The sequence below is a fragment of the Catharus ustulatus genome, chromosome 7 (assembly GCF_009819885.2).
Source record: "Catharus ustulatus isolate bCatUst1 chromosome 7, bCatUst1.pri.v2, whole genome shotgun sequence".
Lineage (NCBI taxonomy): Eukaryota > Metazoa > Chordata > Aves > Passeriformes > Turdidae > Catharus > Catharus ustulatus.
Window position 1 is genome coordinate 24,657,780 of NC_046227.1, and position 143,284 is coordinate 24,801,063.

The 143,284-nt window shown below is 44.4% G+C and overlaps 1 protein-coding gene across 4 annotated transcripts; it reads left to right on the forward strand.

The window, feature by feature from the left end:
* The first annotated feature begins 2,711 nt into the window (after positions 1-2,711).
* Positions 2,712-96,698, forward strand: BIN1 (bridging integrator 1). Of its 4 annotated transcripts, XM_033065417.2 has the most exons (18): positions 2,715-2,935; positions 41,252-41,332; positions 47,087-47,141; positions 47,564-47,658; positions 49,461-49,556; positions 54,260-54,367; positions 57,005-57,097; positions 63,037-63,122; positions 64,455-64,530; positions 66,109-66,191; positions 73,489-73,639; positions 77,735-77,863; positions 80,711-80,818; positions 82,437-82,460; positions 86,365-86,457; positions 87,221-87,331; positions 88,120-88,221; positions 91,199-96,698. In XM_033065417.2, exons 1-18 carry the CDS (start codon positions 2,852-2,854, stop codon positions 91,304-91,306), a joined length of 1,683 nt encoding a protein of 560 aa, XP_032921308.1. In that variant the 5' UTR covers positions 2,715-2,851; the 3' UTR covers positions 91,307-96,698. The 4 variants fall into 4 exon arrangements, with proteins under 4 accessions (XP_032921309.1, XP_032921311.1, XP_032921308.1 ...); XM_033065418.2 differs by lacking the exon at positions 57,005-57,097 and having other exon boundaries at positions 2,712-2,935; XM_033065419.2 differs by lacking the exons at positions 80,711-80,818; positions 82,437-82,460.
* The last annotated feature ends 46,586 nt before the right edge of the window (positions 96,699-143,284 follow it).

A 143,284-nucleotide genomic window follows, 5' to 3' on the forward strand; every position in this document is an offset into this window, starting at 1 on the left:
ACTAAGTTGCTTGTATGTTTATTACTACATAACTGCACTGCAGTCCAATTGAAATTGTTTATATTTATAACCTTGGAAAACACAGTAAGCTTAAGATCAGAACAATGGTGGAGAGATAAGAGACTGAAGCCTCTCTTCTTCACAAAGCAACAACCTCCTGCATGTATTATGTGGCTGAAATGGTTTACGTGGTCATTCAGCTGCACGGCCACTCACAATACCTGGGTCATGCCAGGGGAGTACTTTTTGCAACACACCTGGAGCCCAGAAAAATGCTTTGCAGCTTTGGTGCTGATCCAATCTAGCGCAGAAATAACTGGGAAATGACTCATGCTGAGAGGTGGATACTTGATGTTAATCCCAGCTTTTAAAGTGCACCCAGTTTGTCATCATTTTTCATTGTGGTGAACATGTGTGTCTGGCTGCTTTTGTTTCAGATTGTCTGATGTTTGCTGCGGACTCCCTTCTCAGCTCATGGGCTGCAATCATTTGCTTTTCACTTGAAAGAATGTAATCAGACAAAAATCCCCTCAAAACCAGTTCCACTGAAGAACAGACCTAAGCAGGAGAAGCAAATATATGAGGTAGGGTGGAGAGGAATGTGTTCTGCTCCTGAAACATCTGCTCTTTTAAACATGATGTTACAAATGTTTAACCACATGTGCCTCTTTCAACCTTAAAAACTCAGGCGAGGTGGGGATGAGGGAAAAATTACAGATGACACCCAAGAAGAAAGGTAATATGAAAATAACTTGTAAGGCTGAAATTACAGAAAAAAACAGATGCATTTGTGATAAATACTACAGAAAACGAATACTAAATTAGTACTGAATACTAATCATACAGGTAGATGAATACTAAATGTAAAGCCAGGAAGGAATAGAATAAATTCACAGTTTGCAGTGCAGATTGGCACCATGGATACTCACACACTGAGTATGTCTTGTATCACTGCACTGTTCTCATACACAATTGAAACACATGGCCTAGTATTGTATTAAACGGGAGTTTTTATGTCTGCTAATATAATTGAAGTATGCCATGGATTTAAACTGGATTCTGAATGAAGGTTTTGTCATTAAAAAAAAGCCATTGTCAAAACAGGCAAGAAATGCAGAGGTGCTGACAGGTACTCTTCCCACAGTTTCTAAGGACTCTGGCAAGACAATTGTTTTTATTTTTATTTTCTATTCTGAATGAACAGAAATAGTACTGAAGCAGAAGTGGGAAACAATAAATGACGTATGACTGGCCTAGCTCTCTTAAGTTATCACCTTCAACACTTCTCTGTTGCTTTACATTGCAGTGGTGCTGCTACACTGTTCCCTGTGTGAAACCGGAGATGACCGTGTCCATCTGGAAAAGTAATGACTGTGGAATGGCCCTGGGACACAGGGAGGCTTTGCTACATTGTTTAACTAAAATAGGTGTTTCCATTTCAAACAAAGGTAAATGCTATTTTGTTATATATCTCAGTTTTCTGCAGAGCACTGGATTGTTTGGTAGTGAACTGGGTACTGAGTGCACATGGTCCCAGGCTCCCACAAAGACCTGGGATGAGTGTGCAGAAGCAGGCTAGGAAGGAAGGAAGCTTCCCCAAGCTCTGGTGTGTGGCACTGAGGAAGCTTGGGGCTGAGTATTAGGATGTGAATAACAGTGCTGAGGTGGCTTCCTGTATTCCAGGAAGCAGAACTTTGTCCTGACACGTAAAGGAATAAAGGTTCACAAAAGGTATTTGCCCAGTAGATCCAGCAAAGCAAAACCAAAGCCAGGTGGCCAGCAAGGCCAATGGCATCGTGGCTAATGGTATCAGAAATGGAATCAGTGTGGCCACCAGGACCAGGGCAGTGATCCTGGCACTGGAGAGGACACATCCCAAATCCTGTGCTCCGTTTGTGGCTGCTCGGTTCAGGAATTAATTACACTGAGGTGCTGGAGTGTGCCCACAGAGGGGTAGCAGGGCTGGTGAAAGGTCTAGAGCACGAATCCCATGAGCAACAGCTGAGGGAGCTGGGAGCATTCAGCCTGGAGAAAAGGAGCAGACCTCATCACCTGAAAGGAGATTGTAGCAAGGTGGGGGTCGTCCTCCTTCCCCAGGTAACAAGTGACAGAACTAGAAAAACCGGCTTCAGGATGTGCTGTGGGAGGTTTCGATTGCATATTGGGGAAAAATTTCTTCAGAAAGAGTGGTGAGGTATTGGAATATGCTTCCCAGGGAAATGGTGAAATCACCATTCCTGGAAGTGTCCAAAGGATGGGGGAATGTGGCACTGGGGATATGTTTAGTGGTGAACACAGTGATGCCGGGGTGATGGTTGGACTCAGCTACCTGAGAGGTCTTTTCCAACCTTCATAATTCTATGATTAAAGGATGGAATCTTCTGAAATTCCATGTCACCTACTAAAGTCAGGGGCTTGATTCACTTCCAGGTATCCTTCCTTAAGGAATTCAATTTCCCCTTTGTGTTTGTGAAGACTAGGTGTAATTTGAAGAGTATCTTTGCCCTATGAATTCGGACAATCAGAGATAAGAATTAGTGGTACATATTTCTTAAAACAAGGGCGTCGTTTTTACTGCGTGATGAAAGACGACAGCAAACTCATCGCACCACCTAAGGCAGATCCCTTGCGATGCTTCCCAGACTTTCCCACCCCGCTGGGCTCATCCGGGATGCGCGGCAGGCAGGGTGGGGGAACGCGTCCAGAACCGGCCCCCGTGGCAGTCCGTGTAAGGCAGGCAGCAGTGTCCCTTTAAAAGGCGGCGGTGACGGCCGGGGCCATCGCCTGCCCGCCGGCTTTCCCCCCCTTCCCGAGCTCCGCCGCTCGCAGCCCGGCAAAAACAGCAGGCAAGATGGCCGAGCTGGGCAGCAAGGGGGTCACGGCCGGCAAAATCGCCAGCAACGTGCAGAAGAAGCTGACCCGGGCGCAGGAGAAGGTAGGGGAGGAGGGCGGCATGGCCGGGGCGCGGGGCTGGCGGCGGGGATGCGGGCTGGCGGTGACACCCTGCCCGGAGCAGGGATGCGGGGCTGCTTGCGGGGGCTGGCACTGCCTTCCCCGGCTGCGGACCCAGGGCCCTGCGCATCCCGAGCGTGCCGGGTGTCCCTGCGGATGGCGGGTTCGGTCCGCCTGCGGAAACATGGCATCGGGAGCGGCCCCGAGCGCCGGCCGCCCGCTCCTGCGGCTCCGCGGATGCTTATTGTTTCAGCAGGACGAGACCTTCCCCTTGTGGAACCTGCGCTGTACCAGCGCTCTGGGAGCAGCTGTGTGCTTTGCTAAATGCGTAACCTCAGGGATGGTGCGGGAAGGGAGAGGGACACTTGGCCCTTATCTCCGGCAGCATCGCGTGACAGCGCTGCTGGCCGCGCTGACCTTGAGCTCCGCGTTTGGGAATGGAGCTGCGGCCACAGCCGCACGGCCTTCAAGGATTGTGCCGATCTCTGAGGGAGGAGGGGGGGTTCGTGGATCCCGGGAGCCCTTTCGCTGCTCTCCGCCCACCCCGGTGCCAGCAGAAGGTGCCAGGAATAAGCCATGGATACTTTTCCTGTTCATCTCTGTGGCATGCTGCATCTGATCCAGATGCCTGCTCTGTGTGGGGATTATCGGGCGTTTTACGCAGGGACATTGGTCAGCTGCTTTTATTGCGGGCACGCTCGTCTTGGTTTTCGGGGTTTGCTGTGAGATGACATTGACTGAATAAGGACTGGTGCATCTCTGAGGGAGGGGGAGAGCAGATCTGCCCACTGCTGCTCCTGTTCCCTGCGAGTTATCTTTAGCAGCTACATTTAATCCAGGAGGGTTGGGATTAAATGCAGTGCTGGCCTGAGCCTTGTACCAATCTCTGAGAGAATCAGAGATAGAATCTCTGCTCAGAAGCGCTGCTGGGTCAGAACGGCAGCCCAAACCACTTGGATTTAATGTTGCCCATGCTGCATCCGCTACTTTTAGCTCACTTACTGAGAATAGGAGTATCCTTTGAGCTTGTCCGACTGCTTGGAAAAGCCCCAGTGACTCCCAGATCCAGTGTGGCTCCAGCAGCAGGGCCCTGGCTTCACTCTGCACAGCAGTGAGCGTGGCCACATCTGTGGTGTTCTTTGCCCTGCTGTTGTTCAGAGGGGACAGCGCAGGGAACCTGGTCCACCTTGGGCTCATCACAGATGCTAACTGCATTCTGTGTTAGCCACCAGATGGCAACCATATTTGTATTTAATACGAGGTAGGTGGTGGAGGCTGATCTCCTGGGCCTGCTGATGAATTTATTGTATTTAGCGGTGCAGCTCGGAACCAAGTGTGTCCTGCCAAGCCCTGCCCTGTCTCTTATCGAGCATACACAGGTTCTTTTCCTAGGGAGGAATTTCCACAAAGTTCTGTCAACTGTTGATCTGGCTCACTTCCTTGCTCACGCCCTGGTGGTGTTTGGGGATGCAGGAATGACAATAACAATCAGGAGCTAGCTGTGTGTTGAAGGTGATTTGCACGATCTGGAATCAGTTGTTTGTTTCTTTGGGAATAGGAAAGCACAGCTTGTTTTCCTCTAATGAGAAAAGGAAAAGAACCCCGAAGCACTTGCTAACACAAATCCTAGACCCTTCAGCTTGTTATCCTGATGCAAACAGTACAACTTTAATCTCTGGGCTCTCAAAAAAAGAAAAAAATGGTATTGCTTGCTTCTTCGTCTGACTTGCCTCTTCATACTGCTACAGGATTGTCTGTAACAATTCTTCTTTTGTGAAGCATTCAGTATTTTAGCCATAAGAGACAGACTTCCACTGAGGAATATACATCAGTGTTAACTTCCAGGTTGTGAGGAGATACAGCTGAATATGAAGTGATGTGGGAGCACCAGTGGTTATGACACTCTATGCTTGTGGTATTTAGTTATAAACTGAGATCCTGCACTTAGCAGGAAGGGTAAACCATGTGTCAGGAGTTAAGGACCATGTGTTAAATAATTTAGAAAAAAAAGGTAAGCAAAAGTGTGCAGAGGTGGATCTGGTAACCACTTTAAAATGTGTTAGATTTTTGTGAATCTATTTTGGCTAAGGTTGAACTTTTCCTTTTTGACGCTTAAACAAGCTGACTGTTCCTTTTCCGTATCGTATTTTGATTTGAATCAAGGATAAAAAAGTCCTTCCCTTGAGAATATCTCCCTCTCAACTTGAGCCCTGAGGCTTTGACATCAGCAGTTTTCTTCATGGTGAATTTCAGCCTTGTGTTAAGCAAAGAATGATGTCTTTTTGTTCAGTGCAGAATTCACACTGAAACACTGTACACATCCTTTTTTCCCTTCTGAGATGCCTATTATGTAAACTATGTAAGATATTCCTTCAGAAGTGCTATTTGTTTTGGGCCTTTCAGCAAACTGTTGGCTATTTTTGGAAGACACTTGGCAATTCCACAGGAAATATACGATGGAGTGGTCGACTGTGCTTTTTACAAATGGGATGGACACCCCTTTACCCTCCATCTCTACTCAGAGGTAGCCTCTAGTGAAATACTTGGCAATAATTTGCCAATTGGCCGGTGAAATGTATCAAATAAGTTAGTGTTGCTATCCAGAGGAACACACCTTGCAGAAGGAACTGTTTCTAACTCATACCACATTTTTCAATTAATTAGGATAAATTAGGATATTTAGGCTGGGAATTGTGATCTGTTAATCCTAAATTTAGCTGAAGGATTTTCAGACTGAGATGTTGAGCTCTGGATTTTTCATAATTCTAAACTTCTTATATATGAATAAAAATGCAACGCCCCCAATGTTATGGTTGTCTTAGAGGGAGCCTCAGGTTTGCAGCTCTTTTAAACTTCTCCAGTGAGGCTATGAAGTTGTTTTATTCTTTATGTCTGTTATCCATCATTTTGGTTAAAGTCTGTTTCTGCTTTGTGACCAATTTTTATCTTAACACTTTTGAAAATTTAAAAAATCTCCCTGATTTCCACAATTCCCATTTTCTGCTAATAAAGTCCTGTTTCTGGATGTGTCTATCTGCACATGCATGTTTCTGCTTTGAGGATAACTCCTGTGAGGTTCCAGCAGGGAGGTGAGTTTGGGGAGCAAATCAGTTGGGGTTTAGTGGCTTGGCTGGCAGTGAGGGTCCTTGTCACAGGATCTTTGATTTCCTTCAGCATGTTCGCTGTGGAAAGATGTTGGTGGCTGTACGGGCACTGACTGGTGATTTAAGTTGCATACAGATTAATAACTTTGTCTGAGGAGTTGAACTGCAAAGTTAACATCAGAAAGAAAGACTTTTCTTTTTAACTTGGGAGCTTTTTTGTGTGGAGAGGAGTAGAAAGGAATGAACTTATTTTTACTTGCTGCATGTGGGAAGTTCTTATCCTATAGTAGCGGTGGTCTCTCACTTTTTGTTACAAAGCTGGGCAAAATGACGAGTCTGTGTTCTGTACATGAACAGACTGTTGTATTTTGTAACAGGTTTCTTCAGAGGTACCAACAAACCAAGGCATCCCCTTTTCCCCCTCTCCATCCCCAACCAAAGGGGAAGCTTTGTTTTCCACGCAGGACCTGGCAAAGTTTAGTGTGGACATCCAAACCCCTTGTGTTAGGGGGTCACATTTAGGTCGTAGACTGCTGTTTATAGTCACAGACTCTGACTTGCTGTGTTGCCATGAAATGTCACTTCTGCTTTCTGTTCTTGGCTTTGTTAATTCCTCTGATGTGTACCCACATCTGTTTGAAGTTCTCCTGGTTAAGCCATCTGTCAGAGCAAAGTTCTGCCTCCTCTGGCTGTGCAGTCCAAGGAGGCTGGGCTGCAGTCTTGGTCACACAGGTTGTGCTTTGGGTGGAACAGGGTTTGCAGAAGGCATGGTTTGCATTTTGAGTTTGCCCTGATAAGACATTTTTCCTCCTAACTCAAGCTCCAATAGGTGTAGGAAAAACCTGGAATGAAATTTCAGCCCTGTTGAAGCAGGCGAGAGTCCATACTAATGAGCAGTACCCAAGAACCTTAAAGCAAATTTAAATACAGGTGTTTACAGGAGTCACCTATCCAAGGCTCCCTGCTCTGCAGACAGGGAGGGAGCCTTTCTGTAAAAATGGTGGATGTAGAAAGCTCTCTTATTGAGAAGTGCATCTACCTACTTGAGGGAGGTTCCTTATTGGTTTTCCTTCAGGATCCTTCTGTCTCTTCAAAGCTTCTATGGTCTTTTCTTGCCTTTGCATAGGGTAGGATGGTTTTGTGGCAGTCTGCCTTGTGCCAATGAAGAACAAAGCCTGAAGATCTACAAGTTGTTTTTTTTTTTTTTCTTTCTTTCTTTTTTTTTTTTTTTTTTCTGGGGGACTTCCCAGATGACAAAGACAGGACTTTTTACTTTGTTTGTTAGCTTACTTTCTCAAGAATGCAGGGCTTAGGGGATGGGTAGAGTCTCAAAGATACTTTGTGCCTAAAGGTTGCTGAAAAACAGGCACTGGATACAGGAGGAAGATCTGAATCAATGCCCCTAACGTTCAGATGATTCCAGTATGAGCTCAGTCTGTATTACTGGTATCAGATAATCTGCATGGTACAGGGAGGAGGTGAAATAGGAAACCAGGCTCCACATGTCTCCTTGCCCATGGAATGGTTTGATTGGCAGAGCTCTTACAGTGCTGTGCTGAAGGTGCCCTTCTGTCTGGATATTGGCAACAGTTTTCTTATATGAAGCAGAATCTCACGGATGGATGAATTTTCTGATTGGAAAAAGCCCAACCCTGTTCCTTGTCACTTTATCTTCCCTGTAAGTTCTAGTCTTGCAAACAGCCCTCTTCAGTGCAGTTCTTGTGAGATCAGGTTTATAAAGCAGGATCTGGAAGATCTCTTTTCACTGTGGACTTTTAAAGAAGCTGTAGGCCATACAGAGTGTCACAGACCTCATCTCTCAGGGGGTGACATCAAAGCTGGTCTGGCCTCTCCCTCCATCCTGCATGCTGTTAGGCAAGGTTTGTACTTCCAGGCACAGATGTTTGTTTTCTTTCCAACATCATGATTGCTCTTTGCAAGTGACTAGCAAATGACATGGCTCTAGCCAAGCCACTGAGGAGAGCTGGGTGCAGCTCGAGATGTTCAGCATCTAACTGGACTAGGGTCTTTGGGAATAACACATGTTTTCTTGGTTCATGGCTCTTCAGACAGATACACAAGACTTTATTGCTTGGGATTAAATGTATAATAAAGCTCTGGTTCTGGAAACATTTGGAATGACAAGAGGGTCCCTTAGGTTAACAGGTATTAGACTGGCTATTTTTTTCTGCTGCTGTGATGGTGGCCAGACACCTGAGCTGCCCCTTGTGTGAGTTCTGCAATTTGCAAGGATCATCTTACAGTCCTGGCTGGCTACCTGTACACAGGGGGATCAGCCTGCCTTCCCAGAAGTTCTGTGCTGGCAGCCTGACATGATCACAAAGCCAGACTCAATTTGCCCAGCAGAACTGCAGGTCTGTCACCCTGAGCTGGCCACAGCTCAGCCCCCTAGGTGGGCTGGCCCATTCAGGGTGTGCAGGCAGCAGCTTCCCATGGGGGATAAGATTGTATTAATGTTGACCAGGAGGCTGTGCATTCTTTACCCCAGAGCAATGAGATGGGAGCAAATATTAAAATATGAATAGAGCCTCCTTGGAGCACTGCTGGCAGGCAGAATAGTGCAACAAGGTTTGTTGTGACTTTAGGCTGTGTTTCAGCCTTCACTTGAAGGACTGTGTATTTGGGTTTCTCCAGCAACTGCAATATTGAATGCCTGAGTGCCAGAAAACCTGTACCATTCTGGCATTCCTACTGCTGAGCTAAAAGGGGACTCCCTCACAGGAAGGGATTGGGAGAGAGAAGAAAGTAATTTCCATTGTCTCGCCAGTCAAAACCAAATTTAAATATGGTATTAGTTGAGTAATTAATACTGTCAGAACAGGAGAGAGGAACCTCTGCAGATTTGGCTGAACTACTGGCACAAGGGATGAATAAATCTTGTCAGGTATCTTTTCAGCAGGTGCATCCAAGTGGCTGGTGAACCTCAGACAGTTCAGGTTTCCCTGGGCACTTTCCTACCCTCTGAAGCTGTTTGATCTTCACAAAGCTGGCAAGTACTGCAGGGTAGGTCCTGTGCTGCATTCCTGGAGAAAAGCTTGAAATGTATTTATTAGCAGAAAATAAGATTGATGAGTGTATATATACTTGTTTTGGGTTATATTTTCATCATGCCAACTTGCTTGCATAGTGTTTTCTTATCTGCTACTCAGAAAGAACCTCTCTTTAGATTTGTAGTTCTCTATAGATTTGTAGATTTGTGATCTGAAGGAACAGAAGGGAAGAGAAATTCTTCAACCCGAAGTTGTACTGTTGTTTAATTTATTTTTTTCTCCCTTTTTCTCCCCTCCTTTTTTTTTCCTCCCCTGGGTTTCTCCTTTATTATGTTGGGAGCTTGCATTCAGGAAGGGTTTGCCAGAGCAGGGAGTTGCATTTTGTGGAAAACTTGGAACCCACAGCTTAGGGCATTAATTCACAGTCTTAGACAGAGATCTCACAGAATCACTATGAAGCAGCTTTATGAAATGAGAAATAGGAGCTGTGTTCGCTCAGATCTCTGCTAGTACACATGTGCAGCATAGGATTTTCTGCTGTTCAGGCTGGATTGGAGTGATTTACTCAGACCTGTGGCTGGGAGGTTGAGGTTTCTGGAAGTCGGTGTTTCCTCAGAAGTGCTGTTGGGAGAGTTGTGAAAGCCAGACAGTGTCGCCTTTCTTTTTGTCCCATTCTTCATAAGAAAGGAGAAGTCTGGGTGGCAGTGTGTTCTTAGTATAGGCTGCCAGGCAGGATGGAGAGTGCAAACTTCACCAATACGGGGAAAGCAGCCCTTAACAGCAACTAATCCCTCTGTGAAAACCACGGGCTCTATTTAATCTCTTGATATGCAGCACTGCTGTCCTCTCTGCAAGGATTTGACAGGCAGTTTCAGAAAGCTGGTAACCTGTTCTGAAATTCTGTATTTTTTGCTAATTCTGCATTGATTGTGTTTGGTTTGTTTATTTTAAATAGGTTTACAACTTTTTGTTAAACTTGGTTTAGGAGCCACATTAGTTTCTCAGTTTTTTCCAAAGTTAGCTCTTTAGGAGGGAGATTAGAGGTTGATACAGCTGAAATACAACATTTTTCACTGGGTAGTTGCTAATTACTGTGCTTTGTAACTGCCTCAGACGGAGCTGAATGCTTGTTTGGCAGCAGGGATGGAAAGGGAACTTCAGTGGTGCAGAAACTACAGTGTTTGAAAACACAGCTAAAAGTGTTTTTGGTTTTCTTGTTTCTTCTTCCTTTGTTCTACTTGGCTTGATTGCACATTTTATCAGGCCAGAAGCAATAATGTGTGTCTTAACCAGCTCAGCACTGAGTTGGATGGTATTTGCAGAGTGAAGTAGCGATTCTTCCCATTGGATTTACTTGGAATGGTGCCAGCAACAGATATGAACTTATACTGAGAAGGCATAAAGATTGACATTCGAAGAAAATGTAGATCTCTGCATCTTTTTTATTTAAAAGATATGTTGGTCTTGTAGCTCTCCAGTACCCTTGTCGGTGAAGTTAACCATTCCTGTAAGTTGTTATAACTTAAGTGTCAATCCTTCCAGCTCTGTGAGTGTTGAGTGTGGAAGGACCAACCTTGTTTCCATTCTTGCTTCTGCAGTCATTGTGGGGAAAAAAAGACTATGTTTTTTAAAATGCAGGAAATCCCTTTGTTGGAATTTGAATGTTCAACTCATTAATTTTGAATTTTCAGGCAGTAAAGTGTTGTCTTGGAGAGCTTCTCTCTTTCCCCACTGTGGGAGCAACGTGAGCCCTTGGTCCAAGTGTAGAGTCTGACACACGAGGCACAAAAGGGGATTGAGTTACTGTACCGAGGGACAGCACATTTCAGAGGTTGCTTGGAAATATGTTTTTGGAAAAATTCTATTGAGAGAGATGGCAGCTTCCATAAGAGCAGCAGTGCTCAAGGAGAGTGTAAAATCATTCAGACAGAGAAATACACTTGGGTTCTGTACTGAAACACTCCTTAAGGTACAGTTTCCTCAGCAGAGGAGTGAAGTGGCTGTTCTTCAGTGTATTGAACTGACCTCTGCAGTAGAACAATAGGAATTTTTCTTTTTTTTGGTCTGTTTAGACTGGACAGCCATTGTGAAAGGCCAAGCTTAACTGTGTGTTAATAAACTTGAGCTATTATGAGGATGTCCTCACTCTGGTAATGTTTCCTACATAATGTCAGTATGATTATTTGTTAGTATTTGCAGTGTGATTGCATTATGTGTTGCCAAAAAAGGCCATTCCCTGTTCTGAAACAATTCCAATATAAATATTGGACAGTCTCAGTTAATAAAGATAATTCTGGTTTGTTTCAGTAAAAGTGTATTCTGGAAGACTTAGAAGAGTTCTCAGATATTTTTGCAGAAGTTTGATATGGGTTCTTTTGCAGGACTCTTTTTGAAGAGTAAAATTTTTTGTGAAAATAGCTGAAGAAAGCAGAAAGAGAGATTGTCTTTCTTTGGAGAGGAAGAGCAGTGCAGAGAGGGAGGGTAGGGTTTGGAGACCTGACTCTGGTGGGAGTCAGAAGGTCAGCGGGGTGATGTGATCCATCAATCACAGAGCTCTGGGATGGTGTGCTGCACCCAATTGCTCATGGTCTGGGACTTCTCTGTGAATGGATATCAGAGTCAGTTGCCAGACTAGAACTTTTTGCCAAGCTGGAGGCTTTTGCTCTCCTTATTCCATGACCTTTGGTGGCCATAAATAATTCAGGGAGGAAGTGTGCGTTATCAGGGCTGGATGCCCTTACCATGAGGCTGTGGATACAGTAGGTTAAAAGAGCTGCTTTGTCATGCTGGATGAAGGTGACTTAGAGCTGGGTGTTTTAGCTGGGATGTCTTCTGGGCTGGCAGTCTCAAGTCTCCAGTTGAGGCCTTAATTTTTGAGGAGGCTCTTTGGGGAGCACTTTGTGCTGGCTTTCCCTCCCAAAACCAGTGAGGCCCAGATTCTTAACAAGATTCTGGCAAAGAAGCTGATGGATTTAGCACTCATTCCCAACTGGAAGACTTGTCCTCTCAGTCCTGGGTCTCTAATTTGCTGCTCCTCCCCCTTCAGATCTGCTGAAGGAAAAGCAGTCATTCCTCTTGGGTGAAAAGGTGAAGAGCTGTTCAAAAGCTGCTAGGGAAGAACCAAGAGCTGATCATCTGTTGATCCGTGTGTTCACACTTGGATGGGACAAACCACATTCTGTAACTCAACCTGGCCCTGGAGGGCACTGTTCCTAAATCCCCCATGGCTGATCCCTTGCAGCTATCACCTTCCAGCTCAGGGAATTGCAATAGCTGATCCAAATGCCTGTGTCTTTCCTTTGCCCCATTGTGCATGCCACATCTTCCAAATCTGTCCTGCATTTGAGGAGCTCTCATCTTTGTTCACCAGTGTGGCTGTGAACCTGTGAAAGGGCTTTGCTGGCCTCTTAGGGGCTCTGCATCCAGCCTGTCCCTTCTGGAGTCCTCCTCTGGCATTGTTTTGCCTTGTAAGAGCTGTTCAGCCCCTCTCCCTCCTAACATGCACCTGCTCCTTTAGCTCTTTCTCCAGCTCAGTCATGGCCTCAAATGCCTTTTATGCTTTTTCCTGATTTGGTTGCTTCATTTTGCATCAGGCCTGTGTAAAAATAAAAATACTTCTTGCAAAAGTATCAGCATTTAAAATGAGTGTTGCAGAGGAGGAGGCAGCGGAATTGAGAAGGGGAATTTGTGCAAACAACACTATTTATACTATCTATTCCTCTTGCTAGTGTTACTGCTGGCTATAGATAGGGTTTAATTAAGCTATGTTAAATGCCTGCCCAAGTAATAGACATTGATGTTGTTGAAGTCCTGTTGCCTGGAATGTTGCATTGATGCCAGCTGAATTAAATGATGCCATTTGGCTTTATTAATTACAGAGCTATGATGTAGTGACTGTCCAGCTCCACAGTTGTGCCACTTTTTGGGCCTCTGTTTGGTGTCTGGGGCAGACAGAAGGGAGGGTGGAAATCTACCTGCTTTCTCAAGACTGAAATTTCCTCCTCCTTCATTTTCAGGGTATTGATAGATAATATTCTCTTCAGTTTCTGCTTTGTTGAATAGCATGATGTTGGAAATGCAGTGGTTTTAGCTGCCTGCTTTGAATAAGAGCAAACAAAGTAGAAGAAAATTGCCCCCAAAGTTATGAATTAGGCATACAACTGCATCTGGTTAAGGTGGCCAGGTGTCACCAGCACACCTGAGAGGTCAGGGGTCTGTCCCTGGGCAGTTGTGTGGCTGAGGGATGGTGGAGTGGGACCTGTATGCACCCCAGACTTGGGACTCAGGCTGACCCTGACAGACCCTGTCTCCTGGTGAAGCTGTTTTCAGCACCTCAGGAATTGCGCCATCTGCTTAAGGTGTCAAGATTAAAGCATTCAAAGTCTGAAAACTCTGGCTTAAGCTTTTAAGATTCTTAATCTCCCACACTTCTTGAGGCAGGTGCCTGCTTCTGGCGTTGGGTTTGTTCTGGTGGGAGAACACTTGTGAATGGTTATCTTGCTGCCCTGTCCCCTGCTCTGTGCAGCTGCTGCTGGAGCACTTTGTGTCTCCATCTGCCTGCCTTAGATAAAGTCTTGTCTTTACAGACTGAAGTTTAAACTGACCCAGCTACTCCTGCCGGGGCAGCTGTTTCACATCACTCTTAAACCACCTCTTCCACTGAGATTTTCATCTCTAGCTGCATCTTTTCCTCTTCTATTCTGCATTCTGCTACTCCATTTTCAACCCTCTGGTTGTGCTACTTTACCTGTTTTTCTTTCATGTCTCTCATAAGTAGATTTGATGGTAAGTTCTGGATGGGGGACTAGAGGGCAGCAAAAATTATGGGAACAGGGAAAAGACTAGTGATCCACAGGGCAGTGGGATGGTGCCCGAGCTGCACATTGGCCTCTGTCCCAGCTCAGCTCAACTAGACCTGCAGCTAGCACCCAGCTTCTTAATTTTATATTCTCTTTAGCTTATATTTTGACTCTCTGAAATGCCTGACTGAAGGCTATGAAATAGATGAGGAAAAAAGTTGGATGTGAAGTTTAAATCACATTTGCCAGGATTTGTTTTATTCTCAAAAGCTTGGGTGGTGAAAAAGCAGAACATTTTCAAGTCTTTAAAGATAAATGGTGGGGGGTGTGAAGAGTAAAGGGTAGAAGAGGGAAATATCTATACTTTCTTTTTAACTGCTAAAATCTGTAAAGAAAAGGAAAAGATAAATAAAGCCCAGTATTTTTTCCTAATAATCTTTTTTTTAGCAAAGCAAACCCGTGCATTTATAGAAGGGAAACAAAAAAGTCCACTAAATAACACAATGAGTTAGACCTGGAGGGAAGATGATGTATCTGTCGAGTATGTGGGGATGGGTGGGGGGTGGGAACATAGATATATTTAAGAAAGGAAAAAGCAAGAAATAATTCCTGTTTCAGTTTGTTATATAATGTTGGTTATGACTGAGAACCAGCCCTTGAATTCATGCTACAGTACAAGCACAGTGCTTGGGCTGTACCTACAGGGCAGGCCTAATGCAAAATGACCTGAAGAAATGAGAGAGAGGAGTAACTAACAAGATAAATCAACTAATGTAGGAGGAGCCTTTGAAAGGAACCTGCTTTTGAAGGTGCTTGGCTGCCTCGGGGTAGGCAGACACTGAACTGCATTGCAAGTGAGTGAGTGTAGCACAGTGTGACTGCAGAGACCAAGCATCCTGCCAGGGAGGAAGGGAATTGCTTTTCCATGCTGTCTGTCACAGCACCACTCCTGCTGTAGCATCTCTTAATTTAGACTTGACTGACGCTAGGAGCTAAACTGCAAAAACTGTGGGTGAGGAGGAAGGGGGAAACAACCTAAAATGTTGAGCATAGTGAAGGGACTAAAATCTTCATATAAAAAAAAAAAATCCCAGAATGTCAGGATTTGTGTCAGTGCTAAGATGCACACAGGGGGCCCCTGTCAGCTCACCATCTCGAGACTTGTGTTGTTTCTAAGTGCCCTTTGTGGGAGAGGAGATGCTTGATTTGTGCCTGTGGTTATGTAGGTAAAAGAACCTTTCATCTTAGCTGATTGGCCACATGCAAAGAGTGCTTGCAAAACATCCGGAGAACCGGGCATTTGTTTGTATCTTTCTGTAAACATGCTGTAGATTGCTTTGAAGAAAATAACTCTTGCATCCTGGAGATACATTCTTGTGCTTTCCTAAACTGCCAGTATGGCTGTTTTCTAGAGAAAAGTGATCCTTATAAAGGCTGATATTAGACATGTAGAAGATGCATTAATTTTCTCTAACAACTGTGAATACAGGCTTTTAAGAAAGATCTTTGCTTCTACTCAGTTTTCAGGTTGTTTGAGGTCAAACAACTACTGTTCACCTATTTCCAAGGCTGGCTTTTTGTTGCAGCGCTGTTGGGCCAGTCTCCCACTTGTACTGGCCACTCTCCCACTTCTATTGGCCTTTTTGTTGTTGTTAGAGCAGTTTCAGAGGTTAGTGCTACATCTCAGTCATTTCTGGAAGTCACTTGAGGGGTTTTTATGTAAGAAGCCACATCCTTAATGTGAATGTCCTAATTCGTTTTGGTTTGTTTTTAATGCTAAGTGGCAGCAAAAATCAATTCTTACTGTTGAAAAATCCTTGTCTTTATCCTTGATTGTTGAATTCACCGAGTCTGATCTCCTCAGGCTGGCAGGAGTGGGTGAAAAACTTGCCTCCTTTTCCAGTCTGTTCATGCATGTGGTGAGCTGACTGTGACTTACTGCACAGAAGGGGGAATGAGGGATGAGGATGCAGCTGCACCAATTAATGGGATCTAACTGGCTCTTTTCCTGGGACAAAAGACAGAATTAAATGATGTTAATTCCTTGCCACCTTAATTTCAAGGTATTTGATAGGTGCTAACAGCAGCTTTCCATTTCTGCTGGTTCATGGTGCACCAGTTTGGTTTCTCCTGCAATGGGTGCCAAAGCCTCCTTTTCAGTTCTGCTCCAAGGTCAGTGCTACCAGGGAGTCAGAAAAGCAGATTGTTGTGATGGTGGAGAGTCCCAGTGTCGTCTTCTGTGTTCCAATGCAATGATTTTTGGCAACTGCTGTGTAGTATGGATGTTAATGACCTGGACAATTTACCAGGAAAGGAGGGGAAAATTGCGCTGCTAGCTCGTCTCAAGATGATTTTCTTTCACACAGACAGAAATGAGTCATCCAATGTCACTCTTAATGAGGTGAGATGTTGTCCAGGGTGGTTGGAGGAGGGGAGGGAACATTTTGATTTAGGACTGCAGTAAGTTACTATCTAGCCAGGTGTATCTGAGTATGCCAGGAGACTCAGTAAAAGTGCTTTTTCTGCAGCACTCATGTCCTGTTCTGGGGACCCTTGTCCATAAATGGATTATTTGGAGGCTCTGGAGCATCATATTCCCAATCACATGATCTGCAGGGTCACCATGCCCTCTAACACAACTTGCAGACACAAAGTGGCTTTGCTCTGTGTTATGTGTTTAAAGAGCATTACTCTGATTATCCAGGAGGGTGGATTAATGGGAGTTAATGGATACTTGAGGAAGGAAGGAAGGGAGAGGTGCTCAGGAGGTGAATTTGAGCTGGCAGACTTGTTAGCAAAACAGTGCAGTCTGCTTGGAAAAAAGTCAACCAAAGAAGCAGTGCTGGGGAACTGCTCTGGCCTGAAGAGCTCGAGGAGACAAATAGTAGGGTGCTTGTGTGGGAAGTTGGGTCATTGAAACTGTCACCAGTGAGTTGTGGTGATGCTTGAGGCACCCAGTCCATTCTTCTGGAATAAAACAGCAGAAAAATAAAAGATCCTTCTGTCCTGCCAAATCTTGGAAGCTAAACTGGAATTGCTGTAAAACCTCTCTGTTTCCTAGCTCCAGCCTCTCCCATGGTGTAAGGAGCAGAGTCCTACCTGGGGGACACTAAGGTGTCAGATGGGAGGCACTTGGATGCTGCAGCCATCCATGAGTGGGCAGGCTCGGTGAGGAGCTGCCCGTGTCCAGGGGGACAGAGGAGCCCTGTGGCACAAGGGGGGCAGGAGTGACCTGGCCATCAGAAACCTTTGTGTTCAATGTGTGAGAGCAGCACACTGTGCTGGGTGCTGCACAGGCTGCTTGAGGAAGGGAATGGATGTGCTCTCCTTGTCACAGGAGATCTGATTGTGTAAAAGGAACAAACATGTTTTTGAGAGCTGAATAGAAAAATAGGGTCCAACTGCACCAGGAGTAATGAGGAGAGAGTGATGGCTGCAGTGGGGCTTCCAGGGGAGGAAATGAGGCTTTTTTCTTCAGGGGAAATGATGGCACTAGTGCCAGCTCTTAGCTACAATAGTGCTGCTTTAGAAGGACAGGAAAGAAAGGGATTGCCAGAGAAATCCCCAGAGTGTGATGGTGTGCCTTGTTTGTCTGCAGCAGGTGTTGGTGGGGGCTGAGTCCTGCTCTGGACCAGGTTCTCAGCACCACTGCTGCCCTTGGCAGAGGCTGCCTGTGCAGGGTGCCCTGTGCCCATCCTCCCAGCCCTGCAGACACAGATCCTGGGCCCCACAGTCTGCAAGCAGCAGCAACACAGCTTGGTTGCCTGGGTGAGTTAAGGTTTCACCATCATGAATGGAGTGTGAATGAAAACCAGGATGGACAGTGGAGTGGCAGGCCTTGGAAATGAAGCCCTCCTTGGGAGCCTGCAGTGTGTGCCTGGCAGCCTGCAGGATGGGCAGTGGGAAGGAAGGGGACAGCTGAACTCTCTGCTGAGGCTGCTCTGTGTCCCTGCAGCACATTCTTCCAGCCCAGGATGGCAGGAGCCCAAAGCCAGTCCTGCTGTAGGTATGGAAGGGAATCAGAGCCTTGATGGATATTTTTAGCCAGAACGAGTAGGGGCAAGGGTTGAAGGAGCTGGAAAAAATTGAACTATTCCTGCATTTTCAGTCTCCTGTTGCTGAGAAATCAGGTGTCCTTTTTAAGGGATGACTGATTCCTTGTTTCATGGAATGGAGAACAGAAAGAAAAGCATTTTCTTTTCTTCATCAGATGAAACAAGTACTTGTTTTTGGAGGTGAATTTGTCATGTTTGGAACCTGCTGCCTTCAGGGCTTCCTCCTCTGTTCTTCATTGTTGTTGGATCTGTGGCACTAAGACATGTCTTTGTAACATAAACATCAGCTCCTTCCCACACGGAAAATCAAAAGACTTGAGTGATATCCCTTTCTTTTTTAAAAAAAAGTAGGGTTGGAGTTGGAGGGAAGACTCAAGCAGAGAGCATTGTTCATTTGTTCTGGTCTGTTACTGTAGTGTTGGTTATCAATGCTGGGCTGTGCATAAATCCTAAGTCTTTCCTGGCCCCCAATTCCTTCCTCTCATCCCTAAGATGTTTTCTGTGGTGAAGCTATTCAGGAAGATGCAAAAAGTGGAAACCTGTTGTCTGAAAGATGTTTAGACTCCTGTGCCATGCTTAAAAGCACTCACCTGTCAGGAGTACCTGAATGATGAGAGATTAAAATATGGAAAAGAGGGTGTGTGTTGAGACAAACTCTTCTTTAATTTCTTCCCCCTGCTGCCACCTCCCTTAGTTTTCTGACTGTAGTAACCTTCTGATGATATTTTTTTTCACAGGATGTTGTCTCTAGAAATCATGGTAGCCCTGCTACTCTAACCCCATGTGCATGTACCCACCCAGACAGATTTTTTGTGCATTATCCTGAAACTGTGGCCAGGAGAAGCAGGGATGTTAACAAGTGGTTGGAAACAGGACGAAAATGTATGAAAACAGAATCTGTTTTCATGGTGACAGGCTGAGAGATGAAAATTCATGTACAGTGCTTTCTGCTGCCTTTGCTGTCTGGCTCTATGGCTTCCTTACTAAAACCCATTGATCTGCTTTCTGTTTCTTGCTGCCATTCTCTCTAGTGTTCCTTCTAGTTGTCAGTCATGCTTGGATTGATTTTGCCATTTTTTGTAAAGGAAAAAAGGTGCAAGTCAGGATATCCTCTGTTCAATCAACTGTGACTGCTCCGGGAGGGTCTTGCAGGGGTGAGAAGAGGAGGAGGAGATGATGTGAGGTCAGTCAGTTCCCTGTCCTTGTGCTTTATATTGCGCCCATGCTACTAATTTCTTTGGGCTTCAGAATTAGCTCTTGCTGGTAACATGTGGATGCTGGAAAAAAACCAAGGGTTGGAGTATCTGTGTTTATTTACCTGTGTTAGTATATCTTGGGACCAGTATCAATGCATCCTGGATGCTGCAATCTTGTCTTGCCCAAGCAGTAACTTTCACTTTGACCATTTGGAAATGTTCTTTTGAACCCAGATGTAGCCTATGCAAAGCTGACTCAAGGTTGCAGAAGTAAACAGTTTTTGTCCTGCCCTCACCATTATTCAGTGTTTAAAACCTGGGAGGCTGAAAGAGAGCCAGGAGCATAATCAACATTTTAATCTCCTTTAGCAGCAGCTGAAGAAGCCAGCTGGACTTGCCTACCTGTCAGAAATGTTACCTTGCAAGAGCACAATGCTACCATACACAATGGTCCCAGCAGTGATGAGGAAAAGGCTCAGAGCTGTTAAACTAAGCACCTGTTTTTTTTTATATTGTGCTTCCTCAGAGGTTATGTGAGGATACTCACCCCACTGTGATAGAAAGAAAAGGTAAAGATACAGAAGAGCATCATGGTTTGTACAAAATTAAACAGTGCATCTGTGACAGTGGCAGTTTTTCAGTGCAGCTTTTCCTGGGTTTGAAGGGAACTCTTATCAGTATCTCCATTCCTTCTGTAATACACATTATGTTTATTATTGACCTACGTGTAATTTAGGGTTGTTTCGTACCACTGTTGCATGCTCCTTGTACAGCTATGGCCAAGTTACTTGTTCTCTAGAGCTCATTCTGACATCTTCAAATAATGAAGAGGAAGTGGTTCTGTGTTGGGGTGAAAAAAAGCCTTTGAGCACACGTGCGTGCCAAGCCTTTGCACGTAGCCTGCTCTGCTGCTGGCAGTGCTGCTGTGATGTGGGTGACGCTGCCCTACTCTCTGCAGCAGAAATGTCCTGGGTTTGTGTTGTCTGTGCTGGTGAAGGTTGGCAGAGGCAGACTGCCTGCATTCAGCGAGTGTCTTTGGTTTATTTGTGTCCCTGCTCTGAAGTCAGAGATGAGAAAGAAAGTGTTTTGTGCTTGCACTGGGGCAGTACCAGTGCTGTTGTGTGATGTGCTTGTTTCTTTTGATACAGAAGAATGTTCTGTGTTTGTTTCAGAGGAAGATGTCCAAGCATTTTACTCTCGCCCGCAGGTGCATGTGAAAAAAATAGCTGCAGCTGGATATCAGCTCTGATTCTGCATTTATTTCTTCCTTTCATCTGCTTAGCAAAGCACCTAAGGCCTGGATAGCATCAGCTGTGCATTGTTAAAGTTCCTATTTCCAATCCCACCCTCCTTCCAATCCCACAGCCAGCTCCATGCTTGGCAGGCAGCCTGAAGCCCGGATACCCTCCTCAGCTCCGAGCAGGGCTTTCCCCAGGGAGATCCCAGGGAAGCCCTGGGGCTGTCTGTGCTCCCAGCTCCTTGGTGGTGTCAGAAAGAGTGCCCCTGCTCACAATGTATTTTTCTGCTCTTGGAAAACCTGAAACTGTCACATCAAACAACTCTTCAGAGCTTTGTCCTCTGATCAGAGACCAGCCAGAACACAGGCGACCCTTCCTCTTCCAAGTTAAGACTTCTTTCTCAGGATCTGTGGTGTTCCACAGTAATATCTATTTAGTTGTTGTTCTAGATCCCCTTGTTCTATTTTTTCTTTCTCTTCCCCATCATCTTTAAACTTTGCCTGTGGCAGCTGTGCAATCAGACCAGAACCCAGACGAGGCTCTCTTTGATCCTAGCCTGCATTTAATAATAGGGCTCTGGTTCTTACTGAAGAAATAACATTACAAGGTGCATTGGCTCTTCTTTCATTCAAAAGTTTAATTAGTGATTTGGGCAATATATGGTTGTTTTGAGCTCTTAACTGCTTCCTGAAGCACATCCTGAGAGTAGCTACAACAATTGCAGAATGGTCTCATCAACCTGAGAAACTGTCTCAAAAAGCTACATAATTTTAAAAACAGTTTAGATATAAAAATAATTTTATTATAGTTTGGATGGTATCTCTTTAAAAATCTAATAGCAATGGTCTCAGAAACCCAGCCCTCAGTTTGTCCTGAGTGGACAGCAAAACCTACCCCAGAAGTTACATGAACTGTGAAGATACATGGTCAAGTTGGTTTGCAGCTTTGCCATTACAGTTTTATCTCCATATTGGATCATACTCTGTGTGGCCTAGAAGAGTAGTCTTGCACTTTTTTTAAAAAACACTTTAATCTCAGTGAGAACTTCAAGTGTTACAGAAGGTGTGTAAATATTGAGGTTTGGAAATTACTCTTGGTAAGCAAAACCAAAGTTTTCAGTCAGTAAACTAGTTTCTAAACCACTGAATTTGAATGACTTTGTCTCAAATTGGGGCTGACTTATCTGCATCTCCCTTGTATAATTAAGAGTTTAAAAAAATTTGAAATGCTGAGACCAGAATCCAACATCTTATCTTGAAAAAGGCTTGGCTGTGATTCACCCTCTTTAGGAATGGGTGGGAATTTTTTAGTGTTGAAATACGAGTTTATACATGTTTAGCAAGTCTAAAGCTTGGTGTTTTCCAGATTGATAGAAACAGGAGACATTGTGTTGAAATAGCCCAACCTTTCTAGTCCTTTAGCCCAAACACACTAAGCTCACTGGTGTGACTTAGTGAAAACAATGGCCCAACAACTTACAAGAGGCATAAGTGCAGCAGTGCTGCTTGGAAAATCAATTCCACCCCTGGTGAGCCAAGCTGGGATATCAGAAACCATTGGTTACTTTCAACCCAACCTGTATTGTTATTTTTAATTGAGGTTTGCTTCTTAGCCCTTACATTCTTGGGTTAGCACAAGGGGGGACAGTGGTACAGAGGCAGGAGAGTGGGATGTGAAGCTTTTTCAGTGGCCTTCTTGGGAAACCTTTTAAGTATTCATGAAACTGTGGCCTCTGCAAAGACTCCTGAGCTTTGGGAATTTCTCCAAAGCAGATTTTCTCTCCATCCCCTGAGCAGGATAGTTCCATTCTGGAAATGAGGATGGAGGGGGTGCTGTATCCATCTGTGCTGGAGAATGTACTTCAAAGGAAGGTTGTATGATTTCTTGCAGGAGATGAATTAAAGCAGAACTTTGACTCTGGAAACTGCAACCATCAGGTCTCTCGCCTGGAAGTGATCAGTACTTTTGAGTGATTTGTGTATTTAAGCTGTCTACAGAAGATGGATCCAATGTCTGAAGGTTTTTTAGGATGGTACTCTTCTTAAAACCCAGGTTCCTTTGAAATGCAGCCCCCCAGTGCAAGTCAGAGGTGCACAGAAGGTAGGAACAGCCCAGCCTATTCTTTCCTGCCCCATCCTGTTTCCTAGCGCTGCTGGAATCGATCCCTGTTGATTCTGGCACAGTTGTGTGAAAACCACCAGGGGACAAAGGCTCCTTTTATTGGGAGCTGCAGCCCGGGGCATGGACGTGCTTCTCTGCACTTGCCTCTTGCTGGGGCATCACGCAGCGGCTCTGGTGGGATTTCAGAGCCGGCTCCGGTGGGATTTCAGAGCTGCCTGGGATGCCTGTGTGGCTCGGCTTGGAGTCACCACACTAACCAGAGAGTGTTTCCTATTGTCCTATTCTGGGAGAGGAGAAAAGCCTCGAGTGAGGTCAAGGTTTGCACAAGAGGAAGCCAAATATTGGGTGAATGTGACCCTTTGTGGCCAGGTGCAGGTAACAAACAGTGAATTGACAGCCACAGACATTGTTCCCTGTTCTCTTCTACCTTCACTCTTAGGGATACTTTGTGCAGCTGATCTCAGCTCTGTGTTTGTTTTGGGGCTTTGTTTTGTGTTTCCTAAACCCTGTCTTTGTTCAGTACTAGCTTTTAATGCCATTGTAACTGTGCAGGCTGCACATCACTGAAACTAAAGTGTGGTGGTTGGTGGGGAGAGGTGTTGGAGGAGCAGGTTGGCACTTGGGGAATGAGCTGGGGAACACCCAGGAACACCCACCTGTTAAAAGACGTTCTCCTCCCTTCTCAGGTTTCTGTTCCCCTCCATGGGAGCCCTCCTGTTCCTGTCCTTGTTTAGCTGTGGTCACACAGAGCTGTTTAGGGAGCGGGAAGTGAAACCTGTGGCAGGACAGGATCCAGCAGGGAGGTTCTGTTCTGTGCCCATGACTGATGAGGAAGAGAGTCAGCAGGGCACCTCTCTTGCCAGTGAGAACTCAAAAGCTCACATTTAATCTTTGAAACGGTGTCCCATGCCCAGGTGTCTTCAGCATTGTCCAGTGTGGTGAGGAATGGAGCAGCTGCTGACAGCAGCCTCAGTGCCTACCCTCATTCTTGCAGGTGACAGCAGAAGTGTTTAGGTGATGGCACTTGCCTCATGGGAGCAAAGGCACAGAGATGTGTGCACATGCTGGTTTTGTTTTCCTGAGCTACCCATGTGGATAGCCAGAGCCATGGCTGGTTGCTGTCATGACTCATTTTTATTAAAGCCACGCTGAGCCCAAATGAGTGTGCAGGAACTGCCCAGGAGGCTGGTGAGACTGGAAGGACACCCCTGTGAGCCAGCACACAGCTCTCACTGCCTGCAGCACTGAGGGCTGGGGTGCAGTAACCACAGCCATAAATGACACTGGTGCATCTGAATGTGGCTGAGGTAGGAGCCTCAGTGCCTGTATAACTTTGGACAGCTGTACTGGCAGGCCTGACAGGGCTCCGTGTTCCAAGACAAAGAAAGAGATATTACTTAGTTCCCCTTACTTCTGGTGGGGAATTACAGAAAACAGAGAAACCCTTATAAGGTTTTTAGCAAGAAATCTTATCACTATGGTTCTTTTGTTTCATACCCCGCTCACTCCAGGTTTAAGTCTTTATTCATAATTGGAGTTGATTGTGTTATGTTAGTCTTAATGAAGTGCTTGTTCTTTTGTCAGGCACACCAGGTACTGGCTCCTGTTGGAGGGGTTAGACCTGGAAAACTGTGAGTTGTGTCTATGGTGAGGGAGGTTTTTTCCATTACCAAAGCTGAGTTGTATGTGAATGTGTCAGTGGTGTTGAAGGAGGTTCCCTTAAAACCTTAAAATGGAGAGGAATGTATGTCATGAAAAAAAGTCTCATCCATATTCTAGATGAACTAGAGCAGGGCTTCAGACCTTTTCTTGGGTCATGGGGCCTTAATTTTCTTTTTCAGGGATTTGGCCTTCTCTGTAAATGCCAGATATACAGCTCGCTTTCCATAGAAGTTCTTCATTGGCCTTGAAGTCTGCAGACCACATGCTGAAAATCACGCGACATTCTTTTGTGTTTATTGCCAGATCTGTAATTTCAACCCAGTATCTTCTGGCCTTGCTGTCTCTTTAACTCCCTGTGCTGTTTACAGTTGGGAACAAAAAACTGAACCACCATCCCACAATCCAGCATGTCTGTTGCAGAGTGAGCTCAGACATTTATTTTTTTCCTAACATGGTCTCCCGTATCTGGAATCCTGTGCTGATGTAACAGGTTTGTTTGTGACAGTTGTCTGAAAGCTCAGGGGGTTTTCTCTCCATTCTGAAGATGTTGGATGAATGACAGTGTATCTTTCATATGTCCTTTGTATTTTTGGGGTACTTTTAAAGTAAACCCTGGCAATGCCCACCCATGCTGTGTTGAACCACTAGAAGCACGGTATGTTGGTGGGAGCTGGACACTCCCATCCAAACACGAGCAAAGCAAAATTGCCTGCTCAGATCTGGCTCCAGAGTGGTGAGATGGCTTTGCACTGAGTGCCTCCCTCGTTGATCTCCTTGTCTTTTCTGAGAAGGATGATTTTTGGTAATATATGGTGGAGGTTGTTTGCCTGATCCCTGTGTTTGCCTGGCTGTCATTGTTCATCTCACCTCCTGACTGACAATTGCTTTCATGGATAACCAGAGGAGTAATAACTTGTACAGCAGCTAGCTCCCATGTGTCATCTGTGGCTACTTTCTGATGCTTTCTACAGTGCCAGATCATCTGTTGTGGTTTCTGCCTTATTTCATGCATTGAACCCTTGCCCTTCCTGTTCCCATTGAGCACAGATCTAGACTCTCCTCTGCAAGGTTTGTTCTCTGGGAATTTCACTTTCCGAATAGGTGAAACAAAGCCTTCAATCACTCTAGTCACTGAAATCTTACTTCCCTTCTTTTGCTGGTTCTTGCTCTTCTCTGACTTCAGCAGCAGCAAGAACAGAAGCAGGCTTGGGAGCCACCTGGATAAGGGAATCTATGTCAAAACAGAAGTTAATCTTAAGTTACCTATGGCAAAAATCCACTGCAAAGAACTGGGCGAATGGAAAAAGTCTCTGTTGTATTTCATGTGGGGGGATTAAGAAGGGCAAAATTGCTTGCATGTAATTATCTGGAATAAAAATGCTTTAGATATTGACTTTATAGTAAAGATTCAAACATGGCTCTGTTCCAGAGACAAGCTTTTCAAAAAGCTGTTTGAGAGACTGATCATTACACAAAATTGTACATGACTGTCTGGAGACAGTTAATGTTTAAATGAGGCAGTTTTTAAAATAGATAACTCACCCTGTTTGTTGTAACAAAGCATTTGAATGTATCCTGAGGGACAGAAGTATAAAAGCTTGTTTGGTCCCTTCTTTTTATTTGGCTTTCATGGTAAATTTTGTACAGCAGAATGAGTTGAATGGAGTGCTGGCATTCAAGTGCTTCCACCTGTAGTGAACCTACCTGAAGGTCACAACTTGGTGCTTTTGTCATTGTGGTGGTGACCTTTACTGACACTAAAACTCAGAATACAGCCTGACTGGTTACTGGATAGGGTTGTAATGCATCCAAGTGTGAGTTAGAAAGTATACTAAACCGAGTTTGCTCTTGTTCCTGTGTGTGCAGTCAACTCTTTGTGTCTTTTTTACACTGCTATTGAGTCTTGCAGCAGCATTGCACAGCCAGCAGTGAGCAGAAAAGGAGTCTGGCTGGGACACACGTGTCTGTACTGCTGCAGAGTGAGCCCAGGACTAGAGATGTGTTAGGAGGTCCTTTGGTCCAACTTCTTAAGTAGATTGTGCTCTTGAATCCTTCCTGGTCATCCAGTGTAGTGCAAGGGTGTCTATTGCATGTCAATTCAGCATGTTGAATATGAAATCTAATGTAAGAGGATGTGAATGCTCTTAGATACTAGCAGGGGCTTCTCTGTTCTGTGTGTGTGACTTAAAGTGTCACAGGGTGGGGTTTCAAGGGACTGGCTCTTGGTACTGCATGGGGAATCCAGAAAAGTTTATAGCACAGAAATCTTGGCATAGAAGATTTAGTGACTTTAGGCATAAAGATGTCCTGATGGTGTTCTTGCAGCCTATGTTGAATGTTAGAGGGGACTCTACAAAGCTGTGCAATCGGTGGTGGCATAACCCAAGGTGGGCAGCAGTGAATGTGCAAGAGATCTAAACAGGAGTGATGTGGTTACAGAGGCTTGCTGTGGTCCAGAGACAGCTTGAGTTGTATCTGGACTTGCTGGCTCCTGGTAACCCTTTACAAATAAACTCTTGGGCAAGAGGAGATAAAATTAACTAGATGCAGTTCCAGCCTCCCTTTTGTGAGTGCTGCTAGCAATGGCATAGGAGTGCTTTAACCACAGAAGGTCAGCGAGGCCTTCGGGCTCCAGACAGACACTGATTTTATTGTTAGCCTGTATAACAAGATTAGCACCAAATGACTCACAGAACAAGCCAGGTGGTCTTTAATCTTCTGTATCTGGGTTGGTATGAAGACATTTTCATTATCATGACAAATGTTGTGGCTGAAACTTTGACAAAATCAGGTCTTCAGTGACAAGTGTTTTCTGTGGGAACTCTGAACTTTAATAAACACAAAACACTGAAAAAGTAGTGAAGTTGGTGGTTTTTTTTTGTTATTTCTGTTTTTTGTTTGGTTCTTTGTTGTTTTATTGTGGGTTTTTTTCTTTTTCTTTTTCTTTTCTTTTTTTTTTTTTAAGATGAAAATTCCCACAGGGAACCCATGAAGTTTTTGAAATTTTTGGTGGGAAAGAAATCTCTGTGGTGAATCCAGAGGTGGTGCTGAACTTCCTGGCTGAGGGGGTAGTGGCTATCACAGCTGAAGCTACAAGTTATGAGATTTCCTTGTGGAGTGCAGGTTCATTTCTGATTCCTGGGATGCCTTCACTTGTGTACCTACAGATTGCAAGCTCCTAGCGGTTGCTCCAGATGTAATGTTCATAGTATCAAAAAGTAGGTGAATCTTCATTATAAATGAAGTCTATGCTAAATAAAGTTTGTGCTTTAACAACCCAGATGTTCCCCTTTCTATTAGCTGCTCCTGTGATCGTGGCTGACCTTTCTGCTGCAAGACCACAGGGCACAGTGGTTTGCCCCCATGCAGCAGTGAGCTCAGATCCAGACTAGAATATCTTTATTTTGTCTCCATTTCAATCTTCCTGTCAACAACACAATTGACAAAGTCAAAGGAATAAATCGGAACCACCCTGAAAATATCAGTTTATATGTCATGTTGAAACTGTTTTGGGGTTTTCCTTACGTTGAAGTGAAGCTAATCCCTTCTTTTTAAAATGAGAAACATTAACCTGTGTAAATACTGTGTGGCTTTTGCTTATCAAATACTGTAATGGGATAGGGAAGGGAATTGTATTTTAAAAGCTGAGGTCCTGAGTTGATAATGAAAATGCAGTTGCAGTTAATAATTTCTGGCAAGGTAACATCCTCCTTGTAACTTTACGTGTTTCCCCTTTTGCTTATTATCTCGGCACGGTAACTTTATGGTTCTTCATTGTAACAGCTCAAGAGGTTTGAAAAGGACTTGGACTTGCCCAACTTTTATGGGAGTGAACAGAGGAACCTAGACTCTGATCCTGAATTTCCAGGAGGCCCCTTAAACACCTTTTGAAAGTGTGCTGAGGGTGAAGTCAGCTGTGCAGCAGGGGTGAGAACTGTGTGCCTGACTCTTCCTGCAGGAGTTGGTGCCATGTAGAACTGTGGCACCAGATGTGCCAGATGTATACAAAAGGCATGTGAAGATGGTGAACAGGAGAACACAAGCAAGAGGGAGGCCAGGACAGAGTAGCAGGGGGGTATCACTGGGCATGTGAGTGTCTTACCAACTATGATTCTGACTGATATTTGTACCATTTTAATTATGGCAGAGGACTGAAGGAATGGTGATGATGTTTGTAGACATACAGGTGCTTTTTAGTGGATAAACAGAAAGATAAGTAACGTGGTGGGCAGGCAGTGCTCAGGCACTGGTGGCTGTAGTTCCAGTGATACACATGCCTAGGGACCAAGGTGAGGGATGTAACTGCCCTCCTTTAGGTGCTGCCCAGCTTTGCTCCATTAAGAAAGCCACAAATCATATCCTCCTTCTGGTTGCTCTACTTTTTCTATAGGTACAGTCTCTGCTCTGCTTTAAAAGGTCTGTATTGGAAATTGAAAGTCTGTAGTGTATAACAAGACATTCTCCTCTTTACACCCTTTTGTATCGTAGATGCAAAACGAGTGGGCCCAGTTTTGTCCACAAGCCACAAAGCTGGAATCAAAAAAAGCAAAGGGGTTTGCTCCCAGGTTACTGAGAGTCCACCAGTTTCCCAGAGAATCTTACATTCTGAGTGAGCCCTTTATTGAGAGATGAGAGACTGCAAGTGCCAGGCTGCCTCCGTGTCACTCTGTAATGGGATGTGACTGGGATGGTGCAAAGCAAGTGCTGGTTCTTTGTGACACCTTGTGACACCCCTGAGTGATGACACAGGTGATCTGTGCTTGGCTCAGTCCACTCGTGTGTGCTGCTCTGCAAACCAGGGCCAGCTGCATTGATTCAAATAGAAAACATTCTTGTTTTCTATGAATCCAGTTGAAATTTCAGGGCTTTCCAAGTGAGGCTGTAACATCAAGCGGTGGCATGTGGGAGCTGGGCTTTGGGAGAGCTGCAGGTTGTTGACAGTTCCCCTGGTTATTAATGGCCACAGCAAGGGCTCAGATTCTGAGAATAGACCCTGTGTTTGTTTTGGGGGAGACAGCTGACACGGATGTTTGATACAGCAATGTGTCTCTGCCTGGCTTCTGATTGACAGTAACACAAACTTGTTCTCCTCCCAGCCATGCTTAAACCCGGTGACATTTACAGCAGAGTTAACTTCTCTGGTCTAAGTTTAGATGGTGATTTTGTGTTTGTCTACATGTGTGTGCTTAATAAGATACAAAAACAGGAGAGGCCTTCTGCAAATGAAAATGTAACAGGAATTTCAAACCATGGCTGAATGTGAAAGAGGGAGGTGTTAAACCTTCATGGATTTTCATGGACTAGTTGCCATAGATTCTCATTTAAGATACTGGAGTGTTGAAAGCTTATTACCTATTTTGGCACTTTGGGTTTGCTCTTATTAAATGTGTGGTAAATACTTGTAACTCTGTGGCTGTCAGTATGACTGGGTGGTTTTGGGTTTTCTGGGCAAGCTGAACTTAGAATTGGCTGGTAGCCTTAGCCCCACCTGTGCACAGCTAGTGACATGTTTTGTGGGTGTATGTCCGTAAGCCATCTGGAAATAGCATGTGGTCTTAGCTGACTGCTGAGATGTCATTTCTTGCCTAGCATCCCTGTTACTCTTTCAGAAGAGTCTGCTGTTAATGAACCTTGCTGAAAGATAAAAATTCTCCTGCCTCCCACAGCAGGCTAGACCAAAAGAACAGAGCTGGCCCTGAAGTAATCAGGGCTATCAGGGAAGCCTGTTCTATTTGAGTCTTCAAGCAAATGGTGCTGAAGAACAGTGAGAGAGAAGCAGGTCCTTGTCCAGTGACGGCTGAGCCAGAAGTGTCCTGAGTTTATGCATAACTTGATGCTGTTAAATGGTGCTTGAGTGAGAGCACCCTTTGGTCACTATGGCTTAGAAGGCTGTGTCAGATGAGTGACCCAAAGAGGAGGGGTTTTATTTCCATTACAGGCCTTTGGGAAGCTTTCATTCCTTCAGGAACATGACTTTCTTCTAATGCTGTCTTCTCCAAGGCCTGTTCTGGCAGCAGATGTTTAACCCAAATATAAATACCTGTCTCTTTGACTAGGCTCCATATTCTCCACTAGATGAGTGAAGGATTTGCACCAATGTTCCCCTGACATTGTGGTGAAAAATGTACTATAAAAGCTGGTGGAACTCCTCAATCCTTTGTGAACATCCTGAAGAACTTACTGGTCTCATGTTTCTGGAGAGCTGACCTGTCACTTCAGACAGTGCTAACATTATACCTGGGCAGAAAGGTGTGGCTTTGAGTGATGTCCAGAGAAGCTGTATGCATAAACCACATGGACTGAGAACAACACTATCATTTAGAGAAATGGTTTTGTCCATTCTTTATAAGCTCCTGAGTTTGGCTTCTTTTTGTCTAAACTGAAGGTGCAAATGTACAGTCAGGGTAGAGGGACTGGGCTGCATCAACCCCCTTAGAACTGCTCTGTCATGTTAGCAGTCCACATCTTTGTATCCACCTTACCTCACTTCTGTGTTCCTGGTCAGAAACAAATGGATGGTCATGACAGGTGGGAGAAATTTACTGGAAAGAGTTTCTTATAATTCCTTTTCCTCTTCTGTTTCCACTTCTTTCTTGCTCTTCAAGTTTGCAAAACTACACTTATGTAAGCAGTGCTAGCAGTGTTATCCATTGTCACTCGATATTTGTGGAGTGAGCTGCATCTTTTGTCTGTAGGAGACTTGAGGATTTTCAGTTATGTGTGCTTTGCAACCCTTCTGCCCTTTGCTAAGCTGGACACATGGTCCAGTTTAATTCCTGTTAGTGTGATAGTGCATTAGTACTGCAGGACTTCTGAAGAGTAAACTCCAGGATTGGGATCCCACTGTAAACAAATCTGGAACAAGAAAGGCCTTTTGCCTTGAGGTTGCATATGATGAATGATGACACTAAGCAGACCAAGCTTTTGCAGCTGCACTGATGCTGTAATCAGCAATCCTGGTTGCCTGGATTTGGGATTTTCTGGGACATGGAATACCAGGGTGAGAGAAGAGTTGGTCCATCAGCACTCCTGTGAATGAAAGGTACTGAATTCTGCTGATTTATGAATCTTGTTGTTTCAGTAACTATGTATGGAACAGTACCAGTGTGACATCTACAAAGGTGTGAGTGCAAAGGTATCTATAGATACAGATAGCTACAATATCTATCTATAAAGATATCAACGACTGGTACTGCCTTTGTTGGACACCAAAAGAAGAGGAAATGCTTTTTCTTTCCACCACACTTCATCAAATGAATAGCTGCATAATGCTCTCCTTGAAATACTTTGCAGCAGTTTTAAGTTGTTGTTCCTGTGTTGTTTCATGGACCTGTTTTAATGTTGATGAATGTATGGTGCACAGCAGGAATAAAAACAATCTGGGGATCTTTTAACAGACCCCCCTCCAACTGATTTATAGTGACCAAATTTCCTCAGTGTGCCTTTTTCTTCTCCTTAGGGAATGACAGCTCAAGTCCACTTGTTTGTAATATATTCAGTATCTGTCGACACCCTTCCAGCGTGAAGCTGAGCAGAGCCATCTTGTCCAAGGCTGGTAACTGAGCTCTGAGACTGCTGTCAAAAATAAAAGCTGCTGAGCTTGAACCAGATCTGGATATCTGAGAACTGGAAACTGTGAAGGACAGAAGTGACTGAGTTGGTAACTCAGAGCACTGCACGCTTTGCCATGTACCATGTTTGAGGATTTAGTGAATGATTGCTGCTGCTTTAGCATGAGGGAGCCCTCTCTCTTAAAAAATAGCAAAACAAAACCAGCAAAAGCACCCTGAGGTGCCTCTCCCACTCTGGCTTCATGTGCCAAACTGGAGGATGCAGACACTCAGCAGTGCCTGCAGTCTGGTGTAGATGTGACAGAACCTCAGCACAGCACCCTTGCTGCCCTGTGCTAATGTCAGCTGAGCTGGGCTCTCTCAGCAGCTCTTGGCATCTTCTTCCACGAAAGAAAAGGACACTCGAGAAGTCTGCACAGCTCTGTATTGAGGACATAGTTTGATCCTTTCGGAAGAGGGGGCAGCTGAGCTCCTCATGTCATTGCCTGCTGTGGGAACATACGTGACTGGTAGCATGGGGACAGCATCTCCTTTCACACTGCTGGGAAATCCCTGCCTGATGTAGGCAGGGAATGTGGGAGGGCTCTCTTCTCCCCAATTGGTGCAATCAAGAAATGTCATTTGTGTTGTATGTGACACAGGTGTGGTGAGTGTTCTTGTACTTTTGGGAGAAAACAGTGAAGCATTCTGGATCTGACCTTTGCAGAGGTGAAAACCTTTGCTGCCAGACAACCAGGTGGTCTTGACTTAGTCTCTTCATGGCATCTTCCTTCTAAAAATCTCCAGGTTCAGATGCAGATGTGTTCACAGAAGTTCTTGTTGGAAGGAGAGAGCTTGTGCTTGGCAACCTGTTATTAGATGGAAGAAAATCTGGGGCTAGTCATATGACTTAAAAAACATGCTGATTTGTTCAGAAATGTCTTTTCACTATTGGTACTGAGGCACTGTTATTTTCAGGTCTTGAATAAAACTGTCAGTTTTAAAAATCCTTGCAAGCAAGTTCTAAACTTTTCCTAGGACAGATAATAAAAAATACTGGACATGCTGTGGTTAAGAGAGCAGTTTTGAGACTTTTTTCTTTTCTTTTTTTAAAAAAAATACTTTAATATTTTAGATGGAACAATGAGCTTGGGGTGTGGCTTTTAAATATATCCCAGTGATATTGTGACGCTCTTGAGTTTGAGGTTTTGGTTTTAAGTTTGTACCTTTTTTTGTTTGTTTAATTGTTTTTTTCTTTAGAACTCAACTGGAGCCATTCAAGAGTAATAGGAACAATTTTTTTCCCACTGAAAATGCTTATCTGAAGTAAAAGCAAGGGAATGCATATAGAACTTGCCCACTTCTTCAAAGAGCTTGTTATTTATAGGCTTTTTGCCAAAGCTGATGCCACAAAAAATTAACTGAGCCCCTGGGCTTTGTGTACACTTGAATGTCATCTTTATCTTTTTCCTTAATGAGTCTGCATGAGACTAGAATCAGCACAGATTAGCTGCACAGTACTTACTGTGCCTTTTGCTTCAGAGTTCTGACCTGCACAGCCAGTCCCGCTGCTGTGTTCTAGGAAGCCAAGAACCAACCATCCCACTTAGATACTGTGGCCCAGTTCTGTGGGAAGTAGCAATGAGCCTTGCAATAATGTAAAGGACTATGAACATTTTTTTAAAGCATTACTTGATGGCAATATACTGCAGTTAGAGACAGTGTTAGCAGATAGTGAAGGCTTCCCAGAGTGGAAGTGGCATTAAGGCAGGGAAATGTCAAAGCCCATTTTAGATAAGTGATTTGATCACAGCGTGGAAGCTGAAGGCAAAGTGTTTGGTACCTTTGGGAAGAAGTGGGTATTGTCAGTGGGGTGGGAATGGCCTGGGGAGGAACTGTCCAGGTTCTACTCCAAAAACAAAGATACTTTTAATGTGGGTCCTTAGGGACATTGGTCTTGCTGAGACAGAGAGTGGGGTCAGCAGGTGATACTGCAGATTCTGAGAGCGGTAGAAAGAGAAGAAGAGGTGACCAGGGAAACGAAAATCATCCTGGCCTTTTTCCTAGTGCACAAGATTGACTGGGCTTCTGGCCCCAAGGGGGCTTTTTATCTTGGGCACAGGGTCCTTCTTACGGGAAAAGCAATTTTGATCAGCTGGGCAGGACAGGAGATCTCCAACAAAAGCATGGAGGACAGTGTCCTGAGCTCCAGGTGCAGAAACAGCCTGAGATCCACTAAACACATGGAGGTAGTTGTGGGAGGGATGTCCAAAAACTGGAGTTAGACCTGATTCTTCTCATTGTGGTCACCTATGGTCTTAGGACACTCAATGTCCTGTCTATTTTAAGATGCTGACTTCAGCCTAGTTCATTGCCATGAACTCTCTCTTGAGCCTCTTATAGGGAAGCATGTTTTCCAGGAAATTATTCTGAGTGAGAAAAGTGAAACTTTATTTTTTTCTATCGTGACTACAAAGTGAGAGAGAAGGATGAAGCATGAAAGGCATCACAGTATGACCACAGTGAGTCATGTTAAACTTGAGAGGTGTGTCCTGAAGGTGCAGGTCATGGTGAGGCTGCTGTCCAACAGCTGTCAGAGGCAAATATTTGAGCCTTCAAGGCAATGCATTATGACTGGCTCCTACAGAAATTTTTTAATATAGTGCTATTTAGGGAAGGTGACGGTTCTTTGACACATACATGCTGTTTCTTTGGCTATGCATGCTGTTAATATCTAGTCACACTTGGGTTTATGTTACACTTTGTGTTGTATGGAGGAAGGAATGAGATCTTTTTGAGTAGGATATTCATTTGGAGACTAAATGATTGACTTTCATTGAAGCTGTCATCTTCTGGATTTGGGAAAGAATAGCTTTGGAAGGGCCTTACAAGTTCTGATTCCTTTGTAGAGTGGGATCAATCTGGCTTAAATCACACTTGATATGCTTGTCTTAAAGTCTTTCATTGGCAAAGGACTTTCATGTAATCTGTCCAAATGATTTAAATTCTTCACTGTTAACATATATTTTAGGGATGTGTACAGAAAATTGTCTTTTTAGTTGTTTGTGATTTAGAATATGGCTCTAAGCATGCAAATTCTCTCATGGTTTAACTTTAGGGACACCTGTGAAAATCAAACTCAGTGTGCTTTGAGCTGAGCACTGCAAACTGGTCATCTCATCTCTCTGCTCCTCTTTCCCATTTGCTGGCTGGAAATGCCAGGGATAAATTTGGTGACTGTGGCATGCTGACCAAACACTCCTTACAACTGGATGGATGTGACATTAGGCATGGCTTTTCCAGGTCATTCAGGAAGTCTCTAACAAAATGCAGTGTTGGATCCTCATTTCCCAGCACTTAGTTCTGTAGCAGAGCAATGTCCTGTCTTTGTGGGATCTGTTGAACCTTGTTAGCAAGTAAGAAGCAAACAAGAACTGCTCTGTCTGTGCCAAGTTTGACATTGCCCTTTCCCATCTTCCGGTGATCCAAGGGTCCTGGTGATTGCTCAGCTATGGGAATAATTTCCTCAATTTAAAATGAAGCCTTAATATGTTTGGAGTTTCTTCCTCTCCACCCCCATCTTCCTTTGTCCAGTTGTTTGAAAGAAAGACTTAATTGTGCCAGGCTTGCATGAGGAAAGCCAGGCTGTCCCCAAAACCAGCCTGGAGTCAGGCATGGAGGGCAGGAGGACGTGCCCTCCTCCTGGGGAGGGCTGGAGGGGGAGTAGATTCCCACTGCTGCTTGTGCTTTTCTCCCCAAATCTGAATGCAATAACAAAAGTATTCCTTGAGCACAAATCTACTTGATTGAACAAGTCACATTGATCTGGGCACAGAAGAAATGAGGCTTAAAAAAGCTTATGAAACTTCCTTTGTTTGTACGTTATTAAGTTACATGGCTTTGTGCTTTCCATCTGACTTGGACACTATTTTCTTCTCCTCTTCCGAGTAGGATGTCTTCCATGGAATAACAGGCAGCAGCCTGAGATCAAAGACCTATTTGTTCTGTTGCTAGTTGACCCACTGACACATGCCAATTTATTGCAATTCAAAATTAGTCACAGCAGTTACTGGCTCAGTGCCCATTTGGTACTTGGAGGTTGTGCACTGGAGTTGGCAGGCACAGCAACAGTCAGAGGTGTTGCTGATGAGGGGTGGAGAGGTCAGGAGATGGAGAGACTTAGGGGCTCTGGGCCCATGTCAGTAAGATGCAAGTGCAGCTCCCCCTCTGATATTGTGGTGAGTAGGTTGTGCACTTGTAGGGCTGAGGTTCCCTGACTGTGGGCTTAATGACTTCCCCCTCATCATGGCTGGATCACTCTAAATTGAGATATTTCAGAGGCAGATTTAGCTTTGTTTGAGAGCCACAAAATAAATGCATTTATTTTATTGCCTTCCTGCTCATCACTTGCATTCCCTAAACTGGTATTTGGCCTGGGTTACCTGTGTGCCATAGAAAGCAGAGTTTTACTAGGTTATTGGCTCACATAATGAGTCTACATGGGGTTTGTTGAGAATATTTGGGGTTTCAGGGATTTTGTTGTGTTGTGGCATTGATAGTTCAAAAGGGAGTGAGGGAAGGTGCTGACTGAGACTGGTGGCTGCATTAAGCAGCTGGCATGTATTTCTTCATTAGAAAGCATAAATGTGGTTGCAGTTGCTTTTTTGAGCAAAGCAGAACTGCATTTTAGTTGGTCTGATACTGCTTCTTGATGCTGACAGCTGCTGCACTGCACCAAGTGTTTGTCCTCACTGGGGGTTGCTGCTCCGTATCAGAATTTGGTGGTCACAGGGCTGATGTCCAGATCTCCATTCCCTTCCTGCCCAGTGCTTGAAGCAGAGCACTGGACACCCTATGCTAATCAGTATGGGGGCTTGCCCTTCAGGAATGTTTCCACCTGTACAAACATGGAAAAACAGGGTAAATTGCAGCCAGGTTCTGAGTTGTACAAAGCTGTGGTATTCAGGCAATGATCAGTCATTGTGTGAATCCAATGGTCTTTGGGAAGGATCTGCAACTTGGACAGCCCAAAGCAAATTTTCAGATTTGCTGGGAACAGCTGCTGTTTTTAAAGGCTATTTCATGTCTTTCCTTCTCTGACCATTGCTAGCAAATGCCACATCTCTGGTATGAGGATTTTCTTATTTCCCTTTCACTTCTGTGTTCCCTCACTTCTCGAAGTGTCGCAATTCCAAGTTTACTGCAGATGGTTCTGCCTACAGCCGCAGATTATAAACACATCTGTGATAGGAATGTGATTTTTTACTGATTTGTTAATAGCATCTTGCTGTCTAGGTTCTTAGAGTGCTTTTAAAACTTCAGTTGAACTCGGAGTGTCCTTGTTTTGTTTGTTGCTTTTATTCAAATGCAGGAAAAACTGAGGCTCCCTGGGTGGAATTTGGAGATGCTACAGTAGCTGGTCTGTGCCTGTTGGTCTTAGTGTAGAGCATTTGCAGGTCCAGCTATAGTTATTAGAAGAGACCTGGTTTCTGAGAAAGGCTGGAAAAGATACCTGGTGCCTATGGCCAAAAACACTGGCTGGTATGACAGGCCCATCCTGTCATTGTAAATCAATAAATCATAGTAAATAATTTTACTGCCGCCATAGTAAATCAAGACTGAAGCCCAAGCCACACTAGAGCCTCCTCTGAAATCTGTTTCACAAGATGTTTGTGGGATTCATACAAAATATTCCCTCCTTCACCCTATCTTGCACCATCTTGAAATGGTCCCTGTCCTTATGCAGGCCTCCTGAGGTGAAGGGCAGACCAAGGAGCCTAGCCATGGCTGCTGCTGAATCTTTTAAATGCCAGATCCATGCCTGCTTGTGGTGTGGTTTGCCGCCAGGCAGCAGCTGACACATCACACCATCTCTGATGTGCCCGAGATTTGGGCGCTGCGGTGGAGTCCTGTCTCCTGCCCTGGTAAATCTGCTCCATTAATAGCTATCAAAGAGCCTGAAGTTTCCATCCGAACTTTATCTGGCTTTGCAGCGAGCTGGAGGATTAGAACCTGTCGCAGGGGAAGGGAGGGAGCAGCCTGGCTCCCCGGAATAGCCTGACCTATGACGGCAGTACCAGCCCGGGGAAGGAGTTGTCCTGTGAGCTCACGGGTTATTAGCAGGGAGCACTGACATGTCTGCAGTCAGCAGCACACCCAGCAGCTGCTCCATCCCTCTGCTTCAGGGACTCCACAGGGATTTGTTAGTACAACTTGCCAGCACGGCTCTCTGATGTGGGAGCTGGGAGTAGGCTTGAGGGCCAGCATTGTGGTGCCGTCCTGTGCTGCTCAGATGGGGCTGTTAGTGTGGGGCAGATCTGGTTATGGGGGAGAGCATTATGAGGAGATAACCACTGTCCTGCTGCAGCCCAGGGCTGTTGTGTCTGCTTCATCATAGCAGGTAAAAAAAGGATCATTGTATGGCTGGGGTTTGCCTATAGGGTCAGCAGACATAGGGCACACGCCTTCATCTACCACATGGGGAGTAGTGTAGGAAGAAAGAGCAGGGGTTTTTTGTGTAGCCAGGGATTCACTTCTCACAGCCTCCCTCTCGTACCTGGTTTTGTTTTCCTTCCTTTAGCATCCCCAAGTCATCTGTTTCACCCACCCCTTGTCACCACTGTGGAATCATGCAGGGTTTCCTCTTACTTCTCCTTCCTCATTCAGAGCTGCTCCCCACCTGAGCTTTCCTGTTCTAGCAGGAGCTTTTTCCTTAGAGATAGGCTGGGAGTTGCAGTCCTTTGCAGTGTCCAGTGTTTTGCAGGAATTGTGCAGAGCACTTCAGTGAAGTGGAACAAGATTTTCCCAGCTGCCCAGATGATCCCAGACTAAGTGTGCATGTTCCCCAAGGGGCAGTAGAACTGGAAGTTAACTCCTTGGATATGATGGAAGCAGGCATGGGATCTGTAAAGAATAGTATATGAGTGCTGCTCAGTGTTTTACACCAGGAAGCACTGAGACTGTTCTAAACCTTTGACCCTGGTGACATACTCCAGATTCCTCCCAGTTAAATGCTATCCTCCCCTCCAGGCCTGAAAGCATGACATCTTTTGACTAGTCAGACAGATGCATTGCCCTGTAAAAATCTCCTTTGTATCCCAGTAATTCTATTGATCTGCACATTTAGAACATAATTCTGCTTTGAAATTTACAGCTTGCATACTTTATTGTTATCAGTGATGGGTGCTGTTGGTGTGCCTGCTCTTTGAACACCATGGAATTCACCAAGCAGATGGGAAATCCCTCCTCCGTAAATCTGACAGCCTAGGGGAGGGCAGCTGAACAGTATCTGGAGCAGGTTACTCATACCAATTGATGAGGAAGATGAGGCCATTCTGAATCCTTCCCTCCTGCTGGCATGGCAGAGGAATGTGTAACTTCAGCAGCAGTGTTACTGTGGGATGTGCTCCCCTTTGCTAGAGTGGATGGGCACAGGAGACAGCAGTGTCTGGTGCACAGGACTCTGCCAGTACAAACAGTGCTGCCTTTTCTCTCTCCAACAAGCTCTTATGTGCCAAGGGTTTGTGAGGAAGAAGGGAATATTCATGCTGTCTATGTCTTGCTGTGTAGGCAGATATACCAAACATAAAACATTTGTAGCTGCAGTGTTTGTTGCTGGTATTTGAGCTGTACTTAAAATTCTGGCGGTTCTTGATTCAGCTCTTGGTGACAAAGAGGGCACTCTTTGTGTCCCCTTTCCCCTCCTTTTGCTGACACTGGAATACCTCAGCAATTTCTGGAGGTGAAGACAAACTGTTGAATGGAGGGAGAATGAAAAACAGTGATTCCCTCCTAGACATTTAATCCTAGCTGAAATAAAGGGATTTAGGAGATGGATGCTGAATGACTGCACTGATTTATCACATCTTCCACTTCAGTCAGTTACTGTAGTCAGGGATGAAATGGGAATATCCACTCATGTATGGGGGAGAGAAGAACCGTGATTAGCCAAATAGACATAACAGGTATCCTCCACCTCAACAGTATGAAAGAAACTGAGAGTGGGCCAGTAGGTGCATGGCCTGTTGGACTAAATTATTGTTGTAGATCACTTCAAATGGAAAATATTCTATTCTACATCCTGTTGCGTGATCCTTTTCAGTTCTATTTTGGGGACCAATCATGAGAGACTGATCCCTGCCTTGCAGGGGAAAAATTCTCTGTGTATTCTCTGGGAAGATCCATGGACAGCAAAGACAGCTGGAGGAAACTGGTTTGAGTGACTGTGCTGGCTCTCTGGCAGTTCCTCAGAGTCTGGGAACAGCTACTGATGGTTTACTTGAAGACCTCATGTCAGTAACGGGGACCTGCTTTTTTCACCTTAATCCCCTTCTCCCTAAAAGAGGCTGAACATGATAGCTGGGGTCTGTGGGTGAAGGGCTGCTCTGCTGAGCACAGCAGAGCAAGGGACACTCCACCTTTCCAGAGCTTTCTGCCTCTTGGGCAGTCATGCCCTTTCCAGACAGGTCTGCCTTGCTGGTTGAGGTGCTCCCTCATCTCCCTTTCTAGCTCACCTCTGGCTCACCAAAACCTCTTGTGGCCAAGGGCTGGGTGGGCTTTTCTCTGCTTCTCTCTGGTTTCACTGTCCCTGTGAGACAAGGCTGGTTTTTTTTTTTTTTTGTCTTTTTTTGGCATGGTTCGGTTTCAGTTTTGATTCAGAGAGATGATATAATCAGCCTTAACCAGTTACAGGGTGTATCCCAGTGTCCCTGCAGCCGGAGTTGCTTGGGGCATGGCAAATACCTTCTGCCCTCCCCCACAGCTTAGCTCAGATCTCTTGTGATGAATGTACCTGCCAGCCCAGAACATGAAATGCTGTTTTTTTCTAAGCCTGGGAGCAATCCACTTAACTGCATGGAGATAGGGAGCTAAGAGAGAAGGGCGATAAGAGAAGTAGTCTGATAAGGCTGTTTTTACAGGCTGTGGGAGCTGTGCTGTGCAGGGAGGTGGCTGCTTACACTCTCACAAGTGACACTTGTACTGAGTGCCACACAGATTAATGCTGTGAGGTCTCCAGTGCCTCTCAGCAGCCAGCTCTTGCCAAGCATGTGCATAGTGAGAAAAGGTGGAAAGAAGGTGGGACTTTCACTGTTCCAGCCACCCTGTGAGATCTCTGCACAGCTCTCTGCGTTTGAGGACCATCAGCTGTTCTGGGAGCAGAACCCCACCCTGTCTGGACTAGAGACCAGTGTTAAATCAGGGTAAGTGTAACTGCACAACACAAGGCGTATTAGGGATGTGGTTTGTGTCTTGCTCGTTCTGGAGATAACTGGATTGCTATTGCCTTGTCTGCAAAAAACATTACATCAGTGAAAGACAAGCCTCAGTCATGTCCTTCAGTACAGCAGAATGTAAGAGGACCGAGTTCTTCCTGACTCGTCTGTAAATCTGTTTTCAAACTATGACTGTGTGGAAAAATATTCTGAAAATTTTGAGGACAAGAATAAAGGGTGACTTTTAAACTTTTCTTCTCTCAGCCTAAGGACCAAAAACGTGCAGCAGTTTGTTTGTCTCTGCTTTGCTGTACCTGTGTTTGAAGTCTCCTTTCTTCTCTCACTCCGCAGGTCCTTCAGAAGCTTGGTAAAGCAGATGAAACAAAAGATGAGCAGTTTGAACAGTGTGTGCAGAACTTCAACAAACAGCTGGTAAGATAATTTGTGATATGTAATTGCACCCTGTCTTTCAGTATTAGTTTCCAGTCATCTGCTGCAATATGTAATTAAAGGCCATTAAATTAAACAATGACACAGGCCTATGGAAGTGACCCATAACTTTTCACACAGAAGAAATGACATTGTGACTTCCAGGGTCCCTTTCATGGAATCAGTGAGAAAATCATAGAGGATGCTGGGTTGGAAGGGGTCCATCAGGATCATAAGTCCAAGTCGTGACCCTGTACAGGACACCCCAAGAGTCACACCCTGTGCCTGAGAGCGTTGTCCAAATGCTTCCTGAACTCTGCCAGGCTTGGTGCTGTGACCACTGCCCTGTCCCAGTGCCCAACCACCCTCTGGGTGAATACTTTATTTGATATCCAACGTAAATCTCCCCTGCCTCAGCTTTATCCTGTTTCCTCAGTCCTGTCACTGGTCACGAGAGTGAAGAGGTGGATAAACGTAATACTTGTTCTAGACCCAATTTTAGAAAAAGAAATAGCTCAACCAGAACACTTTCTTCAGTTAGCAGCTGCTTTGTAATGTAATTTTTGCTGCTCTGCTGGAAATGGAGATATAACAACAACATTGTGTCCCTGAAAGATGGATAGGGTGGGAAACAGATTAGAAATAAATGGAACAAAGCAGTTTCAGTTTCCTAAGCACATTCTTAGAAGAGACTAAGAAAGCAAATGGTGAAAAGGGAACATCCTTCCATGGCTAAGACCTAAATCTGACTTCCTCCCCATACTTGCACAATCACTGTGTCAGGCCTGAGTCATTATTCTTCTGCCTGTCTGCCTCATCCCCAGTATCTTAGTGCACAGAAATATTTTAACAGTGTGGCAATTTTCCCCCACCCTCCTACTTCCACAGCCGTAGGTTCAGATTTTCAGCTGGGTGTGTTTTGTTTTTTATCCAGAGCCTTCAGCCTCCCAGAAGGGATAACACCAAGCTACCCTGTGGGTTTTGCTGGTGCTTGTTGTTAGGGGAAGCATTGCTTCTGTTTTGTGCCAGGAAATGTGTGCCACAGCATGGCTCAGGTGGTGCTGAAGAAATCTGTTACCCTGTTGTGGCTTGACACATTTAGGACCTTTTTCTAGAGCTGTTAGTGGCAGCTGCATCACGTCTGTTGAGACTCAGCAGATGTGGTTATGTGTCACGAAACCAGCTGAGTAGGGATTTGCCACAGCTGAATGTAATGAAAATCCTTCAGTCTGGCTTTGGCTTACGTGTAACCAGAGCTGATTGCAGATTCCTGGACACTAATTCTCGTTCTCTTGGCAGCAATAGTGGCTATTGCTCCAGAAGTTCATGCAGCATGTCTGTAGCATGTCCAGCAGTGATATTCTCTTGTGCATAGCAGAATACATTTTAACTGCTTTCTGACAACATGACATTACCAGATGGGACTTTTTGGTATAATTTTTAAGCAATTAAGAAATAACCTTTTTAAAGGAGAAATACAAAAAAATCTCAAATCCACATTTCTAGATGTGACTCTCTGGGATGGCTTTTTCAGTTTCCAAAGCCATGAGTTCCAATGGTGCAGTGAGGAGCCTGTTAAAGAAGCGCTGCATCTTGTATCCCTTACATCTGTATTTTTTTTTTTTTTACTGTTTTGTGGAGCAGACCATGAGCTAAATTCCCTAAATAATTAATTAAAGAAGCCAGAGGCTGCTCTGCATTTGCTGCTTGAGGTCTGCTGGTTTTACATAGGCCCTCAGTTTCCCTATTACTAAAATAAATGCAGATAATGCCTGTTTTACAGGGCAAACCATGAGTGTGAGTTAGCTGGATTCTTAGGATATCCAGAACTGAGAACTAGGGGAATTAAAAAAAAAAAAAAAAAGGCAGCTATATGTACATATATAGACACTTGTTTGTGTTTTTATACGTATGAGGTACATGTGGTATAGTTATCTTTGAGATTTCCATGATCTTTCATTACAAAGTCTGCTCCAGTGGGGAATGGAAGTCTGGAGGAAAGCTGACCTTCTGCTGCAGGCTGGTGACAGAGCAGCGCTGCTCTCTTGTGGAGCTGGCCAGGGTGAGAGCAGGCAGTGACCTTGTTCACTGGCTGATTAGAGGCTCCTCTGACTCTAATGATGTGTTGGACCACTTGGACACATGTTTCTGTGTGTGGTCTGGTGAGGAATGGAGTGCAGGTCTAAAATTCACTTAATCATTTTCAACCAAGGTATTTGTGGTTCTCTCAAATAGTTTGAGTGGACATAAGGGAGGGCATTGCACTTCCTGTCTGTCCATCAGGCTCATATAGGAGCACTACTCTGAGTTCCCTGAATGGAGCTTGTTAGCTCAGAGGAGTTTGCTTTCTAACAAAAGAGCTGTACACAGCCATGCAGGTGCAGGGGTGCTGGTGTCTTCTGAAGGTTTGACAAGCAGCAGAACTGCCCCTCATTACTCCCTCATGGAGATTCTTTGGCTATTGCCCTACCCAAATGTCCGTTCAAAGGATCCCTCCTCCTTCCCTTTCCCACTGTCACTTGTGTTCAGTCACTGGCACAAGGATCTGTCCCACATATTGTCCTTGCTGACCTGAGAGCAAGAGTCCTGCTGTGAAGGTGCAACTCAGCCCCTGCCTGAGGTGTGCCAGGCTTGGCTTCTCTGGAGGGTACTCATGGAGGGACAGTGTGAGGCTGGTGGCAGCACATGCATGGCAGCTCATGGAGGGTATCCAAACCCAGCTGCTCTGCCAGGCAGAAACACACACGGTGCCAGGTGTAAGAGCTGCCACTTGTGTGGAAGTTCTGGGCTGATTACAGCCTTTCACACCAAGCACACAAGAGGGAAGCTGCTGCTGGCACAGGCTGCATCCACCTCTGCCTGCACCACGCTGTGTTGGGCACAGCCCCTGCTGCAAGGCAGGCAGTGGGGACTGCATCTTCCCTCTTGCAGAGGAGGTTCCCATTACAGTCAGTAGCTCAGAGAGGGTTTCTTCCCAGACAGGAACCCTTCACCCAGCAGTTTTCATTCCAGCCCTATGTGGCAAAACAAGCTGAACAGCCTCGCTGTGGTACCCCAGGGTGGAGCTTCTCACCAGTTGTTCATGCTGTTGTTTTAACAGTTCTGAAGTTTTGCTGAGTGGGGGCTTACCTGGAGCTGTTGTTTCAATGCTTCCCCTCCCTGTAATTACACAGTCTGCTCTTGGAGCCCTACATTAATCTAATCTGGAACAGGACATTCCCTCCTGCCCCCTCAGATGGTGAAAATCCCTGCTGATAATAAAATCCTTCTCACTAGAATTGTAAAACCAGAGAGGTTATGTAAAGGGGTTGCAGTCTAATATTAGGATTAAATAATTCCTTTTTAAGATTGGGGAAAAAGGGTTTTAGAAACCAGTCTATACCAAGAAGCAGCTCTATAGAAAATCACGTACTTAGCTAGGGCTTGGTTTCAAGATAAGAAAGCACAGAAAGATATCAAACCACTTTTGTGTTTTTTCTTTCACAGAGCTGAAAGTAATAGGTGGTTCATTAGGTCTTTGGGAAGCGAGAAAAGTCTTCCAGCCTTCCAAGCATAGCACTTACATTTTTAAATATCCATCTGTACACTGTCCTTCATGTTGTACCTGGCTGTGTTATAGGCTCATGGGCTTTAATGAGACTGAAAGTATGGCAATACCTGCTCAAACAAGATGACACTTGTGTGTTTAAACATCTTCATACTGATCTGTACCTCTGTAAATTCCCTCTGCACACCCTTCAACTCTTTTGTAACTGGGAAGTGGATTTGTTTCTGTGATTCCAGTTTGACTCTTTTCACTACTTTTCTTACTATTCTGTTTAAGAAACATCTTTTAAATGTGCACTCAAGAGTGTTGAAAATTTCTGTTTTGTATAGTATTTGACAGTGTCTAACTGCATTTTGAGAGGTATTTTGAAGAGAGGTATTTTGAACAGGCTCCCCAGAGAAGCCATCCTTGGAAGTGTTTGGAAAACATATAGACATGGCACTGGTTTAGTGGGCATGGTGATATTTGAAGTTTGGACTTGCTGATCTTGGAGGTCTTTTCCAGCCTTAATGTTTCTATGATTTATGCAGAATTGTGGCAGTACTTGCCAGCTCACTATGTGCTGCTTGAAGAAAGCAGGTGCTGCATGCATAGAGAGAGAGCAATGGTCTTAAACTTACCCTAGAGTTTTATGGGAAAGCATTAATGCTTAAAATAACTCTAAAAAAGCCTTTGTGGCAAGGGAACTGCTTTATTGGTGGAACAAGAAAAAATCAACAGAAATTCCTGAGAGGGAACTGGACACAATCCACAGATACCCAGGGGAGCTGGGAAAACAGGATTCAGGGAAAAACTCCGAACGTGGGTCTCTCGTTGAAAATCTTTCTGCTTGCAGATCTTACCGGCTGTAAAGTCTGTTCACTCTCTCTGTCAGGCTCAGTACTTTTTAGAGATTTAGGTAACTCCATAATGACAGAGATCAGCTGTAACTCTGAGTTTAAACATCAGCAAGAGGTGGCTGAGACCACTCCAGCTGCAGGATGCAGCACCAGATGCTGGTGAGGATGCCTGGAGGACACAGAAGGCTGGTTCTGTATTGCTGCAATTGCATGCTCCAGTTTTCATCCCCAACTTGTAGGCTTTTCAGGTGATCTATCTAAAAATATTGATTAGACGTTTAATTGTGGTGCTGATTTTCTGCTCAGAGGATACTTTTGTCTCTATGCCTTTGGACCTGGGTACTGAGACTTGAGGAATTCTGAGTTTGGCTTGTGTCATTTGTTGCTGTGGCAGGATTAGGGCAAGCATGGACACAATTTTAGAGGTGGCTGCTGATTTTAGATGCTACAGCTTGGAATGTTACTGCTCCAGACTTTGCAGTGCCCAAGTGTAGTGGGCAAGTTCTGCAGGCAACCTTCCCTGCTGATAGCTTTTGATAATCTTGATGCTGGGAGTTCAAATTTAGTTATTCTTAAAAATGATACAGCTGCAAGGTGATAATGTATCTATCCACTGTGGGACTTTGCATATCTTGTGCAAAACAAAAATGCAGAAAAGACCACTGCACCTCACAGCCTGCTGTCATTCTTCCTCCTTCCCAGTTTGTGCCCCATTGAGGGGGCACCCCAGCATAATCAACTTTGACAGCTGAAGCCAACTCCAGGGACAGGGAGCTCACAGGATATTTTCAACAGCTGCCTCAGAGCTACTGACTTCAAAAGCAGATGTTTCCCATCAGCTCTCCCCACCACTCAGGCACCTCTTGTCTCAGCTGAACTCATGCTGAGATCCTTTGTGCTCCCAGTGCAGCTGTGCTCTCTAAGCTAAATCTGCCCAGCTGTTGAAGTGGCAGTGATAGCATAGCTCTGTGAGAAATCCATCTGCTTCCAACAACATGGCCCAAGTTGTTTTCCATGCCTCGAAAGTTCTGGATGAGTTCACATTTGTTCTTTTCCTACTGCCATCAGCAAAGGAAATGAAGGATCAGAATGAGCTGGCCAGTTTTACAAAGTCTCCTAGTCTGGGGAAGCATTGGGAACTGTCCCAAAGAGAGTACAAGAGGAGAGGAGTTATGATTACATTTGCTGCAAAAGTCATAGAAGTTCCTAGAACACAGAGCAAAGAAATGCAAAAAATGTGATAGCTTGAAGTTTCGTGTGATCATAGGACTGCCTGTCTGCAAGACCAGTTTTCTTTAATTAGAAATGCTTGAGTGCTTCTTATACTCTGTTTAGCTGAGAGAATAACTGATGATGTCCTTATGTTCACAGTCTGAAGGCACAAGGCTGCAGAAGGACCTCCGAACTTACTTGGCTTCTGTCAAAGGTAAGGTGTGCATGAGCAGAGGTTTGCTCCCCTCTAATGCCTTCCTACACAGTGTTTCCCCAGGCATGAGTTGCAGGACAGGTCAGCTTTGTGGGGAGTGGATATTTCAGAATCCTGGGGGGGCAGCTGGGATGGAATGGGGTTGTGCTTTGATGCCAAACATGTGGTGCTGTCTTAGCAGATGAACCATCGCATGTTTTCCTAGGGGAGGACAAACACAAAGGGCTTGATGCAACTGCACCCTTGTTTCCTTTCTCCCTCTGCTAACCTTCCATCTCTGTGTCATCAAGGGTCAGATATATACTAAGGAATTGTTCAGCATCTGCTGTAGTGCTCCTATGCCTCCATTCCTCAGGATAAGGGTTTAACTGTGAGGAGCACATTATTTTCTTTTGTCTGAACAGTTCCCTCTTCTTTCCTAGCTATGCACGAGGCCTCCAAGAAGCTGACAGAGTGTTTGCAGGAAGTTTATGAGCCAGATTGGCCTGGGAGAGATGACACAAATAAAATAGCAGAGGTAAGACTTTGTCCAGGATGTGGGGATGTCCAGTCTTGCTCTGTCAGCAGAGATCAGTTATGGAAGCTCTGTCTGTGCACCACATTTCTTCAGGCATATGACATTGGAGACAAACTCAGCACTGTGAGGAAAGGAAGGCTGAAAGGATGTGGCCTGTATTTTTGTAGGAGATTGTTGCCCAATGCTTATACATTATACAGAACCACACACTTATGCCCAGAAGCTGTTTCTTCCCCCCAGTGTGGATAAATGGGGAGGATTCCAAAAGAATCTCAGTAGGGTCAGCTGGGTGTACTGCTTATGTTCTGTGTAAGAGAAAGGGACAGATAAAACTATGGCTAAAGCAGTCAGAGCAGCCAATTGTGTAGCTGCAACAGCCCCTCATGGCAGTACCAGCAGCTGCCTTGTTTCAGTTGCTCCCTTGTTTGGCTGAGCCATGTGTCACCCCAAACTGCTGTTGTTCTCACCCCTTGCTGAGGCAATGCCTGTCCAACTTGCCCAGGTGCTTTCTGTGGAGTTTAGGGCACAGCCTGTCATTTGGCAGTGTGGATCCCCTTGGCATGTGCCTGTGGTGGGTCCAGCTGGAAGCAGCACCCTCTGCTCTCTCTCAGCTGTTCTGCTGAGCAGCAGCTGTGGCAGTTCAGCTCTCTGGATTCATTTGCCATGAGGCTGCAGGACTGGGCTTATCTGCAGCTGTTGTGGCATTGGAGAAGTGGTGAAGGAGTGGAGAGGAGAGCAGGAGGATGATTCTTTTCTTCCCCTTCTTTCCCCTGCAGAAAATCTCATCTGAAATAACATCTGTATCTTGACCAGGAAATAACGACTTCAAAGCAGATAATTCAAACAAAACCTGACCATTTCCAGGTTAATTTTTTCATTAACATGGAAACTTTGCATTAGGAAGTGCTGTTGCAGTGAATAATGGAGTTGTATTTCAGCTGGTTTGGCTTCACAGTCCCTGTTTGCCTTGTTTCTTCCTGAGCCACTGTGGTGCCTCCTGAGAGACTGACCCTTCAGAAAATTTGAGCCAGAGAGGTCAAAGGGGGCATGAATCCTGAGAACTAACTGTAACTGCCTTTTGGGTCTGCAAGAATATTTCCAGCTTTCCAACTCCCCCTTTAATTCCTTGTTTATATTTTGATTGTGAAAAGACAGGTGAGAGAGAAGAGTTATTGCTGCCAAACAAAAAGCACAAAGGGGGATTTTTTCCTGAATGTTTTAGCCAAAACCCTTTGTTCAAGTGGAATACCAGGAGAGAGGGGTAATTTTCAGCTAATCCAAGGAAATTACTGTGCCTGAGCTAGGGTCAAGGATAAAGTGGGCACATCTCAGGGTGCAAGCCTGGCTGTGGCCTCCATTGGGCTATGGAGGCAGGTGGTGTAAGGGCTGAAGACTGCTAATGTAGCTTTCTGTTACTCATGATTCTCCAGAAATCTGTATTGTAATGAAAAACAGAAAATGCTGCATTGTCGTGTCAGGTGTCCCTTTTTTTTTTGCAGCTGCTGGGAGAAGGAAGCAAAACCAGCCTGACAATCATTTTCCATTGTGCAGACTTGAGTTTAACATTGCAGGGGTAAGATAGGCCTTCAAAGGCATTTTGTCTTTGGACAAAATTAGCTGGATTAGCAGCATCAGGCTTTCTCATTTCTGCCAAGATATCTGGTACCAATAGTTTTCCAAAGAAATTACTGTTTCTTAAGGGCTCTGAGGCCCCAGGATTGTTGACTGTAGCACTCAGAGAGAAAAACAGAAATGTGGAGCCCTATGTTCTTAATGGTTAACTCATTACTTTTGTTTTTCAGAACAATGATCTCCTGTGGACGGATTTCCATCAGAAGCTGGTGGATCAAGCACTTCTGACCATGGATACATACCTTGGCCAATTTCCGGATATTAAAGTAAGATTCTCTTCAAACTCCTTGATCTAGAGAGTCACAGCAGAGGAAGGTTCTGAAGATCCATTTCTTACATCCCCATCTCCTTTAGGAGAGTGTGTGCTGTACTGCTCCAAAGTCTTTTTTGAAAGCAGCCAAGATCTCTGCAGCTCTGGGTTAATTGAAAATGTTCCGTTCTGTTTTTGGGCTTAGAACAAATGTGAAGAATCCAGTGGAAAGATGCTGAAGAGAAAATATAAGTGTGAAACAGGAGGATCCCTGTTACATCAGAGGGCAGGGGGGGCAGTGTCAGCAAGAGCTCAGAAGGTCTCAATCCTTCTTTTTGGTCCTTTTGTCTTTTAACTTCCTTGTACGCAGAAAACATTGAGGAAGCAGTCAGTGGCAAATGTGCTTTATGAGTAGAGGCTGTATGGAAGGCAGAGTTGTGTGAGTCCTTGTAGTCCTGCTGTGTGTGTAACCAGCTTTGCTCAGGGAAGGGAGAATGCTGGATTGGTGTCTTCTTGGGAGAGATTGTATTCAGGGACCTGGTTTGAATGATGTCCTGTGACCTTCCCTTCCCCCACAGTTATCTCCTCTCTATTCATTTTGAGGTTGTGCAGGAAATGTCTTCACCATATGGAAGCACTAGTAATGATATCACCATATGGGAAGTATCAGCTTGGCTACTTTCCAGTGAAAACAACCCTTTCCCCACCACATGCCTCTTGAAACGTTTGTCAATATTTATTGCTTCAGGAGGATTGTGCTGTATCAAATGGGGGCAGGTCACAGGCTTGTAAAATGAGCTCTGAACAGCAATGCCCTTGTCTCCTGGGATTCCCTGTTTTTGCTTCATTTTTCCAGCCTCTTCTGCCCCTGGAGGTCTGAAGTGGGGAAGGGCTGTGGCTTTCCAGCCACTGAAGGCTGTAGGGCAGATCTCTGGGGTGTGATGCCATGTGCTCAGTCAGAGGTACAACTGTGCTGCTTCCCCAGCAGGATGGCTTACTGTGGGCTTGCTGTGGACTCAGACTTTGGCACTGCTTGGGTCCAAATCATGTTTTACCAGCCTCTCTTGCTGTGCCCTGGGTTACCTCAGAGTGTCACGTTTTTTCCATGTTGAGTGTCTTCAGAATTTTTAAATTCTGCTGGAATCCTGCTGAGGTTTCACGGTGGGAGCACCCAAATCCCACCAAAACTCAAGGTGTTCAGTACTGAGCATCTTTAAATGCAGTAAGATTTATCATGCTGAGAAAGAATAATGGGTTCCTGTTGGCATTACTATCACAAAGCCTTTGTGCATGAATTAAAAGGTATACAGTGAAAACAATCAGAAATGCCTGAAAATGTTGGCCTTTTCTCTCTGAATTAAACAGTCATGTTTGTTTATATTAGAAGTAAGAGTTATGACCATTGTACTGAAGTTGTAATTATGTCTGCAAACTATGACTCTTGCTACACCATTTTCTGACACTGATGGTTTCACTCTGTTTGACATCACCAGAGTTGGCCTCAGCAGCCTGAATTTCACCCATTGGTCTGAAAAGTATGGGAACAAATAGGTAGGCAAAGATGAATAAATACTAAAATATTTCTAGAGGCAACTGACTTCTGAATGGCTCACTAAAGTGTTTATTACTAATGTTTTCTCAGTTGTCAAATGCCCTAGAAAAGGCAAATTTTATATTTTTGTATAAAAGCAATCTCATGTGCAATTCAAGTAAAGCTTTAGAGAGCACTACTCACCTCTGCTTCCTTTATAAAAATAAGTGGCTTTATGTTGGTTCTTACAATAAGGTGTGGATTTGTTTTGCTAGAGTTGGCTATTCCTTTAAAATGGACTTTCAGTGGTATGAGTTTAAAAAGGTCAGAATGTTTTTATGGGTAATGCAGCTGGATGCATCATCCTCCTTATCCAGAGCAGTGAGAAATGCTCAAATCAAGTATATTTTTGTCAGGTGGTAGAAACTCCTAGAAATGCAATTGTTGGACATTGCTATGCCTGTACAGACGTATAGTTAGACCTCACATAAACTAGAGTTCTTGAGGTTGGGAGACAAAAGAAGCTCTAGTCTTGTGCAATTTACAGAATGTTTGAGTTATTTTTTGTTGTTGTGGTAATAGTTTTCTGCTTTTCCTGGAATTCTGGCATTACTCTGGTAAATTAATTGATTTATGGAGAGAAGAAGATTTTAATTTAGTTGTGAAAAGGCCTGTTTTTATTAATGGCCCAGTAATTAAAATGTGTTATGAGTTGGATCATACATGCATTGTTTTTTTCTTACATTCTAATATATGCTGAATCTATCTCTACTTGAGTGGCTGTAAAAATTCCATTGGATTTTTTGGGCTTGAAAAGGGATCCACAAAAGGAATGTGAAAACAAAGCTTGCCTTTAGTAAGGAATTTTTGTGTGTTAAAGAAAATAATTTATCCAATGTAGAATGTTCACCCCTGAACAAGGCCTCTCCATCTTCTCTAACTTGACTAATGGGAATGCAAAAAGTACTTTGAACTTTCTTTGAATGTCAGCATCTCTACTTCTTGGAGAAGAACTCTTCTTGCATAATTCTTTAATATTTTTGAGTGAGTTTTGGTTGATATTGCACAATATGCAGTAAGACTACAGGTCTCTGCAGTGAGACCAGAGAAGATAAACTACAACCCAAGCTCTGAATAGCTGTGGGATTGGGGATTTTCTGTTTTGCACTAAAACTGGTGCTTGACTAGCTGTAAAACCAAGTATCAGTAAAGAAGGGTGTGGAGGGAAAATGTTTTTTGTGATGGCTTGGCTTTGGTGTGGATTGTTTGTGGGGTTTTTTTTAGGGAGGCTCAAATTAAGATGGATTTGTTGCAAAGTAGTGAAGTCTGCTGGAGTTTGACATTTGGGTAGTGGTGGGACTGTGGCTGTCCTGGAGTCATAAAGGGAGCCCTGCAGCCTTCCAGGACTGGGCTAAATCCTGTGGTGCCATCGCAGGCAGCCCTGTGAGCAGGGGTTACTCCAGGAGGGCTCACACCCTGCCTGCCTGCACCTTGCAGCAATTCCCTGTGCTCCAGTGGAAGCATGGGGGTGGGCGGTGGAAGTTTGGGGGCTGCATGAACATGGAGTGTGTTTGAAAGATGGGTGACATTGAATCAAATTCCCTGGTGGCTGTTCACCATGTCAGAGGTGACCTGGTAGAGATAACAAAATGTTCTCTCTCGCATCCCAGATGGGGCCGTGTTTCCTCTGCTGTGTTTGTAAGATGCATTAACTTGCTCAGGTTGCTGTGCAGCTGGAAGCCCCTTCCAATGCCTTGTCTCCTGGCAGTGTGATGTTTGGGATGTGTCTTCTGGTGACCTCAGCTGGGGGGTGGCTCAGCTTCTTCGTGACTGCCCTGTTGGAGTGAGCAGAGCTTTTAGGAGAGTTGGGGTGTGCGTGTGGCTGAGATCCTGCAGACCTGCCGTGACTCACCCGGAGCTGCAGCGGCGTTTGCTGGAAGTGCAGAGGAGTGTGTGGGAGATGTGTGAGCTGCTCCCAGCTGGTCTGGCAGAGAGATCAGCCCTGAGTGTGGTTTTGCAGTGTATCTGCAGGAGCCTGGGGAGAGGAAACCACAGCTCCTGCCAAGCACAGGAGAGAAGGGGATTCTGCTTTTGCGAGTAAATCCCAGTGCTGATTCCTCATTCTGCACTTTCTATGTCCCTGGGTTTTGTGGTTAATTAGAAATCCTCCTGGCTCCTTGCCATGCCTTTTCACTCCCTTATCCAGCCTGTGTCTGGACTGCTGATTACTGACGCTGGCCCAGGCTCTCTGATCTAGGGGGAAGTGTTATGGTCAGACTGGGAAGATGTGTGCTCCAACCCAGATAGTCTGGGGTGTTTGCAGACAGTGTGGGAGGCAGAGGGCTGAGGGGATGCACAGTTCCTAAAACAGGGAAGCCCAGTGGGCCAGAGCCTCAATAAAGTGCAGCTCTGCTGAGAGAGAGACCCTGAGGCTCCTCAGTTCAAGAAGGGTAACACAGGATCAGGTCACAGGCCTGTCTGTCCTGGGTTCTCAACCGTGGATTTGTCAGGACTCCATTCCTGAGTCCAGGTCTGGTACACAGTCATCTCCCTCCTTGTGTTTGTTTTGGCTTCAGTGTTGTGTGTTGGTGAGCCAGTGCTGCAGGTTTTCCCTGACACTTCCCTTCCTTAAATGCTGGTGACAGCAGACTTTGCTTGTGGCTGCAGTCACTACTGTCTGCAGCTCTGTCACAGGGTCCAAAATGTTGTCCATGCCATATCCTGAGCACGTGGATGAGTGCTTTTGCTGTGCTGGCAGCAGAAATACCTTATTTTGTAGACCTTAATCTCTCAAGCTTCTACACAAACTAGTGAGCTGGTTAGTTAGAGACTGGCTGCAGCCCTCAGTAAGTCCTGGAAATAATGAAGCATGACATTGTGGGGTTTAGGAAGCAGTGGAGCTGAAGTTCTGGAAAATGCATGTCAGCCTGAGGTGGGGTGTGCTGGCTGGATCCCACTGCCTTCCCGTGGTGGATCCTCTCTCCTCCTGAGGCTCTCCCTCTGAAACGGTGCTTGCCAGAGGTGGCTCCCAGGGCCTCCTCTCTGTGTGGAGGATCTAGTGTGGTCCTTGTGTGGGCAGAGTGTGGGGTGTTCTGGAAGCTGGGTGAAGAGGAGGATTTTTTTACTGGGAGGTTTTGCAGTTTTGGCTGCTGGGGTATCACTGGCGTGACTCTTTTCTCTCTTTCTAGTCTCGTATCGCAAAGCGAGGAAGGAAGCTTGTGGACTACGACAGTGCCAGACACCACTTTGAAGCCCTGCAAACTGCAAAGAAGAAGGATGAAACCAAAATTGCAAAGGTAAAGCAATCAGGAGGATATGCAACCTTCCTTTCTTTTTGGAAGGTGTGCTTTTGCGTACTGAGCAGCTTTTAAGTTCACCTGTGCCTCTTCATTGTGTTTTCATAGAATTCATAGAGAGGACCTTTAAAATCATGGAGGTGTTGTGACCTGGTGAGGTTTTGCTAGGTATTTCCTTCTCATTTGTTTAGTTTTCCTGGAAGGCAGGATGGCCTCTCTTGGGGTGGTTCAGACCCACCATCATCAATCTGCATGTCTTGGTGGCCAAATGCCTGGGCATGGGTTTTGTCATGTGCACAGGACCAGTAACCTCTGGCAGAAAAGCCTGCCTGCCCCTTGGGGAAACAAAATCTTGCAATGCTCCAGGAAAATGTTACAGTTTGTCTGCTTCTTGGGACTCTGTGTCCTCATCCTAGAGCAGTGGTAAGAATGTTTGAGTGTTACTTGAGGTTGGTTGTGTTTGTGAAGTCCTGATATCCTAGGAGAGAGACCCTTAGGAATGCAAGTGTCAAGTACATCGATGGAAATGCACTCTATGCACCCCTGATGAATGTATTGTGTTATCTGTTGGTCACAATTACTGGATACTAAATATGATTGAAAGTGGAAAAATAAGAATTTTCTCTTGTTCAGGTTTCTTTCCTGCCTATGAATAGCTTGATCCAGGGCCTGTCCAATATTCAAGTGAAAGATTTTATTTTTAATGACATTTATTTTAATTAAGAATAAAATTAATTTTTTTAATGTAGCAGAGGAAAGGTAATAGTGCTAATTTTGCTCTAGAGTAGATGCATGGATTGAATACTGCCCCTAAAATGAGCTATGATTCCTCTTGTACCCTAAGTGTATTTGAACCCATGTGCTTCCCTTCACAGGGCACTTCTTGACACAACAGAATAGTCCAGGGCTGGGGAGACATCTTTTAATTCTCTTCACTGTGGGCCATGATGAATTGTGACTCTTCAGGGTAGAAGGAGTAGAGGAAAGAAAAACCCAGGATCTGTGTCTTTTAACCAGACTGACCAGAATTGTCATCCTTTGCTGAGGGTTATTTCTGGTAGGGAGGAATATGAGCTATGTAAGAGATGCTGGTGTTTGTCCTGCATAGAAGAAATAAGGATGCATCTCTACCCTGGGTGTGTTTAGTGGCCACAGTACTTTTAGTGTTAAGCTGCGAGTCATCAGTCACATACACTGCACTGCATGCACTGTGATTAACCTTGGCAGACAAAAAGGGAGGGAGATTGATGGCCCAAGTGTCACTGCATCACTTGTGTCTTGATTCTGTATGCAAGGCATGAGGCCCAGCTGGTTGTGCCTTCAGTTCAGAGCAGTAATTCATTGTGTTTGGGGTAAGAGCAGAATTTCCCTGGGGCATGTTATTTTATTCGTGCATGCCAGCAGGATCTTTGTTGCAGTGGAAATGTTTTTTGTAGGAATTTATCTGCTCAGGTTGGTACCTGGTGCTCTGCAGAAGAGGTTGGCTGCCTTTATCACTGCTGCACTCACTGTTGCCCCAAATGCTCAGCTAAGATGATACAACAGGTATGGAAAAAAGTGCAGTTCAAAGAGTGAAATACTGGGAGCCAGGAGTTGGTGCTCTATTCATTATTTAGCCTGTGAAAAGGTCTCTCAGTACCTGATCAAAGTCTTCTCATGAGCCAAAATGCACTGAGTGAGATCTTTCCGCCCTCTGTAATTGAGGCCATAAGCTCATGCACAGGATAATACATGACATGTTGCTCTGTCCTGATCCTGCAAAGATGGGAGCAGCAAATCCCAGGGAGTTCTGTACTGGCCTTGCCAAGTGGGCAGTTTTCACTGCCCAGCCTGTGATCTGGCATTTGCAGTCACACAGCTCTGCAGGGCTGTGGGCAGCAGCCAGGGCTCAGTGTGCACTCAGCTGCTGTAGGTAGTTCACCTCTCTGTTTCTGTGCCTGGAGTTTTGCTCCTGTGACCTTTGAAGTAGGGTTGTTCCAGTGTAAGTTACTTTGGAATGTGATGACAGACCCCTAGGAAAGAGAAATCGTGTTTCTGACACAGGATACAAGTGGGAACTGACTTGATTAAGGTTTCATGGTATAGTAAGAGAAACAGCAGTGCAAATACTTTTTGGCACTACGTGGTCTCTTTTATTCTTCTCTAATATATGGATGTTCTTTTCCCATCCAGGACCCCTGCCACTTATTGCTAAACTTACATCTTGCTATTAAAATAAATCACTGTGGACTTTGAGCTGTTGCATGCAAATAATTATGATGGTTAATTAATCCTGACCTCTCTTTAAGGAGCTCCAACTTCACAGCCATGCCTTGGAGTAGGGTTGTCTGTGTGCTAGGTCACTAACAACTGTATCTGTTGCTCTTACAGCTGCCTGGCTGGTCTGCAGTATCCAGCCCACTTGGGAACATTAATTACTGCTAAACTTGGCATGCTTCAAAGGATTCATAACTGATCAGTCTCAGGATGTTTGTTTTTTTTCTCTTGCCTTGGTGATACCGGTTTGGCCCAGCCTCTAAATACACTCTCTGTTGTGATTTTAATTTTTTTATCCTAAAAGATATATGTTTGTGTCTCTCTTGTTCTCTGTTTATTTTTTTTCTTTTTTTTTCCACTCAAACATGCTCCCTCCCCCAGCCTGTTTCGCTGCTTGAGAAAGCTGCGCCTCAGTGGTGTCAAGGGAAGCTACAAGCTCACCTCGTTGCACAAACTAATCTGCTCCGAAATCAGGTGACTGCTGATCTACCTGGCTCTAACCCTGCATGCGCTATTTTGGGCTCTAGATTGTACCATGCCAGTAATCTCAAGGCAACGTTCACTCTAGTCCTCTCTGAGAAGTGTCCTTGACGCTCCTCGGCCACTGTGGGCACATGGAAGTTGCTGACCAGGGAATGAATCTGTTCCTGCCCGATTGATTTCTAGTCAGGTGTGTTAATACTGGACTGTTGTTTTCTCCCCCTGAAGTGAAGTGTGGGTGAAGAAAGGCTGTGGAATAACTCGGAGGCAGAGGGTGATGTAGTACGCAGTTCCTCCAATTGCTGCTTCCATTTTACTGTAAGAGAAGCAGTTGATTTTTGTTGTTGCTGTTTTGAAAAAAGAAAAAAAGGAAATGCTGAAGAATGCCTATGGATTTATGTCATTCAGTCAAGCCACAAAACATTGCGATTTCTGTGGTTGCTGAGTTAGCTTGCAATGTTCTCCTGTGGTAAAAACCACGTTTCCCAAATGAGCACTGTCCTGGCTGTCCTGTTTTTTTTTTATAGATACAATTTCGATCTGCACAGGAGAAGAGATGGGCCCAGATCAGATAATTTGCACCCTGTGTGACATATTTGAACAGTTCCAGGCTGAGGTCAAGGTGGTGTCATCTGGCAGAACTTAGTTTATAGCGTCTTAAGGGACATGAGCAGCTCAGAGGAACTGCAGGGAATAAAAATTTCAGTCCTGCTTGCGTAGCAGTGTGACTTTCTGATGAAATCTCGATCAGTGTTTCCATTGGAACACCTTAAGGGATGAGGGGGAGTTGTCAGAAGACAGTCAGTGAGAAGGAAATGCTTTCAATGAGCAATGGATAATTAATCCTTACCCAGACTGGGAGAGCACCACAAGTTCCTGGTGAGCTCATCTGTTCTCATTCAAATGCTCCTGTCTTCACATTCCTTGTCCATGGAATGAATTGCAGTTTACAAATGCCTGTCACCTTCCGAAGCCCCTGTTTTTTTCACAGTCACTTCATGACTTTGGATCAGGGAAAAGACTCCATTACCACATCAGTGGAGCTTGGGGAAGGAGCAGCTGTTAGCAGCCCTGCCAAAGGTGCAGAGCAAAGGGAGGAAATAGGAATTCATTCCTGATGGAAGGGAGAAGGACACATAGGTGGCTGCCGGGGGCTTTTCCTGTGCCTCTGCTGGGAACTGCCTGCACAGTTATGGTTCTTGACTGGTCTGTTTGACGGGTGGTATTTCTGGAGGAGTAGAAAACAGGTATGGGAAGTTTCTCAAGTCACAAATAAATTTATAAATCTTGGGCATTTTCCCTCTTGTCAGAGTTGGCAGTGTGACTGCTCTAGTGAGAGCACACACAGACTGCCCAGAGAAGCAGTACCTGTGAGTGCCCCCTCATCCATGCCCATGGGCCTTAGACAGGCTACCAAGATTCACTCCATAATTTCACTGTATGGGTGTCTTTGCCCTACTGCATGTGCAAGGCACTGTGTAATCTTTCCTCCCACTGTGATGCAGGAGTTAAATCTCCTAATACATGGCATTAATATTTTTGGTGACCACAGATATTTTCAAAACAGTCCTTTTTATTCCTTAGCTAAATAATGATATTGCCTACCCTGATTTTTTGTTTATATTTGTGTAAATATTTGGGTTATTTTTTCTTTGTTTTTATCTTAATTTTACTTTTGTTTGGAAACTAACCCTACCCCCAAGAACCCTCCCCAATAAAGAGCATTAGTTTTATTCTGAACCTGTAGGTTTTCCAGCTTGCCGCTACAAAAATTAGTAGATAGACAAAAAAAGGCTTCATTTTTTTTCATTTGTGTGATTTCAAGACTGAAAATGTCAATGACAGCCCTAAATTTCATTAACGTCTTGATTAGACTGGGAGGGCTGATGACACTTCATTTATTGAGAAGTGTTAATGTTAAGTCTGAAAAAAGTCTCCTTTTACCAGTGTTGCTGTGTTGCTGTCTCTTCTTGCCTGATAATTTTACAACCTCCATGCAAAAATGGGGTCAGTGAGATATGGTGTTTCTAGAGTAAAGCAAAGTCTTTCCCTTCAATGCATAAACTGCTGGCTCTTTAGGCCTGTAGCAGATAATAACGAAAAACAACACAGTGGGGATTTTTTGTGAAGTCTGCTGTGGGAGTTGCTATTGCACACTCCCAGTTAGAAATGTCAGTGACTGTGCTTTTTGAAACAAAGAGGAAAATGGCTTAGAATAGCAAATTCTTGCCTTTTGACTAAGCTCTGCTGACATGTTTAATGCAGACTAAAAAGCAACATCCTTGGTGTTGCAGTGATAACAGAACAATATCTCTGTCTGTAGGAGAAAGTCAACACGTTGAGTCCTGAGAGGCAGGTCTGGTTGGGATTGGAGGGAATCTTCCTGCTCCCTTCCTTACCCCTGCCTCTTGGATATCCAAACTATTTACTGAGCAGTGCCCAATTACCACAGTTCACAACATAGTCTTTGAAGTGGAATGGTCACCAGAGTCCTGAAAGCCCCAGGCTGGACATAACCAGGCACTCAGGAGGGCTGAGATGTGTGGTAGTAGCAGAAACAGTAGGGCAAAATTCCCCCTTGTCACAACTGAATTGGTTGTTCTTGGCACACTGAGCTTTGGCTAGGTGGAAGGTCAGGAAAGCATTTGTTGTCCATCTCCTGCTCAAACCTTCCCCCTTTCAGGCAGGGAGAGGGGATAAAGATTTTCTGAGATCACATTTCATGGGTGTAGGCATTAAGTCCTTCTGCCTTGGTTTCCCCTCAGGGTGGCAAGGATGGCAGCTGAAACAGAAAGTGCACAGATGTGGCAGTGGGCTCTGCCCTGGAACCTGTGTCTGCCTTTCGCCACTTCACTCCCTGAGCTGGCTTTTTCTCTAGAAGGACTTGTGGCCAGGCTGATGTCTGGCTTTGGCTCTGGCTCTAAGCAGTCAGGGCTATCAAGTGCCAGGATTCTGGTTTCCAAGCAAAATAAATCCCACTGGTGAGAAGATTCCTGGGCTGCCTAAGGACTGAAGAATTAATTCAGTGCTCTACCTGGGGATGAGAGCACAGGCATTGGATGGATCCCTGATTCCTACAACTACTCTAGAGTGAACGTTGCCTGTTGTTGACTTTGCCTTTGCCTCGGGATGTCACACTATTCATGCATTACTTTCTAGGTTCTTTGACCTTATAAACAGGTAAAGGAGAGAGGGAAAGGATGTTAATGATACTCACCACATCTGAAAAACTAACAGCATTCAATGATGCCTCATCTCCCAGCTTTCACATCTCCTGGGTTGATTCTGGTTCCACTATAGTTTCGAAGTTAGAATAAGATAAAGCCAGAGGATGGACTTATTGGGGTTTGCTTTGTTTACTCCCTTTAAAATGGTTGCATTAGAAACATTCATTCATAAAGGTGTTTTACGGCAGAGTCAGTCTTTGTGATCATTGTCTCTCATTCAGCATAAACTGTCTCTGTTTAAAAGACTTTTTGTTTGTTTTGTCCAAGCCCTCTTGAAATGTTGAGTTTTTCAGTGAGTGTAGCAGCGAAACAGGGATTTCTGGGTGGAAGCATCATGACCCCTTCTCCCCTTGCCTGTTCCTCACCAGGTCTCCTTAATTTCTGAATACCTCCCAGATGTGTCTTCTTAAGGGGGAAATGTTTTCCTCTGGTCTTGAGTACAGAGCCTTAGCCTTTCCTCTGGCAGCCATGAGCAACCCTTTGACAGGTGAAGCTAGCTGTAAAGTAGGAGCTCCTGTGGTTTGCTTTTGAGTCAGGAGAGAAATGGAGAGTGAAAGGATCCTATCCTATATAATGGAGAGTGATTCCTGTGAGGAACAGGATTCTGAACTGCAAAATATTTTTAAGCCCTTTCTCTCATCATTCCTGTCGTTGTATATAACTGTCACTAAGGAGCAGTAAGCTGGGTTTTTTAAATTAAGCTGACGCAAAGAAGATAAAATTTGATTTCACAGAAGGTGTAGGAATCTGACTGCAGGCTGGTAGGGAGATCCAGCTTCCATAGCTTGTGGGCTCTTTGCAGAGGCCTGTGGTATTGTGAAATTCCTGCTATATAGGTACTGAAATTCTTACATATATACAGTAATTTCACAATTATAAGCCGCACCATTTTGACTAAAATTTTGGCCCAAACCCGAAGTGCGGCTTATAATCAGGTGCAGCTTATATATGGACAAAGAATGAAAAGTTGCTGGTTTGGTTTGGAGGACAAGTGTCTGCTAAGAAAGGCAGGAGCTTCTCTTTGAAATGGAGAATGTAAACCCCCTCCCTCCAAATTATTATAATTTTGAAATCAAGGGCCTTTCAGGCAAAGATATGGGAATTAGGAATAACAGTTCTTTACTAGGGAAATTAAAATAGAAATACAGTACTACAAAGAAACAAACTCCAAACCCTGACAAAGTCAGAGTAAAACCTGACACCTCGTCAGGCAGGGTGTTGGTAGCAGTCCCATTAAATGGTGGCTGGATCCTCCTGCAGTGACAGATGTGGTTCAGTTGGAGCAGTGCTCCTGTACAAGGTGTAGTTTCCCTCTGGAGCTCCAGTGGTGATGTGGAGAAATCTGATTTTCCTCTGGAGTCCAGTGGAGAAAGGGGCTCCCTTAGTGTCCCAAAACCTCTGTTTTTATCTTGGTAAGAAATGTTGGGCTCTTCCCCCTGGCTGAAGCAACTCCCAATGAGATGCAGTAATTTTATCAGTCCCACAGTGGTACTCAATGGGCCATTAGCAGAAAATGACTCTCTGGAGGAAGGATGGGTTGTGAAAAGATAAAGAACAATGCCCAGCCTGGATGGCCCATTAGCAGAATATCTCCCACAGAGATCAGGATCACTGCCCCCACCCTCAACAGATGGTGATAGAATAGATACCTTTTATCACACTCTGTATTGTAACGTGCGGCTTATAATCAGGTGTGGTTTATAACCTTGAAATTACTGTAGGTACTTATGTTGACTTTCCAAGTTGCAGATGCAGGGATTTTTTCCATTCTATGTCCCACTGCATGAAGGAATGCTGTGCTGCTATAGATTACAGGATAGAAACATTTTAATTAGAAAACTTTAAGTCAGGGCACTGAAAAGAGAAAGAGGTCACCTGGGGCAGGTGTAGGAAAGGGCATGTGCTTGTTGCTGGTGTCCTCTGTCAGCAACAGAAACCAGGAGCATCCTTTTTGTCAAGGAAACCTGACAGAATCCATCCATCAGTGCTGGGATCTATCAGTGTCTAGGTCCAATGAACAGATCAAATTCAAACTCTCGTCTGGGAGAAGGAGATTTTGGTGTTGGGGCTGACAGCCAGCCAGGGCTTGCGCTTGTGTGAGAGCACTGCGACCAAGACGTGCTGCTGAAGCCCTGCAGCCTGGCCTCCCGCTGGCACAGCTCATGCTTTGCATACCCTTCCATGCTTCTCCTGTCAGCTTTGTGGGAGAGCTGTGTCCACCAAGGATGCAGACCTCCTCTCTTCCTCATAAGAGACGGGGCTTTGGCATGACCTTACCTCAGCAGAGTCCCCACAAGGGAGGATTCTTCTCTAACGCCATTTGTGATGGATTTCAGCTCTTTCTGAGATCTGGCAAGTGACAGAGGCCCTATTACCTTCATTGTATCCCAGCTGAGGGCTGAATTGCCTGGCCAGTTCCATTCAGTTTTTGAAGTCAGGGAAATTTCAAGAACTTGAAACACATTAGTGATTGTTTGAATCACTTGCTGAGTGTATAAATGGGGAAATCCATCGAGAGAACACATGCAACCTGACAGGTCACCTATGGTGCAACCCTGGTTCCTGGGAGACTCATTTGGAATGCTGGTTATCTCATGCCACAATTTTGCCTGGTCTTCCAAAGTGGTCAAAAGAGTCAGAGTTGTTCCAGCCCTGCAGGGTACTTATCTGTGCTGGAGCTGACAATCTCCCTTCTCTGTCACTAAGGCTGAAGAAGAGTTAGTTAAAGCTCAGAAGGTGTTTGAAGAGATGAATGTTGATCTGCAGGAGGAATTGCCTTCACTATGGAATAGGTGAGTGCTGGAAGTTTTCCCACAGGCTGGGTGGAAGAAAATTAATATCCAAGCTCTTGGATCACCATTCTTCTTAGCTTGGACTGGGTGTCAACTCTTTGTATTTCTGGATTGTCTCCATCTGTCCTAGGACCCCCCGCAGCCTTGTGCTTTACTTCGTGATTTTCCTGAAAAACATGATTTTACCACAAAGAGCAACTGTATTTCTCTGCTTTGTCTGCTTAATGCCTTTCCCCTCCCAATTCTGCTCAACTTTCTTGAAAGACTTGAGAAACCATGGGTTTGCATACCAGTGATTGTGGTGATGAAAAGGGAGGTGAAACAAAGACCAGCATTTAGCTTGGGGGATGAGCTGTAGGGTAGCAGAAGCTGATTTATGGGGATGACACAGTGGAAAATAGGCAAAATCTTCCTAGCAGTGTCCTAGTTTCTTATTTTTAGATGCAGTGTTCATGTCCAGGTTGACAGTGCTGGTCTGTGAGGATTGGGAAGGTGAGCAGCAGCAGGGTGGGAAAGCAAAGTGCTGATGTGTGCCTTCAGTCCCCTTTCCACCCAGCCTGAGTCAGGACTCCTTGCTCACAGCAGCATGCAGGCCTGGCTGGGAAGGAGCTGGGAGGGACACAGGCATCCTGGTGATTCCCTGTGCAGAGACATGGTGTCTTGGACAGCCTCTCCCTCTTGCTGTTGCTCGTTTGGCTGGGTGCTGGTAGAGCACTCTGTTGGCAGCTGGCAGGCTGGTGACAGGCAGCTGCTGGGGTTTTAAGGTGCCACAGGTTTTTCACAGGCTCCTGCTATCCAGCTGATCCTTCTGTTTCCCTGTTGCTTTCTGTGCTATCCTTTGCTTTCTTATTCTTTCTGCCCCTGAAGCAAACTGTTCATGCTTTTTTGATTCCCTGGTGCTAAGGGACTTCTGGATGAATTAATATCTATCCCCCTGCTAATTCTCCTAGCTCTCTCAGTACTGTCTGCATCACAGCCTCTATACTTTTTTCTTTCCATCTTCCTACTGCTGGTGCTTTTTTTTTTTTAACATTATTTTGTAATTTTTCTTTTTTTTTTTTCCTCCCCACCTTATCCCTCCCTTTCCCTTTAGCTAGCATAAATTCAGATCCTGTCCTGGTCTTCTCTTCCCCCTGGACATGTTTGTCTGTGCCTGGCCTTTGCTCCATCATTCCATTTCCTTGCCACCCTTTCTTCTCACATGTACTATTCCTGACAGAGTTGAGTTTGCATGGGAGTGGTGGGTGGGAGGTAGCAGGAGGGGCAGAATTGAAAAATTTTGAGAGAGCATTGTGTCCATTAAGTTCTTCTGTCTTGTTTTTCATTTGGCAGTCGTGTTGGTTTCTATGTCAACACATTCCAGAGTATAGCTGGCCTAGAAGAGAATTTCCATAAAGAAATGAGCAAGGTAAGGCAACTAACAGCTTATCCTATCTACTGTCTCTTCACTGTTAATAAAACAAAACCCAAGATCCAGCAAACAAACAAAACCAAACAAAAACCCAAAGAAAGCCCAAAAAACAAACTTAAAACCCCCAAACAAAAACAGCTCAAAACCACAAGCTAAAAAACAGCTGGAGAAAATGGCCCTGTGTTGGAGCATAATACGAACCCTTAGTTTTTTTCTGAGCCACTTGGGACAAAGGCAGTCTGACACAGTAATGTAAAGGGATGGAGCACAGGGAAGAGACAGAAAGCAGTGTTGGCAAGCCAGATCCTGGTGCTGTGTGGCAGCACCCAGAGGTGACCTCAGAACCGGTCTGTGGGAGAGTCCCCCACTGCCAGTGTCATTTACAAATATGTTCTTGTTCTTTCAGTTAAGAGCTAGAGAAATCCTGAATTCCTTAGGTCTGTAGTTGCTTGAAAATGTAAATGTTGCACTAATCTTAAGGCAGGACTCAAGCCCAGCTGGAAAACCCTTGTATTCCCTCTGCTCCCTAATGTCATCCTGACAACAAAACCGCCACTAAGCAACAGGAAACATTATAATCCTTCAAGTCCCAGCAGTCAGGGGCCCTCTGCCTTGGTGTAACACATCCATTTTGAGCCATGCTGACATTTTATGGGGTCTTTTCCAGTTAATAGCCTGCTCTTCTCCACTGAGGGATGAACTAAGTGTTAAGAATAGGGAGAATTGTTATAATTACTAGTTTGTTGCTGTTAACTTGCATTCAACAAAACATGGGAAAGATACTTGTTAGACAGGAATTCTACGATTTTTCTTGTGAGGATTTTTTATTTCTTGAGGAATTTTGTATGAGGGCAGGGCTTTTGCTTTGTTCCATAAGAACCATCTGTTTCTTATTACAGCATCCAATTAATTGCTGGTGTTGCCTGCAGAACGCCTCCAACCTTGATTTCATGGGATCCCTCCTCCTACCAGTGATAAATCCGACGTCTTGTCTTGTTTATGGATTGGCTGTTTCAGAATAGGAGTGTCTGGAGGGACTGCTGCAGCCTTGGGTGCCAGGGAGAGTTTAACCCCTAATGCTGCATTTCTGCAAAGACACCCAGGTTCTGCCCCAGCCTAGGTGGCCCAGGCCCAGGTGAAGTTAAGGGTGGTTCTCCTGAGGGCCAGCTGCCTTTGGCTCCACAGCTGAAATGGCCATATCCCAAGCTTTGGGAAGCAGGCCTGAGAAACAGCTCTTGGCTACAAATCCAGAGTGAAGCTCCAGCTGTAGCACACGGATCTGAGCTAAACAATTAACCTGTTTCTGCAGTGGTATCTGGCAGCACACTGGTGGGCCCAGGATGATCTGTAAGGAAGACAGAGCATTCCCAGAGATGCCAGCTGCACTTGGATGGCTCAAGTGCTGCAGCACTGCATACCCCACAGAGAAGTGGAAACAGATTTAGGGATGTCCTCTCTTGGGATAGCTGTGCATGTCCTGTGTTTGGGCCGTCTGTACAGGCCAGCCCAGGCTCTCTCCTGGTATCACAGCTCTTTTCTCATTCTTTTTCTGCCTTTTGTTTTCGTGTTTTGCAGTTGAACCAAAACCTTCATGATGTCCTGCTGGGTCTAGACAAGCAGTACTCAGGCAATGCCTTCCCTGTTAAAGCACAGCCCAGGTCAGTAACTGTGGGTGGTGTCTTTCCCTCTGCAGGGGAGGTGGGACAGGGATATTCTGTACCTACCCAGGGGTATTGAAACCTCCAAGCTGTCAGCTGCAAGTGATTTGCCCACCTGGCAGTGCCCTCCTGAGACTTTCTAGAGCCGTGCCCACGATTGCACTTGGCGCTGGGTGCTGCAATGCAATACCTCTTACCTTTCTAGGATAGCATCTGGAGGCCAAACTTTCACTAGATGCTGGTATTTAGGCAACTGACTCTCAGCTCTGCTTTTAAAATCTAATTCCAGCTACTGAGCTGCTCTTCTTCTGGGTCCAGTTGCCCAGCACCTGTCCTGTTCTTTCCCTCAAAAGCTCCCACCATGTACCTGCAGCTTGTCAGCTTGAGCAACAAAAGCCCACTTCCCCAACCCCTTCTTTGGCCCTCCAGACTTGGTATCACCATTTTGCCAAAGCATAATGCCCTTCCTGTGTTCCCAGCTGAAGTGTGTTTCTCCTTCCTGTGTGTTGTGGAAATAGTTGCAGCATCACTGATACGAGGCCTCCTGAACTCAGAGCAGTTTCAATCCAAGTGTGTGCAAGGAGTGAGTGTCCTCTGGGCCTTCAGTTTTCTTTCCTCAGCTGGGTCCTGTCCTGTATGTTTAAGTGCAAGTCTGCACATTCCCTAGCACTGAGAAGGGAGGGAGAGGTTGGGCTCTGGATTAGGCTGGCTGGCTCCCATCCAAGTGCACGAGTGATGAAATAGTGTTGGGCTCTGGCTTCCAGCTGCTGCTAATCCCACGTGCTGGGTGAGCAGGAGCACAGCCCAGGTCCTCAACTGGTGTGTTGTGGAGGGAGGTGATGAAGTCAGCATGAAGTAAGGGCGAGCTGTGGTCTGAGTGTGTTGGTTTAGAAGGGATAGATCAGCTGTTGAGACCTCTGTGCTCCCTTGTGTCTCCTCCCAGTTTAACCTGTTGCAGTCATGCATAGATGACTTGCATGTCTTCTCCCAGAAATTCTTCCAGCTCTAAAGAAAGAGGAAGTTTGAGTTGAATTGGGTCCCTGAATTCTGGATTGCTGACAGCAGATTTCAGTGATGCTAGTTGGAATGCTACTTGTGAAAATAACATGTTCTTCCCAAGTTAGCATGTGGTGTCTGTTGATTATCACAGCCCAACCAGGCTGAAACCCTGTCAGGAGACTGTGGTGCCCATCCTTTTGCTGCTGTGGGCTGTATTGTCTCTGTCAGCAGCATCCTGCAGGGTCCTTGGAGGAGGATGAGGTAGCAGGACAGAGGAAGGCTGCAGCTATTACTTTGCCCAGGTCCTTTTTTCCTCTTTTCTCTATTCCTCGAGGTACTGATTGTAGGCAGTAGTGACAACCCGGCCCAGAGATGTTCATTGCTGTTGTGGCAGAAAGTTTCTGGCCTTAAAGAGCTTTCAATGAACAAATTACCTGTTTACAATTCCTGTCCCATCTCTGCACAATTTCTGCCCCTGCCCCCAAACTGCTAGCTCCCCCTGGGGCTGTTATGGGTGCCTCAGCAGCAGTCCCGTGCCCTTTGGCTGGCTAGGAGACCACATGGCCCTAAAACCAAAGCTGAGTGAATGCACAGGTGTCTGTGTGTGGGCAGCAGTCTGAATGCTGCTGCTTCATCACCTACATGCTGCATCTCAGCTGGGATTTCAACCTGTCCCAGAGCGACTCTTCCTCCTGAGCACACTGGAGCAGGGAGTTGTAGGAGGAAATAGCAAAGATTTGCCAGGGTGGTTTTGCAGTGACCAGGAAATGCTGTGAGGCACTTGTGTGTCTGCTGCACATCTGGCCCCTCATTGTGGTGCTGGGCTGGGGTGAGAGTGTGCAGGAGGAAATAGCCCTGACTCATCTGATGGTTTATTTGTGGTCTGCAGCAGGAGCAGATGCTTCCCTAACCCTTCTCTACTGGGAAGGGGATAGGGGATTGATACAATGGCAGGAAATGGATGAAGAGGTGTGAGAAGAGAGACAATTATCTGTGCACATCATTGTGGCATTCATGTGAGGCCCTGCAGAAATACTACTGTGGCTGATGTATCTGGTGCTGGCAGTGTAGCACAGTAGCACAGAACAGCTGGTGCATTTCTGGGAACCTCAGACATATGTCTGGGATTTGTTGCTGAAAGAGTTTGAATGTTCAGGACTTGGGTGCCTGGAAGACTGAGGAGATCTGTGGGATTATCCTGATATGATTGGGCAAACTGGAAAAAGACGTGGTAGGAAAGCTGCTGATTAGGTTCCATGTGTAAGACAGCACAGACTGCACAAGAAAAGAAGAATAGGGAGCTTGTTTCTTTTGCAGCAATATTCACAGGGGAGAGTGAGGAGCGGTGAAAGGACATTTATAGTACTCTGGTGGTCTATGCAGTTTCCTTTTTCTTCTTCTCCATTTGCACCCTGGCCCCATATTCCAAAGTGCGGGGAAAGTTCTAGCCATATATCTTTGACAGGCATAAAGAACCTTCTTTAACTTTCTCCAAACCTTGCCATGGCTTTCTAGGAATGAAGGGAATTGTGTATGTGTGTATTCATGTGTGTGTGTGAGAGAGAGAGGAGGTCCTGGCATCTTCATTGCAGTGAGTTTTGTGGCACCAACTAAATGGGTGCTTGGAAGCTTAACTTTTCCTCCCTGGTTTGACTGTACCATCCTGTAACTGAAATGATTTGCGTGCCATCCTCAACAGAAAGAAAACTAAACTGTTCGCCAGGCTGAGGAAAAAGATGAGCAGGTACCGGTATGGAGAGCAGCATTTCGATACATGTTTGATTTAGTTCCTAAAACTGGAGAGGCTGTTGCTGGACTCTAACAGCCTGGCACGTGTTAACCCTGTGGTGGGAGAGGGGTCCTTTGCATGAGATGATGTGGATGTGTTTGTGGCCTGCTGGGTCCTGCTGAGATCTCTCTGTGTCTGGATAATCCCATTAACTGCTTGTGTGCCTGGTTTGAATCCTTGCCGCTTTTCCTTTCTGAGAAGGCAGTGTGAAAACTCAGGCATTGTCTGTCCTCTTGTTTTTGTGTGATGGAAAATGCAGTGCTGGGTTTTCCATAGGAAATAGAATCAGTTTTGGTATTTAACAGCTTCTAGTTTTACCTAGTAGGTTTGTCCTTTTCAGTAGGTCTGAAATGCTGCATTCTCATCCCCATCCTGGCCAGGGAAGAGCAGTAGGCAGGTCTTTTCACTCAGAAGTGCTACCCTATCTACCTGTTGCAATTGGGAGAATTATGAGAATCCTTACTTGCTCTGTTCTTGAGGATCCTCACTGTCTTGCTCCATCCATTTAAAATTTTGTGTAGGGCTGGAGGAAAAGGAAGCCTCTTGTCTTGTGTAAAGACTAATGTCTGCATCTTGCCTTCAAAACAGTGATGGCATTAATTAACTGGATTGCTACAATGCCTGGAGTTACCATAGATCAAGGACTCTGACAAAAGTCTGAACATGGTCTGGAGCAAAGTGGGAACTGCTGGATAATGGCATGGAGAATTCCTCTAATTATTGGTTGTTTTTTTTTTTTTTTTACTTCTTGAGTTGGTAGTTCCTCCATGGGATCCTTACAGGAAGGAAAAAAAAATTATAATCATCACAATGGTGTCCTGCCAACAATAAAAGAGAATGCTGGTGGATTAGGATCCTTGTGTTTCCTGATCTGGGTTCCTGCTGACTCTAGGGCAAGTCATGCAGCTCTTCTCTTTGTTCTGCTATGCATACTTTGCAAAGTGGGAGGTTGGAGAGTGAAGAGTGGTAATTTCACAAGGAAGCTGATAGGCAAACTTAGATATTTATATCTTCAAATGCAAGTAGTAAGGCAATATATAGTGTTGTTACTCTTCTGAGGTTTTCTATTATAGAAAAGGAGGATTCCCTGGAGTATTTCTCTGGATGTCTGTCTCTGGTCATGGACTGGGGTTGTATCTGTGCCAGGCAGGAGGTCTAATATTTCCATTCATGAGAGTGGATGGATTATACAACAGAAGGAGAATTAGTAAAATCTCCCTTTGAGCTCTACTCAGAGTGGGCTCGTGCTCTGCCTTGGTAAAGTCCAACTACCCCAACAGTTAAGGTGCCTGACCTGGGCTTTGCTGGGGAGTTCTGTCAGAGCAGCTGCTGGGGTCACAGAGAAATGTGCAAGCCCTAGTGCAGAGAAGGAGGATCTGGATAGAACTTGGTCAGTCTTTGATCTGCAGCAAGAATGTACATTTGTGCCACCATATGTTTGGGTATGTAGGTTCTTTTTTCCTTCTTTCTCCCACCCACTCCTTTAAATTTTTTTATATTCCTCAATAATTCTCCAGCATGCTCTGGTGGCAAAACATTATTTACCTTTGGCTAAAAGGCCCAGTGTGAGCCTTAACTGAGAATGCCTACCTTTTTTCTTTTTTTGACTTGAAAACTTGGCGGGACACGACTGATCTGTTTTTACCATATTGGAAAGTAGGTGTTACTCTGCCCTTCCAGAACAAGTGAGGCAGCACCATGGAGTGTCTGGAAGCTCAGCAGCACTAAAAGAGATTGGGGGATTTTGACTTTCCCTTCAGCTGCATTAGACCCAGCTCTCTTCCCAGCTCTGCAGAAGAAAGTTAACACCTCTTTCCCTTCCTTGCCTGATCCTGGAATTGGCATCACTTCCCATTTGCTCATGGGAAGGAAAAAGAGCAGTGACCTTGTTGTTTTGGCTTGCTTTTAGTGTGGTGCTCATGCTTGGTCAGTAGGTAGAGTCCCTGCACTCTTGCTTTTTCCTGTGTTTCCTGGAGCAGGCAGTTAGCTGGAGGCAGGACTCTGCTCTGTGTGGGCAGTGTGTGCTCCCTGGGGACATGTGAAGGACAGAGGATCCTGGTGACCATCTCACTTGACACTGGTTGCACTGGCTAAATTCAGCAAAGTTACAAAGCAGCAAGTGCAGGAATGAAGGTGCCACTCAGAGGGCTGAAAAAGGCTCAGCCAAAATTAGCACTGGCATTTTCCTAGGGGGACAGGTCAACACATCAAACAAGCTGTAAATAGTAGTGACTTAATGAAGGCTTTAGTGTGGGGCCCTCACAGCCCAGTTCTTCCCCTCATCCTACAGGGGCTGACTCACATGGGAGTCTTTTACCAATATATCTCCAAATGAAGTCACTGCCAGGCACTGAAAATAAGTCGCTGCAAAACTGTTCCATGGCCTTTAGAAAATAAGCCTGAACTCCTTTCTCACTGGGAGAACTGGCATTTTCAAGTCCCTAGAAGGAAAAGCCTACCCTTGTCTTGGTAGGCCAGCTGAAAGCCAGTAGTCCCAGTATTTCCAGTCTAGTCTGGACCTTTGGGAGGTCCTGGCACTCTACGTGTAGATCGCTGTCCCCCCATCTTCTCCAAAGTGCTTTCAACTCCAGGGGAGATAACATGTATTTTTTTCCTCCCAACTCTAGCTTTAGAGTGTTTTTTGATGTTTCCTGGTGACTCCTGTTTAGATCAGGACTTTACCTTCACCCTCCAACCATTACTGCTTTTAATCTGTAGCACAGCTTTGTAAATTTTGCAGAATTCTTTACAGAACCCATGTATTGAAGTGATTTCTGGGAACTTCTGAGGAAGGGCACTGTTTAGTCAGGCTGAAGAGCTGCAGGGGTTGGAATACATGTTCTTTAGTCTCTCCTTCTTCCTTTTCCTCCTTCATGTCCCTCTTTCTCCCTTGGTGTGTGTGACCCTGGTTGAGAGCTGCTGGCAGAGAATGTCATTGGGTTTGTTGCATCGTGTTGGTGTGCTGTTGGCATCAGTGTCATCAGAAATATCCAACCTGCATGTGGACCTGAGAAAAAGTGCTTTATGGGGAAATGTGTGTGTGGGGTGTGGATATGGGGGAGAAAGCTGGGGGAATGGGTGAGGGCAAAGTGAATGAAGAGGGAATGGGATGGGGAGCTTGAAAGCTGGAATGCTGAGCAGGGTGAGATGCTTGCTTGTAAGAGGAGGTTTGTTGAAATGCCTTGCTATCCCTTCTTCCTCTTGCTATCCCCCACTTGTAAACAAATGTTTAGGAATGAGGCCATCATGCATGTTGGCCAGTGACCACCACAACTCAGGCATCCAAGTGTGAGTGGATGTACATGTCTGAGGCTCTGGGCTCTCTTGGGACAGAGCAAAGTAATAAATTACTTGATCTTCCTGCAGAATCAGATCTGCCTTGCTTTAGTGCTGGCTTTATGCCAGAATTTAGAGTCTCAAGTTGTAGGAAGGGATCTGGTTTTTTCAGCTTCTCTCAAGGCCTTGAATTTCACAGTAACTGTGACTTTATAAGTGGAGTCAAATATCACTCCCTGTAGATGAGGTTGCACAGCCCTTTTGCAATATGCTGTGATATTATATTTTCATCTGTGTATGGTTTTGCCAAACTGTAACCACTTCTGCTAAAATATCCCCCAGCAGTGAATTTTCCCTGTTGAAATTCTCTGGTAGCCAACTTTTTATTAAATCTCTCATGATTCTGTGTTTTGAAGCAGAGATTTGACACCCAGCCAGGGCACGCCTGTAGGGAAAGGCATGTGCCTCTTGCCATTCCTCTAAGAAATCTGCCCAAATCTGTCCAAGCTGTGAACCAACAAATGCCATTGGCATATGCTTCTTGCATCTTAATTCCCTGAAGAATCCCTCATGACTGTGTGTCAGAAACAGTCTTGGAATAAAGACCAATCAGGGAGACCTTTCATAACAGAGAAATCTCTATTAGTAGCCAGAATCTCACTGTTTCTTTGTTGTCTGGAATGATCTCTACTAGCTTAGTTGGTTCATACCACATCAAGGAATAAGATATTCTGTGATTACAACCTTAGTTCAGGTGTTGTGAATCTATTAGTCATAACCCATGCAGATGTCTGTAGACCACCACACAGAAAAATTCTAATCTGTGGAATTTAAAACTAAATGGTAGCACTGAACTCCTTTCCCCATTTTCTCCCCCAGTTTTAAAGACTATAAATTAATGTCAGGCACTTAGATTAAAATCTAGCAAAATCAAGGATGCCTGGTTGTTTTGTTTTTGTTTTTCTGTGTTTGAGGCAAGTATATAATTTCTCTAGGCATTTAGTGAGTAGCCTGCTGCAAAGTAATGCTGCTGCAGCGTGTTGGACTGCGAGTGACTCAGCAAAGATGCTTCTCTGAAGCTCCAAATGTCTGGGCAGTGAAGCAAACAGATAATGGAGGTCACTGATCTGTGCTGGTTAGCACAACTCCTCCTAGGCCTGGCTCAGACTTCTCTCTCTTTTTCTTCCCCTCTCTCTCCCCCTCTCCCCCCCTTTCTCTCTCCACTTCCTTCAGTGACAGCACCCCAGCGAAAGCAAATAAAAGCCCCTCGCCTCCACCAGATGGATCTCCCATCACCAGCCCTGAGACCAAGACTGTCAACCATGAGCTGGAACCATCCACTTTGGAAGCACCTGGGGCAAGCATCCCAAAGTCACCATCTCAGGTAGTGTCCCCATGACATTGACCACGTCTCTGCTGATGGCACCAGCTCTGTGGGTCAAAGACATCCACCAGTTGTTTTTTAGACCTCACCTTGCTGCTGAGCACATGGAATATGACATGATGGTTGTTCTCTTCCACTGGGTCCTGAGGAAGTTACTAAGATGCAGTTTGCTTATTTGCCATCTTTATATTATGAGAACTGAGCGTCTTTGAATGTCTTTACAGGGGGAAGGCCAGTAATACATTGTGCTGTGTGATGGGATGGCCAAGAAGATCCAGGGAGGATGGAGTTGTAGCTAGGCAAGGAAGTCTGTTCTTTACATTTAAATTAACCTGTGGAATTCGGTGGTCCAGTTTCTTCTCAAGAACTTCTGTAGTTGAGAAAGATTAAAATAAAAAAGCTTAATATTTTATGGAGAACATCTGCACTTTGGATGATGTTTCACTTGACTATCAAGATACAATATTTTAAAAAGAGATTATATTTTTTATGCTAGGAAGAAATTAGGTGGGATCCGGGAAGAAAATAGTCCATTGTATGGAGTATGGGGTCTGATACCTTCCACATGGCCTTCATTAGGCTTTTCCTTACATAGGAAATATCCAGCAGCATGTCCAAAACAGTAGATACAGCTACTCAGCATATCATATCATATATGTTTTAATTTGGGAAGATAAAACATTTACTTAATCTTCCTGTCTCTCTGTTGCTGAGTGGGGGGAAAGCGTAGTAGGGAAAAGTAGTAACTAGGCCACATTTATGTTGGGTTCCAATCGTTGTATCTCAGTTAGTGGGACACTGGGAGTATTCTAGGAAGAATTATAGCTAAGAGGGGTTCTGGCCAAACTGGTAAGAAAACCCATTGCTCTGAAAAGAGATGGGCGCAACCCAGAACTTCCTTGCTGTTCCCATGCACAGCAGTGTGATTCCAAATCCAAGCCTGTAGGGTAGTTTTTCTCCTGTTTCTGGACAGCCTCTTGTGATATTTTTCTCTCCACTACATATTTGATTTTTAGGATTATTGAAATGCAGGAAGGGGATATGTGGCAAAATTTCTTTTCCAGCCCTGTGAGATGTGTGGATGCCTGGCAATGTCTTTTCAGGACTTCTCCAGGGTGTCTGAAAGCTCAGCAGTGCAGAGCCTAACCATGGCTTCACACCAACCTTGTTAGGACCTTTGGAGTAGCCTGTGTGTATGTGGGAGAAAATATAGGATATCCAGAATTGCCCTTCTGTTGCAGGTTTCTTTGTTTTTTGTTTTTATTTTTCCCCCCCAGAGATTTCCAGAACTTGACTAAAATTTGGAACAAGAAATTAAATAAATTTATTAAGCTGTTCACAGCAGACTTCACTCACCCTGCCTGTGGACTCATCCTGCTGAGTTCTGTTTCTTTCCTTTCCTTTAAATAGCACACATAACCCTTGTTTTTGCCAGCTTTCTCCTTCACTTGCTGCCTGCCTGCCCACAGGAATGGGGCTGGAGGCACCCTTGAGGAGCAAGCAGGGTATTCCAGCACAGCCCTGCCTTGAAGGGCCACAGGCAAGGCTGAAATGTCACTTGCAGTGAATGCTGCCACCGCCTGGCAGCTCTGCCCCAGTCTGTGTAATTCATCCTCCCTGAGTCACTGCCCTGAAGAGGAGCTCCACTCCCTATTCACAGCAGCTGCTAAGAGATGGAGCTGGCTCCAGAGGCAGGGAACACACTCAGAGCCGAGCCTGGTGGCTGTATGGATAAAATCTAGAAACCAAGTGTGTGTCAGTTTGTCAGGAGCTGGGAACACAAGTGTCTGCTCTCCCAGCAGTGCCTGACTTTAACACTGAGGTCTTCACAGGTGTCTTTACTTTAGACCTATGGGTAAGTGATTTGTTCAGTGGTCCTCCAAGAGAGGCTGAGGAGCCTCATCCTCTTTGGGAGGATGGAGCATAAAGCAGCAAGCAAGAACAATTCTCTGAACAAGCAGGCACAGTTTTCAATTCTCTCTGGCTTCTTCGTGTCTGAAATACCAGCATAGAGTAAGTCAAGGCTGTGGAGAGAAAGACAAGACCAGGAATGATCAAATAAATACTATCTAAATTTGATCAAATAAATGCTATCTAAATTTGATCAAATAAATGCTATCTAAATTTTAATCTGTCCCCTATATAGCCCAAAACAACCCCAAACTTTTACTGTAGTTTAATTTTTAAAAACAGTTTATTTCTGTCTTTTGGAAGAAGCGAATGCGCTCAGCTCTCCGCAGAATAATTTCATGATGACACAAGACTTCAGGGGATCTGTGAAACTTAAAAGGTCAGACCTCTGCTCTCAGTTACACCACTGAAACTCTGTAATGAGACTTCTGAAATAAGTGCAACTGTGCTGAATTCGAGCAGATAAAGCTCTTTGAGATCCAAGTCAGCAGAAGAATTTTAGCGGTTTTGTTTTATTCTAGGCAGCAAAGTTGTTAATGCATGATGAATTTATGGGTATAACTCAACATCAGTATGCAATGATCTTGTCTTTGAAATGTGGCTTTACTCTGCTCTTGGAAGTCATGCTGCATAGTGTGGAAGTGGTGATTTCCAAGACACTATTGCATTGGAATGAAGGAGACTGACTATTTATATTAGAGGAATGAATAGAAGAAGAGTTGTGATATTTTTGACTTGAGAGTTAGTAATTGGAGTCTTCCATTTCTGCAGAGGGTGGTTCTGTTCTGAGAACAGCATTTCCCTGAAATTTCTGGTCCCATATTGCAACTGGCAGGCAGGGGGTTTTCAGGAAGGGATTGTTCTGAGGGAACACTGACACACCACCTTCAGCAAGCAGTTAAAAGTTGGAAGTGAATACATTTGCTTCCATTATTTCCCCTAGCCAGCTATTCAGGGGAAAAATGTGTTTTCATACATAGTCACTCTCTCTGAAGTAGGTTAATCCAGTGGAAAACTAGGCATGTCCTTAGAAATCTGAATAAAAGCTTTGTAGAATTCAGTTATGTACTGGAGGAGTGTGAACACAGGCCCAGGAGCAATGCATTTCTGTGTTTCAGATCTGGGCTTGACACTGATAGATTGTCAGGTCTCTGAGTCTTGCTGCCTTGAATGCAGTAAGATCAAGTGGCTGGAACACTTCATTGTAAATGAAAGGCATTGTCATTGCTGAGCATTGCTGTGGTGCTGGGAACTTGTATGGCTGATCTAGTCCAACACAGCAGCAGCTCCTCAAAGTCTGATTTGATCTAGGAATGGTCATTAAGCCTTGTGCACAGCAGAGTATGAAAAGTATGTGGATGGATTGATCTAGGCAGGGTCTACCAGCACTTCCATGGGGTTGTGGATGCAGTGTCAGGCTGAATCTTGAGCATGATGAGGGGTACTAGAATGGGTTAGAGTTACAGGGTGAGGTGGTTTTATGTGTTCACTGGGATCTCGACTTGGGAAACATGACTTCATGACTGTCAATGCTCACTGGTGAAACTGAGAGCAGGGCTGGGCTCACAGCAGTCGTGACTTCCAGGAGTTTGAGTTGTTCTTGCCTAAAGCTGAAATGCCATCAAGAGCTCCTGCAGACCTTTCTTACAGCACACTGAAAACCAGTGCACCAGGGAGCCAGTACTGGGCAGGTCAGTCTGTCCTCAGGGCCTGCTGCCCATTGTAGGACAAATAGAGTCTGTTCTCTCATTCCCTTAGGTATGGTAAGTACGGCAAAGGGAGGCAGTGCTGGTCTGTTCTGTTGGGTCATGTTCTCAGCAATTGATCTGCTCCCTTCCCAGTGGTTCTTTTGAAGGTTGCACATGCTTTAATTATGTATGCATGTCCTGTCAATGCATATTAATTCTGTTACGCTTCTCCTCTGCAGAGGGAAACTTGCCCACGGCTGAAGTGTAACTAATGATGCCAAACCTTCTCTGGAGGCGTGTGGTTATTTAATTTGTTTTGTTTCAGTTCAGCCCTTCACCCCTTCCCTCTCTCTTCAGATGAAGTTGATTGGACCCTGCTCTGTGCCAGTGGTTGTGATTTCCCTCGCCTTCAGTTTTTGTGACTAACCTGGTTCCTGTCTTTGGTTTTTTTGGGTGTCGCCGTGTGTGCTGTGGCCATGTGCTCACTTGCATGCAGTTGAGGAAAGGGCCTCCGGTGCCTCCGCCTCCAAAAGTCACTCCCTCCAAGGAGATCAAGCAGGAGAACATCATCAGTCTGTTTGATGACAATTTTGTCCCCGAGATAAGTGTGACAACCCCTTCGCAGGTTAGCTGCTATGCCCTGCCTAATTTCTCTCTGCCTCTGAACTCTTCCTTCTGACCTTTCTTCTCTTTGGAGGTGTCAAGCCATGAAACCTGGTCAGGTGAAGGAGGAAAGTGAGCTCAGCATTGGACCTCAGAAGGCAAAGGATTACTTAGGTGCTGACTTAAAGAGGAGAGTACTTAAAAGGCAGTAACAGGTTGCTCTTAGAGAGCTTTCATTTATAGAAGAAATAGGAGAAATGCACCTGGTTAAGATACCAGCAGGTAATCACTGCATGTGTTCAGCAGCAGTGCACGTGGATTATGACTCTCTTCATATCCTGTGGTGTGGTATGCCCTCTCCAAACACTGATCCTGAGTGGGGATGAAGCATGTTTTTATCTGCTCATGTACGTCCCTAACTGCTGACCTTGGCATCTCTGCCAGTTCTGGGAGAAGACAGTTTTGTGCTCTCTGTACCTTCACCCATGGGCTTTTTGGTTTAAAGCCTAGGTCTGCACAGAAAGGCCAAAAGGAATTGCCAAACTTCCCTCTGCAAAGAGTAGCTGATGCAGTTAGATGGGCAGGACTGTGCCTTCAGTTAAGACTCTGACACAGTGTGTCAGAATTGTCAAGGGGCACCTTCTGAAGCCCTGAAAAAGGAAAAACATTTTAAAATTGTAGATTTTCCTCTTTACTTTTCCTTTTATTTATGTCACTGCCAGAGAGGCTGTCCAGGTGGGTAGTTCTCTGTTGGATCTAGAAGAATGGAAATCTTTATGTATATAGGAGCCTGACCAGATTTCTGGCTGTATCATGAAATACCTGCATATACTTGGTTTAAAAATATATATGCACATACATATACATGTGTATATATATTTTCCCTAAATGCTTATTAAAGCACAAATCATATCTCTGTCAGTGCTCATCTGTGACTCATTCCCTAATTTCTCCTTACATCACACTGCTCCATTGCCTCTGGTTTGCCACCTTCCACCCAGCTGCTGAGGGGCAGAGATGAAGTGGGAGGGAAGTCAGTCCATGTTAGATTTGGCATTGCAATAGATAAAACTTGCAGAGTGGAGAGATGATTTGACATCAGTGTTGGAAGGTGGGGACTGCAGGCAGTGGAGCAGCTCTTTATCATCATCTGTGCTTCCTTCTCCTGTATTGTAATGGAAGCTCTGTCTGCCCCATGGTCTGTATCTTGTATTTCCATGTGAATGCCAGCCCTTAGACATTCTCTTCTGCACCTGATCAGTGCTCTGAGCCAGGATGGGATCTGCTGTGACTTTTGACCAGATGGGAGCTCTGAGGGGGGACTGTGGTTTCCAAAGCAATCTTCACTGAAGGGCCCACAAGCCCCTGGTACTCAGTGTGTTACCCAGGGCTGTTGCTATCGGGTATCTTAGTTCCAGAGAGCTGTCTTGTGGGAGATTTGGGTAAAGGCAAGGGATGTTAGCCCTTGCATTCAAGCCTTGAATGTCAGGTAAGACTATTCCATGGCTGCAGCCTTTGATGTCTTGCTACTAAATAAAGCCAAAGATTGGGGTTGTACCTTCTCTGATGGGTGGCCTGGATGTGCTGGAAGGCATACTAGAATTATTAGAATGCCAGTTAGGCTGCTCAGGCTCATTATTGTGAGATGAGAGAGCTTGGTTCCTTGTCCTCATCCTTGTGGATCTCAAAAGGACATGCTCATAAGGCAGAGAAAAATCTGTAAGAAAATTGGGGTGAGAGAAAATTAGAAGAGGTGAAAATGATGATGATGTTGGTGGTATTCAGAGGACTTACCTTAAATGGTGTCATTTGCTACTTTCCAGAAGTTTTTCCATTGTGGGATTTTGATATAACTCTGGAGACCAACCTGCCAAATTTTGTGTTATTGAAAAGGCAGCTGAAGCAGTAGGGCCAGTGAGCTGGGAGGTCATAGGAAACAGGGCCAAATCTTCCTCACTTAATCTTTCTGACTTCCCAGAGACAGCAGCTTCCTCTGAAGCTGAGTAGAAAGCAGTATCCTGTGGTTAGATTAAATCTAAACCACCAAAGTGATAGTCCAGTTGTAAATGCTAATAACTTGTGTCCTTTTTAGTGACTTCTTATTAATGGTAATCTGCAAACGTGGGATCATTGTCTTTAGGTAGAACATTAATCACTCAAAGGGAGTTATTCTAATGACTTGGAAGAAAGTAGCAAAGCTTCTCAAATTTATGCTTTTTAGAAGACTTACACGTATAAGTTTATGGGATGCCCAGAAATGAAAATTACTGAAACAGCATTTTTTAACTGGGCAGGGATTAATATCTCTTAGCTAGGGTAAGCTGCCATATTTTGTGTTTCTGGCTCAGAAGGCATGAGGAAATTGGAAGCTTTGGGAGTTAGCTCTGAGGTCTCTCAGACTTCACTTCCAGCAGTTTGAGTTGTTTTCTGCCTGGATTTGTGTTCCTGAGATAGGTTTTATGGATGGCAGCTCTTTTATAGGTAGCTGAGGAGTTGGTCTGTCAGTATGAAGGCAGCTGGATGAGCTGTGGGGAGCAGATCCATGCAGAAGAGCAGCCCTTCTGACTCATCAGTGGCAGTGATCCTTTTGACCTCAGCAGATCAGGAGCTCACACCATGTCAGCTCATTTGGCCAGGTGGGAAGGTAAATGAGTGCTGTGGAAAAGGCTCAGGTGTGGTTTACAGGGCCCCCATGTGAGCTGCCTGTGACTGTGGGCACCAGGCAGTCGGGGGTCACATCCAGTGTTTGCACTGCCACCATTTCTTCTGCGCTTGCAGCCTCAGCTCTGGGATATCGCACACGCTCCCCCCGCCGCGCACGCGCGTGTGTCTAATGCTCATACTACTTTTCTCCCTCACTGCTGCCAAGTTTGATGCCCCTGGGCCCTTCCAGGAGGGAGCCAGCCTGTTGGATCTGGATTTTGATCCCATTAAACCAGATGCCACTGTGGGGAAGACCCCCACACCCGCCTCCCAGGTTGGTTCATATCGCCGTTCCTTCTCCCTTCTTAACTCACTTGTTGCCACCTGTGGTGCGACTTGAGCCCACCTGAATGATAACATGGACCTGAGCTGTGGGTGACTGGGCCTTGGGTGTGGGTGCCCAGGATTGGAGCTTGGTCCTCTCTGCTGGATGTAATAGTCCAGGAAGGATCAGGTGGCTGCTGGCCTGGCCACAGTCAGGCACTAGGTGTTTGTGGGTGCTTGGATTTTGCTCTGATGATCCTCTTAATGTATGTCCCTCTCTAGAGCAGCATCCTCAGTATGCTCTATGCATTTAAGTTGTTCCCATATGGATGGGCATTCAGCCTGAGCTCTGTGCTCCTGCTATAAACTGCTCTCAAATGGATTTTTAATTAACAGATACTTTGATAATCTGCAGTTACTTAAGGTAAATAAGGCTGTAAATGGATATACAAGTGATGCGAAGCCCTTCTTTTTCTGTGTATGACACAGCCTGCATCCACAGCTGAGAAGCAGCTTCCTGCCCATCACAGTGGTATCAAAAAGGAAGATGCCTAATTCTCTTCTGACCTTCTGATCCTGTCCTCTGTCAGAGGCAGGTGGACTGTGCCTCATTTTATGTCTAAATGACTGGAGGCTTTGAAGCACATCCTGAATATGGTCGTTGTCCTCACTGAGACTTTCCATTTTATATGTATGAACTGGTTATTTTTTGCCTGTGGATGCCACTAAAATTTGTAATAAACATAACTGGGTTATTTATAGTGCAACTCCAATATCATCATATTAAGTGTGTCTGTATGGCACAGATTTTTGTAGGAATAAGACTTCTTTTGTCAAAGAGATCAAACGTTAGACATTTGATTCTCCTAAAATAAAATACTGTATCTGCAAGATACTAGTTACTATCATAATTTGATAGACACCAATACAGCAAAGTTCTTTTTTGGAACTTTATGTGGGTACATGGACATTTTGTGTCTACTTGCCTTCCAGGACAAGTTGCATATCAGGAAAAAATTTAAAAAAAAAAAAAAAAAACCAAAAAAAAAAAACAACACAAAAAACTTTTTTTTTTAAATCACCAGTTAGATAATTGCTTATACTGACATAGGAGACAAGTGTAAATTTGACTTAAATAGAATTGTTATCCTTCCAGGAAGCAACAAATACTACACTAAATGAGTTTTTAAAAAGTGCTCAGTAATAGCATATTTAGTCTTCTAACCTAATTATTATTGGCTTCAGAAGTCATTAAAAGAGAGTCAAAGATCAATAATTTCTACTGGTAACCAAAGTACAAAACATAGTGAAAACCACCTAGTTATCAAAACAGTCAGATTTATTTCCTGTAAGGTGGGCAGTATGATAAAGTGGTTAAGTTATTTTACTACTGATCCAAAGACACCACAGAATCATAGAACATTAAGGGCTTTAAAGAGACCTTAAAGATCTCCTGTTCCCAGGGATGTATAAATTCATGTACTTACATGTGTTTTCAAAACGTGCAGAGATAAGTGCTGTTGAATGTGTATGTCTGCTTCAGTCTGATCAGTGTCTGTAATGTTTGTACTCGCTGAAATAATCACGTATAAATATGTTTTATTTTTGTTGCTCTTTGACATGCTTAGTCTTTACCTTGGGATTTATGGGAGGTAAGAAATTCATACGGCTTTTGTCTCTCGTCATGTGCTGCTCACATGCCAGTGCTATCTCTGTTCACATAGCTGTGTCCTTTCCTTCACTGCTTCTCCTTCCTGCACACCCCAGAGTTGCTTTATGTGCTGCTGGACCCACTTATGCACCTTGTATGAAGCCCCAGGGCCAACCACATGTTTGCAAGTCAGTCTGGCACTCTAAGACTTAACCAGTGCACAAGCCCATTGCCTTTCCCTGCTAACCCCCTCATTTTTCCCTTGGCATAATGCTATGACTTTCACCTCACACTTAATACCACTGTGGCATCATCCTCACTCTCCACAGCACAGTATTTCCTAAACTCTCTACATCCTATTGGTCTCGTGTGCAATGCAAATATCTCAGCTGCCCCTCATTGTTACTGCCTGTACCATTAGATATCGACACATCTGGAATTGTCTGTGGTGTTTGCTGTTCATTGACCACTGTTGCCAGACAGGCTGATGTGAATTAGCTCATCCTGTGTCTACACTGAAGTTAACTGCAGGCCCAAGACTTGCCTGGCATCTGCCTCAGCCTCAGCTTTGGAGCTGCTGATATGGAGACCCTGCACCTGCCCAGCATCTGAACAAAAACCTGACCCTCATTTATGCCCTGTCTGTATATCTGGCCTGGACAGGTCTCAGGTTGCTGCAGATTAGCTCCATGACAGATATTTCAAGCACAACTGCTTTTGAGTCCCTCTGGACTGACAGCCAACAGTGTGGACAGAAAATGCTTGATCTGGTGGCCTGCTGCTGGAGCTGGTTCTGTCCACTGTGTGAGCTCACACTGAGGAATTTTCCATTCCCAAGGGCCAGATCACCACCTAGACTGAGTATTTGGAAGGACACACCTTAGCCCTGGCTAAGGACTCACTGTGGCCCCTACTCCTTCACATGACCTTGGGTGATGTCAAGGAAGGTTTCCTCTGTGTCTTTTATCAGCCATCAGTGTTTAACATCTGTTATTCCCCTGTATGTGCATTGTCAATCCGTCTTTGTAGGGAAGAAGAGCCTGGTTTAGCTAGGAAAAATCTCATTCCTTTCAGGTGAATAGGCAGGGGTGAGGTATGATTGTATCTGATTGAGCTGTGCTTAGTCTTGGCTGTAAAAAGTTTCTTGGGCAACTTCTCTCATCCTGCAAACTGATCTTACCCAAAGGAGAATTTGGTAAAATTCTAAAATAATAAGAATTTAACCAGGAAATGCTGCTAGTCAAGGTGTTCTCACTGTACCAATTCTCACCTTGGCATACCATACACAAAGAGCAGAGCTTTCTAAAGCTGGGGAATCCTCCTCTTCAAGTCTTCGGCAGTGTTTTTGTTATAAATGTTCTTAGCTGTTGATAAGAGGAGACTTTTTTGTGGTTCCTTAGTCCCATTGGCCATGAGGTTAACAACTGCATAGAAACTTGAGTGCAGCAGTGCTGGCTTAGTTCTGCAGACTGGGAAATGTGCATTTGATGTGCATGATGCTGCTGTTGGAATAAGCGAAGGTTTCAAACCTGGTAACAGCAGTGAGCAATTCTTCCTCTCCCTGTACTATCTCTCCATGACTGTAAATGCTTTTATAGGCCTTGGGATGCCTGACAGGTATAGAAAATAGAGAAATTAGTAGCTGACATAAAAATGCCCTTTTTGAAATGCAGAGGATTAATTTAGATTCCGTTTCTCTGATTATTAAATACTATTTTTGCAAATTAGCTGCTTAAACAAACCCACCAAACCCTCAGATTGAGCTCCTTTTCACTTGGTCAGATAGAACTGACCTGGCATCTGTCCCAGTTCCAGTTTCAATGAACCCAAATGAAAACTTGGGAGTGAATCCAATTAAACAGGAGAATCCTTTGTAGGATTTCATATGCATATATTTACCTTAGCTCTGCCAAAGCTGCTGAGGGAATCCCGTAGGATGGGAACAGCTCTGCTCTTTATAATATCTTCTGGCCTGTGGACATGGGGAGACATGAGGAAGGATGTGATAGGGGAGGAAAGCATGTGTTAGATGACACCACTGGAGCAGCTGAAGGTCAAGTAATGGATTTTTATTAAATCAAGGATTTATTTCTTTGTCATTGCTGCTGTTGAATGCTGCTTGGAGCATTGTGCTAGTGCATGGCTAGTAGCAGATGGGGGTACATTTAAGGTTTACCATGGTGATTGCTTTACTCTGGGCTTTTGTAAGTTTGGGATTCTGAAAACTGCAATGTTAAGAAACCTGGACAATGCCTTGTTTTGAATATTATTGTATTCAGGAATACATGTATCTTGGTTTAACTCCAGCTGGCAGCTGAGCACCACACAACCACTCGCTCACTTCCCTCCCATTGGTGGGATGGAGGAGAAAGTTGGAAGGGTAAAAATAGGAAAACTTGTGGATTGAGATGAGACCAACGTAACTTAAATGAAAAGGAAAATAACAGAGATAAATGAAATAAAAAAAACCCCCAAGTACAGCAAATGAAAAACAATTGCTCAGCACCAGCTGACTGATGCCCCGGCTCATTCCTAAGCAATGGTGCCTGATTTTCCCCTAGTTTATATACTGAGCATGATGACATTTGAGGATATCCCTGTGGTCACTTGGGTCAGCTGTCCTGGCTGTGTCCCCTCCCAGCTCCTTGTGTCCCCAGCCTCCTTGCTGGCAGGGTAGCATGAGAAACTGGTAAGTCCCTGACTTGGTGTAAGCTCAACAACAACTACATCATCAGTGTTGGCAACATTATTCTCATCCTAAATCCAAAACACAGCCCTGTACCAGCTATTAGGAAGAAAATCCAGCTGAAGTAAGACAACACATGTTTATCAGATGTATGAGGCATGCTAAAACTGGGTATTCCCGTATATTAAAAATGGAAAATCTTGGGAGTCTTCCCAGATGCTGCCTGGCCAGTCTCCCAAGGGGCTGATTTGCAGCCTTGGTGCTACCGATCCAACATACTTCCTGCATTGTTGCAATTTCTGGGAGGGGCAAAACAATATCTTTATTTTGTGTAAAAAGAGTTAACCTGACTCTAGACAGAGGAGAATAAAAATTTGAACAGCTGGAAGCTGGAAGTCATAGGTGTTTGGTTGGTCTTTTGTTGTACTCAGGAACCCTTGTCCCCAGGCTTTTTGGAACAATCTTTGCCAGGCAGTGATTTGTAGGTGATACTGAATCTCCTTGGTGGTGGCAGCTTTTGTGCAGTAGAAACTTCCCATCAACACAAACATGTTACACGCCCCATCTGTAAAATTAATCTGGGAACATCTTAGTAATAGAATGTTCACAACAGAATCTGAATTCACAACTCTTTGGGCCTGTCTGAAATCAAAGGGAGTGAAAGTTTGCACAGTTTCCTGTTTGACTCAGTGCTGATGTCGTGTTGATGCCGTGTCTGGACTAAATTCCATATCTGGACACATTATTACCATGTTCTTTTGTTTCTGGGAGTAGGCAAGTACTTAAATATTCCATGACTGTTGATCCTTGGAAGTAGGCTATGGTGAGATCCTTGTTCTTTGGTGTGCAAGAGAACTTGTATTCTCTTACAAGTGGGTAGTCAGGATCTAATAATAAATACTGTGTGTGTGTAAAGTAGGTCTGCAGTTTAGATTGTGAAGAGAAAGTGGCACACAGATTTTTTTGGGGTTTCATTGCTTGCCTCTGAATTATTGCCTACTGTGTGGCTGGAGTGAGGGATTCTGACTTTGTTGGGATTTCCATGAGTTGCAGAAAAAGGGGGAGACAGAAAAGTAACCAGACTCTACAGTGTCTCACCTGTTAGTCAGCAGAGGCTCAGGCAGTGGCACAGAGCACTTGGGCAGGCTGGGCTGCACTTGCTGCACACGTGTAGCTGGAATGAGAGTAACTTCCCACTGGGATGACTTTTGTATTGCAGCCTGCAGAAGCAGCTCGTGCAGGAGCTGAAGCAGCTGGATCAGAAGCAGCAGCTGGAGCTGAAGCATCTAAAACTGAAGCTGACTCAGGATCGGTAAACACCTCAAGGGACAGCAATCCCTTTTCTCCATCCCTTTGTTATACAGCACACATGGGAGGCTGGACTGGGAAAAGAGCTGTGTAGCTGCTTGGAAAAACACATCCCTGCCACCAAAGAGGTTATAATGCTCTTATTCAGGGACCAGATTTAGTTGTTGCGTTTTATCTCTGTAATGCTTAGGGAGAAAGTTCTGCTGGAGAATTCAGTAAAAGAATTGTCCTTTCACCCATGTTATTAAGTCAGCCCACAGCCCATGCTGTGTCCTAAGCTGTGTTGTCAGCTGGATTCCCCCTTGCTTGCCATTTGCTTTACCTACCCTGTTCTCTGGGCTCTGGCTGTTTCTCCTGAATATCCAGGCTTCCTCTCTTTTTAGTGACACTGCTGTCCTTTTAGGGGACAGGGGTAGGTCCTGTCTTATGGCAGCTTGGTCACATTTGAGTTGTCTATTCCAGGAGGGTTCTGTGAGATTGCATTGTGACCACAGCCACTGGGAAATGCCAGGCATTATGGTCCCAGGAAACCTGTAACTCACCCCTGCCTTTCTGCAGCCTTAGGCAGGGAAAGACAGCAGTCACCAACCCTGCCTTCTCTGCTGTCCCTTGGGGTGTTTTTGTTGCTGACTGGTGTGCTGGGAAAACCCACTGAAGCCATGGGATGGTTGGGGGTCTGGATCCTCCAGGGTAGACTTGGAGCTTCAGTTTTGGATTCTCTTTTCTCAATGGCTTTTTTTCCTTCCTTGGCTGCCACTGCCCACCAGGGCTCTCTGCCTGCTGTTGTTGTGGAAACTTTCCCTGCAACCATCAATGGCACTGTGGAAGGAGGTGCTTCATCTGAGAGAGCTGACATGCCCCCAGGATTTCTGTTCAAGGTGAGTGTGTGGTTGTGTGGCATAGAGTTCCTCCTGAGGGTTTTCCCTCCCCTGTAAGGCATCAACAGCTTTCACTCAGCATGGCCATGGGGTAGGCCACATTGAAAGGCAGAATGGAACTTGAAGGAGAGATAAACTTTCCTTTCCAGCAGTGCAGCTTCATGCAGTTCCAGGTGTTTCAAAGGATTATGTAAGAGCATCAGCACCTAAAGGTGTTGTATCTTTGCTGTACTGTGCAGCAAATCTGTTCTCTCTGCTGCAGTGGTTTCTGTCTTGGTGGTGTGGTGATGTCACAGACCCTGGATAGTGGATAAAACATGCTCTTGACAGGAAAAGTTAAACTTCAGTGCAAGTGGCAAATTGAGAAGAGTTGAGAACACCAGCAGGAATGGAGGATTCTGTGTTTGGGGAAGTTAGAAAGCCAGGATCAACAGAGAAAGGTATAGGACTAGACAGGGAATTTGGGTGGGTATTCTGAATATGCCAAAGATCACTTGCAGCAAAGATGTGGAAGAAGGAGTGATTTTTGGGTGAGGATAAGCCACAAATTTAATGTGTATAAGGGAGTTTGGTAGCAAGAAAGCACAGATGTATCATGCCCTTAAAGTGAGAATTTACAGTGTCCTACTATAGGAACACTTCTCTGCTCATTTTTTTTCCATGAGTTCTTCTGAAAGTGGAAGAATGGCAAAGCCCTGAAGAATTACAGGAGGCTCATAACATTAATTCTGGTTTCAGGTGGCTTTAGAGGCTATAGTGCTCAAAGTGCTCCTGTCCTGTCCCTGCAGGTCCAGGCCATGCACGATTACACGGCCACTGACACTGACGAGCTGCAGCTGAAGGCTGGGGACGTGGTGCTTGTGATTCCATTTGAGAACCCTGAGGAGCAGGTGAGTGGGGGAGCAGGCTCTGAGCCTGGGCCAGGGGGTTTCCTGAGCTGCTTCTTTCTTCACTAACAGTTGGCTGGCTGGATGCTGAGCCATTGGTTTGTGGCTGGGAGCTGGCAAGAGAGCCAGTTGTCCTTGAGCTTGAGATTGGCTTCCTGCAACAGAGGGGAGGACTGTGCTTGGTATTGGAAAGTGGAGATACTGTGCTGCATAAAGCATGTGGAGTAGCCATGGGTTCTTGTCCCTCTCAGAACACATTTGAGCCAATACAGTGGCTCTCTTGATCAGAGAGCCCAACAGAGCCTATATTTTTGCTTCCTCGCTGCCCCTTAACTTGATGCACATTTCCTATGACCACTACAGCACAGACTGTGGCACTGAAAGAAGGGACTCATACCTTATGATGTTTTTTTCTCTTTTGAGAAATGTTGGAGCTCTGAGAAAGCAGTTGGTGGTGGATGATGTCATGCACTTCACTCAGCAGTGGCTGTTTCCAAATGACTGTGTTTGGTCAGGAGATGGCAGCAGAACCAAAGGCTAGAGCAGGTCTCAGCTCCAGAGAACAAGTCTTGCTGCCCATCTTTAGCCTGAATTTACTTGGTCATGTTTTTCTTTAACTTGAGCTATTTCTGGAAGCCTTGAGTAAGTCCTCCTCACTTTCTGTGTTTGAGGGCACCCAGCTGGCAATTTGTAGCAGTGTTACTACTTTGAGAGAGGTGGTGAGTTTATAAAATTAGTGCTCACATCTCTAGGTTTCTGTTTGGAAAAGAAAGAGAATTTTCCAAATTGATTGAGCAGTCATCAGCTCTTTGGGTTTGGCCAAGTTCAGATAAAATCTGGATTCCACAACAGGTAAAGAGAAGGTGACATAGTTCACTAACTCAGAAAATGTGGATCCTCTTTGTGGCCCAGCTGTTGGCTTTGTGAATTATGAAGGCAGGTCATGGATCATGGTGATGCTTGTGAAATGGAGCTATAAAATGCTAACAGTTCCCACACAGCTAGGAGAGAAAAGGATTTTGGTTCCTTCGGGAGTCAAGACTCCCCACTGGGTGGGACTGCCCTGCACAAGGATTTGTGAGCATTTCTTTCTCAGAAAGCTTTCTGGATGGGAAATGAGTGTCAGCTCCCCCAGTTGCTGTGGTAGGAGATGGCGTTTGTGGAGCAGATGGCGTTTTTGGATCAGAGTGTTTCAACGCCCTGTGTTTGCACTTTAGCTGGATGTGGGTGCAACAGCCATGAACTCGAGACTCTCCAAGCTGCAGAGGGTGAGCTCTGAGTGTTGCTAACATGACTCTGTAGCTGCACTGAAGCCCTCTAACCCTTTTACAGTGTATCCTGTGCTACAGCTCATTTCCCTAACCTCAACCATACCCAGCCAGGAGTTGCTGGCTGTTAACATGTGCATGAACAGTGCACGGGAGTGGAGGGAGCTTAGGATACCAGACTGATTCACATCCCTTGCAGATAGGTCTCAGTTTGTGGGTATGTCCAGGCCTGGATTCAGCTCTCTTGATAGAAGAAAGGGTTGAGGGCAGCAACACTTCTAAGATGGCACTTTAAATGATGTGGTTTAAAATTGTCAAGGCCCATCTGAGTGCTTGTGTCTAATCCCTAGAGCTGAGGAGACCCTTCAGAGCAGGATGTGGTGGGAGTGATGCATGCATGCTGTATGGCACAGCACTATGTGCAAATGGATGAGCTTTTGTGCCTGATGTGCTGTGAGCTGGAAGCTGCCTTCTAGACATTGGGCCTGGTGTCCTCTGCCTCGTTGTTTGTCTTCCTGATTTATGGCATGTCAATCCTTCCACAGCCCCTGCAGCTGGCTGCTGCAGATGGGCTCCCATCTCGTGCCATCCCCGTGACATCTCCTGAATGTTCCAGTCCAAGGAAGCAGTCAGGGCTAGGGAAGCCTGCAGGCTCTGGAGCTGTGCAGCTCTCATGCTGCACTCTAAACCCATAGGCTGCCCCACTGCAAATGAGTGGGGTGTGTGCATGCTGCAGAGGGGCTTCCACGCTGGCAGCTCCAAGGCATGCACAGAATAGAGTGGTTGTACTGAGCTGCATGCTCAGTGCAGCCCTCCCACCTTGAATATCTGAATACCTTGAATCCCTCCTTCATGTGCCTAGGATGGAGCAGAAATCTCAATGCCAGACAGCCTGCAGGCAGAGGCTGGGAAGTCTGGTTCTGCTCATGAGCAGGTTCTACCAAACAGGGTTCCTTTTGCCCAAGTGAAAATTCATCTGTGTTTATAGATGTATAGTTTGGAGGCTAGGGAAGACCTATTGAGAGACCCAAATCACATGTAGCCAAAACTTGGGAGTTTTGCTAACCTCACCTTGCATCAAGCCAAAGAGACTGCTGAGTTTTGGGAAAATGGGTTGGGTTCCTCAGCTCCCAATTCCCATAGATCAGGATTTCAGCATTTCAAGTACGACTCATTTTGGCTTTAGCACCTCTAAAATGCCAATCATCTGGGTGCTGTGACTGGGGCAGGGATGAGCACCTCCTGGGCTGATTCATCCTTTCCAAAGACTTGTGCCTGAGATGAATGGGGTGCATTACACACTGGAGGTGCCTTTCTCTTTTCCGGCTATAGAGAATGCTAGACCCCTTATGTTTGCATTGTGAAGGGTGAGATAGGTGATTGCCATCCTGTAGCTCTGGAGTCTCTTTTGGCAGAATTTCTCCTGCCTCAGTGGGTGTCAATTATGACATGTTTCTGTTAAACTTGCTTATTTTTTACTGTGTCTGTACAGTCTGGACCAGATGGGAGCTTTGGTATGAACTGGGATGTTTTCTCCATTTAAAAGGAAACAAAAGCATTTTTTTCCTATTCCCCTCTACTCCTCCTGGATTGTCTCCAAGCCAAATAAGAGCATGGCTTTGGTAATGCCTTGACATCTCCCTGGCCTGCACTGTGTAAGAAAAATCCCTGCTCACATCTGTCCCTCATCTGATCTCTGTTTTCTCCTCCAGGATGAAGGATGGCTGATGGGTGTGAAGGAGTCTGACTGGATCCAGCACAAGGCACTTGACCAATGCCGAGGGGTTTTCCCTGAGAATTTCACAGAACGGGTGCAGTGAAAGTCCAAGCTCACCAGCTGCATTTCTGCTGGAAGAAAGCAAGTTTTCTGGTAGATAATTAAAAAAGAACAACAGGAAAAGAAGAGAGAATTTTGAAGGAATAGAAGCGTGAAAAAAGTCAACTTAAAGGGTGTGTTCTTCTCAAAGGGCAAGGTTTCAGAAGTTAATTGAAATTCAAAGTGTTATTGAAATATATACATATTAAAAATAATAAGGCAATTCAGATACCCTCTTCCCCTATGGTTTAAACAGCATTTGGATTCAAAGGACTGATGCAGAAGCAACTCAGTGAAGTTCTCCAAGTACTGCATTGACTGAATTGTCACATGTCAGTCTGATTCCTGGAAAGGCAGTATTTGTTGAATGGCTTGAGTGTAGAAGCTGTATTTGCTCTTGGGTGGGTTAATCTGTTTTGTCTTGAAGGTGGCTTGCATGGCAACCATAAAAATTCAGCCTTCCCTACATCTTCAACCTAAAATAGGCCAAACTTTCTGTTATGCTGTTGGAAAAAAGATTTAGTGTATAGTGTTCACCACTACAATGTATGTGTGTGTGTGTGTTTTATTTTCTTCCTTTAAAACAATGTTACATAAACTGTGATTTTATACATGTAAAGATAGAAGAAACTACATGGAAAGGGCATGAAGAAGGTGAAGTGTGTGAAGCTGTGCTCAGTCCAGAGTTCTTTCAAATGCAGACACTTAAATCCTCACAGTAGTGTTGGCCTGTGAAATCCTAAGGGGAATGGACAAATTCAGGAGGAGAAACAAGACAAAACAAACAGATACCATTTGGATATCTCTGAAATTTAGGAGAGGGAATCCTCTACCAGACACATACCCATCCCCTACCCCCCCAAAAAAAACCCAAACCTATTGGTGGTTTCAGAAAAGCTTAGATTCATGTGGATGGAAAATAGCTCTAAAATCTACTGGTTAGAAAATTTGCTTTTAAAGACAGAGATAAGGGAAGAAATTTTTTTTTTCTGTAAGAATATCAAAGAGAAAACACTGATAAAAAACAAAAACCTACTTTCTGTGCTTTTCATTGGCATTGTTTTTTGTGGAATTGTATTTCTTATTTTCCTTTGAAGAGTTTTTTAAGTGAAATATCGTTAGATCAGCTTTCTCCAGTGCTGTGCTGATGATCAAGTTAACCTCTACAAAAACTGGACTCTTGAAATGCTCGTTTAAAATGGCTGTGTGACTTCAAGCTATTGTAATGCATTAGCAAGGAAGGCAAGAATATCAAAGTCAGTGTCAAGAAGACACTCTACAGTCTAATACTGAAGTTGAGTCCTTTCCTTTACCTTTCCTTTGCTTCTGTTTGTTTTTGAATTTTTTTTTGAATTTTTTTCTTGTTTTTTTTTTTTTTTAGTTTAGACAAGCAGATGACAAGGCTGTTTCTAAGTGCATATTACACTTGTTAATATAAGCCGGTCTGACTCTCCAAGACTCTAAAGTCCCACAAAGGTACTTTATAAACTTTACTTGAATACTGATGTAGCTGGCAAGCAAGTCAGGCTATTTTAATTTTTTACAGCTTCCCCTCCTCCCCCATGATCGTTTTGCCCTGAAGGGATTTTTAACAGTGAGGTTACACTGTGCTCAGGATCACTCTGAAATAATCTTCTAAACTAGTAGGAGTTGGCTTTTGTCAAAGTTGCACAAAATGCTGACAGAATATTGAAAATCTCACCTTTTCCAATCTGTTTGGATTATTTGTAGAAAAATAGAAAAACACTGTAGGGTAAAAATGGTGTGTTTTCTTTTAAAAAAATTTATTTGGAGGAACAGATCTGGTTTTGGTTAGAAAATATATTCTTATAGATGCAAGCATTGTTGGAGTTCCTCCTGCTTTCAGCTTGGGAGATGATCCATGCTAGTTATTTACAGCAATGTAACAGGCATTACATCTGTCCTATATACCCAAATCCCTTCTCCTTTTTGAAAGAAAAAATGTGCAGGAATTTATTTTGCATCACTGTTAGAAACCCCAATAGTATTTAGGAGTAACTGCTCACAATACAGAAGGACTGGACTCCACAAATTATAGTATGGTGAGCTGTTGCTTTAGAATACTGCTCTGTTTGACATTTTTTTCCTTTTTCATCAGGGTTGTCTTTATTATTACTCATTTTTGTTTTTCAAAATATCTATTTTTATGCATTTGTGACTCCCATTACTCCTTTAAAGATTATTCATATAAAAATATACATTTAAATATACATAGAAATATATATATATTAAAAAGCGGGTTGATCCAATTAACATAATGCTGTCAGCTTAAAATGTTTATTTTTATGCAAAACCTGTGGATAATAGCTTTGTTTTTTTAAAAAAAGGACAAGATTCTAAGTTACCAGAGCTGTGATTTTTGTCTTGTAGTATCTGTTCTAGACCATTTAGAAAGCTGTGCTGATACCTAATTTATTGTGGGTTTTTTTTTGCTGTTGTTGTCCTCTGCTGTGCTTGAATCAGATGACTGTCCCAACAAAGATCCTTGTAAGGCCTTTTCATTTTATTGAGCTTGCAGAGCAACTATCCAGTACTGTATTGTCCCTGCAGAAGTGGTAGCACTCTGCAAAAAAGGGATGTTGTTTTCAGGTCACGTGAGTGATGCTCCAGTGTTGCTGGTGGGGGGAGTGTTGTGTCTCTCCCCATTTGCTTCCCCCAACCCCAAAACCCCCAGGCCCCTTGCTTAGAGCAGGTTAGGGTGGGTTACCTGGATCTTGCACTGCTCACAGGTAAGTGGTGTCAGCACATCTCAGTCAGGTTCTCAAAACGCGGGATCAGACCCACAGTTGGTAAATTGCCTTATGTGAAAGTAGGATGGCATAGCAGGAAACTCATAGATGGCAGTGTTCTTTAGGGCCAGGAGATCTGTCTTCTGGGTCCTTCAGCCCCTGGTAAACAGCCATGGCTCCTCCCATTTTCAGTGCTTTTATGTCTCCTAAATACCTTGATTCTGGTTGGTATTACCTGGCAAAATGAACTTCCCCTTTTCTTTGGTTTAGATCTGATTCAAATAGAAAGAGAGACAATAAACTCCCATGTAGGCTGTGCCCACCTGGTTTTTCAGTTTGCAGGCTGAACTGAAAAATCTGAGAAAAAATGCAAGGGTGAACTGAGACGATTTTTTCCCCCCATTTTCTCAGTGGAATGAAAAAGGGAAAAATTGAAACAAACAAATCCTTTAATACCAAAACGAAACGTTAATTTCTAAGGTTGCATTTTAACTTTTTAATAAGCATTATGTCTTGGGCTGTAACAACTTGCTTTGAAGCAAAAATGTGAAACCTTCTGTTTTGAAAATGCTGAAAGAAACAGTTTTAATAGTCTTTTTGCCTTTGCCTTTTTTCTTAATCTGATGACTGGTTTCAGTTGACTCTAAACTGTATTTTTTTGCAAATACATTATCCACTGAAGAGAACCCAAAGAAGCCCAGTTTTGCTCCACTGACAGATACACTGGACACATTTCAGGGATTACTTGGTATATGGCCCATCAAAGCTGCTGTTTTCCCCATTTAAAAATCTTCCACTTGATTGTTCTACTGGGTGAAAAATAAAAGCATCTCTCATCCCATGCCACTGACTGGTTTTGTAGAAAGACATTCTTGCTCTGTTGGTTACAGATTTATGAAACTACTCCAGTTTAAGCCTAATCCTAGTATGAAGTGGGAAAAAATATTTACCCAAATTGTTTTCCCCTCCATTTTCTGTCTTAGCTGTGTCAGTAAAATATCTATTTGATAGAATTAAGGAAAGGTCCCAGGTGAGTGGCGTGTTCCAGGTGAGACTCCCACATACTCTGCCATTTTCCATGGGCATTCCTCAGCTGTCTGCTTTTATCACCTTTGTTTTGCTTGGCTGTTGAGGTGATGCAGTAAGTGGGGTTGTGCAGGTTCATTTCCAGCTCCTCAAAGCCGGTGTTGCTTTGCGTGAATTGTGCCACAATCCTTGAAGCTTTGTTCATTGTTGCAGAACCCTTTCCTGTTCCGCAACCCTAAGAACGTGGCCAAGGCAGACAGCCCCAAGACAAAGGGGACCTGGAGCAGGAGTGAGGGCTCCCTCTTCTACCTGGAACTGGGATGTCAGCTCAGTTAGGTTTTGCAGAGGCCTCTTGGAGGGAAAAGGCCCAAGGCTAAGGAGATGGGGAGGATGGAGGGATTATCCATTATCTTTTTCATTTTGGGTTGATTCACTGACTCCCTTACCTCTTAATTCCAGGGACAAACTGTATAGGGCTGAGAATAAAATACGAATGGCCAAAATGTTCAATCTGATAACAGGTGTTGCCTGCCAGTGGCCCTGAGTTCAGAGCTTCCTGTTTCCTGCTCTGTGCCAGACAGGTGCATTGCTCTGCCACAGATATTTTTGGATGCTGTGCAGTCAATGCCCCAAAATCCTTGTCTGAAGGATGCAGAGATGTTTTTTCAGCCCTTTCTAGGAAGACCTGTGGATCTCCCACAGACAAGACCTGTGTGCATCTAACACAGTCACCTCTGATTTCAGTAGCCTGTGTGTCTTTCAGCACTGGCCCCATTCTCCAGCTCCTCTCACTTCCCAGCCTCTCCCATGCTCTTGGAGGATGATGGCAGCATTGGGCATGTCCCACGAGCCAAAAAGTGCAAAGATGTGCAAACACATCCATCAGCAAATCCTACACAAAGCAGCTTGATAGTGCTGATACCAGGAAAATATTTCTGCTCTGGCTGCCAAAGGGAAGCTACTCCTTGCCACCCAGGTACCATCACAGCTGGTACTGGTGCAGACACCTCCCTGCTTGCACGCTCTCATTCACACCTTTTTGCATAACTCCTGATGGAAAAGAGTCCTGGGTGGTGCCCAGAGCTGGATTGTGTCACCAGCCCTCACAAAGCACTGGGTCTAGTTGACACATGGGGGCTGAGAATTAGAAGGCTCTTTTGGAAATTTTGCTTATGAAACTAAATGGAGAAACTACAGCTGTGAAGACTGGTCTGTATAAGCTTGTACTTTGATGTGTCCTATGGCTATAATTCCTTCACCTCCTTTTGCAGCTAATTGTGACCCTAGTCTGCATTTCATGTAGAAGGTCTCTACTTGAAACTTGCCAGATGTAGTCGCGGGCTTATTGCTTCTCTTTAGGTGAATTAAGTGGGAACGACTTTGGCAGTGTATTAGCAATCTCTTTTCCTTCTGTTAATTCAGTCTCTGAGTTTAATCACAATGACCTGAAACATGTTTGGGGGTTGAGTGGTTTTTTAATTAATTTTTGTTTTGTTTAAACAAAGCTGAACAATTCCCATTGTATTTAGAGCTGTGATGCCCAGTTCCACGAGTACTAGATGAATTTGTCCCATCTTGTTTCTTGGTGATGTTCAGAAATATAATTTGTGTCATCCTAAATCCTGTGTCAGTTTCTCTCTGTATTTTTTTCTCTGCCTTTATATTAAGAAGCTGAAGCAGTTCAGGACATTTTTCTCCCCACAGAGGTGAGTCACTTCATAGATGTTTGGTGTCCAGATATCTTTAACATTGGGAGTTCTTACAAACACGTGGGATGGAGAGGATGATGCTGGTTCTTACAGCAGCAGAGTAAGCTCTTAGAGCAGCCATCTCTGTTCCAGAATGTAGTGTAAGGAAAGATCTGAGATCTTTCCTTTTTATTAGCTGCTGACCCCAAAATGTTATGACCTTCATCCCCTAAGGCAAGTCTGTTAGTGGGACTATGACACCACAAGGGCACTCTGCACGTCCTGGCCAAGCTTTTCTCAGCTCCCTCTGGTGTGTGCCACACCTGTGTGAGCTCAGTTCCCAGGCTGCCTTTGGCTTCTGCTCTTTAAATTGGACATTTCCTTTGTAGATAGGAAGGGGTGTTTGTGCCCATCAGCCACAGGGACTGAGGGACAGGATTAGAGAGATTCACAGTTCATAGCTGACTGTTTTTGGGGCCACTCCCTCGGATGCCTGATTCCAGACAGGCTTGGCACGGCTGCACGTGGGACTCAGTGTGTAAATAGTGAGTGCTGGCCACAGGCCAGGCTGGGCTCTGATGTAAATTGGTGCCAGTTAGCACTTTGATGGATGGACTGCCAGAGTCCACTGCTTTAGGATGCAGCTCCACAAGCCCCAGAGCCTGCTCAGGGAGCCAGCTAGGCTGTGCTTGCCCCATTCCTTTGCTTCCAGACAGCCTGGAGGGTTTAGTGCCTTTTAGCCTCTCACCTCTATGGCATTGGGAGGGACTTGAGCCACATCTTGTGGCAGAGGGAGAGCAGGAGGCAGGCTGTGCCCCTGGAACTATCACTGCAGTTGGTGACTGGCTCTGCTGTGGTGTGGTGGCTCCTGTGAGGCTGATCTGGGCCAGCTCTGCAGAAGATAGGAGGTCACAGGGCAGGAGCAAGACCTGGTGGCATCGTGTGCATGCCTTCTGCTTGTCCTGCCTCACACAGTTTCATTCTCATCATCTAGAAATACAAAGGAAATGGGAGGGGAAAAGATGGACAAGTGGGAGCAGTCAATAATTCATTGTCAGAGTCTCTGCTCAGCTGTGTAATTCATTCCCAGTGATGTTCTGATGCTCCAAACAAGCAGCAGTTGGTGTCACTGGCCACGTGCAGGCAGTGGTCACATAAACCCAGACAGGACATCTGGAGCAGGATCAGGCTCAAGGGGCCCTGGTCCAACCTCAGTGGACCCCATCACACTGAGGGAAAACTGGGCTTCCCTCTGGGAGCACAGCTGGAGAAAGAAGTCTGAGATGGAGGAGACACATGTGGCACCAGGTGAGGCTGGAGTGGGCAAGGTGAAAGCCAGGGCATTCTGTGCTGCAATGGCCTGGCAGTGCCTGGTGTCACTCATTCCATGACGTGCCCACCTGAAGGGACAAGTTGGTACCAGGACTGTCCTTCAGTAGGAGTCCATGCCACCTGGGAAGACACTGTGACAGGAAGTTTGAGCCCCAGCATGGAACTAGGAGTCAGTCTGCAATGCTGAGGAGGAGATGGGAGCTTGGGGCAGCACTCAGCAATTTCTCCTGTTTGCTGGCTGGGTGAAGCTGGTGCCCTTTGCAGAGCAGAATTGCTGCTTCAGCAGCTGGAGGAGCCTCTGCTGTGCGGCCCAATCCACCGAGCCATTAATAACAGTGTGGGAACAGGAGTTCAGCAAGTGCCCATGATTAATTAGCTCATCACAGGCAGCTAATGGCCAGGCTGCTCTCCTTGGCCCTGTGGTGCAGGTAATGGAATAGGCATCACTTCTCACTGGACGAGGCATAGCCCCCTGCCAGGAGCGATGGGCAGACTCTGTGAGCTGTTCTGATGTGCTGATGAGAGGTTTTGGGTGAGACTGTTGCTTTGGACGCTGGTAGAATAGATCTGTATGGGAAGTTGTTATCAAAATCAGGTAGGCAACTCTGGCGCCGCCCCAATCTAATATCAGCTTTCGCTTTCCTAGCAGTGGTGTTATCTCGTGTCTTGCTCGTGCTCCCTCTTACTGAGGCTGACTTCTTCACAGCTACTCTGCTTGTCTCAGCACTTCCTCATGAATTAACATATAGAAATTCAGGTGCCACCTATGCTGCATCAGGCACTGGAGATGACAGAGCCATGCAGTAACGAGGACATGAAAGCAAGGCTGCTTTTTGAAATCCAAGTGATGAGGAAGCAATCCACTTCACTAGTGACCCTGCCAGTGAGAGGGCTGAACTCCATCAAGTGCAAGTGATCACCTTTGTCCCAGCTCCTTAGCAATAAGATAGGAGAAAGAAAAGCTCTAGCAGGAGTGCAAGGTATAAAAATTAAATTGCACACATTCTCATTGTTGAGCAACGTGACACAGCCCAAGGTGTGAAATGAATGTGAAGGGGCTGAGACTGCTGCTGTGCCAGTAAGGAGTGCAAGCTGTGTTCTGTGTCCCAAAGGGACGTGATCATGGGCCCCTTTAGGGCACATTCTGTGACAGGCACAATGATGGCAATTACAGCAGAAGTGAGGCATGTTCAGAAACCCCTGTGCCACAGACTGTAATTTCTCCTATCTCCAACTCAGAGACCTGTGAGAGCCTCCTGGAGTGACCTCTCCTCTCTAATGTCCAGGATTGCCTCAGTACATCTCTATTAGAGGCCTCCAGGAGAGACCTGACTATTGATTTTGCACAAAGTGCTGTATTTGCTGTTGAGGGTGATGCTGCTTTAGGAGTGAGCTGGCCACATGGAGGCACTCGTGACATCCCTGAGCTCCCCGTCTCAGTGCAAAACATCCCAAGGGTCTGAAAAACACCTTCTGCATGCCAGACTTCTGGCTGGCTCCCCTGGGGAAATCTGAGGAAAGCTCAAACAGAGAGCATCTGTGCTGGGAGCAGTCAGTGTTTTTGTGGCTGGGCCATGGCATTGCACTTGATGATCACATTAACCAGAGATGCTTCCAGCCCTCTAAGAGCTTTCCCCATAACGCACAGCAGAAGCTGGCTTTGCTCCTCTGTGACAAGTGACCTTCCTTAACCCTCATCAAGTTTCACTTCATCTCATGGAGTGTAATGTCCACCTTCTGCCTCCTAAGCCCTCCTTCCTGTGGGAGGCACATCAGGGAAGGCTGTGTCTCTTGCCCCACAGAGGCAGTGATGTACCATACCTGGAGGATGAGTATTTAATTTGCCTTGCTCTGCCCTATCTGGCAGCTCCCAGCATTGCTCACTGGGTCTCAGGCTTTCTGCCGTGGCTCTGACAAATTGTTGCTCTTTTCTGTACGATACAGATGTTTTTGCAGGACTGTAAATTACTCCCATCCAATAACTTTTATGAAGCACTTTTTCTCTACACAGTAAAGAAAAATGCAACTGAAGAGGTAATTAAATGTTTACTGTTAAGTACTTTATATATTATATACTATAGATCATTCCATCCATTAAACAATCCATTTAACTCCCTTTAACAGTATTATTGTCTATTATTAGGTTAATCAGCATTCACATCCTCTAACTCTGCATTTCTATCTAATTAGCCCTTCTTTCTTACTTCATATTTCTATTTAATTCAGCTCAGCATCAGAGCTGAATTCTCTGTGCTCAGCACTAGTAGAGGATTTGATGCTTTCAATGCATAAGGGGGTGAGGGGCACCAAGTTTTAAGCAGCCTCCTTGGATATCTGCTAAATTTTCCTCCCAGAGTCAGTCCCTGCTTAACTCCTGAGAAATCTGTGTCTGTGTAGGAAGCTGTAGCCTTGTGACCTTCTCAGTTATCTCAGATTATTGAAGAGGTCCTGTAGGTGTGGTGGCTGCAGCTGGTGTGTCTGCAATGATGGCACCGCACGTGGCACGGTAATGGATAGGGATTTCCTCTGCTTCCTGACTGGAAAGGCAGGGAGTTTGTGTGGTGTGGGGCTCACACTTCACTCTGGATGCTGGGGTGAGTAAGGATCAACAGCTGGGAATAGCTAATTTCTCACCTGACCAGGGCAAAAATGAACATGCTGGTGGCTCTGGGGTGGTGGGGCAGGGCACAGCGCCTGCCTGTGAGCGGGGTTTGCCAGAGTGCACCAGATGTAACCCCATGAGACAAACCTTGGCAGAACTGCTCAGACTGATCTGCAGAGGGGTGCCCTTGTGAGTGCTGTGTTCATGGGCTGGTGGCCCTGACCCATGGGATGTGTGGGTGTGAGGAGGCTGTGATGCTGCACGAGGCTGCTGTGTGCTGCAGCACTGCTGGGACCTGGGCTCACACCATGCCTGCTGATAACACGCTCCTCTGGCATAAGCATTGCTCTGTTCTCTCAATCCCCAAGCCCTGGAGTCTGCTACAGCTGTCAATTACAAGCTCTCCTCCTCAGATATTTTTGGGGATACCCAAGGCACGCAACGTGACAGCATCGCTGGAAAACAGATTAAATAGCAGACAGGGAACACCTTGCTTGTCACCACTTAGCATCCAAGCTGCAATGGCTTTGAGGAATTGTCTGGGTCCTTCCAGAGTCCCTGAGCAGCTCTTTTTGCTAGTACCAGTCCAGAACAATCAGCAAATTGAGTTCTTTTTATTAACTTTAAAAGAAGACATTAGCCTCAGCCAGGAGAATAAAACCAATTTATGAGGCAATTAGCTCTGCAAAAACATTTCAGTCTCCCCAGAGCAGCCATCTGAGGAGCATCTTATTCCAGCTGCACAGCTTCTTCTGGCCTTGGGTTTATAGCACACTTCATTTATCATAAATAATAATAATAATGAATAAACAAATGGCTTCCTGATGGGTGTGTGAGACAGCCAGGAAAGTCTTCTCTGCCTAAAATGAGACTGTGTTTTTGACTTCCTCCTTCCAGGTGTCATTCTTGTGGCCTGTTGCTTGACTGTGATTTGTTTTGATACTCAAGCTCTTTGTCAGCTGTATTATCTTATGTGGGCTTCTTGAGGGATCTGCACCAGGGTTAGGTACAACTCAACTGGACTACAGGAAGGTGCCATAGCAGCAGACTCAGAGAGCTCTGTGTGTATTTTCCAAGTCCCTTTGTAGAAACTGCAGTTTTCTCAAGAACTGCCTATTAATGCTGGAAATTTGGGCAAAAGCTGAGAGTGAGATCTTCCTCTGCCGTTGTTGTTTGGATACAATAAGTTCTGGGTGATGGAGGTGGTGCAGGAATGAATGTGGATTAGAATTAAAACAAAAGTTTGATTTTCCATTTCTGGGCTAGTCTGAGATGTTCAAATTTGTCTTAAAAGCAAATTGAGATTAAAAGTTAAAACTGACTTTCAGTGAGCTGATGCATAATATCAGTCTGCCAATCACAGAATTCCTATTTTCTGTATTTTCCTGTTTCAATGTTTCCATTTTTATTATAAACATCTATTTCTTGTTTTTAATTACACCATGCTATTGTGGAAGTGAAAAGTAGAAAATCAAAACACTTGAACATAATATTTCTACTTCAAATAGTCCACAGATTTTACAATTTAATGATGCTTTCTTCTTTTTTTGATGTAAGGTGATGCAGCTGCTGAACAGCTTTGCTTAGCTCATATATGGAGCACAACCCAGCAGAGCCCTTGGCTTGCACCATTTTTATCTCCAGCAGCAGGAGGGAATCCTGTAGATCTTTGTGTGTGTTAAGAAACTCAAGGGGAAAGAAAGGGCAAGTGCTGTGGTCTTATTAACATAACCAGAAAAAGAAAGAGCTAAATCCCGTGCTTTTCAACAGGAATTGAGGTGCCCAAAAGAAAATTTCCAACAGAGGTTTCTCAGGTGTTAAAGTTGGGTTGTCTGTACCTCTGTTTCCCTCTGAGCTCTGTTCCTGAATCTCAAGAAATATGTATCCAGGCCTGAAATGCAACACTCCTTGTAGTTATTAGGCTAAAGAGCGTGAAAGGACAGGGGAATTGATGAATGTTCAGAGTCACAACCAGCAGCAGTCCTGTTGTGACTCCTGGATCCAGCTGTGGATCCGGCACAGGATACAGCATGAGAACCTTTGGATTAAAGACCTTCTGGGACCTCTGCCTCAGGCACTGTGGCTGCAAGCCCTGGGGAGGTGAACTGCTTGGAAGAGGGCAGTGTGAGGGATCCAATCTGCTCAACCCCTTTACAGCAACCTTCCATGCAGTTTTTGAGTATTTGCCTCGTTCTCCACAGTCAAGGTGGGATTTGCAGCCACTCAGCAGTGCTTTATCAGTAGCTTGACCAGCTCAAGTCTATCAGGGCTTTAAAGGGATGTTTTTTCTTTATTTTTAAAAATCCTTTCCTGCTCCACTTCTTTCTCCATCATTGAGTTAAAGGTCTGTTAGCATCTCCTTTGGAATAATTCTGCCTTTAAATTTTGATGAGTCAGTGGGTCCATGTAAAGCTTGTTAAAAGCTTTTAATTCTAAGCTTTGGGGGTTTTACACAGCCAGTTTAATCTGTAATGACTTTTTTCATTTCCACTTGAACTTTCTGCTGTTCTGGTGCTCTTTAACTCCTGCAAGGGCTCATTTATGCTCTGTTGAAACACTTGCACAGGGAGATGAGTGATTCTTCCAATACCCCCATTTGATTGGTGTGTAGGGTTTTAAGTGATGCTGCCACTGAAGGCATTAAATTGAAGAAGACCTAACCTCCTAAGGTGTTTGCTGTTGTGGCTGCACCATTCTTTGGGGAGTCTGTAGCAACTGAGCTGCAGCCTCTGAGTGTGTGTGTAACAGACCATGTGTGCACAGCACATTCCCGCATCTCTCCTGCCCATGCACAGCAATGTTCATCCAAGCAGTTTTCACATCTTAGGGACATGGATGCTGCAACAAACCATGTCAGCCTTCCAGGAAGGACTGGACCCAGCTTGGTTTTTAAAACTGAGGGGTTGGTTTTGTTGGTTTGGCTCAGGGATGACGCCAACCATCACATTTGCTGAGCAGAAGGGTCTCAAGCAGCAGAAAACAAAATTGGGCTTTCCATTGGCACAACAGTAACAAAGAGAGCAATGTTGCAGCAGCCCTTCTCTGCAGGGCAGGCAGCCAGGCCAAGCCTTTGTGACACATGGAATGTCTCACAGCAGCAGCACTCCTAAAGCACCTCTGCTTCACCTGTCTGCAGGTGTGAGGTAGTCACTAGGCAGCTGCTTGAGTGGAAAAAAAAAGGAAAAATACGCAAAGAAAATGAGGGGAAAAAAGGGTAATTTGTGTTGTACTTTGAAACCATCTTCTGTTATTTGTTTTGTTACATACCTCAGTTTGATGGCTGCTGAGTTATCTTCTGGCCAAATGTGGTGGTGTACAAAAGCTGTCCCCCTTTGATACTCACAGAAACATAGGCACTGCTGTAGTGGAAGCAGCTGTCAGCTGGGAAATTGCACAGAGGCTGCTGGGTTTTCACGTCAATTATGCAACTATTCAGACATCCTAGTGGGAGGCTACAGTGTGATGTTTGGGCTGGATTTTCTACGGTGTTTAGGTGCTGGAGCATTCAGATAAATACTTGTGGGGACTGACTGAGAAGCATCATGCCTACATCCTACTGAAATCATGGGTGTTTTGCTGTCAGAGCTGCCAAGACACTTCTGAGAAGTCCCATTTTCAGGAAGAAGTGTTGGTCATGTGTCACAGAGAGCTGGCAGCTACAGAAATACCCAATGCCAAGGCAGAGTAAACAAGATAAATGTATAATTTGGTGTCCTTGCCATTGATAAAGGATTGCCTCTGAAACATTGAAGATCATCTCTAAATAAGGGTAGGTGGGTCAGGAAAGGAAGCTCAGCTGCAGTGGACTTCAGGAGGGCTGGCTTCAGTCCTTGTCCTGCCCCAGACTTGCATGATCACAGGAGATCATGGAGTTCCAGGCTCTTAATAATATAGCAGCTGGGGCTGGTTTATAGGTCTCTCACCCCATGTCCTGTTTAGTCCCTGAACAGGTTTTGATGGCCACTGTGTCCAGTTTCTGTCAGAAATCACTAACATATTGGGCATCCTGAGGAATGAGATGGACTTCTCATCTCCAGAAGTCATTATTTATGTTTTCTCGGCAGGAAACCTGTCACAAGAGTCCAGTATCATGGTAGGCTAGCATGATATGTCTCTTAGGGGTTGATTTTCCTTTTGGGACAGCCTGGAAGGAACATGTCTCTCTTATAACCATTGCAGAAGGGACAAAGTGTTTTCCAGTGTTACTAGAGGCAGCACTATATGACTTTGCTTCTTCAAATTCAAGACTACATGGCAGCAGGCCACCAGCTGTTGGGTATCAGAACAAGTAATGCCCTCCTCTTACAGCTTCTTTCAGACTGAATTCTTCCTTATGACATTCAGATCTTGCTTTCCTGCTACAAGCAGGGTCCTGGCTGGCTCAGGAGGGGTGAGTCCTTGCTTGCAAACCATTCCTTTACAGCTCTTGTAAGACTTGCTGCTGTGGCTTTTGGGACTTTTGCTGTTATCCTGCCACCATGCAGCTGTTTCTGCTGAAGGAAAGCATTGGGTTTTTTTCAGCAGAAACAGCTCACAAAGATCTCAGCCCTGTAGTGTTGCATCTGGTTCTGTGTTTAGGGGAAAAAAATCAGAGTGGGATGGAGGCTGTGGAGCCCCAGCAAGAGGCATGCTCCTTGCTTCCCGTCTCATGCTGTGACTGGAAATTGTCTTGCAGGTGTCACTGGCCCGTGGGATGGGATGGAAGAAAGCTGACAGGCCCCATCTCAGCTGGGGGAAAGAGTTTTGTAATTAGAATAAAGCCCTACAGCTGCCAGAGTTGTTACTTTTCTGCTTTCTTACTTCTGGGAGTAAGTTGTATCACCCACTCTTCAGAGTTCTGGTGTCTGCGGGTGGCTCACACCCAGGAATGTGGTCCAGCCATCAGATGGAGAAGGGCAGAGCATAATGGCAGCTGGACAGGTCTTTCAGCAGCAAATAGAAGACAATGCCAACTTCTCTGAAGAGGAGATGGGGGGGTGTGTGTTATAGTTATTAACATGGACTTTAAAAGAACCAGCAACTCCCCGTGTTTTTTAAAGTCCAGTGAATAGCACTTAATAGCCCTGGCTCTCTGCAGAACTCCCTCAGCCTGTTTGCACTCACTCCCAGCAGTGAGACTGGTAGATTTATATGATTTTACAAGGGTACAGAAGAGTTGCTTTGCAGCACAGCACCATTTCCCCTTAATGGACTCTGTGACAAAGCAAATTTTGGTGATGTAGAAGTGCCTGGGCTGCTGGGCCAAAGTACTCCATTTGCAACACCCTGTGGTGAGTGAAAGCCACAGGACTGGTTATACCCACACTGAAAGGTTGTGAAAGCACTGATCACACCAGGCACTTAGAAAAGCCAGATTTATAGCACTGACCTGTGCATTATAAAGAATAGCATATTTTTTTGCTCCTAAATTCAGCCTAATGTTAAGGAGTCAGTGTGCTGAGTGTTGCTCTCAGAGCTGCAGACAGGGTATCTCCGTGAACACTTCAGGGACTGCTGTGTGTTACTGACATGTGCAAGGGCACATTTCTACCTTCAAGGTGGCTCAGCCCCTGTGAGGTCCCCTGGGAGCAGCACAACCCCTCAGCCATTGGGAAGTTTCAGGAGGCAGGTTGTGAGCAAGGAAGGATGTCTGAAGGGTGGCCCTGGCCGAAGAGGAATGGTGCACTGTAGGGAGGGAGAGGAGATTCTACAGCCAGGGTTGAAACACTGCCACAGTTTGCAGATAAATGTCCAGGTATGGGACTTTATGTCATGATGCCAAGCAAAGTCTCTGTCCTTCTTTCCTTCAAACATTTTTTTTTAATTGCAGAATTTCTCCCAGTGAGGAAGGCTGGGAGGCTCAGCAATGGCTCTGTCTCAGGGAATCTGTTCTGGACTGATGGATTGCTGTCACAGCTGACACCTGACAGACTTTTACAGACCTTTAACTAGACAGCACAGCCCTGAGTACCATGCCAGGTTAACATATTACTTGGGCTTTAGGAATGCGATACATCTATTCCACTCTGGTAACTTGTCTGGCTGAAGCCAAAAGCAGTTTGAGAGCTTCCTACATGGCTATGGGGGCTCCTGCCTAAACCAGGCAACACGAAGATGCTGTTGCCTCGTGCAGCTCTGCAGGAGCAGCTCAGGGTGGCAGTGTTGCCCTGTGATTTGCACTGCTCCCTCTGCTCATTCCATTTTCTTGCTGACACACGGGGAGTTGTATCCCCACAGGGAGCATCGGGGGTTTCGTACAAAATAGTCCACAGATGCAAACTGCAGAAATCTGTGTCCTGCCATGCTGGGTTTAATTAAGGGCACTCTGGAAAACTCCCTGTTTGGTAACATCTCTCTTTCTCCAGTCACACTGTGCTGGAATTCAAGTGGCTTTATGGCAAGACTGAGTTTGGGCTCACATCTGGCAATATTAAATCACTGCCGTGCAGAAAGAGAAGGTTATTTCTAATTTCTCTGTTTTTTGCCTTTCAAGTGACCAGGTATGCCAAGCACACATTTCTGCTGTGGGTGGTGGAAAGGCAGAGTGTGTAACCTGTGTGGGAAGGAGCACTGTACCATGCCACCACTGATCATTAGCACTGTCTGGTCCCAAAGGAAAGTGTCACCTTTGAGTGACAGCTCTTCATCCCGACATCATCTGGCTGAGAGGGAGCAGTGGCACATGAACCTGGAACACACACAGCCTCGTGGTGAGCTGGTTGCTGTTTCATTTGTGCTCTCAGCACTGACCTGTCTCCTGGGGATGACTGACAGAATTTCATGGGTTTGAGAAACTTCAAGCAGCTGATATATGGATGTAAAATCTGCCTAGTAAATACATTTCATTTGTTTTCCTGTGCAATTTGTTATCTGCCAAATCTATTTATCCCAAATAACCTATGTGCCTACCTAATTAGACACAGTTGTATAAATAAAGGCAATGGAACATTACATTTTCTCCTAGGCATTTTATTAACAAAAATAATTGTTCAGTTTGATGTTAAGAACTTTCCTTGTTTTTCCTGGATTTCCAGTGTAGTCTGACATAAGGTACCTAGGCTGTACTGTTACCTTTTCCTGACAACATATCTGCCATGTGGATGCTCTGTGCTTTTTATGTGAAACCTGTGGCCCATGTGCTTAAAAGCATATATATCTGTCCAGGGGCTCCCAGACAGAACTAAGGCAACCCTCATGATGTATAAAGAGATATAGAAATGCCTTTATGTGTCTATATATGAATCATAAATCCACCCACTGCTATTCACAGTGTCTTTTTGTCAGCTTTGCAGGGGAGAATTTCAGGAGCCCTGGCAGGGAGGTGTCCTGCCACAGGCATCCTACTGGGTGGCACAGCATACAGGTGACTATGTGCGTACATCTCCATGATTCCTCTCTGTAATACATCACTCAGGGTTAGCCCAGCCTCAGAGGTAACATCCCATCCTGGTGGAGTGGCAGATTTAAGGCCTGAAATATCCTTGAAGTTTTGGTGATTTGGGAAGCAAAGCATCTCCACTTGTTGTACACAGCACCAGGGCTTCCCCTGAGCTTTGGTACTGCCCAGGGCAGCTAGCTGGATTTTGGATAATGATTTCTTCTCTTCATCCAGCTGGAGGCTTCCCTTGCCATCTCCTTTTCCCTTGTTGTGCTTTGGATCTGCTCCTTGTGGAGTGAAGAAGTAACTCTGCTGTACCAGCATGACCAGCTCAGACATGGCTCAGTGTCAGCAGTGCTTGGGCAGAGCAGGGCACGGTGGTGGATGACATCTCCACTGGTTTCCAGATCTGGTTTCTATATCTCTGTGGCTATGGGGAATCAAATCCCCAGTTGCCTAAGGGGAAACAGCTCCATCAGAAAGAAGATTTGCTTTCTGTTCCTGTGTTCACTTCCCCTAAGCATAAACAGCAGGGGTATTTTACTGAGGCTATAGAGACTTTTTGGCTAGAACTAGGAAAAGGCAAAGCACACACACACACAAAAAAGATATGTGGCAATAAGTAAAATGGAGCCAAATAAGTTTTCCAGGATTTGCAAGTCCCACAAAATCCAGGCAGGCCATTTTTATTCCTAAGAACAGGGACAGTTGCTTTTTTGGAGGATGACTGTGTGCAGCACAGGTCTCTGCTGCTGTGTCTCTCCTGCTGCTGCTAGAAAGAGAGCACAAAGCCTCCTGCTTAGCAAATTTGGCCAAGAATTTCTCCAAAGCATCAGATGTCAAATCAACATTTTCAATCTCTTCTCTCTGCCTGAGTTACTTTTCCTTCATGTTCCTTTCACCTTTTCTTCTCCTTCTAAACTCTCCCCCTCCTTACTGATCTAACCCTTTCTCTCATGGCAAACATCATTACTTTAGCAGCTGAGATGAAATATGCCTCAGTCTACCTCAATCCCAGTGCAGACAGAAACCCAAGAGAGAAGGACAAAAGAACAGCAAATAAGGAGGTTTGCAGAATGCCAACACAGCAATGACAGCGAGAAACACAAGACAAAGCAGTTAACCACACAAGGAAATAAATGCTCCTGTGGGAAAAATCATACACTAATGCCTATTAGCTTAATAGCCCTGTGGTTTAGGCAGAGGGCTGAGAGACAGGGGGTCTGGGCTCTGTGTGCTGCTGTGCTGCAGCCTGGCTGTCACTTGGGAGGCTGGATCCTCGCTCTGCCCTTGGCCATCTTTGCTTTCAGCTTTGCCACTTTGCAGGGTCAAACAGAATCCGGTTTCTCGTGGGGCTGTCAGACACCTGCAGGAGCCTGTGCTGCTGGATGAAGGATTTCTCCACATGTGTGCACACACTCGTGCAAAGGACAGGTCTGTTCCCATGTGTGTTCCTCCTCTCCCATCTCATTCTCTGCCCAGAATCAGGAAATGGGTGAAGATCTCCAGCATTCGTGTTCAGAGATTTCCCACAGTGTGCCCATCCAAACCCCAAGTGCTCTGGTGTTTTTTTATTGGTGGTTGGGACTTTGGGGGGCTGAACCTCAGAGCAAAAAGATCAAAGCAAAAAAATAGATTAAATGGAAGCAAATGGCTGAGCCACTCCAACAGAGAGCAGAAGATAATCAGCAGTACCAGTTTACCAGGAAGGTTTATGAGGGAAGGAGAGCAAAGATTCCCTTGGAGAAAAGATGAAGAGGCAGATTATGATATACTTTACTTCATAGTGCTTCCTGAAATGGAGCTGAGGGCATTGTTTTCTGCTTTAATATATTGTGTTAAACATTAAAGGAATGAAGGCAGGGAGCCTGAGTAGCAATGAGTTAATCTGAAAAGCAGACATTTTTTAGGCTGGGGAGTAGAGGAAAGCAGAACTTTATTGGTTATTATTAGACTTTTCAGCTCACAATGGACAAGTCAATATTTTTTCTTTTGACTGCTGCTGTTTCCTCCTTTGACTGTTAAATCTCCTCTCTGCCTAGAAATACCCTGCTTTGAACAGAGTCTGCTTGTATTTAGCAAATGGCCTGAGAATGCTGAGCACTGAGTCTGTGGGGCACATGACTCGTCTGAGCACTGCAGAGGTTAGATTCGGGGAGGTATTGGGTTAATGAGAGATAATACCCTGCTCTAGCTCTTAGCATGAGGATTTGGGGCAGGAATGCATCAGCTCCCAGCATCTTTTTGCTGTGGGGAGGATAAGACCTTAGAGAGGATAAATAAGGGGATGAAATTCTGTATTATGGGTTATGAATGCTCTGGAGAAGAAATTTTAAAGAAAAGTGGTTGAATAGAGGTCCTACTACTAGGTATGAGACCTTTCTCACTCTTTAGCCTTCTAAGCCTGCCAGGAGTTGACACAAGAATAATTGTTGGACAGTGAGTAGATAGTGCTGCTTAAACACCCTAGGGGGAAAAGAGGTCTCTAATTATGATGATGTTGCCAAACACTGCAAATGTTTCATCAAGACAAATATTACAATTAATTATTGTTAACTACTGCTCCTTACATTGCTTAAGAAGGAAGGAGAATGTTCTCTATACCTGGAAACTTCTACAGGCACAGGGATGAATTTTGAGTAGATATTTAAAAAGAGGGTGAAATATTATACATTTCCTCTTATGACCATGCCACATCAGATTTACTGCCTTGCAGCAACTGGCAAGAAACTTATTAGGAAATAATACTGCTATCTTAGAGCTGGGATATTAATTTTTAATCGGTTACTTCTTTGTGATGATAATTGAAGTGGAATATCAAAGATGGGTGAATAGTGTAGCATATGCTCTTGCTGTTCTGGAAGCACATGCTAAGCCCCAAGCTGTTTTTAAGGCTTTCTTTTCCCAGCTGGCCAAAATAAGATGTGCCAACCTTCTCCTGCATCCTGCTAGCTTGTGAGCATCTCCCAGGCTCTAATGCATTCTTTATCACTGTGCCACCCAAGATGACAGATGGGGAAGCAAGGGCAGAAGGAAGGGTTAAACTTTCTGGTTCCAGCAGGAATGAATCACTGAAAGGTGGGTTATGATATTGATGAAAATGAATAGAAATCTCCTGGAAGAGGAAGGAAGCAGAGTTTGCACAACTCCATGGTCTGAAGGGGACAGCCAGAGCATGGCACAGGACACCCAGGCTTGTCCTGGAAGGGAACTGCTGTGTGCAAGTACCACCAGAGAGGCAGGAGCAGGGGACCCTGGCTCCTGCCACGACTGCTGCACTGGCAGCCCAGTGCCACTCACTTGTGGGTGTCACCAAGATCCAGCTCTTCTGTTGGAGTGTCTTTGGGCTTTCCTGTGAGGTGGGAACCCAGCTCCAAACAAATGCTTCCCAAAGACTCTGGTTGGAAAAGCAGCTGCTCTTTCTTCCAGTCTGTGTTCTCTACCTGCAAAAATGTTATTCACTGTACAGAAAAGCATCTGTTGCCTGCACATGATAAGACTGAAAAGCCAGTGTCTGCAGATAAAACAAGAGGGGAAAAAATTGCTCCAGTTGCAGCTGCCAGTGGGGAGCAGCATGTAGTCAGGGGGGCTGAGAACCAGCCAGAGGAACACCAGCCCTCAGACTCTCTCTGGGTAAGGTCCCTGCTTGCCACAAATGGTCAACTGCCTTGCTTTTTAATATTCCACCCAAAGAAATAGCCCCTCTATACCCCAGCCCCTAACACTGCAATAATTTGGTCACTAATGTGAATAATGAATGCCATTTTCCCAAATGTGTTTCTCCACAGAAACTTAATGAAACAGTTATGAAGGAACAAACTTTGGCTTTCAAAGAGCAGGTACAATCAGAGCTTCTGGTGGTGGGAGAATGTCCATGTGCATGCATATATGCACAGATGTTATTTACAAACAAATTAGGGCTTTTCCAAAAGGACTTAGCTCCTGATTTTGGGTGTTTGGTTTTGTAAACTGAAGTCTTTCTAAGGTAGCAAATTCCCCGAAAAAGCTTTTAACCTCCCTTAATCTGACTCTGTTATCTCAGCTGCATAACAGTTCACTTCAGCATGGGCTGAAGAACATGTTTTCAGCCTTCTCTGGAAAACACAGGAGGAAAGAGCCCATTGCAGCTGACAGATAGAGATTGATATTTTGTGAGTGTGTGTGTGCACCCATGTACCTTTCAGCCTCAGAAAATACAGCTCTGCCAGCGGCTTGGATGCCTGCTTTGAAGCCTGAATAGCAAAGCAAGCAACAGTGGGAAATCTGAAACAGTTTTTTCACTTTTTTCTTGTTTGGCCTTTCTGATTCATAAAGAAATTCTCCAATGAATTATTTTGAATTTGTAGAAGCTTAGTTGGCAAGGAAAGGACAAGTTAGAGGTAATGCAGTGAGCTGCTGTTGGAAGCTTGCTTCTGTTCCTGATGGTTCTTTGCAATATCCTGGATTTCATGAACACAGTGTGTTTCACACAGGCTCACGCTGTAATCTTTCTCCTTCAAAGGTGAGTGTTGGAGCTCAAAGAAATCACAAATCCAGCTCTGCTCCTGTACTTCAGGTGTGCCTTTAAGGGTCACAGATGGAGGAGAAAGTTAGAGGTAAGCGCTGCCAGCCCCTGCTTCCACTGCGAGCACCAACCCAGGCTGTGGCTCCTTGCCTGTTTCGCAAAGCAAATATCAGTGCATCTTAAACTCTGTGCAGTCACAGACTCCAGCTTTAAAGAGCTCCCAATGGGGCTTGTGACTTAGCACAGGCAAAAGGTCACAACTGGGGGAACTGGGGGGACAATCCTCCGGGAAGGGTCCACCAGATTTGGCTCCAGCTGAAAAGGGACTCTCTAGGAAGAGGAAGCAAGTTGTCACCTGCTGTTTTCAAGAAACAGAGATGGAAAAGGCTTCCCAGTTCTCATCAGTCTCACCTCTTTGCCTGACTGCTAGGTGCTTGTTGAGGGACTTAAACCACAATGTGGAGCACCTGACTCCAGTGGGAGCTGGATTTGACTGCTCTGACTTAGCTGAGTTAGGATTTGTCTCCTAGAAACTGTCAGAGGGGATCATCCATTACTGTCATGTTTGGATTTGGATCGATGAGCGTCATCTCTGCCCACAGGGACAAAGCTGTCACCGGTCAGCCGGGACAAGAAGAGAAAAGAAATCTTCAGTGATTTCAGAGAAAGAAATATCTACTCTCTGGAAACTAAAAAGTGTGCTAGGCTCTTCAAAAAGTAGCTTTTTTTACTGATTCATCTTTCTCTAAAGGATAAAAACCAATTCAAGAACAAGAAAGAGGGAAAATAGAGCTAGGACTTACAAGCAAAAGGAGTCTATTGTATAGCAGGACTGAACCCATCCTCAGGTTTACATTTCCCTGCTCATCTTGGAGCAAAATTCAATCCTGAGGTTCACCTTCTCCTCTGCACTGAACACAGCGATTATGTTCATCCTATTCAGATTTCAACTCAATTTTTCCTTTTCAAAGGCCTGTGCTGTTATTTTCCATCCATCCATTCTTTACAGTTAGAAAACGTACATTTTGGAGGCTGACTTGATTTGCTCTTTCCCTTGGGGAATAATAGATGTCATGCTGTTTAGAAAAATGAAAAGGAAAAAAACCCCTTTCCATGCACTGAAGGGTGTGGGGAGAAAACCCTATTAAAATCCTGCATTCCAAATACTGTTATCTAAAGCTGACAAAGAGGGTCACAGACTTATTTTCTTCTTCAGGCTCAACCTTCCTTTAACCAATACAAAAATTCCTTGTAGCTTGTGTCTCCCCAGGGAGTTTGACCAGCATTGTTTCAAGCTGTGCTTTCCTCACTGTTAATAGGTAACAATTGTGTAAGCTTTGACTCTTCCTGTTAATATTCCAACAAAACAGATTTTCCAAACAACCACAACTCTTTTGTCCCTTTTCAGTCCTGTCTGATACCTCGTTGTAGGTGTCCATGAAAGGCAAATAGACATCTGTGGAATCTGAAGAGGAGCTCTGGCAATTTTACACAGTCCCCTACTGCCTGCCTCCATAATCTGACAATAAAATTGGATTTTTGGTATCTCTTTAACACTCCAAAAAGTAAACCCCTTTCATAACATGTATCATTTTCCAAGGTAATTTGAAGAGAATACCTTTCACTTTCAAATTGCCCTTTGGCAGCTTTGAAACCACTGTTGTTTTGTGAAAGCTCTTGGCATTTAAAACTGGTTTGTAAGGAGGAGGAGGAATAATAATAATAAAAAAGCTCCCAACCCTGGCTACTTCACGTTCCTTCTGATCTGTCCAGAGCTTTTCAAGTGAATGGGAACACGCCGGCAAATACATTCTGAAGAAAATCTCATTTCGACCCTAAATGGTTCTTCACAATTTCCAATTCACGCTGTTGCCATTTTTGCAGGAATTGATGGCTGCCATTGTTATCAGAGCTGACAGCCCCGGGTAGGTTGCACAATCAGTGCAACCTGCCCGAGCCTTTCATTATTCCCAAGTGGCAGGTTCTCATGATATCTCTCTTTTATAGGCATTGCTCATTTCTATTTTGCATTTGACAGGGCTCCCCTACTCGCTGCTGCTGGGGTGCCCAGATGAAATGGCTCTTCTGAAGTGAAAGGAACAAAGCTCCCAGTGTGCCCAAAATGCTTGGCAGCTCCTCTCCTTCCAGCACATTCCAGAGGCTGCTGTCTTTGTGGGAATTAGCAGCTGGGTAATGGCCCAGCACGTGGGTCCATTCTGCTCAGCTCTGGTGTTCCAGCAGTGCTTTGCAGACAGGCAAGTGTCCTCTAAAAGCAAATCCAAATCAAAGGTTTGGGGAGCTTTTATATTTACAAAAATAGAGGACAGTGTTTTTGTCGAGCTGTATTTTTTTCCCTAAAAGTCTCTGTCTTTACCTCAGCTGGAAAAACCTGAAAGGATGCTGAAACATCCCCCAGATGACCAAACTGGCCATCAGACTGTGAAACAGAACGAGTGGGAAAAGGGTGACCAGCTCCCCAGGAGCATGAGGGAGCTGAATGAAAGACAAAGCTCCCAGCAGCCAAGAGCTGTCTCCCTTCACGAGCACAATTCAGGCAACCTTAAAGGGTGACATCCCCCTCCCTTACACATTTTCCAATCTGTAAAACTCCAGCTACAGGTTCTGCTCAAGCATGTATAGGGCCTATGATTGCATGAGTTGCTTGTGTGACAGAGACAGCACTAAAGGGTGAAAAAGAAGAAGGTGTTTTGACTACACCTTGATAAACCTAATCTTTCAGGATTTTACTCTATAAGATTTACATAATGTCAAATAGATGATTCCTGGTAGATCTGGTAGGAGAGCCTCCACTATTACCCCAAGGGCTTTGTGTTTGTCCTTCCCAGATTCTCACAGAATTCTTATCTTGCCTTTGCCTTTAACCCCAGCTGTGCTTTCAGCCTGATTTTTTTTTTTTTTTAGCCTGGAATTTGACTTTGAAGTTGTCCTGTATGAAGATAACTCTGTGAGGAGACCACTGTGGTTGCCATCTGTGTCTGTCCTGCTCAGAAGTGCAGGATCTGATCTCTGCAGTGGATTTCTCCCCACCACTGGACCTGGGGTCTGCTCTCTGAAGGTAGGAGCCACCAACTGGTGTACAGGACCAGCTGTATAAATGTGGTTCTGCAGCTCTTATGTGTTTACACTTACACAATTTAGAGGAAATGTGAGGAGGAGGGATCTCTGCTTCTGCACCTATTCAGCTTCTCTAGATTTAATTGTTTAATCCAGCCTCTGGTAAGTGCTGTAAGCTGAAATCCCGAGGAAATCACATTTCTCCATAGGACAGTGCCCAGTGAGAGATGTGGGTGCTTGCAGCAGTCAGTGAACACAGGGATGCAAGGGAAAGTGGGGCACAGACCCACAAATCTACTGTACCAGAAAAAGCAAAAGAAACATCTCCCCCATCTTTGGGCCTTACATCATGGAGGAAGCCAAAAACCAAGGCTCTTATGGTGTGAACCTTCTTTCTTGGTGCTTGGAAACATTGTCATAAAAGATCTATTGCTAAACAGATCTTAAAAGAAGGAAAAATCAGCCTTGCAGGTAAATGAAAAAAATATTATGAACATATAAATTAGTGAGCATCTATTGACAGATAAGTAACTCTACAGCACCTAGTAACATAATCACCATAAATATTTGAGATAAAATCGGCAGACAGGGATAATATATTTTCTTATTAGATCAAGAGCAATATCTAGAAAAAAAATTTAAAAACTGAAGGAACTGGTGGGCACAACAGCCTTCCTTTGGGCCTAAAGCAGCCAACTTCGAGGTAAATAAATGTTGGGGACAATTGTTGTACTTTGATTTAATTATAGCAATCAGTGAAACGATTAGAGTGAAAAGGGTCGCTAAAATCTCAGAAACAGGTGGGAACATTTAGGTTTGATTTCCCAAGTCAAACATTCATGATGACACTGAGTCAGGCACTCAAACCTTTCCTTCCTCTTGCTGTTCCTGGTCTTACCTCTGCTGTACAGACAGCACTGTCTGTGCAAAGGTGCTGGAACAGGATCAGAGAATAAGTGAATTAAAAAACAATTAATGAAAAAAGAATTAAGCTATTTTTTTTCCTTTAGGTCACAGGGCAGCTGGAGAGGTAGAAGGAAAGGGCAGTCTTTGCTAAAAATTTCAACCCATGCCCCCACTGCTTCCAGAATTACTGCTATGAACAGATGATGCCTATTTGGCTCAGCTGGACCTGGCATCACTAGAAATTACCAGGTAGTGGGAAAGGGTTGTCTGGCCACTGTCAATGCACATAGGACACACAGTGTTGTGGCATGCTGTCCAAAGGCTTTTGGCTGTTTGTCATGTGAGCTGGAACTTAAGCTGTGCCCTAGAAAGAGTCTGAAGATAGGAGGATTTTAATGATGGGTGGTAGAGAAATAGATATATTTGGTATGTGTGGGTAGGGTTTGGGATAGACTGTTACTATTTGCTTTCTCAGAGTTGAAGAATAATGGCCCCCATGTAATTGTGAGATGCTCAATTTTTATAAATGGTTTTGATACCACTGGAGGCCAAGTGTGCTATGAGGATAGTGGGCTCTCACCATATTGCAGCAGCTTTGATAAACCAGATCTTGCTCTTCTGCTAAAACTCAGAAGAAAACACATTCCTGATGAAGCAAGATCGGATAAGTTTCCTTCTTAAGCCCCAATGAAAGCTCCGGAATGGGAGGGGTTCAGGCTATTTCTCACCTGACAGGAAGGCATGTGGGTAGCAGCAGCAAACACAGACTCAGCCTATAACAAGCCAGGTGAGCAGACAGCTCTACACCTGTATCCCCTGCTGTTTCTCATCTATGGAAATTCTTGCCTGTTAAAATTCCAAGGGACTTGCTAGAGTCTCACAGCTGACAGAAAACTGGCAGAAGATGCTAGCTGCAGACTCCAGCTACCCAGGGCACTCTACTCACATCCATGTTCCCTACAGCTCCTGCTGGAGGTAGCATCAGTGATGAATTTCACACTGTTCACCATCACAGAACAAAGTGACAGTGCCTTATTTGATGCATCAATTATCCCCTTTCATGATGTTAGATGCTTAAACACACTATTCAAACCTGCATTCTTCTTTATTTCAAGAGGCTTCACTTTTCTTAATGTGACAGAGAAGCTTATTCAGAGGATAAATCTCTTGTTTAGAGGATAAATCCCCTGCAGTGCTCAGTTATATGGAAATGAGAGAAAATATTTTTTCATGGTCATCCAACTGAAAGTCCCAAAAGGCTGTGGCCACATATCCAATGTGGTTCCAGTCCACACACCATGAGCAAAACACAGTGGCCAGAAATCTATTGCTTTCATGGACATCTCGCAGCAGCCACTGTTGTTCACCCTGTAAGTTTTGGGGAAGGGAAAACCTCAGTGCTTTGTGCTTTTGACCTGCCCCAAACTAAAGCCCTGGCTCAATTTTTATCTTTAATTCATTTGTTGTGCTGCTGAGATGAAGAAAGTCTTCCATGTCAGAGATTAGTTCTTGTCTCACTGAAGCCTTCTGCTCTGGGGGAAGCATTATTTAGATGAGGGACCAAAAGGTGCTTCAATGGCAGGCATTTATCAGCTGTTGGGTAAGGACTTGAACAAGCTGGTGCTGTGTATCCCTCCTCCTGCACTGCTGGTCCTTGCCTCATTCCTGGGGATTTGCTGTCATTACTAGTTGTCTTCCTCTCTCTGTTAATGTGGCTGATGGGCCGTATATGGAGCCTGTTATCTCTTCCTGTGGTTTAAGCAGCATAAGATCTAGACTGAAATCACCATTAAGTGATTTTTTGAATGAGTGTAATTTATATTGGGTTAGAGGCAAAGTGTACCATGCCTCGCTGTCTGCCCTCTCCCTCATCCTGATCCAAAATAATTCCTGGTTTGCCATCAAATACTAGAGTTTTAATGGGACTTGTTGAAAAGAGAAATTTTATTGGATGAAATAGTTAGAGCTACAAAGTAGTTAGAGCTGAAAAGTGTCATTCTCAACACTCAGGTTGTCCCTATGAGTCTGTTTGGTTTTATTCCCAAAGCAGACCAGAACACATTTAGATAATTTCCAACATGATTCTGTGATGTCCCTTATACCTCTCTGGGATTTTACCTTTATTAATCTTCCAATACTGAAAGCTCCTAATACTGGTCATGGCTACACAAGAAATCCTGCCTTTCATGTGCAGATCCAAGTTTGGACAAGGTACATTTGAAATATTTTGGCCTTGAACAGAGCTCTTAAAACCATATACCCTTGAGCTTGCAGCCAGTCATGCTGCATGACACAAAGGGGTTGTGCTTGACTTTGTGTGAAATCCAAGAGCTGGAATGCTAACTCATGTGAGTCTATCCTACATGCTGCCTGATTTGGTATTTTGGGGAATGTCTGAATGAGAAGTGTCTTCTAAGCTTCTTTTAGACAAACCCAGGAGGTGTTTTTGGAAGATGCTAAATAGCACACTTAAGTAGTAGTACTGTGTCAGTAGATTACAAATATTACAAATATTAGCCCTTTGTAGTTACTATCTTCAAAGTGACAATAAATGAGCCAGACTGGCACATCTATAAGTAATTTGCATGTGTGTTTTTTTGGTACATTTATGTGTTTGAAGAGGGAATTATTTTTTTCTTCTTTTATTTTTTTACCCTCCTCTTCCAAAACTCCCTTAATTACTTTCAGTTCAGGTTGACTTACCATCTTATTCTAGGTAATGAAAGTCAGATGGGAAATAGTGAAACTTAGTCTAAAGTCAATCAGTCTGTTAAACCGAATACAAAATTCACTTGTGGTTCATTCACTCTTGGTAGGGAAAATGAGATGCTGACAATTCCCACTGAACACCTAGAGAAGAAATGGAAAAAAAAATCATTAAAGCAAATATCAACACTGCAGATAGAAGAGGGAACAAACACAACGTGCGCTCTGTCTCTGAAGTGCTGCTGCATTACAAAAACACAGGAAATAGTTCACATGAATTTCAGAAACTTCTCTTTTTTTTCTTACCTCCTGCCCTAGAAGCTCCATCAGCCCAGATTATGTGTGACCCAAAGAAACAGTACTGTTACAGCAATTTGCATATTTGTGTGCATGAGATAAAGTGAAGTCCCCATGACTAAACCTTTCCAGAGCTGTGGAGCACCCTTGGAAGGGAAATGGTTTTGTGGAGGGCACTCAGCTCCATCTCCTCTAGTGCAGAGGCAGAGCTGGGAGAGGTTGTGATGTTTTGGGCTGCTGAAAATAACCTGAAAGCTCCTGTGCTTTCAAGCTCTCTTCCCTGCCCAGAGGGCTGTCACTGATTGATGGAGGTCTCTGGCAGGGGCTGGCAGCTGCAGCTGGACCTCAGCAGCTTGTTCTCACCACCAGCATGTTCCTGCTTTTGGCACACAACTTTCTGGGATACTCCTGTCTCCCAGCTCCCTGATGAAGCAGCATGGGCTAGTGGAACTGCAGGCTCTGCCTCTTAACTCTGATTGAAAACCTGTGTGCATGTTCTTCCCAGAGGTGGGACTCAGACGAGACCAATTCTGGTGCCATTGTTCCTTTTCTTCTGTGCTTCGCTTTCCTCGGCTGTAAGATGAGGGGAAGATTTCCAAACCTGTGCAAGCAGGTGGTTCTGGACCAGCTGCATGCAGAGTGCCACAACAAGGTCAGTTGGGCACTGGCTTCCCTAAGCTTCTCAACTCCTTAGCTGGAAAGATCTGTCTATGCAGAGAAAGTCTCATTTTCAGTTCACAGCCTGCACATTAAAGCTCCAGCAAAATTTCCAAGGTAGGGTGACATATGTAAAGTATTGTAACTGCTGATTTCTCTCTGGCTTGCAGGTGTTGGATTTGTTTTTGGCTCATTACCATTAATTGGAATGAATTTTAATGAGTTCATGTGGCTTAGAATTGAGGCAGTTATAACTAATTCCATGTGTACATGCCAGATATATGTGTATGAGAAATCTCATGATCAAATAATTATTTTCTTGCAGGAACAAGAGCTGACAGTGCCAGCAGCTACCTAGTACCACCCTGGATTATGCAGCCTGTATGAATCTGAGGCTTCAAAACCATCTCTAATTACTCCTAATCCCTGGGACCACAGGCAAGGTCCCTCACCATGACATACTTCAATGTGCCTTCTCTGCAAGGATGTCAGTGCCACGAGCCACTTCTCAAAAAGGTTTTTGGTATCACTTAACAAACAGTGCAATGTGACCAAATACAGCTATAGAACAGTCTAGGCTGGAAGTCCAGTCATTAGCCTAGCACTGCCAACCATGTCCCTAAGTGCCACATGTAGGCAAAGTAAGTGGAAATCACTCCAGGAAAGGGAAAACAGCTTAGCTTTCCATGACTATCATTTAGTGGCATCTGTGAGAGGCAGAGCATGAAGGAAAATTGCACATCTCAGCATCTCTCACACCTGGGGGCTCCATTTACAGTCCTGATAGAATATTCTTTCCTCTTATGAAAAGACAGGGGTGAGAAGGTGGCCCTGTGTTAATTTTTCAGGCTTCTTCTGCCCTTTCCTTGTGCTTGGTTTTTCCTTTTCAGATGCAGGGCTTTGTGCTAATGAAGATTGAAATGTCTGTCTGACCTTCCTTGGTGCAGGCACAGAACAAGCAGTCGGTGTCAGTATGGCTCTGGCTTTCCTCCTTGCGCCAAGAGCTCGTGGTCTCACAGGGGAGAAGATGGGTGGCTGCTTGAAATGACCCATTTGTCTCAGTAGGCAGAAGGTGTAAGAGGCTCCTGGATGGCTACAGCACACATGTATTCTTATAGGAGCTCAGAGTTAAACATCCCTTTTAATAAGGATGAGACACTTACATTTGCATAAGTGTCAGCCTTAATGGACTTTAAAATATATAAAAGAACAGCACAGGGATCACTCCTGTACAATTGGGGAGGCTGGTGAGATGGGCTGAGAGGAGTGGTGCATGTGTCCCTGTCATGGAAGGTAATGCTTGTGATCTTTCCCAGCACCTGCACTGGAACCTGAACAAACTGTTCTGTAAGAGACCACAAAACAGCCCTAAGCTGCACAGCCTAACAAACAGCCTCCAGCATGCATATTAAAAGAAATACCATGAAATATGGGGCTTAGACAATTTTCCAAATTAAAGTGTCTCTGTCTGTCACTGGGAGGAGTTGGGCAGTGCTGACTGCCCCTCTGTTCACATGGTTTTAATCTGAGGCTGGAGCAGCATGATGTAACCTTTCTTTTTCCTGGGGATAAGACATGCTGTATTATCTGGGATGTTACCAAGGCTAAGGAGGAGTACAATTATTGTAGCCCAGCTGCTGTGTAATAATGTACTGATCATCAGCATGATGTTCTGCTCCAGCCTGATTTTGAGCCTGAGCTTTGAGTGTGATTCAGTCTGAGCGTCCCCTGGGTGGGGTCACAGCTCGCTGTATTTTACTTGAGCTTGGGGAGGACTTTCTGAGACATATCTGTTTTCTTGCTGCCCTGACTCTGTGCTGTCTTTTTCCAAATGGGAAGAGAGACCCTGCAGGAGGGCCACGCTGACTTTGACATGATGAACCAAGACAGGTCTCAGCAGGAACAACGTAGCTGAACTCGATGTTGGTCCTATGGCAATCCAATAGGAGTTTCTCTGAGAAGATGAGAAAGTGAATATCCACTGATGGCCAAGAGGAAAGGGTCTTAATGACCCTTTACTTAGGTTTACCTAGTTTTTCTTAGGAAAATATTCCCACAGAGCTGCCACAATCCCTGACTGGACACACTGGACACTGACAGAAACTTGCCTTTTTCTCCCCATGGGTACAGCTGCTCTGACTTACCACAGCCCATCTTTGGAGAGCTCAGCAGGACATGCTAATTCTGGCTCAGCACTGAGCTAAAGCAGAAATGCAGTTACAAAAAGGCTCCAGTAAATCAGAGGGTGGCCAGGGGGCTTGGATCCAGTCCAGCTGTCAGTGTAGACACAGCAAATAATACATTGACTGAACTTGTCCATGTCCCTTTGCAGAGATCAGATCCTGGTTCCTGCTTCACAACTACTAACACTGCTCTGACAGAAGTGACTGATGCCTTTAGATCCCAGAGTCACAGCTCAGCTCATGTGCATGACCTAGCCAATGGACTGCAGCATGGTTTTGCAGAAAACTATTTCATTGCAGTATAGATTTGATTTCAGACTCTTACATGGGAATGCCAGTGCCTCAGAGTGGTTATTTTGTAGCTGCCTTTATTTTTGTCAAAGGAGTTGTTTTTTTGTTTTTCATTGGATCTGCTCTATAACAGCTATGATTATAAATCATATTTGATATAATTTTCCAATGCCTTAAAATTCTGCTCATCTGGCCCTTGGCTTAGCAGGCTTTGGTCCCATAACACCCCTTATCCCTTTTCTTGATGTCATCAGTAGCCCCATTAGTACTGGAGTCCAAAAGGTTAATTGACTAAACCATAATTATTGAGTTTCTTCTCCCTGGTGTGAGCTGGGGACATCCTATGCTAGTGATAAATAAGTGAGTCCTCAGAAAAAAAAGCTGGGTAGCAGGGAGACAGTTTGCTCACCAACCTGGTAGTCCTGTGTGAGGTGATAGATTCCTGGTTCTGTAAATGTTTTCAGGTTCAGCAGCCTGAATACTGCCACAGTCTAATCCAGCCCTGTCCAGTTGGCCTGCACACAAGTCTGTCCTGCAGACAACCTGATTCCTCCTGCAAACCTGTGAGAAACTTTGTGTTGATCCCTAGTGAGTCCCTGAGGCAGGACCTGGTAGGACTGTGCACCTGAGGAGTGCAGGGGGTCACTGTGCTCCCCTAACCCCGGCTGCTTCTCTGGAGCAGTTCTGAAGGAGCACCTGGAGTCGTGGTGTGGCTTAGGGTGTATGGATTAGGAGACCAGGCACCCTGATTTCCCAGAGAGGTTTCCAAAAAGTCAGCAACAACTGGTCCTGGTGCATGGTGCACTGGTCCTGGTGATCTTGAAATGAAAATTCCATTGTAACCTCTGTTCAGTGACAAGGAGCAGCACGGTGTGATGCCACCCTGGGATTTGTCCCCAGCTACTGCAAAGGGAAACAGAGGTAATGCCTTAAGCTCTGCAGCCTTTCCATGTGGAAGGGAAAGGCTGCAGAGTGAGGCTAGGAGGCTGCTGGTGGTAGGACAGATGTCTTCCTGCTGTGAAACCTTGGTCAGAAGTGGAAACACATGTGCCTTTGAAAAGAGAGTCTGTAGGGTGGAAAAAAAGGGAGCAAAAGGACTCTGTCTTTCTCTCTCTCCTTTTTTTTTCCTAAGAAGAGAAAAACAGCTGTTTCAGCCCAGTAAGGTACATTTGAAATAGTTTTGAAAGGCACTGTGGGGAGCTGGACTTCTCTTCAACAATTTTCTGCTGCTAAATAAGAAAAAGTAACAAAACCTGAAACAACAGTGAGGAAGTGCAGAGGCTTCTCACAAAGCTTGCTGGTGAAAGACAAGCTTTCCCTGTGACTGAGAGGGTAACTGCTGGCCAGAACAATCATTCAAGCATCTGAGCAAAGACAGAAGCATATGTGTATGTGTGCACGTGTGAATCCTTTGGACAGCTTTGAATGAGGAAAAAAGCCTCACTGAAAGTGGCAGGAGGCAGTGAATGAGTCAGCATCACAAATGCTCCCCCTTCTTTCTTTGAAAAATCACACCAGGCTGTGTACTTCCCTCACAGCTTAGAATGAAAATAATGGGTTATCTAGTGAAGTCCACATGGAGTGAAGGAGGCATTTTCTGCACATATATGTATATTTTTATATAACTACACAGTGACTACATATATAAAGTATACATACACATGCATGTGTAAAAAATTTTAGACCATCTGTTTAGCAGTTTCTTTATGATCATGTATTTCCCTGTGCTTCTTTGTGCTGTTTTCTATGCTTTTGTTGCCCACTAACTTATTTTCCATCTTTTCCCCAGATCAGAGCCTGTGTGGCCATGACCTGTCTTTCTGCAACCAGCCCACTCAGAGCCAGAGGTAAAGAAACACAGGGCTTTGTGTATTGTGAAAGATTTTCTCATTTTCCTGGATGACTGAAAATAAGTAGTGATTAGATTAAAACAAACAACTATGCACTCCTATACCAAACTACTGAGACTGGACCTGGGAAATGGAGGAGATTGCTGGTGTGGGGCTGTAGCAATCATAGCTTGGCATGATGGAGCACCCTTCAGGCAGAGGAAATAGACCCCCAGCTTGCTCTGTGTTTTATTGTTCCGATCCTGTGGCGCTCTGTTGATTTACCACAGCAGAAGAAGCTGTGTTTTCAGATGTGTGTTAGCAAAATCAATTCCCCTAGTCCTGAGCACAGCAGGGGCTCCGTGCCCCTGGCAGCAGGAGGATACTCAGGGCAGCACAAGAGAGATGCAGGAGGCAAACACAAGGGTGGTGGAACTCAGGATGTAACCAGAAGGAAACCTCTGCAGTGATTCTGCTGATGGCCATTCCCCCAGCTCCTTGCTCACCTGATGAAGATCAAAAACTGCCTTCTGCATGGCCATTTCTGTCCCTCTAAACAGCCTGCCCTGACAGGCTTTTTGTGGGGAGCACATGATGACCCTGTGGACGTGACTTTTGGAGCTTAATGTCGCAATGGGGGTTCCTTGCTGATGAATGCGTTCAGGCACTCGAGGTGAAGGGTCCCCAGCTCCTGTCTCGTGAGGTAATGGCAGGAAAGGCATCAGAAACCAAGGTGATCCAAGGAAGCTGGGAGTGAGTAATCTGAATAAATAAGAAATTCTGTGAGCAATGAAGTGACTGAAATGTTCTCTATCATCTCTTTCCCCCTTTCTTGTGACACTGCAATCTGAGCAGATTTTCAAATACCTCTTTTCACACAATAGTGCTATGGGGCAAGGAAAAATTCAGTATATTACTTGAAGCATTAATAAGTGTGCAGAGAGAGCTTTCCTGAGATGGGACCAGTGGAGTTTGCAAGTTAGCTGAAAGCACAATGAAAATGCACCACTTAGGGAATGTATAAATAATTCTATACATTATTCTATAGCACATCAAAACACAGAGCCAGCCTCACACGCTTCAGCAGTTTTTGCTTCTGAGTGTTTTAAATGAGCTTGAAACCCTCTCAGATGCTTTTCTTCATAGGTGAATGGCTATCCAATGTACCAAAAGCAAAAATGTAATTAAACTTTAAACTCTTAAAATGCCAAGTACCACTGGGATAACAGAGGGGTAAAGCACAGTAATTGTTTATATTTACTCTATGTCTAGTTACCATTTCTTTTCAGGTGTCTGCCAGAACTGCTAGCTTGGGAAAGGCAAAAAATGTAAGAGTCAGTTTGTCTTTGTAAAGCCAGAACTTCAAAGTCTTCATTGACTTTCAGTGTGTGTGATCTCATTACCTGCCTGCTGAGAACAGTGCTCTACTTGACGCTGGTAATGCAGGGGGGCTTCTTTCCCATATATTTCAAAGCCCTTCCCTTCCCCTAAAGCTGTGGTAGGACTGCATCCCCCTTCAGAGGATCTGAGCATGCCATGTGCCAGGCCTTGAGACTGCACTTTTGAAAGAGAAGAAGAGTCTCTGCCCTCTTTCTCTCAAGTGCTTTCCCAGTTTCCCATGGCCATGGCCACTTCAGAGGCATTGGACACTCCCATGTCCTGGCATAACATCTCTGTGCTATGTTGTCTGTTTAGTAGGAAGTAAGGAATGAAGTAATTACAGGCATAAGAGCAGATGTTTAAATTACTACAACTAAGAATTTTTTGCTGCCAGGTCACACAACAAATCATGTTAAAAATCTTACAATCACGTGTGAAGCCCTGTGTCTCAAGTGCATCTCAAGATGCACACAAATAATCCTAGTAAAATTTAAGGGACTTGTTTGAATTTATGAACTGACTTTGTGAATATTCTCAAATCTCAGCTCTGAGAAGAAATGTTTGTTGCATTTCCAGTTCTGATTTTATTAGGTTAACTGTAAAAAAAGACGTGGGAGACAAAAGCAAATATGAACTAAAGCCTACAGTTCTTGAGCACTGGCTTGGGAGAAGGTATGAACTTTTTTGTTCTCTAAGGGGGTTACTGTGTGTGTAACTGGCAGAGGCTGTGTTGGGACTTTGAGGAGGGAATTTTTCTCTTTATTTCTTTCATATTGCAAAATAAGCCTTGGTTTTTAAACAGAGGTGTAATGCACAGGCTGCCTTTTCAACTTGGCCCCAGCCTGTTTTTGAGCAGATGTGAGTGAGTCAAATTTTCATACTAATGGGTATGTTGAGCTTATAAAACTTTCAATAGAAAATGGTGATAAACCATCTTAGTAGCAATTGTGAATATGTGTTTGCCAGGCTGCTCCAGATTACTGACAGTTCAGGTGGTCCCACGAGCTCCCAAAAGATCTGCCTTTGCAGAACAAGTTCTGCTAATGCTCAGGTATTTCACCCTGAGTACATTGCAGACTGCTGCAGGATTGTATCTTTCTTTGTTTAGAGGCAGTGAAAAGCTTGTATAACAATCCACTCTAAAGATCAGACTTGCAGTGTATTTCTGCAAACAAGATCTCTGGAGTGATCAAAAAACTGGAAAAGGCTTTGGAAAGTTTCTGAACTTCTACAGAGGTTTGATTAGTTCTCAAGGTGGAAGATCCCCTTCAGAGTATATACATTCCCTCCCTTCAGCATTTACCCCAAAGAGCTGATCACCTGGGTAAGGAAATTAAAGCAAAAATAATCCTTTTACTCCAATCCCCTCTTTATAAAACGGCTTCTGATAAAGTCTTGCAGTAAAGACCAGTGGAATTAACACTATAATGATAGTAAGAGTTAATTCCAAAGAGTTTTGTGGGGTTTTGTTTGTTTGTTTGTGGTATTTGTTTGGTTGTTGTTTGGTGTTTTGTTTGTTTGTTTTCTTTGTTCATTTTGCTGTTACTGGAGCTCATTTAGCCACCCAGACTGCAGCCATCCACAGCAGCCTGTCTGCCTGTCCTCCCTCAGCAGTGAGACAGAGAGGTTCTTCCAAGGGGTCACTCGTGCTTTGGGGAGTGCTGCTGGTATGAGGGATTAAACCAGCTCTGTTCCCTCAGGAGCTTCTGTATGAAATATAAATGAGAAAACCACACAAGGCTTTTAGCTGTGTGGTCTGGGGACCTTGGTTTAAATTTGGTTGCAGTTTGCCTCTAGACACATTCTGCACATGCTGCAGAGGCTGGAGAATATGTATCAGTAGTCCCTTGGCTTGATCATAACAAACTTGTGGCAATTACTATTTCTGTGTGTAATCTCAGTCTATCCATGGGGAATGGGAAGCCAATTGCTTTAGAAACTTTCATTGAATGCTGTGGCCCAGGCTTTAATTTCCAGCTTGCCTAGACAGAGATGAAAGACCTGTGTGCAAGAACAGGCTTATCCATTCTGTGAGCACTGTGCAGCAGGGCAGCCAAAAAGTCAACTGAAAAGCAGCCTGCAGAAAGGTGGTCAGACAGGCCAGAGAGAATTCTTCCCTTTGAACACCAGGGAGTCTGCAGGCTCCCCATCCAGTGCTGCCTGCTATTAACAGCCAAACAGCAAGACAGAGAAAACAGCCAAGAATCTCTGCCCTCTGTCCAGGCCAGGGGGTGTTGATGGATGGGCGTGAGGAGCTTGGTTTGGGGTGAGGTGAAAGGTGAGCAGGGTGAACATATCCACCAGGCTTGTCCCTGACAGCTGCTCTGAGCCAGGCAAAGTGATATAATCACAGAGAAGCAAATCAGGCAGATCTGAGGAGTTGTGGGTTTACCCAGCTCTGTGCATCCCATCACAGGGACCTGCCAGGGCTCTGGGTTTGGACTTCTTTAGAGGAGGAGGCACCTCTGAGTCACAGGCTCCTCCCTAGGAGCAATGTTCCTGTCCCAGTTCTGTCCCAGAAAAAGTAAGCTGGGAAAATGTCTAACATCCTAATGCCTGTTTCAACGTTTTCTCCATGGTTATGGATGAAGCAAAGGCAGAACCTCTTGTTGAAAGCCAGAACCAAAAATGAACTAAGGTGTGAATGCCTCAGCATGCTCCCTTGGCTTTCCCAAAGGATCACATCTCCTGGATGTAATGAATTTCTTTTCTTTGCCCCCATTTCTTTGTTTCTTTCTGCTCTTTGTTTTTCTACTGGAATTCACTTCCCCTGTCTCTTTTCAGATTTCTCAATTCTTCTTCTCTTGCCCCATATTGGCTTGATCAGGCTTTCTCTACCAACTCCACCCTTTAACTTTTCTTGTCCCTTTCTTTGAATACCTTCCTTCTCCTCTCATCCCCACAGCTTCCCTTTTCCAGCTTCAGTTCAGTCTGTTGGAAATCCTTTTTCATTTTGCCCATGTCCTGATCAACCTTACCCCTACCTATATATTTTTTTCCACCTCACAGATGATGACTCCTCCTTATTTCTCTTTAATTTTAGGATTTCTCTCCTGCACTTTTGGATTCTGTCACATCCTGAGTTCATCTTTCCAATATTGCTTCATTGCAGCAGGTTTTGTAGACTCTTTATTGATCAACTTAGTCTTACCTTCTCAACTTCTCTGTAACAGTGGCTAAATATATTCTATGTGTAATGTGGGTTGGGTTTTGTATTACAATGCTGCTAAAATGCTGCAGCCGTCTCAGGCTCCATAAAGGTATACAGCATTATACTGTATTATGGCTTTACAATATAATCATGTTACCCAGCAGAAAGGCTGCAAAAATCTAAGATTACACTTCTTCCTGCTAGGTGGTGAATTGTGATTAGAGAACCCCACGGAAAAATTGGGTTGCTCCATTTAGTCCTGCTCTCAATTCATCAGCCTGGGAGTTAATCGTTTGCCTGCAGCCACGGCAGACTGAAATAGCACCATTTGTTCTGGCAAGTGGGCAGAGAGGACAAGGCTAACCTGCTGAGCTCCCCTCTGCCAACTGGCTGCTGTTTGGAGATGTGGCCTGAAGAGAAGATCTGCTTGTCTGTGCTTTGAATCTAATTGTGTTTGTTGACCTTCTGACTTCTTCTGTTGTGAACCAGATCCAAACCTGGAAGCAAAGTGCTATTTTAGTAGTCAGGCAAAAAGGGCTGCTTAGGTCCTACCTGTGTCTTTGTGGGTCTGGGGGTAATGATGAGTGCTTTATTTTCAGGAGATCACAGAACTAGCACCAGGGGAGCATGAAATGCTTTTAGAAATGTATCTTGAAGTAAATAGCATGGTATTTGGCTTTTAATTAGTTTTTGATGAGGTTTCTATAATGCAAGGCAGCACAAATTGATGTTTTGGGATTGTTATCATTATAGTTTATTGCATGGGGTAAAAAAGAGAGTCTGCCACTTTCTCTGTTTCTCCAGTACCTTACATTCATTGCTGTGTAGTCTTTTACTGAAAAGGGCTAGAAGGGTTACTCACCTGGCTTCTAAGGATCATCCTGGATACATCCAAAATCTGTTAGGTGACAAACGTTAAAAGATCGTATCTGGATACCAAACTTCCCAGTACCTTTTGTGCTTTCTATCACACTCCAAAGTCTTTTAATCAGGGATGAAACCCTGAGTTGTGCCTCTGTGTTTCTCTGTGGTTTGCTTACTACTAGGTTTGAATGAAGTAACAATAGAACAGGGCTGTGCCCTGCTGTTAAAATTCAGTGTAACCTTTTCAATTTAATATGGAACTTTTATGGGGGTAAAAGGAAAAAGGTTTAGAGACTTGATCTGCACTACATTTGTATCTTCTCTCTCTATACCCTGGAAATATTGTCTTTGTTCTGCTTTTCATCATAGATGAATTGGGTCCTATTCAAGCTGTCTGTTGTTCCATATTTTCAAACCATTACTAGTAAGAAATTATCTTATAGTATGTTCTGTTTCAGTGAACAGGGTTTCAGAGACAGATAAAGAACTCCTGGCTGTCAGTTGAAGAGATACTAATGTACAAATATGAATAAATACATGAATACATATATATGGGTACATATAGGCACATATATACACAATCAGAATTCCCATTTTCAGTTCCTAATGCTCTAATGCTCTGCTTCTGTCACATGTTAAAAGCACAGTGGTTATTTCTGCAGTTTTACCCCTATAACTGATTTTTATTTTTTTAGTTCTTGTTTCCTAATTGGTCTTAGTAGTTCAAGTTTGTTTCTTGTCAGCAGTCAGTTTCACTTTCTGTAAGCACAGCCCCTCTAATTTTTCCAATAGTGTAGCAGGAGATAACAAAGGAGTTGCTTTTCTCATTTGGGATTTGATTTCTTGCCATGCTGAGGACAGAACAGCAATTAAACAATATTTGGAAGCTTAGAAAACTGAACACAAAGTACTTGGACAATGGGTCCATGCAGTGCCTGAACTGCATTAAGGTGTTTATCTTCAAGACAATGTCTTCCAGGGGGTGAGAGTGCAATACCTGTTTTTGCTGATGAATGTAACACCAAACAATTATCTGACTTCCTATGGACACAGGAGGAAGAGTCACAAACTAAACCTATGTCCCTTAGCTGCTGAACTTTTATCAATAAGATTAAATTCCTTTCATGTATTCCTTTCATAGCTCATGTGTTCTATATTCAAATTTAACATGTCCTCCAATTTCTGTTTGTGTGTCCATCTGACACTGCTGGCTATGATTTTGGAGTAACATCTATTGATAACAGTAAAGAGGAGCAATCTCAACTCCTAAAGGTTCTACCTGTTCAGTAATTTTGTTGTTTGGCATTCCAGAAATAGGAATCAGCTACTTTTAGCCAAGTGCTTTTCCCCAAAAATGCAAATTCTATCTTTTGTCCAAGGCTTTGGTCTTAATATTCTGTTAATTTGCTCAAATGGAATATGTTTAGAGGATGGCAGTAGGATGAGAAAATCTTGTTGAGATAGTTGGGGCATAGTTGTTTAGACAGTCAAGTTTTTTGCAAGATATGAATAGATCAAGTGGCTATAAAAAGTTTGGGAAAACATTTTAAAAAACATTATGACCTTAATGATTCTAAAATGATATGCTGTTGATGTAGATTAATTTTAATGAGTGCATGAAGAACCTTCATATATATCTAAAAATATAATGAACTAGTGCTTTATGGGAACTACTTGGTCTAAGTTCTAAAAGGGCATGTGTGAGAAGAGGTTCTTTGGGGTTTTCTTTAGTATTAGATTAATAACAACAGCTTGTCTGCTAGTCTAAGAAATCTGCAAATATGAAATGACTAACAAGCTGCTTGCAAGCTTTTTGTTTTATCAGATAATTATTTTAAAAATATTATTTGTTTTTAAAATAAAGACCATTAAGATGGCCCTGGTCAGTTTGGGACTGGGACTTTCTACAAGGAACTGGCAGAATCAAACCTAACCAAAATAACAAGTGTTAATTAAGTTCTGACTAATGTCATGCAGTATGATTGTTGCTACTCTGTTTTACCCTCTCCTCAGTCTTTCCCTCATTCAAGACCAGTCACTGAACACATGGATGCTTCCTCCTCCCAAGTCCCAGCTAGAGTGAGCCAATCAGACAATCCATTTTATGTGAAAAAGGCACAAAGACATGAAACAATTTACCAGAGATCTAAAAACCAAAGTGCCCTATAATACCATAATATCTCTGTTTTCCTCCTAAAATGTTAATTATTGCTTATCAGCAGCAACTTCTAAAAATGTCATAGGTCTGCAGCAATCTGGTGTCATGCTACAATGAGACTTGTGTCTAAATAGACATTAATTTCATGCTAAAGGGGCACTGTGACTACCTACTCTTCTGTCCTCTTGTGCCTCTGGTAAGGACACTGTACTTTTCTGGTGCAGCCATTAGTTCAGGCAGCAGTTGTGAGTGAGAACTGGTGGACAGCAAAAAGAGGCAGTTTCAGTGACTAGAGCACCAGGAAAACAGCAGATAGCGAGCTGTGGTGGTACTTGTGTGTGTAGTGCTTTTGTATTCATGACAACCTACTCATTTGCAAAGAGCACAGAAGATCAATCAAAATCTATACCAAACAAAGAAATGATAAATTAATCAATGAAACCATGGGCTAATCAAATGGCACCCTCCTCAATTACTCTAATAGGAAAGGAACAATTGCTGGTTCTGGCTCCTGATTTAGAATGACAGTATTTGCAAACAAGCACTGATTTAGACTTTAGTTAATTAAGTCAAGTGAGCTGTATGGAACAGGATTCCACTTTGGGTATTTTTTTCAGTTAATGAGATAAATGGATTCAATTTCCCAATTTCATACACCTTTCCCAAAGAGTGGATAAGAGTACATGAGTTTATACACAGCTATACATTTGAAGGTAGGACTACAGGTCACAGGTGAGTTATGGTCCACTGCAGAAACTTGAGTTTTTACACTATGCAATCCCTGTCATACATCAAAATTCAGCTTCAAAACCAGTAATCTTTATTTGTCTTGTCCATCTATCTAGAATTTGGCTTCTTCATGTACTAGAAATAATTCCTAGTTTCCAGATTAACTGTGTCTAAACTACTTGTACTTAGTTTATTCTGAATAATTCAGTTCTTTCCAAAAGCTGAGTGTCTGTGTTTGGGTTATCTTCACTTTTGTCTGATGCATAGTTGGGGATGCAGTGGTGGGCATTTGTATCACAGAGAGAATCCACCTTGTCTGTCAAAGAGCAGGCTTTGGTCTCTTTCTGGTGCAAATCTTTCTCTATTTACATGTGATACTCAGAAAAACTATTGCTCTGTTCATCTGCCATAGTATATGCCCTGGTTCACTGTTCAACTTTTAGTACAAAAGAGAAATTTCTTATTCCAACTGGTTGGAGTTGGGGAGGAAGGGGTAAAAGGAAACTATGTAGGTTTAGTCTTGGGCCATTACAATAATTCAGGGAAAGGTTTTTGGGTTTAGGTACGTGGGTGATCATACAAATTTATTTGGCCTTTATCCTCCCTGAGGAGGCAGAGCAATGGATTTGATTCCTCCAAAGTCCCTGAGGGCTGTAGGACTGCCTGCATTGTGTATTCCGTGGGGATAGGTTGCTGTAGAGGTGATATTTGGGTACTGCAACAGACTTTGTTTAATATCCTTTGAGCTCTGAGGGTCCTTTCAAACAGGTGATGAATGCTTTTACAAACAGAGTCATCATTGGAGGTGCAGCACCAGACTAATTGAAAATGTTTCCTTTGTCTCCTCTTGATCTGGAGGAATCTAAGACTGGGAACCAGAAGCAATATTTGCTTTTAATCTTGTCCAGAAACTTTGCTTCCACAAAGTTTTCCATGAGTTTTTTCATCTTAATTTTCTTTCTTTTCTATGATAGTGAACCTTGAGTGAAGATAACGAGCTTCATGCATTCAAATCAGTGCTTGAGTGTTAATTAGGTCACTCTTACTAGGATGATTTATTGACCTATATTCAGTATTTGCAGCCCTAAGTTTTCCTACATGGACAATCAGTGAAAATAACATTCATCATTCTTTGAGACATTGATAATCTTATTTTTTTCTCTATTTTAGGTTTGCAGAGCAGATTAATAAATAATGTAGTCTGAGGGTCTGATTGAGTAGTTTTTCAAGATATTGAGAGGCCTCAGAAGAGAAAATAGGCCTTGATTTGTAGGTTTTCAAAGCAGATTAACGAAGATCAGCTTTTGGAGCCTGATTAACTATTTTGAGCTGAACTGGAGGGCTTCCATTGATTGCAGTAGTCACTGGATGATATTAAATGTATTGTACATACAGAAGATGGCCCAGCTACTTATACAGGAAAAGAGCTTACAAAAGTCTCCAAAGCCAAAATCAAATATCTTTGATGTTTCACAGTGTGATGGATAGCTTGCTGAAAGAGAGTTCAGACTGAGAACTTTTATTCCTATACTTTTTATTTTCTGAGTTTCAGTTTTTTTCCCCCAGAAAAAACACGAGGGATGGGTAAGCCAAGTATAGTAGCCTTCAGATTTGTGTGTGTTTGAACATCTAACATGACTAGTGAGATTCTGATGTTGGTCTCTGGAGCAGCCTGCAGGCCAGATACTTTGATTTTTTTTCTAAGCTAATGAAATACAACACCATGCCTGTTTCTATATGGGGGCATGAAACTGTCATGGTGCAGTCTTAGAGAAAACAAAAAGAAGTCGTCTAAACAAAAAGTATGCTTAGGCTGTGGAGCAGCTTGCTGCAGTTGCTGTAGATGCTAGAAGTTTCCTTACATGTAAAACATAAGTGGAGAAATTAATTGTGGAAAAAAAATCCTTGTATGGGTATCCCCTTTGGCTTGGGAAAACCTTTAACAGGTTTCCTGGAGGCTGGAAAAATACTTGAAGTATCATTGAATGCTTGCCATGTTCTAATATGTTTCCTCAAATTGCTGACATCGATCAGCATTGAAGGAAAATCTTGGATCCACTTCTCTATTGTGCTGTCCTTGACTTATGTGTGACCACGCTTCCTGTGTCTACTTAGGCAAGTGTGTTCATCTTCTACCTGCATGAATTTTTTTAGAGGGTTGAATTGTCACCAAATTTGGTAGAGGTTAGAAATCTTAAATATAGCCAGCTTCTACGTATTTTGTAAAAAGAAGACACATGAACGAGGTAAAGGAGAATTTTTTCTGTGCTAGTGCATGATCACAGCTTTTGCTAGACAGTAGAGTCCACAAAAGTGTACACTGCTATTATTGTCCAGACTTGGGAAAAGGCTTCAAAACTCACAATCTATTAGACATCAAAAAATTCATCAAAGACAAAGCCAACCAAACAACTCATGTAACTACCTTTCATCTCAGTGTTTTTCTGCAGAATCAAACCTGCAGGAATTCCCCTGAAAGAAAATTGCCATCTTTTTCTTTGGCAAAAATGGGCTCTTGGGAGAAGTGAGGTCCTCTCTCTTCCTCATTAATTCAAGGACCATTAAGCACTCTTAGCAATGATCCAGGATTGGTCTCTGCAGAGTTTCCCCACCATAATTGCTGTATAGTTCAATTCTTTATTTAGGTCTGTAGCAAAGGCTTGCAGAGAACAATCAAGCCTGGAGTCCCTGCATTGGAATACCTGAATCAATAGGAAAATTTAAAGGCTTGTTCCCGCCAATGGGTAAGAATAACAAATACATGCAAGGTCAGCCTCTACATCCTTTGCACCTTCTTATTTAGCAGGTTCTCAGTCTGGAGTCCAGGTGAGCGCAGTGGAACCAGTCACTGCTCAGGCAGGAGGGACAGAAGCAGCTCTGTGATGGACTGGCTGTAAGGAGGCAAACTGGCTGCAGCCCTGGGACCCAAACCCAGGCTTGGAGGTACTCCAGGTGCTCAGCAAACCAAGCTGGGAGCACCTTCCTGTGCTAGGAGCCCCTCCTGGAACTGTGCTGCTATACTGACCCTGAATGCTGTGAGCAGGGCTTGAAGGCCACACAGGGTTTCCCAGTGGGAACAGGCACTTGACAATGTGTATACATTACATATATATATTTAAATAAAATCCACCATTGCCAGCCCTTCTTTATCTCCCTTCACATTCTAGTTCCACTGTTTCCATTCTAATAAGAAGAAAAGGGCATCTAAATGTTATAAAAGCTTTTTTTTTCCTCCCCTAGTGAGCTTTCTTCTCCAGCATGTTGATGCTCCTGATAACTGATCATGCCTTCTTATTTATTCATGAGAGTGATTCTGGCCTACAGATGCACAGAGCTGATAGTGAGCAGCTCACTCTGGAGACATGACTGGACAAGAACAACTCGGTGTTACACAAGGCTGGGAACATTTGCAGTGAAAACACTTCTCTGGGGAGGTTGGAAATGGTGAGAAATGTTATCTGCTCAGGATCTCTGCATAAGTGCATATGGATTGGCATTTAGTTAAATGGCAACAGGGAAGAGGACACTTGGCTCTTTCAACACCAGTATAGATTAGCACCAACCAGTGCTAATAATAAAGTAACACTGAATTTGAGCTTCATGAAGCACATGTAATGAGTTATTACATGCAAGTGTTAATGAACACAAAGAAAATGCTAATGACTGCTAATGACTCATGGAGGAAAGGAGTGCCTGGGACAGAAGTTTTGTGTTTTCACTTGACCTCCTGTGCTGTGGAAGATACTGGGCTGGACATTTTTTAAAATCCAGATGGACTGTTCTTAAATTCTCATATAACATAACTGATAATAACTTTGACTAGAAAAAAAAATCTAATTTATTTTCATACATTTGTGTAATAAAGAAGGGAGAGAGCGAGATGGATTGTAAAATGTGCATCAAAAACAAAGGCTGAAATGTGGAAGGGTTTTGGCTCTCTTCTTGAGTTGGAGTCATTTGATTTTGTTGATGCATTTCTAGCTTTTTGGCCTTTAAAAAAGTTTCTAATAAAAATCAAATCCCCAAAAGAGAGCAGCAATTTCTCAGAGGTGGAAAATAACATCAAAGTAGAAACGATTTTTAGAGCTGGCATTTCTGGGATGTTTAATGATAAGTCAAACTTGCCAGAACAGAGAAAAGCTGAGCTAATGTACAACAGTCAGAGATTTTTCCCTTGACTACCACAGCTAATATTATCAACAAACCTGCATATTCCCTGCAAAGTGCAGATGGGAAAACATCAGTTAATGACCACATACACAAGCTTGGGAATCTCTTCTTTGCAAAAATGCAGATAATGCAGGTGAAAATTTTTATTCATCTATATACTTATGAGGAACTGCTAAGTGAAGGTCACATTCATTGAACAGAATTCTTCCCTTCTTCCTAATTTGGAGCTACTCAAACAACTGAGTCATGATGGAAGCAAAAATCTGGTGGTGCAATGAGTCATCAGGAGGAAAAAACGTGAATCAAGAGATGTAGGGGTTATGTTATCTGGGACAGGTCTGGCTTGCTGATGCATAGCAGGGGATGACTTGCAGTTGGACCTGGTACTGCTTATATTCTGTGAGCCAACTGGGAGTCCTGTTGGGCACTTAGGTTCATGGCCAGAGTTTGGAGAAAGATGGCTAAATCCTGCTGATCCTTCTAGTGCTGCATCAGCAGAAGTGAGCAGCCAGTAGAGTTCAGCCCCCCAAAGACTTTAAATGAGAAGCAGAATGAGAATAAGCACAGAAAGAAAGGAAATTGTAAGCATTAAATGGAGGAATTGCAGGACTTCTTTGAACACATTATTTTAATGTAGGGTCTGAACTGGTCCTCATATCTGGCAGAGGGGTCTGTGCAGGCTCACAGCACCTCTATACAAGAAAAGACCAGAGCAAAAACTGTATTATGTGGGTATTTGGTTTTAGTCCAATGATTAGCAGAGATCTGCCTCCTGGACCCTCTCAGGAAGCCTGTTCCCAGTCCCAGAATATTCATGGATATTCTGCTTGCTAAAAAAAGTAACATCTTTTAAAAGAGAAATCTACACAGTAAAATGAGAATATGGAAAGGCCAGTTGTAAATGCTGACTTGAAATAGAGATTTGAGGGAAGCAGAGATTATTTTTGGTCTTGCCATTAAGAGTGGTTTTAAGATTTCCTGTCAGTATTGGGATATGACATTTATTAAATTAGCAACTGCTTCTGGCTTGTGTGGAGGACATACTGCTGGGTTGAGAAGCTCATTAGCAATATTTGTTGAATTCATATTTATCCCCAGAATCAATACTTGTAACATACTAATTAAATCATCTGTTTAGGACAGCCCCATGCTGTACCAGAAGGAGTCTGTTCCCATCACGACACATGCAATCCAGCATTTAGTTCCCATTATTATTAATGAGCACTGCAGGCTTAATTCCTGATGTGAGTCTCTGAGCAGGCATGCACAGCCTCATCTGCCTGCTGAATGTTTTAAGCAGTGCTTTTTCCAGCACTCAGGATGCATTAACCCTCCTGGTGCCTTTGCTTTGGGGCTCTGAATGGACTTAACAGCAGCTCCAAAACCACCCTTCATTATCTTGGTGAACTTTGAAGGAGGGCACAGGGGCCTTTCCAATGGACCCAAAGGGACAAGCTGGGTGTGGTGGACCTATGGAACTGCATGGAAGAGCAAGAGTATTCAGATTTCCTCACACTCCTGGAGGCTGAATCATTTTAAGAGGAAGATAGTGCTTCTGACTATTGATTGTCTTGGCCTTGTGTTAAAATAATAATAGTTTTAATGATTCCCTGTTGTCAGTATTCTTTATTGTATAATGAAACATTTTATTACTTTAATTTCTTTAATTGTGCTGGGATAGAACTCTCTGCCCTGGAAAGATTTTTGGCTGCTGAGCCCAGTCTTTCCTCAAGGGAGGAGATGTCTGTAAGTCCCAGCTTGGATTTAGAGTTCCCTATCAAGACAGAGATTTCTGCCAAACCCTGACTAGCAATCCCAGTAAATGGGTTTGACTTTCAGAGGTTATTAGTTCCTGCTCCAGTGGCCTCCTTGCTGAAAACCAGGGAGCAGAACCAAGTCTGCTGTAACTGGCAGAGGTTGGGTGTGTGGAAATCACTGTTGACCTCGTGCTTTCTTCTCCCACTCCAATTCCTTGCTCCCTTTTTGCCTTTGTCAGAGTGGTGGGGGGGGAGTATCTCTTCTATATGAAATTTTGGATTTCATAGCTGAAAATTACTGCAGCAGGGATGAGTGACCTCTTGCTCCAGGATTTGTAGCAGCTTTGAGCTTTTACTCATTATTGCAGAAATATAAATTCCTCTGCCATGACTAGAACTTAATTGACAGTGGGACAATTTATGTTATAAAAGAAAATGCACGTGGTTGTCATTGTGCTCATGAACCCCCCTTCTCCATCACTCTTTGTTTCTCTCAAATGCTCAAACAGGCTCTTGGGGGCTTCCCCCACTCTGGGACTTTCTGGAAATGGCCAAAGCTCTGCGTGTCTGGCAGATACATTCATCTGAGAATGGGAGAAACCATATAGTGCTGGAGGTGCTTGGCCCAGGCAGCAAGTCTGAGCTGCACAGATGTGGAAGTGAGTGCCCAGAGAGCCAAGGGATGGCACTGTGATGGTCACAACAGTCTGAGAATACTGACTGGGATGATGGTGGTGCTGCACTGCATGTGTGGGAGATGGGGACATGGTGGGACTGGCTGGAGGAGGAGATGTGTGACTCTCAGGGCCTGTGAAAAGGTGAATTTCTGCGTAGACTAAGCATAGTGCAGGCAAGATTTCTCTGGTGTTATCACAGGCATGCAGTTTCTGTTCTCCAGTTGGCCCACTTTAAATCAAGATTTTAGGGACATGGTATGGGATGTGCTGATGTACCAATTGAAAAATCCATGACTTTTTAGTGAGGGGTTAACAAGGAAAATTCAGAGTTAAGATTTTTCATCCTGTCTTTGTGAGAGCTTATAGAAAATTGGGAAAACAAGAAATTCGGCCAGAAGGGGTACAAATACTGTGGGTTTTGTTTGTTTTGGCTTGTGCAGTGCCTTTGTTTGGAGCTTTTTGTGTGTGTGTGTGTCCATAAACCCATTGTGTGTTAAACCCAAAATCTACTGTTCTCTGGGGAATTAGACCACTGCCTTTGATTAACTAGTGTGACTATCTGTCATGAGGCCAACAAAGGAGCTATGGGCACCTGGCCAAATTCTCTCCTGGCTTTGCTGGGATTTCTATGAAGTTTACCCTGAAGATCTCATTTCACTATGATGAAGGTATATGAGGGAATGAGTGTATTTTTGGCCTCTTTTACCTTGTTTTCACTGGTTGCTTTTTCAAATTCCATCCTATTCTTCCTCTTTCTTTCCTTTCACATAATTCTTAATATTAAAAAAATCCCCAAGCCAGCCCTGCCTGATGCAATTTGAGGCAAGACCAGCACATTTTATTAAGCACTGCAAAACACTTAGCAGCACAAGGGTTTTCATGTGTAATCAGATGCAGCAATTGGCTTGATTGCAATTGCTTCTGGGTCTCTTGCACAGAAGCACCTGATTAGATTTTAGCAGCTCTGCCAATTCTGGAGGAGCTTTGAGCCTCCACATGAAGGGGCCTGGGGGAAATCATGTACCTTGTCCTTAGTGCCTCCACCAGGAGAAGGGACAGAAACTGTTGGGTGGGAAAACCAGATGAATTTCCAGCTCCTCTGCCTGCCCAGTTTAACACTGGGAATTGCTGCCTTGTTGTTCCTGCAGTTTCTCTGTGGTTTTGGAGAACTTTTTGCCAGGCAGAGCGCTGTGGGCTGTTGTGCAGTGTCTCTGCTCTGCTGTCACACCCACGCCTTGGAGAGGTGGATGAGCACTGCCAGGCAGGGATGGAGCCTTCTCCTGACTCTGTCCCTTGGTGTGGGTGGGTAGCAGGCAGCAGTGCTCACCTGAATGGTGAGCAGGCAAGGCTGGAGACAGCTGGGCAGCCTCATGGCTAGGGCTGTGCTGGCTGTTCTAGCCAGAGTAATAAAATGCAGGGGATGTTGCACATCTCCTCTGAATCCTCAAAGTGAGTCTCTTGATCTCAGTAGATCTAGAGCTGTTCAGCTCAGGTCAGAGGCGAGCCCTTGAGAGGGTGTTGTGTTGCTCCAGACAGGGTGGTACTGCACAGTGTGCTCCCCTCCTGGGCACTCTGGGGACCCCTGAGACACAGGGCCAGTGGTGGATGCAGTCATTTCATCTGGAGATTGGGAGAAGCTTTTGAAAAGGTGTTTTTGGGCTGTGATAAAAATCAAATTTTTGTTGAATGCTTTTGCTCTGGAAAATCTCAGTTCTGAACTATCAGATTGATGAATGGTGACACCTGTGATCTAAACAAATGTTGATGTTCTTGGCATTTTTGAAATGTCAGTGCAAAGCTAAAATCCTCTTATTTGACTCTGCTTGACTAAAAAAAATAGATGATCAAGTTGAAACAAAGTTTTTCTGTGAAAAATATCACCTGTAATTAAAAGAAAAAAGCAGACTCTTTTCTTTCATAGAGGAAGTACTTTATGAAAATAATTTAACCTACTGTAGGCTGGAAAATTCAGTATTCTTCACATCGTACATCACCCTACATGTTATTTGAGGGAGCACAACTTCAACATCAGACTTTTTATTGTCCTGGTGGAGCTATTTTGAAAAAAAACTAGATTTATACAGGTGCAATACTCTGAAAATCACCCACCTTCTGGCTGTTTCCAGTTTGATGTTCAGAAATGCCCTGTGGCTCTAGAAGCTCTTGATGATTTCCAGCCACTGAGTCCCACTCTGGGAACTCATACCTGCCCCTGCCAGTGGAACTGATGAAAATTTTGCCTGAAGAAAGTTTGCAGCATTGAACTTGCTCCAATTTGTTTTCCATCATGTATAACAAAGTGCTTATTTACTTTTTTTTTTTTTCTTCACTTTGCCCAGCCTGGACAATTAACCCCCTGAGTCATTTTGCTTTTATTTCAAATCAGTTCCATTCCCTGGTTCACTGACTTGCCCAGAGTTTTATAACACTTAGATACCAGAAGGAAAAAATGCCATTAAAACCCCTGAAGATGCTGAAATTCATATGCTTGAATTTACAGTGCTTCAGGGGCTGTCCATTAATTTGATGAATTCCTTGAGTTCTCTGTATGTGTGTGTTCTTATTAGTACTTTTAGCAGCAATGGGATATATGAACAGTTGTTCACCTCTGGAGAACAGAGCTGTGTGAAGCAGCTGAGCAGTGTGGACAGCCCTGAACCTGGGAGGAGCCCTGGCTGAGATGTGATGGCAGAAATGTTGTGGGGAAATATCTGCCCACATTTAGCACTCAGGGCCAGCCTAAGGCAGGTGAGATATATATCTCATTCACACCAACAGAAATCAGTGAGAATTAAAAGCTTTTTTGGGCTGTGAGCACTTTTCTTATACGACATTTAGCACTTGGTGATCACAAGCATGGCAAAGATTCTTCCTTTCCACACCAGCCTGGCTGCATCTGAGGATTCTGCCTCTTTCTTTCATGGCAGGGACCATTTTCTGCACAAAGTTCTGTTACATTCAGTTAGATTTTAAAACTTTAAAACAAGAAGAGTTTGTCAGAAACATGCACATAGATGGATATAAGAACACAAGGATGGATTCGGTGCTCACAGCTTTATAAAGAAAAAGCATTTTCAAACAGTTGCAATTTGTTGACTTCCAAGCATTTCCCATGGAGACTGAAGAGGTGCTTAGAAATTCTGCATGTGTGGTTACTGTGCAGCACACATGACCTTTTACTTTGCCTCCTTTCACAGGTGCTTAGGAAGCAGCTAAACTATGAACTTTGGGATGACTGTGAATAACTTTCAGCTTTCATAGCTGGAGATAAGACTTGGAAATGAATCCTTCACAACAGGACAAAAATGGAAATTAAATATTCCTCTATCTTTATTTTATTTTTCTTTTCAAAATCCCATATATTTGTTGGTTTTGCTTTGTTTGCAAGCCTGGATCTAGAAATCCTGTTTGAAGTTTGGCCTTTTCAATCCTCCATACAGAAAGCAGAGGCAACTGTGATAAGGATGAGAGCCAGTTTTCTATCTCTGGAGAGATCAGGTGCTAACATAAATATAGCCATGTATTAATCTCTAGAGCACCTGGGGCCTCAGTATTTGGTCTCTTTTAATTTAATCAGTTATGTATTTAAATAAATACTCTGATTGAAGGGATGCAGTTCCCCGAGGCCAAATATTGTACAAACTCTGAACTTGTGTAGAAGGTGCAGGGGCAGACAGGATCAACAGAGACAGGCAAGGATCCTGGGAGCCAGTACCGAGTGTAAAAATAGAGAGCTGTCATGGTATATCCAAAATTTATTAATTCCTAGGAATTATCTCTCCTCTTCCTCTCCTAGGTGACTCTCTGTGGGACACTGAGTGGGCGAAAGAGTCTGGAAGCAATTCTGGTTCCTTGTATTTAAAACTAATGCTGCTGTGAGACATCCATCCTCC

Coding starts and splice junctions, on each gene's coding strand:
- BIN1 (XM_033065417.2), top strand. CDS start 2,852: ATGGCCGAGCTGGGCAGCAAGGGGGTCACGGCCGGCAAAATCGCCAGC. Junction 47,142..47,563: donor TTACTTGGCTTCTGTCAAAG/GTAAGGTGTGCA, acceptor CTTCTTTCCTAG/CTATGCACGAGGCCTCCAAG. Junction 57,098..63,036: donor CTAATCTGCTCCGAAATCAG/GTGACTGCTGAT, acceptor TCTGTCACTAAG/GCTGAAGAAGAGTTAGTTAA.